The 144179-nt window shown below is 36.8% G+C and overlaps 3 protein-coding genes across 3 annotated transcripts; all 3 read right to left on the bottom strand.

Annotated features, from left to right (window-relative positions):
- Positions 1 to 22900: 22900 nt before the first annotated feature.
- Positions 22901 to 40055, bottom strand: LOC123534332 (uncharacterized). The gene is made up of 5 exons (XM_053539745.1): positions 39927 to 40055; positions 38984 to 39765; positions 30478 to 30755; positions 23925 to 24062; positions 22901 to 23008 (listed from the first exon to the last, which is right to left on the bottom strand). Exons 1-5 carry the CDS (start codon positions 40034 to 40036, stop codon positions 22901 to 22903), a joined length of 1416 nt encoding a protein of 471 aa, XP_053395720.1. The 5' UTR covers positions 40037 to 40055.
- Positions 40056 to 73599: 33544 nt separating this feature from the next.
- LOC123524438 (cysteine protease atg4da-like) lies at positions 73600 to 143826 on the bottom strand. Its single transcript, XM_045302644.2, has 9 exons — positions 143005 to 143826; positions 128747 to 128830; positions 123267 to 123479; positions 116645 to 116828; positions 114742 to 114818; positions 107963 to 108253; positions 107565 to 107641; positions 89396 to 89515; positions 73600 to 80795 (listed from the first exon to the last, which is right to left on the bottom strand). Exons 1-9 carry the CDS (start codon positions 143741 to 143743, stop codon positions 80604 to 80606), a joined length of 1977 nt encoding a protein of 658 aa, XP_045158579.2. The 5' UTR covers positions 143744 to 143826; the 3' UTR covers positions 73600 to 80603.
- On the bottom strand, positions 82646 to 89389 carry LOC123524439 (E3 SUMO-protein ligase ZBED1-like). The gene is made up of 2 exons (XM_045302645.2): positions 88628 to 89389; positions 82646 to 84527 (listed from the first exon to the last, which is right to left on the bottom strand). Exon 2 carries the CDS (start codon positions 83778 to 83780, stop codon positions 83013 to 83015), a length of 768 nt encoding a protein of 255 aa, XP_045158580.2. The 5' UTR covers positions 83781 to 84527; positions 88628 to 89389; the 3' UTR covers positions 82646 to 83012.
- Positions 143827 to 144179: the final 353 nt, after the last annotated feature.

Below are 144179 nucleotides of genomic sequence, written 5' to 3'. Positions count from 1 at the left end.
TCGTGTTTATGTTACGGCAATGCGAAAAATTCGAGAATTGCAAGAGAATTAAGAATGGACTTTTGCATAATTTCTCATTTTTTTTTAAATCTGAAAGTGCACCATACTAGAATCGAAAATGTGCTCATAGTTTAATTCTACTGAACAAGAAAAATAAATTTTTGATGATTAATTCAAAACACATTTTTAACAAATTGTTAACTCTGGACAGCAAATCAAAGTGCACAACACAGTACATCATAGCCTGGAGATAGAGCCATATAACAAAGGGAAGTAATCAAATGGGTTGCATGAACTGCGGGTCAGACATCCGAATCATGACAAACCAATTCTAGATTACAAAAATAACGCAGTAAATACAGTTTATAATTATTGTCTAATTTGCGTCCATATTGCGCGGATATTTTTAAAGATATATTGCATCCAAATTTCATATTTCAAGACATGGACAATTACTTCATATAGATAGTAACAAGGTTATGTGTATTAACAGTACTATGCATTAGCTTCACTGTATACATGTATAGGTAAACAATATATAGCTTCACTGTATACATGTATAGGTAAACAATGTATAGCTTCACTGTATACATGTATAGGTAAACAATGTATAGCTTCACTGTATACATGTATAGGTAAACAATGTATAGCTTCACTGTATACATGTATAGGTAAACAATGCATTAGCTTCACTGTATACATGTATAGGTAAACAATGTATAGCTTCACTGTATACATGCATAGGTAAACAATGTATAGCTTCACTGTATACATGTATAGGTAAACAATGTATAGCTTCACTGTATACATGCATAGGTAAACAATGCATTAGCTTCACTGTATACATGCATAGGTAAACAATGCATTAGCTTCACTGTATACATGTATAGGTAAACAATGCAATAGCTTCACTGTATACATGTATAGGTAAACAATGTATAGCTTCACTGTATACATGTATAGGTAAACAATGCATTAGCTTCACTGTATACATGTATAGTTAAACAATGCATTAGCTTCACTGTATACATGTATAGGTAAACAATGTATAGCTTCACTGTATACATGTATAGGTAAACAATGTATAGCTTCACTGTATACATGCATAGGTAAACAATGCATTAGCTTCACTGTATACATGCATAGGTAAACAATGCATTAGCTTCACTGTATACATGTATAGGTAAACAATGCAATAGCTTCACTGTATACATGTATAGGTAAACAATGTATAGCTTCACTGTATACATGTATAGGTAAACAATGCATTAGCTTCACTGTATACATGTATAGTTAAACAATGCATTAGCTTCACTGTATACATGTATAGGTAAACAATGCATTAGCTTCACTGTATACATGTATAGGTAAACAATGCATTAGCTTCACTGTATACATGTATAGGTAAACAATGCATTAGCTTCACTGTATACATGTATAGGTAAACAATGCATAGCTTCACTGTATACATGTATAGTAAACAATGCTTTAGCTTCACTGTATACATGTATAGTAAACAATATTAGCTTCACTGTATACATGTATAGGTAAACAATGTATAGCTTCACTGTATACATGTATAGGTAAACAATGTATAGCTTCACTGTATACATGTATAGGTAAACAATGTATAGCTTCACTGTATACATGCATAGGTAAACAATGTATAGCTTCACTGTATACATGCATAGGTAAACAATGCATTAGCTTCACTGTATACATGCATAGGTAAACAATGCATTAGCTTCACTGTATACATGTATAGGTAAACAATGCATTAGCTTCACTGTATACATGTATAAGTAAACAATGTATAGCTTCACTGTATACATGTATAGGTAAACAATGATTAGCTTCACTGTATACATGTATAGGTAAACAATGCATTAGCTTCACTGTATACATGTATGGGTTAAACAATGTATAGCTTCACTGTATACATGTATAGGTAAACAATGTATAGCTTCACTGTATACATGTATAGGTAAACAATGTTAGCTTCACTGTATACATGCATAGGTAAACAATGCATTAGCTTCACTGTATACATGTATAGGTAAACAATGCATTAGCTTCACTGTATACATGTATAGGTAAACAATGTCATAGCTTCACTGTATACATGTATAGGTAAACAATGCATTAGCTTCACTGTATACATGTATGGGTTAAACAATGCATTAGCTTCACTGTATACATGTATAGTAAACAATGCATTAGCTTCACTGTATACATGTATAGGTAAACAATGCATTAGCTTCACTGTATACATGTATAGGTAAACAATGCATTAGCTTCACTGTATACATGTATAGGTAAACAATGCATAGCTTCACTGTATACATGTATAGGTAAACAATGCATTAGCTTCACTGTATACATGTATAAGTAAACAATGTATAGCTTCACTGTATACATGTATAGGTAAACAATGTATAGCTTCACTGTATACATGTATAGGTAAATAGGTTTTCTACTATATGTCAAACAAAAATTATACTCATTTGAGTAAACCGCGTGTATGAAAAATGCGGGAATTCTCTCTCTTTGAAAGTATTCCTGGCTGCACACAAATTTTTAATAGATTGTTTCAATACTGACTTTCAGATATTAGCGGTTTGCTCACGTAACTGTTCCAAATCAATTAAAGGCTCGCTGTAACAATTTATTTCAAATTGTGACGATTTCTTCGTAGTAATATCATTAAGCTACATCCTAAAATGGATTGAAACTTACGTTACTTTAAATATTAATTACAACAATACCATTTAGTAAGCAAATGCATGACTATAGATGTATTCATAATAGTTTGGCACTATTTCAGAGGCATACGCATTGAAATGTTTTGTTGGAGGATATTGAAGGGATTTGGCATTGTGATATATCTGAAAATTTCTTTTTCAAACAAAACACATAAAACGATCAAGCACCTCCAAAAGGTACATCAATATATATATCATCAATTGCTTTGATGGGTTCTGAACTGTATATGCTAATTTCCGTTTGTGTTATCTGATAGGGCTTTGTCCTTTAAAAAGAGGTCGTAAATACTTAGCTGAATTGTGACTTAAAATGCAATTTTGCATTCAAACATAATCTTTATAAATCCTTTCAAATGTTTAAAAAACATAACTACTTGTACAATGATCTTTTTTACTTGATTTTTAAAAGAAAGTGACAATCTCGTTATATGTTTGATTCTCGATTTCTCGTTAATTTACTAGGATACACTGTATATGTAACATCTATCAGGCAGCCAATCTGATACAAATTAATATTACATTATAATAGCTATATTCACAAGACTTTGAATGAAAATTGAGAGTAACAAGTTTAGTTTTAAAATAAATGAAAGCAACATTTAAATGATATTTTTGTAACGTCTTTTACGGTATGCATTTTGAAAATGGGGCCATCGTGATCAAAACAAGAAAAGGGAATAAAATCACATGTACCGAAAAACCTAAGTCGGTGACCCCCAGTTTTATTTGTCATTTGGACTTGGTATACATTTTAAACACCGTTTATTGAAAAAAAATCAAAAATTTAATTCAGGGATTTTTAATATGCCGATTTAAATCCGAAAGCTGCAAAACTGAACGTTAATTTTAAGTCAAAAACGGCGATTTTCTTTCCATTTATATTTGTCGATGTAAAACAATGATTTTTACATCATCATTGAGGAAAAAATAATTCTCGTCGAATGATCCTGTGACCTGGCTTTTGACCCCACATGACCCAGATTCAAACTTGACCTAAAGATCATCAAGATTAATATTCTGACTAAGTTTCATGAAAATACAGTCATAAATGTGGCCTCCAGAGTGTAAAGAAGCTTTTCCTTTGAAATGACCTAGTGACCTAGTTTTTGACCCCACCTGACCCAGATTTGAACTTGACCTATAGATCATCAAGATTAACATTCTGGCCAAGTTTCATGAAGATAAAGTCATAAAAATGTTGCCTCTACAGTGTTAACAAGTTTTTCCTTTGATTTGACCTGGTGACCTAGTTTTTGAACCCAGATGACCCAATATCAAACTCGTCCAAGACTATTGAGGGTAACATTCTGACCAAGTTTTATTAAGATTGGGCCCAAATTGTGATATCTAGTGTTAACAAGCCTTTCCCTTGATTTGACCTGGTGACCTAGTTTTTGACCCCAGATGACCCAATATCAAACTCATCCAAGATTTTATTGAGAGTAACATTCTGACCAAGTTTCATTAAGATTGGGCCAAATATGTGACCTCTAGAGTGTTAACAAGCTTTTCCTTTGATTTGACCTGGTGACCTAGTTTTTGACCCCAGATGACCCAATATCGAACTCATCCAAGATATTATTGAGGGTAACATTCTGACCAAGTTTCATTAAGATTGGGTCAAACTTGTGACCTCTAGAGTGTTAACAAGCTTTTCCTTTGATTTGACCTGGTGACCTATTTTTGAACCCAGATGACCCAATATCGAACTCGTCCAAGATTTTATTGAGGGTAACATTCTGACCAAGTTTCATTAAGATTGGGCCAAAATTGTGACCTCTAGAGTGTTAACAGTAAAATTGTTGACGACGACGACGCCGACGCCGGACAAAGGGCGATCACAAAAAGGTATTATAACAGCACGTGAGCGCGAGAATCTCTTTACTTTCCTGTTAAAACACCCTTGATAAGTGACAAGAACAGCAGTTTTATGCTAGAATATGTGATAAGCAGTGACGTAAAAATTAAACTGCGTCATGCTGGTGTGAAGAGGATGACAGGCGCTTTTTAAAGATCTGTTGGCAAATATTTCCCACGAGGTATGCTTTTGAAAAGTGACTGTAGTTTGTTGATGAAGAACGATTTTTGGCTGTAGTAGCATCGATTCATTTCCAAGACAATGTTGAAAATATAACCAACTTTATTTTTAAAAAAGTGGCCGAATATTTACAACCTCTAGAAGATAAAATGTGGAGGCTAAACCTGTCCGTTATCTTAAGCGCCGTTTTATTGTTAACCATACTGTAAACGGCCATTAATGATAACAATCAATGTTGCTGTATTAAAGAACATATGGTAGAAATTTTGTACAAGTCAATTGTATAAAGAAATATTTATGAAAAAAACACAAAAAGTGGCCGAATTTACGACTCGAACCACTAAGGAGGAAATGTCGTCTGCAGAGTTGCCCATTTTCAGCCCTGCTGGCTATGCTTTTGAGTAATTAAAATTGTTTTTTGTAGACGCTCTCGCAAGAAAAGGTTTGTAGTTTTAAATTTATTCGTGTTGGGAAAAGTGACAACTCTCTGTGATGGCCATGTTTTTTTTCATGATTTCAGATATTATGAACCATGTCAGGAAGGGGTGGCCCGTAAAATACTTGATAAATCAGGCCAGCAGTTTAACAAATTAGACCGGTGTGTTGACAACTGTTAGAAGATCACTAATAAACATTTCTGTAAAATCATGTTGCAACCGGAACAAGTATTTTTGTTATTTTCCACTAAATGAATACAGAGCAAAGTCACACCCTATAAACGACTGTATCCCCCGCTTCCTCTTGCGAGTGATCAAAACAATAGAATGACACGGAAAAGGTACGAATCGTCATTAAATTCATTATTTGGGTTTACACTCTATGTGTATTTAAGTTAAACGATAAGTCTAACATAAATATGTGTATATGATGATATAATAGATGCAACTGACAGGTAATGTTTAAAAAATGTTGACTGATCACACTCATTGCATGAAAATTCTCTCGACGATGTCACGAAATTGATGAATATCACGCCAAATTGATTTGTAATCCAATTATCCATTTTGTTTTCTGTAATAAGTATGCATACTCCATAAATGTATGTAAATAAAATGTTTTGTTTCTGTTGCGTTTTTGAATGAAATTAATTTTTCTCTAGTTGGTAAAAAAACATTTACTGTATGCCGGCTTGCCAATTTTGATATTTGATCTGAATTCGTATTTGCGAATGATACCGTATTCCATCTTGCGATTACAATAGGCGATTTACGTCCTTGAAATGCGTAAATGAAATAAAAAATATGCATATAAAATTGTTCCTTTTAATCAGTCGTCATGTTTATACTGCCATTAAATGTCGAACCCAACCCCCCCCCCCCCCATGTGATGCTTATACTAATCCATTGGGGGTGGTTGGATTTGAGTGTCTGTGACTTGCTATCCTACTTAATTAAATAATTAATTGAATGCTTCAGCATCGTTTACAAGCAAGTGTTCAGAGTTGGCTTTACACACATATACTATCATAAAATACGAATTAGAAAATGAATGTATACACAAGGTCCCTACCATGTCTTGCAAGAAATTAATCGTTGATTCCCTATGGAAATCGCACGAAGTAATGTTACCTTACGATTTCAACATATCAGTGAGAGGACTATAGGTTGACTCCCGTCTGTCTGTCCGTCTGCAAGAAAATGATCCTCTGATTTAACAAGAGGGCCATGATGGCCCTATATCGCTCACCTGTTATCATTGCACTTAAGGACAAGTCTTCAAGGTCAAAAGATCATAATAGAAATCAATCAAAAGAATTATGAGAAAATATAGTTGAAATTTTCTTTAAGTAACTTTAAAAACAAGATTTGAAAACTTTTTGTAGAGGTCCACTAGGCAATGCTACATGTCAAATATCTAAGCTCTTCTGGTTTATTTTTAGAAAATTTTGAAGATTTTTCTATGTACAATCAAGTAACCCCATGGGGCAGGGTCAATTTGACCCCAGGGGTCATGATTTGAATAAACTTTGTAAAAGTCTAATAGGCAATGCTACATGTCAAATATCTAAGATCTAGGCCTTCTGGTTTATTTTTAGAATTTTTTTTTAAGATTTTCCTATGTAAAATCAGGTGACCCCTAGGGCGGAGTCAATTTTGACCCCGGGGACAAGGTTTGAACAAATTTTGTAGAGGTCCACTAGGCAATGCTACATGTCAAATATCTAGTCTCTAGGCCTTCTAGTTTATTTTTAGAAAATTTTTGAAGATTTTCCTATGTAAAATCAAGTGACCCTGGGGCTGGGTCAATTTTGACCCAGGGGGTCATGATATGAACAAATTTTGTAGAGGTCCACTAGGTAATGCTACATGTGAAATATCTAAGCTCTAGGCCTTCTGGTTTATTTTTAGAAAACTTTTGAAGATTTTCCTATGTAAAGTCAAGTGACCCCTAGGCGGGGTCAATTTTGACCCCCGGGTCATAATTTGAACAACTTTAGTAGAGGTCCAATAGGCAATGCTACATGTCAAATATCTAAGCTCTAGGGCTTTGGTTTTTGAGAAGAAGATTTTTTAAATATTTTCCTATGTAAAATCAAGTGACCCCTGGGGCGGGGTCAATTTTGACCCCGGGGGCCATGATTTGAACAAATTTTGTAGAGGTCCACTAGGCAATGCTACATGTGAAATATCTAAGCTCTAGGCCTTCTGGTTTATTTTTAGAAATTTTTTGAAGATTTTCCTATGTAAAATCAAGTGACCCCTGGGGCGGGATCAATTTTGACCCCGGGGTCATGATTTGAACAATTTTAGTAGAGGTCCACTAGGCAATGCTACATGTCAATATCTAAGCTCTAAGGCTTCTGGTTTTTGAGAAGAAGATTTTTTAAGATTTTCTTATGTAAAATCAAGTGACCCCTGGGGCGGGGTCAATTTTGACCCCGGGGTCATGATTTGAACAAACTTGGTAGAGGTCCACTAGGCAATGCTTCACACCAAATATCTAAGCTCTAGGGCTTCTGGTTTTTGAGAAGAAGATTTTTAAAGTTTTTCCTTTCGGTTGCCATGGCAACCAGTGTTCTGCATGGAATTCAATTCTTTGAACAATTTTGAAAGGGGGCCATCCAAGGAACATCCCTGTGAAGTTTCATCAAAATTGGCCTGTTGGTTTAGGAGGAGATGTTGTTTAAAGGAAAGTGTGGACGGACGTACAACGGACGGACGTACAACGGACGGACGGACGGACGCCGGACGGTGAGCGATCACAATACCTCACCCTGAGCACTTTGTGCTCAGGTGAGCTAAAAACAACAAACAAACTATTTCACCCGCAAGTATCCTACGGATGAACGTATAAATAGAAAAGGATAACGAATATATTATCGGAAAAGTCGATTAAGTCCTTGTTAGTAATTCAGAGTTAACTTCATGGTGAATCAGTCAACAAGATTCAAACATGTTGTCATTACAAATACAGCCGTCATGTTTACTGACTGTCAAGATTTACCGCTATTTCTCATGTTAGAAATAGTTTGCATTTGATAGTGATAACGCACACACGCCAGGAATATGTCCTTGCGGATTTGGTCGTTTTCATTGCTTTTTACAGTTTATTAATCAAAATCTGACAAATCGTTGCAGAAGTAACTGATGATGTGGAGGATGAGAACTAACTATTTATCTAAAAGCAGACATAATTTTCTTACAGAAAACAGCCAGTTTTAATAAAATATTCTTATTGTAATTGTTCATAAGGTCAGACAATTTGAGAGTACCTAGATATTTAAAATAATATTCATCTTTATATTAAATATATAGATGAATATTATGTTGATAGAAAAATATATATTACATTTTTTATCAACATTGAAATATATATTTGTAATAAAAAGGAAATTCATCTCCTAAATATGTTACTGTTACACAGATGACAAGTACTTTGTTCTCCTGCATTGTTTTCAAATCTACCTTTTTCTATTGGCAACATGATTCATGCATCTGAATTTACAATGTGAAATGCTAAGGTCAAAAGGTAAAAGCTTGAAATATTTTTCAAATACAAATTCGTGTTTATACATTCTATAATTTAAACATTTGCTTGGGTTAGTAACTGAATAGTTCCAGTTTTGTATAAACTGATCTTTAAGTCAAGTGTTAACAACATTTTAGAAGGAGTTACAAGAGCGAATCTTCTGATCTAACGACTAATTTTGCCTCTGAGACAGTGAGAGAAGTTCTGTACAAAATATTACAAATTTTATTTTCCTTGGAGCTTATTAACTTACTTCAAAAACTTAACACTCTACGACTCGAAAGTGGTAAAATACCAAGATCACCATACAACATGTTATTAGGGGTACTCTGCTTCAAATTTAAAATAAGTTTTATATATTTCAACTGAAATTTATCAACAATATCTAAATTTTCAACCCCTCCCCCATACCTCTGAGCCGTACAAGACAATAGGAGTAACCATGGTATCGAAAAGGTGCAACTGCAAATAAATAGGTAAAAACAACTTCCTGAATTTACTAATAACTGCAAACATAGCTTTGCGTGCTTGATCAACTAAATGAGCCTCAGTTCTACCGAACTTGCCATTGAATGAAAATTGAATACCTAGGTATGAGAAGTAGTCAGCAATTTCTAAAATATTACCACTCTCAAATTGAAATACTGAAGCATTACGTATACCTCTCATTTTTCAAAAATATGACAATTTTAGCCCCTATGAGGTGCAATACTCTGACATAGCATTAAGAGCTGACTCGAGGTCATTAGGGGTCTCTGCTAAGATGACTGTGTCATCAGCATACAATAGCAAATACAACTTGAAGAAGAAAACTTCAAAATCGTTATCACTTAACATATTACTAGCATTATCAGAAAATAACTGAAGACCATGAAATTTACTAGACAAAAAGCTATTAATCATTCCAGAATAAAAAAAAGTAGAATAGGAAAGAGATTTTCACCTTGTCTAACTCCTGTATCACAAAAAATTCAGATAGAGTATTGTTTGATTTTACACAAGACTTCGCTCAAGTTATCATACATGTTGAGAATAATTTTAAAACATTTACCATCAATATTGTAACTTAGAATCTTTCGCCGCAGAGCAATACAATTGACTGAGTTGAGGGAAATTTGGTTAATCCAAAAAAGCACAGTACAGTTTTTTATTATTGACAAAATACATATCTATTAACAATTTTAAAGAAAATATATGATCAACAGGGCTATAATGTTTTCTAAATCCAGCCTGTTCTTCACACAATATGTTATTGACCTCTAAAGTGTTTAACCTAGTGTTTTATAAAGACGTGAATAACTTTCCAAAACAGCTTAATATAGTTATGCCCCTGTAATTGTAAGGGTTATTAATGCTACCCTTGTTCTTGTACAAAGGTAAATAACACCATTACTCCAGATATCGGGAAAAATACCTGACAACAACAGACGACGGACACAGGTTAATCACAAAAGCTCTTCTAGAGCACTTCTTGCTCAGGTGAGGTAATAGACCTTCATTTTTTTCCTCTAATGGCACTTCTGCTTGTAAAATGGGGACTTATTTCATTCTCAGAATGCATTTTCAGTAGAATAAGACAAGGTTCATGTTAAAGTGCATGTGTTTATGGCAAATACAAAGACAAACCTAAAATAAAGCTGATTACTGTGCGACGCTGTCAAGAAAGCGATCCACAAAGGATTAGTGAATTCAATCTGGCGCCGCTTCACCCCATTTACTGTTCATATTCTCACATGTTATTAATTGCAGTTGCGATTATATATTAGTTGGTTTGAAATTCTAGAAAATATAGTCTTGTATGAGACACATCGTCGCATTACAGTCTCATGATGGTGAACATTTGTGCCAAGTTATTTCAAAATCCCTAAATGCATAAAGAAGTTATGGCACTGGCACGAAACACAGAGATGGGCATTAACTACATATGGCCGATGTTTGTATGAAAACTTTGAGAAAGGTAGGTGCAATAGCACTGAAGTAATTGCACGAGGACACATATACAAACAGATCGAACAGACAGACCGCATGGTGACTGCTTTATACCACCCTCCTTCAAACATTGTTTGCGGGTTCTAAATATGAAGAAATACTACAGGAGCATAGGAGACGCTGACATTTTGTAAAGAAGTCACTCACAAACAGGCATACAGTCTTTCTACCAAACTCACAAGAACTTGTACAGAAATTAAGCAAGCATGCATACAGTCAGGAAATAGCACTGAATCTTCTTTCCTTTACGGTTATAAACAAATTCGAGAATTTATCAATGATTTTATTTCATTTTACCAAACTAGTATTGTTTCTTTATCCATGAAACAGTGGAATTTACATATAGGTCATTCTTCCAGCAAGAAAATAAGTACTTGTGACGCCGACAATGTATAATTTCTGGACAAAATCAGTGATCAATCGAGTTTTTGCTATACTTCTACCTGTCATCAGACTAGCACATTATATACAGAAACAAGTCATGTTCAGGTTCTAATAAAATGGAAATATATATACCTTTAAAGCAAATCAGTCACTTTAAAATGCTGTTTTTCAACGTTTAGCTGTCAGTTTATTGTTTTGATCACTCGCAAGAGGAAGAGGGGAAATACAGTCGTTTATAGGGCGTGAAAGTGACCATACGTCCTACCCAGCAAGGTTTTAACGAACCACGATTGTTGGAAACAATGTAGTGAAAGTTCATAGGTTTGGGGAACATTTGTGTGAACGAATTTTGATTTGAACGTACCTGAAAGTTGACAACCCAAGATACATTCCCATGAGGTTGGAATTTGTGGATTGTTATACGTCCTTTGGAACAAAGTGTTGTCGGCGATAAACACAGGGCGATCTAAACCCAATTCCTGAGCCACACGTTCGCTATAATACTAAAAGTAATGTTAAAATTAATGTAGCCTGCAGAACTCTTGCCACTTGATTTGGTTTATCACAAACAACATCTGTATTTGATAATTCAGTATGACTACATTTGAAACATTAAGCACAATTGTCAATATTTCCTACATTCCTTTTAAATGAAATTCCTTTTGAAAAGTGCATTTTCCATTACTGCCCATGAACAGACTCAATCAAACCGAGTCTGCAATTTTCACTGTTTGCCTTGTTCTTGATGCTTCCGAGGGATCTAATTTCCAGATTTTATTAAATTTATACAAATGCTAAAATAAAGCTACCAGGGCAACCAAGATGGGAAAACCAAATCTTAAAAATACCTCCAATGAAAATCGAACATGTATTTAGAACTCAGTAAACACAAATAAATGTAAATGATCAGTTGTTAAATGTCCATTTGTTGCCCAAAATCTGATTAACCATCTCTTACTTGAATAAAACACAATTCAATGAAAAATAAAGTGAATGATCATTCTAAACATTACATAAAACATATAATCACATACTTAGTACTAAATCGCTAATTTTTAATAAATCAGCATTCAAAAATGGGCTAACCATCAAAATAATCCATTTCCTTGCCACGCTATCTACATTCAATTTTTGACAAATGAAAAAAGCGTTCGGTCATTAACCCTTAGCCTGCCGGCGGCAAGTGATTCTGGCTTTGCAACCAGTGCAGACCAAGATCAGCCTGCACATCTGTGCTGGCTGATCATGGTCTGCACAGTTTGCCATTCAGTCAGTATCTTTTTGGTAAGCACCCCCTTTAACAGTTAATGGTACTGTCCAAACTGAAAGAAGGAGACTTTCATTATAGAAATTTAGCAAGGTAAGGGTTAAAAACAAGAGGGCCATGAAGGCCCTGTATCGCTCACCTGACCTATTGGCCTAAAGATCATCAAGATCAACATTCTGACCAAGTCTCATTAAGATATGGTCATAAATGTAGCCTCTGGAGTGTTAATTAGCTTTTCCTTTGATTTGACGCGGTGACCTAGTTTTTGACCCCACATTCAAACTTGACCTAAAGATCATCAAGATTAACATTCTGATTAAGTTTCATGAAGATACAGTCACAAATGTGGCCTCCAGAGTGTTAACAAGCTTTTCCTCTGATTTGACTTAGTGACCTAGTTTTTGACCCCACCTGACCCAGATTTGAATTTATAGATCATCAAGATTAACATTCTGACCAAGTTTCATTAAGAAATGGTCATAAATGTGGCTTCTACAGTGTTAACAAGCTTTTCCTTTGACTTGACATGGTGACCTAGTTTTTGACCCCAGATGACCCAATATCAAATTCGTCCAAGATTTTATTGAGGGTAACACTCTGACCAAGTTTCATTTAGATTGGGCCACAATTGTGACCTCTTGAGTGTTAACAAGCTTTTCCTTTGATTTGACCTGGTGACCTAGTTTTTGACCCCATTTGACCCAGATTTGTACTTGGCCTATAAATCATCAAGATTGACATTCTGACCAAGTTTCGGAATTAATGACATCAAAGAAAAAGTAAGTTACCTATTGTTCCTATAGCCACTTAAGTATGCAAATGTGGGCTCCGACGGACGACGACGGACACAGGGCGATCACAAAAGCTCACCTTAAGCACTTCGTGCTCAGGTGAGCTAACAATATATCATATTTGTATACACATTTCAGTAAAAAATATAAAAACAAACATAAAGTTGATTACATACTTGCAGTATTATAAAAACAGTTACTAGTTCAATATAAGATAACATAAGCCGGTTTTCCAATGACTGTCCTATCGTTTACATATTTAACAGCACAAATTATTTTTGATACAATATGACATAACAAATAAACACATCATGGAAAATAACCTAAAATTATTATTTTTTTTTTATTATTTTTTCATAAAGTCTGCTTTTAAACCTCTATAAAATAATGGTATAAACTGCAGTGGGTAAAGGGACAGACAGTTTTTCTCAAGTCACAAAATTCGTTTCAAGTCTTTATTTAAAGAATGGTTATGTCATATCATTGCAGGAATTATCAAGTGTTCATGGAATTCTACAGACATAATTAGAAGAAAACTTAATCAAAATGGTGTGACATTTATTTATTTGCATAATAACCGCAAATTTCGTGGTTTGCCGCGTTTTTTCTTAAATTATTTATTTGGGTTTTACGGCGCACCAAGACAGTATAGGTTATATGACGCCAAACAGGACTACAAATTTTGGTTTCATATCTCATTTACATCGAAATAAAAACATGAGGTATGGAATAAAAATTTGCATACCTGCTGGAATCCATTTACTGCAAAACCAAGTGTTAAGACCCTATTAGTCGCCTCTTACGATCATGCAAGGTCAAGGCAGTGGTTCCAATTCTTTTCATACACAGATCGTCACAGAACCACATGGGGCTTTTTTTTTGAAAAATTCTATTGATAGGTAGATAAACATCTATTCATTTATTTATTCTTTTTTTTAGGTGGGGTGGGGGTATGAGAGTGGGGCTGTGATATATAGGATTATTTTTTTTTTAAATTTAAAAGAAAAAAGAATGTGGAAAATATGGCATCCAAGATTGATAAACATTGAAATTAGCGTTATACACAGATCTACATTTACAATTTCAAATTATTGATACAACATATTTACTCTGTTCTACAAAAACACCACCACCATGACTGCAAAAAATTATATAAACAAGAGGGCCATGATGGCCCTATATATCGCTCACCAGAGTTAATCTGGCCTACTGACCTAGTTTTTGACTCCAAATGACCAAGAGTTGAATTGAACATTCTGACTAAATTTCATAAAGATTTGGTTACAACTGTGGCCTCTAGTGTTCACAAGCTTTTCCTTTGATATGAACGTGTGACCTAGTTTTTGCCCCAACATGACCCAGATTAGAACTTGACCTATATATTATCAAAACAAACATTCTGACTAATTCTCATGAGTTTCAAACTTAAATTGTGGTCTCTAGAGTGTTGAAAAGATTTTCCATTGATCTGACTTAGTTTTTGACCCCACATGACCCAGATTCAAACTTGACCTAGAAATGATTAAGACAAACATTCTGACCCAGTTTCATAAACATTGAGTCACAAATGTGACCTCTAAAGTGTTCACAAGCTATTTCTTTGATTTGACCAGGTGACCTAGTTTTTGACCCCACATGACCCAGATTCAATTTAACCTAGAAATCATCAAGCCAAACTTTCTGACTAAGTTTCATATATATTGGATCACAACTGTGGCCTATAGAGTGTACACAAACTTTTCCTTTGATTTGACCTACTGACCTAGTTTTTGACCCAACATGACCTAGATTCAATCAGGACCTAGAGATCATAAAGACTAACATTTTGATCACGTTTCGTAAAGATTGTGTCACAAATGTGGTCTCAAGAGTGTTAACAAGCTTTTCTCTTGATCTGACCGACTGACCTATTCTTTTGACCTCACATGACCCAGTTTCAAACTTGACCTAGAGATCATCAAGACTTACATTCTGACTAAGTTTCATAAAAATTGGGTCAAAAATGTGGTCTCTAGAGAGCTCACAAGCTATTCCTTTTATCTGACCTACTGACCTAGTTTTTCACCCTTCATGAATCAGCTTCGAACTGACCAAGAGATCATCAAGGCTAACATTCTGGCCAAGTTTCATAAAGATTGGGACACAAATGTGGTCTCTAGAGTGTTCACAAGCTTTTCCTTTGATCTGACCTAGTGACCTAATTTTTTAACCCAACATGACCCACTTTCCAACTTGACCTAGAGATCATCAAGGCTTACATTCAGACCAAGTTTTATAAAGATTGGGTCAAAAATGTAGTCTCTAGACTGTTCACAAGCTTTTCCTTTGATCTCACCTACTGACCTAGTTACTTACCCCACATGACCCAGTTTCAAACATGGCCTAGAGATCATCAAGACTTACATTCTGACCAAGTTTCATAAAGATTGGGTCAAAAATGTGGTCTTAACCGCCTTGGTAGCCTAGTGGCAGAGCGTCCGCTTTGAGTGCGGGAGGTCGTGGGTTCGATCCCCGGCAGAGTCATACCAAAGGCATAAACAAGAGGGCCATGAAGGCCCTGTATCGCTCACCTGACCATTTGACCTAAAGATCATCAAGATTAACATTCTGACCAAGTTTCATAAAGATATGGTCATAAATATGATCTCTAAAGTGTTACTTAGCTTTTCCTTTGATTTTACCCGGTGCCCTAGTTTCTGACCCCACATGACCCAGATTCGAATCTGACCTAAAGATCAAGATTTACATTCTGACCAAGTTTCATGAAGATACAGTCATAAATGTGGCCTCTACAGTGTTAACAAGCTTTTCCTTTGATTTGATGATTTGACCTGGTGACCTAATTTTTGACCCCACCTGATCCAGATTTGAACTTGACCTATAGATCATCAAGATCAACATTCTGACCAAGTTTCACTAAGATATGGTCATAAATGTGGCCTCTACAGTGTCAACTAGCTTTTCCTTTGATTTGACCTGGTGACCTAGTTTTTGATCCTACATGACCCAGATTCAAACTGGACCTTGAGACCATCAAGATTAACATTCTGACCAAGATTCAGGAAGATACAGTCATAAATGTGGCCTCTACAGTGTTAACAAGATTTTCCTTTGATTTGATGATTTGACCTGGTGACCTAGTTTTTGACCCCAGATAGTCCAATATCGAACTCGTCAAAGATTTTACTGAGGATAACATTCTGACCAAGTTTCATTAAGATTGGGCCAAAATTGTGACCTCTAGAGTGTTAACAAGCCTTTCCCTTGATTTGACCTGGTGACCTAGTTTTTGACCCCTGATCACCCAATATCAAAATCATCCAAGATTTTACTTAGAGTAACATTCTGACCAAGTTTCATTAAGATTGGGCCAAAATTGTGACCTCTAGAGTGTTAACTAGCTTTTCCTTTGATTTGACCTGGTGACCTAGTTTTTGACCCCAGATGACGCAATATCGAATTCATCCAAGATTTTATTGAGGGTAACATTCGGACCAAGTTTCATTAAGATTGGGTTAAAATTGTGACCTCTAGAGTGTTAACAAGCCTTTCCTTTGATTTGACCTGGTGACCTATCGTGAAATTGTTGACGGACGCACACACGCACAGACGACGGACGAAGGGTGATCACAAAAGCTCACCTTGTCACTATGTGACAGGTGAGCGAAAAATGTGGTCTCTAGAGTGTTCACAAGCTTTTCCTTTGATCTGACCTACTGACCTAGTTTTTGACCCCACATGACCCAGTTTCAAACTTAACCTAGAGATCATCAAGACTAACATTCTGACTAAGTTTCATAAAGATTGGGTCACAAATTTGGACTCTACAGTGTTCACAAGGCAAATGTTGACGCACGACGCATGACGACGCCGGACAATGACTGGTCACAATAGCTCACCTTGAGCACTTTTTGCTCTGGTGAGCAAAAAAGGTTTCATAGACCAAAGCTTATGCAAATATTTAGTAATGGTGAATTTGATCAAACTGTTCTCTTTTCTTATTAGTAAAAGGAAAGAAAAAACTGCTGCCATCTGGAATTGTATTGTTACCATTGAAAAGGTGTGTCTTTAGAAATAGAATAACGCCCAAGACACCTGAGCTGCAGCTTTTAAAAATATACAGTATAATTCAGTAATATTTAATTTGATGTTGATCCCACTGGAAAAAATATGCAATTCCATCCTAGTTTTTTCTATAAGCTACCAATAGGTGAAGAATCCCCACTATACACTTACGGTCTTGAGAAACGCCACATTGATATATGCAGTTCTTTCATTCTTGGAACTTGTATGCAATTATTTTAGTATGAGTGGTTTTGTTTGCCATACTTGAAGCATGACTGTCATTTGTGCACGCGGAACTCGTGCTGTAGCTTATGGGATACAAATTTCACAACGCGCACTTAAAAAATTAAATGTCATTACATACTGAAGTCGATTACAAACTCATGAGAAACTTCCTTATGCGACTTATTAAACTGAACGTAATAATCTAATAACGTTTCTCAAAATCTTTATTGAAATACTATAACTTAACCCTGCCACTAGACCAGAATAAATGTAATACTTTCTACCACTATATATACTATGATGACCGTAGTCATCTTTATATGTTGATATTAAGTTGTCTAGGAGACCAGACGAGTTATAACGTTGACGAAAACATAAAATACGTTGAGCGTCTCTGCGACAAGAGACACTGAGAAAATATGACTGGTGCACGATAGTAGATAGATTTTTAATTGTCCAATATGCATAGAATCCATTTGTCAAACCTCTCATTTTAGGTGAGAATTGCGCGATGGAAATTGGCAAGTATAGTTTCCCGTTGATGACCATGGTAATCAATGTATAACTAGAATGTGTCTGTAGGACACAGGTGTGCTCCCCACTGGTACATTTGTCACAAATAAGGGGCAATAATTCAAATGTGTGCAGTCTTAATAGGGTATAGCCTAAACAAACATTTTATGAAAAGGATTCATTATTTTAGGCCCTACACTTTTTGAGCTATGAGCATCACAAACAAAAAATCCACTATTTTGGCTATTTCAAGGGCCATAACTCTGTAATAAGAGCTAAGATTCTCAAGAAGAATGCCAAGTGTGCAAGGTCACATCACGATAAAGACTCCAGCAAGGTTTCCTGAATTTACATCTAATACTTTTTGAGCTAGGTACATAATTACGAGAAAAAGTGCATTTTTTACTATTTCAGGGGCCATAAATTTAAAAAATAGGGGGGGGGGGGCATCCAAAAAATTAAAGGTGTGCAAGTTTATATCATGATAAAGACTTATGCAAGTTTTTAACCATTTTTATTAAGTACCTTTTTTGAGCTAGGTGCGTCACAAGGTGAAAATGTACATTTTTGACTATTTCAGGGGCTAAAACTCCAAATGAAAAATAGGAGGTGCACAAGTTCATATCATGATTAAGACTCGTGCAAGGTTTCATGAATATATATCAAATACTTTTGAGCTAGGCATGTCACAAGGTGAAAAAGTGCATTTTTGACTATTTCAGGGGCCATAACCCTGAAAATAGGGGGCAGACCTAAATAAAAAATAGGAGGTGCGCAAGTTCATATCATGATTAAGACTCATGCAAGGTTTCATGAATCTAAATCAAATACTTTTTGCGCTAGGCGTGTCACAAGGTACTGTTTGCAAGGTTTCATGAATCTATATCAAATACTCTTCGAGCTAGGCGCGTCACGAACTTCGGACGAACGGACGGATGCACGGACAAGACTAAATCTATATGCCCCCACCACTCATGTGTGTGTGTGTGGGGGGGGGGGGGGCACAAAAAGGCGTAGGCTATACAATGACATTTTCGAAGGTATGCCTTGACAGCCTGTGATCTAGGATTTCAACTTAACCTTTAACTTTGCAAATACTGTTCAATTTATCTAATCATTTAACGATGTAGCAACTAAAACATATATTCGACATTTTTTAATACAATCGAACCTCTATATATTCGAATAATACTAATCTGGACGTGCAGCACAGGATAATTTACACCACAATATCACTATTTATTATGCATATAAATAATAACAAGAGCTCGTCGAACAACGAAATGCCCCCCTTGATGCATTCAGTAATTACACAAGGAACAGACATTATATGCTCACTGTAAACAAAAGTTCTATTGTTCTGGTTCAATCTGACAATGACCTTTAAACTTCTGACCTAAAAATCAACATGGGTCATCTGCTGGTCATGATCAAGCTCCCTATTAAGTTTCGTGACCCTAGGCCCAAGCGTTCTCAAAGTATCCTCTGGAAAGGGTTTAACTGTTACAGGTCAATGTGACCTTCACCTTTGGCTAACTGACCTCAAAATCTGCAGGGGACATCTACTGGTCATGATCAACCTCCCTATCAAGTTTCATGATCCTTGGCCCAAGCATTCTCAAGTTATTGTCTAGAAATAGTTTAATTGTCTGGAAACAATGTGGCCTTGAACTTCAACCTAATGACCGCAATTTTTCATGATCATAGGCCCAAGCGGTTTTTAGTTATCGTCCGTAAACCATTTTACTGTTCCTTGTCACTGTGACCTTGATCTTTGACCTACTGATCTCAAAATCAATAGGGGTCATCTGCTGGTCATGATCAACCTCCCTATCAACTTTCATGGTCCTAGGCCTAAGCAATCTTGAGTTATCATCCGGAAACCGTTAAACTGTTCAGGGTCACTGTGACCTTGACCTTATATATACTGACCTCAAAATCAATTGGGGTCATCTGCTGGTCATGACCAGCATTCCTATCAACTTTTATGATCCTAGGCCCAAGCGTTCTTGAGTTATCATCCGGAAACGGATTGGTCTTCATTCCGAATGACCGACATCTGCAAAACAATATACCCCTCCTTCGAAGAGGGGCATAATAATAACCATCTTGGTTCAAATCCATCAAGTTTTCTTCGATCTTTGAGCGTATATCATTCTGAGCAAAAGTTATTGAGCGGGCATTGCCTTTTCTCTCTAGTTTTAAAACATGTCACAATGATCTAACTGACCCTATAGGTATTTCCAACCTTAGTCTTACTTTACGCTAACTATAGGGCAAGTGCTATTCCAAAGTGTGAACCCAGACTAAAGTTATTGTTCAGAGACGAGTTTGACAGCGCACAGTGCATTAATTCATCCGTCCGCCCAACGACATTTCCAATGTCATGATCAGTTTCATTTAATATTAAACAAGAGGGTCATGATGACCCTGAATCGCTCAACTGAGTAATATGAGCCACGTTTCAAATGGCAAACTGACGCTAAAATATTAGAAAGTAGGTCAGTTGGTCACATTCATGGTCACTGAAAGACATTTTAAAGACTGATGTGCAGAACTGTACTTCAAGGCTGTATCTTAAACAAGAGGGCCATGAAGGCCCTGTATCGCTCACCTTACCTAGGAATCATCAAGATTAACATTCTGACCAAATTTCATTTAGATATGGTCATAAATATGTCCTTTAGAGTGTTAACTAGCCTTTTCTTTGATTTGACCTGGTGACCTAGTTTTTGACCCTACATGACCCATATTCAAACTGGGCCTTGAGATCATCAAGATTAAATTTCTGACCAAGTTTCATGAAGATACAATCATAAATGTGGTCTCTACAGTGTTAACAAGCTTTTCCTTTAATTTGACCAGGTGACCTAGTTTTTGACCCCAGATGACTCAATATCGAACTCGTCCAAGATTTTAATGAGGGTAACATTCTGACCAAATTTCATTAAGATTGGGCCATAACTGTGACCTCTAGAGTGTTAACTAGCTTTTCCTTTGATTTGACCCGGTGACCTAGTTTTTGACACCATAAGCCGCAGATTCGAACCTGACATAAAGATCATCAAGATTAACATTTTGACTAAGTTTCATGAAGATACGGTCATAAATGTGGCCTCTAGAGTGTTAACAAGCTTTACCTTTGATTTGACCTAGTGACCTAGTTTTTGACCCCATCTGACCCAGATTTGAACTTGTCTTATATATCATCAAGATTAACATTCTGACAAAGTCTCATTAAGATATGGTTATAAATGTGGCCTCTACAGTGTTTACTAGCTTTTCCTTCGCTTTGACCTGGTGAGCTAGTTTTTGACCCTACGTGACCCAGATTCAAACTGGACTTTGAGATCATCAGGATTAACATTCGGACCAAATATAGTCATAAATGTGGCCTCTAGAGTGTTAACAAGCTTTTCCTTTGATTTGACCTGGTGACCTAGTTTTTGACCCCAGATAACCCAATATAGAACATGTCCAAGATTTTATTGAGGGTAACATTCTGACCAAGTTTCATGATGATTGGGCCAAAATTGTGACCTCTAGAGTGTTAACAAGCTTTTCCTTTGATTTGACCTGGTGACCTAGTTTTTGATCCCAGATGACCCAATATCGAACTCGTCCAAGATTTTATTGAGGGTAACATTCTGACCAAGATTCATTAAGATTGTGCCAAAATTGTGACCTCTAGAGTGTTAACAGGTCAAATTGTTGATGACGACGGACGACGGACAGAGGACGGACGACGGACACAGGGCGATCACAAAAGCTCACCGTGAGCACTTTGTGCTCAGGTGAGCTAAAAACAAGAAAGTAGGTCAGTAGGTCAAGGTCATAGTCAAGTGATCCTAATCGCTTGAGTCATCAGGTAATTATAATTAAACTGTCTAGGAAATATGACCTGATAATTTTTGAAGTATTTTTTCCTATGTAACTCATAATTATAACAAGAGACCCGCAGGGTGGGGCCTCTTTTCACCCCAGGGGCATAATTTGAAGAAACTTGATAGAGATCAACCAGGCAATGTTATAAACCAAATATCAAATGCTTAGGACTTGAACATTCAGACAAGAAGATCTTTATTTTTTTCCCCATATAAGTCTATGTTAAACTTGATACCCCAAGGGCAGGGCCTCTTTACACCCTAGGGATATAATTTGAATAATTTTGGTAGAGAAACACTAGGAAAGGCAACATACTTAATATCAAAAGCCTAGGCCTTGCAGTTTCAGGCAAGAAGATTTTTCAGGCAAGAAGTTTTTTTCCTATTTAAGTCTATGTAAAACATGAGACCCCCGGGGCAGGGCCTCTTTTTACCCCAGGGGCATAATTTGAACAATTTGGGTAGAGGACCACAAGCCAATGCTACATACAAAATATCAAAGGACTAGGTCATGTTGTTTTAGACAAGAAGTTAAAAAAAAAAAATTTACTATGTAAGTCTATGTAAAACTTGTGACCCCCGGACCCCCGGGGCAGGGCCTCTTTTCACCCCAGGGGCCCAATTTGAACAAACTTGATAGAGGACCATAAGATGATGTCACATGCCAAATATGAAGGTTCTACACCTTGCGGGCCGGACAAGAATATTTAAAAGTTTTTCCTTTCGGTTGCCATGGCAACTAGAGTTCTGCATGGAATTAAATTCTTTGAACAATTTTGAAAGGGGACCACCCAAGGATCATTCCTGTGAAGTTTGGTGTAATTCTGCCCAGTGGTTTTCAAGAAGATTTTTATAGAAAATGTTGACGGACGACGGACGACTGACATTGAGCGGTCACAAAAGCTCACCATGAGCCTCTGGTTCAGGTGAGCTTTAATACAAAAGGAGATCATCTAAATGTGTTGGAACTACTTATTATCCAACAGGATTACTGTCCTATCTCTGTCTAATCCTTAATCCTCTTCATTCTGTTTCACAATCTGAAAACAGATGAAGTCATTTCTTTGTTTTCCATGTGCGCCAGGAAAAATGATGTGCAGCATCTTGTACTCCTTTTCTTTCTGAAAGACAAACATATGTCTTGCTTGATTAACTTGCCAATTAAAACATAATATATGCAAGATTAAATCAATTCTTGCACATAGATATATAAATTAACAAGAAGACATCTGAACTGCTATGCTCTAATGGGCCTACAGTGTCTTATCTTTGTACAGTAATTTAGTTCACATACTGTTCATGGTCGTTTTTAAAGGCAAATTCAAATGCTTTGTCTGGGCCGAAATATTATTCCTACACAAATCTTTACAAATAAATTTTAACATGTCTTATCTTTGTATAATAATTTAGTTCACGCACTGTTCATGGTTGTTGTTAAAGACAAATTCAAATGGTTTGTCGGGGCTGAAATACTATTCCTACACAAATCTTTACAAATATATTTATACATTTACTTAAATTCAACAATTCGCAGTGAAGCTGTGCGCGCGCAAATATGTGACAAAATGGACAGCATACTGCTTGGAATTTCGCGGCTACCAAGTCAAATAGGATGGTGAAATTACTATTACATGGGTTATAAATCTTCTTCGTAAACTAGGCTAAAGTGCTATAGAAATAGTACTGGCGGACTTCAGGAAACGTAACAAGAAACGACGGACTGTGGCAAACGTACGGCTATGAAGTCTGTTGCTCAAATGATTTTAAAATCAATTTATCGAAAAAACAAAGATGTTAGCCAACATAGGAATTTCTCCCGGAACTTTTAAGCTTGTTTTGGAAATGGCAACGGAAACTGCAAGGCTCATTAGTTCTACACTCCATAAATCATCAAAACATAAGGCAAGGTCCTGTAAACTGAACTATGGGATATTAAATAACCTCATTAATTAACGAAACAATTTATAATTTTCTGATAAGGCTGCATTCTGCTTAGGTGGAGCCCGTAGGTAAAGGCGAAGTAAGAAAAACATTTACAGATAATGCATCCTCCAAATCTACCAGAATGCTGCCAAATTTTTCCAATGATGGGTTATCTTCCTGTACTGCAATCTCACTCAGGGACTCAAGCTTGACTGAGTACACTGTATCCTCTTCACTGTTTGGTCCCAGTTCCTAATAGTAAAACTTAACAATAACATTGCAAATCGAGACCATTCTTAATCGTGTGGCAATTTTCTAGCAAACAATATTGAATAGAAACTTTGATAAAGCTATTAATTCACAGTAGTGCCGTTAAAAATGGACAACTTTGTTTCAAGAATAATATACCCATGAGATATTGCGAGATAAATTTCATGCCTTAGCTCAGTAGAAAGAGCGCAGATGATCTATGGATCTTGAGGCCGCGAGTTTGATCCAAGGTCGAGGCGTACATGTTCTCCGTGAAGATTGGTAGAAAACCTTGTGTCTGAAATCGTTGGCCTTTAATCTCAGATTTACATGGAAAAGTTAGGTTTACTTTCATGGTACATATTAGTACTGATACAGTTACAGACTCCAGGAACACTTAAAGGGAAAGTCAACATTGTTCTTTCATAAAGATTTGACCAAAAATCTTGAATGCAAACAAGTATTTTCTTTGATTTGACCTAGTGACCTAGTTTTTGACTCCACATGACCCAGATTCGTGCTTGTCCAAGATTCCATAAAAACAAACATTCTGACAAAGTTTCAGGAAGAACTGAACAAAAAAGTGACCCCTAGAGTGTATACAAGCTTTTCCTTTGATTTGACACAGTGACCTAGTTTTTGGCCTTACGTGACCCACATTCGAAATCATCCAAGACTTATGATAAGAAACATTCTGACCAAGTTTTATGAAGATGGCCCCTAGAGTGTGAACAAGCTTATCCTTTGATTTGCCTGGTGACCTTGTTTTTAACCCCATGTGACCCAGATAAGTTTCATGCACTTTAAATGAAAAATGCAGCCCCTATTGCATACACAAGGTTTTTCTTTTATTTTAACAGGTGACCTACTTTTTGACCTCAGATGACCCTGATTCGAAATTGGGCCAAAGATAATCAAGATAAACATTTAGATCAAATTTCATGAAGATATGGTCATAAATGTGGCCTCTAAAGTGTTATTAAGCTTTTCCTTTGATTTGACTGGATGACCTAGTTTTTGACCCAACATGATCCAGATTCAAACCTGACTAAGATGTTATCAAGACAAACACTGTGATAAACTTTCATGAAGATCCAGTGTAAAATGCAGTCCCTATTGCATACACAAGGTTTTTCTTTGATTTGACCTTGCGACCTATTACCCATATTCAAACTTGACCTAGATTTCATCAAGGCAGCCATTCTGACTAAATTTTATGAATATTCAGTGTAAAATGCAGCCCCTATTGTGTACAAAAGGTTTTTCTTTGATTTGACCAGGCGACCTAGTTTTTGACACCAGATGACCCATATTCGAACTTGACCTAGATGTCATCCAGACATACATTTTTATCAAATTTCATGAAGATCCGGTGTAAATTGCAGTCCCTGTTGCTTACACAAGGTTTTTCTTTGATTTGGCCTAGTTACCTAGTTTTAGATCCAAAATGACCTATATTCGAATTTAACCTAGATTTTATCAAGGCAATCATTCTGACTAAATTTCATGAAGATCAATTGAAAAATACAACCTCTATCGCATACACAACGATTTTCTTTGATTTGTCCTAGTGACCTGGTTTTTGACCCCAGATGATCCATATTCGAAATTTACCTAGATTTTATCAAGGCAATCATTCTGACTAAATTTTATGAATATCCAGTGTAAAATGCAGCTCCTATTGCGTACGCAAAGTTTTTCTTTAATTTGACTGGTTGACCTTGTTTTTGACCCCAGACGACTTATATTCAAACTCGACCTAGATTTCATCCAGGAAAACATTCTGATAAAATTTCATGAAGATCCGGTGTAAAATGTAGTCCCTATTGCTTACACAAGGTTTTGCTTTGATTTCACCTAGTGACCTAGTTTTTGAACCCACATGACCCATATTTGAACTTGACCTAGATTTCTTCACGGCTATCATTCCGACCAAATTTCATGAAGATCAATTGAAAAATACAGCCTCTATCGCATACATACGGTTTTTCTTTTATTTGACCTATTGACCTAGTTTTTGACCACAGATTACCCATATTCGAACTTGACCTAGATTTTATCAAGGCAATCATTCTGACCAAATTTCATGAAGATCAATTGAAAAATACAGCCCCTATCGCATACACAAGCTAAATGTTGACAGACGGCAGACAGACAAACGACGGACGCCGGACATCGAGCGATCACAATAACAGGTGAGCTACAAAGTGAAATAATTTTTAAAATCGGAGTTAAAATGAGAAAGTTATGCGCATTTAAATATTTGGTGAAATTGGCGACCATTTTGTTTCCATGGCAACAAAAAACAAAATGGCGGATTTATTAAATCTTTAGATACACATTTGAACTGTATTTACTTGTTTCTGTAAAATAATTTTCCTAATTTTTCCAGCGATAATGAAAGAAAGTATCATGTTTTACACCTTACACTAATGAAAGAAATTATCATGTTTTATTTGTTTGTTTTGGGTTTAACGCCGTTTTTCAACAGTATTTCAGTCATGTAACGGCGGGCAGTTAACCTAACCAGTGTTCCTGGATTATGTACCAGTACAAACCTGTTCTCCGCAAGTAACTGCCAACTTCCCCACATGAATCAGAGGTGGAGGACTAATGATTTCAGACACAATGTCGTTTATCAAATAGTCACGGAGAACATACGCCCCGCCCGAGGATCGAACTCACGACCCCGCGATCCGTAGACCGACGCTCTACCTACTGAGCTAAGCGGGCGGGCTATCATGTTTTACACCTTACACTCAAGTAACATATGAAAATTAATCTATTAAAGAACCTGTACACGAGACTCTTATTCGAATGCAAGTTATTTTTTGCAGGTGCATTTCTTTTGGGTTTAACGTCTCACCCACAAACTTCATACGGCTACCTTTTTTAGGAAAAGGGCGTCGAATTAACAATTCCTATTCAGACGGTGTTTCAACTAAATCACTGTGTCTGTTTTCGAATAACATGTTTGTTTGTTTGTAAACGTGTTTAACCCATAATGGAGACTGTTAGTAACGTTAGTATGAGGATAGTGCAAGGCATAGACGGCGCTCCAATTCCTAAAGCTTCACTGGTTCTGTAGCGTACCAGGTGTAAAGCACCAATATAAAGGACTCTTATCACAATGTTAAGAAGTGAATGAAGTATTGCCATGCAATACAAAGTCCCCTACTGGAAGGCACCTAATTTTCTCTACTGCAGAATAACATAATGAACCGATATCTGTCAATGATGTATAAACAATATTGTACTATATAATCAATATGTTATAACAAAACACTTGGATTAAAATTTGCATATACAAAAACCTACAGTTGTTGATTGTTTCATAACATCTATAAACAAGCTTGCTAGAATGTCACAATATATGCCCATAATAGCAAATTCTTTACACTAGCACCTGTATTTTTATATAGAATATTTTTGGCCAATGATAAAAAAGTTATAATACAAGTTACTTATAGTAACAACAAAGGGCAGTTAATCCTAAAAAAATATCTATATAATATAAGTCCACACGAAACTCTTTGTCAGGTAGAGATAGGCCAAAATACACCTAACAAGAAGCTGCGTTCAATAAACGCTTGATGCCGGTGGCATCCTTGTCGATACCAAGTAACCTGAGTCCAAAACGAGGTCAAGTTCAAGGTCAAGGTCAAACTGAGGTCAGATGATGTCTGAAGATGACGAATGGTCGCAGGTTACATCTGCATTAGTATCAAGTCATTCTAGTAAGGGGTATTGATGCTAGACGAAACGGTCCCATTTGGTTAACCTCGTACGGACGGACGAACGAACGAACGAACGGACAGGTCAATCACTATATGCCTCCCGCATCAGTAGATGTCAGGGGCATAAAAAATGGATGTAACGTGCATGTTGTACCACAGAAAAGTGGTCTCGATTTTTCCTTACGGCCAGTAATGGAAAAGATTTAATAAAAGCTATTTTTAGTAACAACTAGAGTTGTCACAGGAGTGACGAATTATACCCCCACAATATGGCCTTGTCACAGAACTAAGCCAATGTCAAAGCCGAACCTGCTTGACCTTTGACCTACTGACCTCAAAATCAATAAGGGTCATCGGCTGGTCATGATCAACCTCCCTATGAAGTTTCCTGATCCTCGGCCCAAGCGTTCTCATGTTATTGTCCGGAAAAGGTTTAAATGTCCTTTTCAACTCGAAATCAATAGGGGTCATCTGCTGGTCATGAGCACTGTTAAGTTTCGTGATCCAAGGCCCAAGCGTTCTGAAGTTATTGTCAAAAAACTGTTTAAATTTTCCGGGTCACTGTGACCTTGACCTGTGACCTACTGACCTCAAAATCATTAGGGGTCATCTGCTGGTCATGACCAACCTCCCTATCAATTTTAATTATCCTAGGCCAAGCATTCTCAAGTTATCATCCGGAAACCGTTTAACTGTTTCGTGTCAATGTGACCTTGACCTTTGACATACTAACCTCAAAGTCGAACTTGACCTGTATTTTATCATGTTACACTTGTGTACAAAAATGTATGATCCTAGGCCCAAGCGTTCTCAAGTTATCATCCGGAAACCGTTAAACTGTTCCAGGTCACTGTGACCTTGACCTTTCACCTGCAGACCTCAAAGATGAACTTGACCTGTATTTTCTGATGTTACACCTGTGTACCAAAAACTATTTAAATCGGTAAAGCCTTTCAAGAGTTACTGTCTGGAAACCATGAAAACCAACGGACCGACAGACAGGCCGACCAACAAGCTCACTCCTATATACCCGCCCCAAACTTAGTTTTGTGGGGGTATAACAAAGGGAAGTAATTCTAAAAACAAGGGTGCCTCATGGTGGTGAACATTTGTGCAAAGTTAAATTAAAATCCCTCCATGCACGAAGAAGAAATGCTCCGAACAAAGTAATTCTTGAATTTGACCTTTGACCTCTAACCTCTGAATGTAACCTTGAACTTTCAGCTAAGGGCCCGGGTTGTGCACACGACACGTTGTTTCATGCAAGGGAACATTTATACCAGTAATATTGTAATCCGAGCTCTGGACCGGCCAGGAAAAAAAACATATTACCATTTGGCCTCGAATTGTGGCCTTGACCTTTGAGCTAGGGGTCCGGGTTTTGCGCATGACACGTCGTCTCATCATGGGGAACAACTGTGCCAATATTAAAATCCCTTCATGGATGGCAGAGTTATGGACCGGACAGGAAAATAACCCTGTTGACATCTGACTTCCAATTGTGACCTTGACCTTTAAGCTAGGGTTCTGGGTGTTGCGCGTGACACACCGTCTCATCACGGAGAACGTTTTCGCCGAGTAATATTGTAATCCCTTGATGGATGACGAGTTCTGGACCGGAAAGGGAAAAAACACATTGACCTTTGACCTTCAATTGTGACCTTGACCTTTAAGCAAGGGGTCCGGGTTTTGTGCATGACATGTCGTCTCATCATGGGGAACGTTTGTGCCAAGTAGTATTAAAATCCTTTATGAATGACAGAGTTACGGACCGGACACAAAACAGACCCTGTTCATGCCATGTTAACATTTGACTGCCAAGTGTGACTTTGACCTTTGAGCTAGGGGTCTGAAAGTTGCGTATGACACATCGTCTTATTATGAGGTACATTTCTGCCAAGTATTATTAGAATCCCTTCATGGATGGCAGAGTTAACGACCGGACAGGAAAAAAACCTTGTTGACCTTTGACCTCCAGTTGTGACCTTGACCTTTGAGCCAGGGGTCTGGGTTTTGCGCATAACACATCGACTCATCAAGGGGAACATTTGTGCTAGGTAATATTAAATTCCTTGAATGAATGACAGAGTTATGGACCGGACACGAAATTGCGGATGGACGGACGGAATGACGGACGGACGGAAAAGCGCATTCCTACAGTCCCTGAAACTGGTTGAAAACCAGTAGGGGAATAGTAATTTTTATTTAGTTTCGTAGTCAGACAGTTTAACCACTGGAATACTGGGATCGCTCTATTTTGATTAACATATTTGAATGTGGCAGCTATTCGCACCATCGTGATCAAATCTAGTTTGGTATCACAAGGAAAAGTGAGTCTTCAATTTCTGTTACAGCTTTTAACTCTTATCGTTGTTTAGCTTTGATTCATCTCTGTCTTTTAGTTTTGACCTTTGTATTTTTATATTGATTGAAGTTTGACAAACAAAAATCAACATAAATACGGTTATCATTTGGAAGGGTTCTGAATGTAAATACTGCTGAATAGCATACTATACAATGAAACTATGGCTTTGCATAGATATAATTATATAACTTTATCGCAAATATGTATCCTAAGCAGTATATAAAAATGAAATTTTGAGCCAAAGTGGTCATGCGTCCCTTTGTCTTAAGGTATCGATGAACGTCACGTAGATGAAAAACAATAGAAATAAACTTACTTGGAAGCATTCATTCTGGCCAAGATATTCTTTAATCGGTTTCACTGAATAACCTGCCGGTAAGAACATTCCAACCTTTCCATTACGAATATCAGACAGTCTCCTCAAAGACACAATCAGGTCTCGTTTAGCATACCATGCTCCCATAACCCTCTCCAAAGAATCCAGCTCGTCCCTATGCACATACTTTGGACCATGTTCTATTTCGATACATAGTATGTCACGGACTCCCTCTGTCTCTAATGGTGGCTCTTCACTACTGCCAGGTTGCATCACCTCTATTAAAATTAAAAATTCAAAACTGAAGTATCCTCTTCGTGGTTTATAAATTATGAGTATTTTACCATCGTGCAACATTTCAAATTCAAGATCTTAAGTATTATGGAGCATAGCTAGTTAACACAAAGCAGAGCAGAGTGGTGCCATGTTCTTATCTTAGACTGACTGTACTTCCTTTAGGACTATCGCGTTTTATATTTTTCTCCCCCACCTAATACGCTCTCAAATAAAATGATAAATGTTTTAATCGTAATTGATGAAAAACCATGAAACCAAGAAAATACAAGAGATCACAGAGTGATCTTGGCGCCCACCAATGTGCCATTTTTGAGTGTTCCAAATTTCAAGACTTACTGACTAGCTCAAGGTCAAATTTCATTTCCGTACACAACACTTTGCATGTGGTCCAAATTCGAAAGCTGTAGCTTGAGAAATGTGAAAGTAGGTCACTAGATCAATTTCAAGGACGAAATGTGAAAGTAGGTCACTAGGTCAAAATCAAGGTCAAATTACACTTCAGAACACAAATTTATGCATGTGGTCCAAATTTAAAGTCTGTACCTTCAAAAATGTGAAAGTAGGTCACTAGGTCAATGTCAAGGTCAAAGTTTGTTTCGGTACACAATCCTATGCATGTGGTCTAAATTTGAAGCCTGTAGCTACAGAAATGTGAAAGTAGGTCACTAAGTCAATCTTAAGGTCAAAGTTCATTTCGGTGCACAAAACTATGCATGTGGTCCAAATTTGAAGGCTGTAGCTCGAGAAATGTGAAAGTAGGTCACTAGGTCAAAATCAAGGTCAAATTTTATTTCGGAACACAGAACTATGCATGTGTTCCAAATTTGAAGCCTGTACCTTCAAAAATGTGAAAGTAGGTCACTAGGTCAATGTAAAGGTCAAAGTTTGTTTCGGTACACAAAACTATGCATGTGGTCCAAATCTGAAGGCTGTAGCTTGAGAAATGTGAAAGTAGGTCAGTAGGTCAAAATCAAGGTCAAATTCCAATTCGGAACACAAAACTATGCATGTGGTCCAAATTTGAAGCCTGTACCTTCAAAAATGTGAAAGTAGGTCACTAGGTCAAAGTCAAGGTCAAAGTTTTTTTCAGTGCACAAAACTATGCAAGTGGTCCAAATTTAAAGGCTGTAGCTACAGAAATGTGAAAGTAGGTCACTAGGTCAAAATCAAGGTCAACTCATGTCAAGGTTCATCTTGCCACTCAAAACTATACATGTGGTCCAAATTTGAATGTTGTAGGTTATTGACAAGAAGATTTTAAAATCTTTTCCCTATATAAGTCTATATGAACCATGTGACCCCCCAGGACGGGGCCATATTTGACTCTAGGGGGATAATTTGAACAAACTTGGTAGAGAACCACTAGATGATGCTACATTACAAATGCCAAAGCCCTAGGCTTTGTGGTTTGGACAAGAAAATTTTCAATGTTTTTCCCTATGTAAGTCTATGTAAACCATGTGACCCCCGGGGCGGAGCCATATTTGACCCTAGGCGGATAATTTGAACAATCTTAGTAGAAGACCACTAGATGATGTCATATACAAAATATCAAAGCCCTAGGCCCTGTGGTTTTGAACAAGAGGTTTTTCAAAGTTTTTCCCTATATAAGTCTATATAAACCATGTGACCCCCGGGGCGGGGCCATATTAGACCCCAAGGAAATATTTTGAATCATCTTGGTAGAGGACCACTAGATGATGCTTCATACCAAATATCAAAGCCCTAGGCTCTGTGGTTTTGGACAAGAAGATTTTCAAAGTTTTTCCCTATATAAATCTATGTGAATTATAGAAATAAACAAAGGGCCATAACTTACTAAAAAATTGTTGAACCAGTCTGATTTTCAGGGGGACACAACTAGGGTACCAATACATCATTCTGACAAAGTTTGGTCAAAATCCCCCAGGTAGTTTCTGAGGAGATGCGATAACGAGAAATTGTTAACGGACGGAAGGACGGACGGACGGACCACGGACGCGGAGTGATTTGAATAGCCCACCATCTGATGATGGTGGGCTAAAAAATCGAAAACAAACAACTGCGACGATTAAAGTATCAAGCTGATATTGACCTGGATGGTGAAACTCGAAAAGTACGAAACTATGATAGTGAAAACACGAACTCACGAAACAAATATTTTCACTATTGCGCTTTCGATTATATCAACATGCTTTTATCTTCCATTGTATCATGGTTTACCTGCATTGACATTATAACTGTTAACTTCTATCTGCAATATTCTTTAACTAAGGAAAAGGCTTGGCAATAAGCCATACTCTAAATAAGTTAGAGAACATGTCTTAGCTCCAGCCTACATATAGAATGCTGTATGTTGAACTTTCTGAAACCGTTCTCTTTTTCAGTTAGAGTACGCTTGTCACGTGATAGTACCAACGCTTAAAATTGAATGTTCAATCAAAATTAGTAGCAGAATGCGTTGTTCATATTGGCGGACGATGATACAAAACAAAAAGCATAGGGGCCACTCGAATAACGAGGTTATTTCGAGAAGGCGTAACAACCTAATTATTCTCGTGAACCCCTACTCCTTCTATTACCTATTCCACTGTTGGTTTGACTTTGTGCTGTGTGATCTCAACAGCACGACTTGGTAAATATTCATAACATTCTAGCGCTACATCAATCTGTCCTGTCTTGCAAATGCAGGATAATGAATGAGACATAAGTATTTCACTGATGTTATAAATAGCAGCATATAGACAGGCCGAGTGTTATGCATACCAGGAAGGAGGGAGTCGAAACTATGACGATGAATGTTGAAACCACGCCAGTGAAAGTTCAAACAATGAACTGGAGGAATTACAGTCGAGTTTGAACTGGAATTCTACTCTGTAACAGATTTGGCCTTTCCATTAAAGAAAATCGTCGTATTCCGGAACAATTTGTTTTGGATACTCTTTAGTGTTTTTACAAGATGTTTTTTAGCAGATTCAGTAGAATGGCATGGTTTCACATGAACGTATCTACTATAAACATCAGACCTACAGAAGAAACAACAAGTAAATTCGATGAATTGGTATCCCCCGCCGAAAGGGTTTGTGGTGAGGAACGGCAAAAAATATATCCGGCAAAAAGTTCAGGATGTTACTAAGAAGCAAATAATTTCATTAGCCAAAATCAATTTAACAGAAAAATGAATGCTTTTTTTTCGGGGTGGGGATCAGCGGGGGTGACCGGGTGAGGGTACAAAACTTCACATGTTGATAATATACTTGATATAAATATTGATGGAAAATTAAAAATGAAAAAAAAATGGAGGTGGGGGAGGGAATGCATGATCGGGGTGGTAAGCATGACTGGGTGGAGGAGTGAGGTGGGGAAACGGTACAACTTTGCATGTTGATAAATATTCATGGAAGGTTTGGAAAAAAAAAGGAATGAAAAAAAAAAATTTGGAGGTGGGGTGGGAGGGGGAGGGGTGTGACCAAGGCAAGGTGGTGACCAGGTGTGGGTATACAACAACTTCACATGTTTATAATAAATGTTCATGGAAAAGAATGAAACAAGTTTAATGAAATTCTACCAATTGGTTGGTTTGTTATGTACAAATCTGTGGATTTTTTAAACAATTACAGGGCAATAACTCTAAGGAAAATTGACCAATAAAAAAAAACGACGGGCATCATCAAAGTATGTTGGTTCATATTTATTTCAAGTTTCATGAAATTCTACCAGCTTGTTATTGAGAAATGGCTGCAGACGTGGATTTTTCATTAAATCATGGGGAATAACTTTAAGGGAAATTGACCGATCCAAAAAAAAAACGGGCATCATCGCAGTATGTTGGTTCATGTTTATTTCAAGTTTTATGGAATTCTACCTGCTAGTTACTGAGAAATGGCTGCGGACGGACGCACGGACGGACAACGCCATTTCAATACCCCCCTCCCGATTTCATCGGCGGGGGATAATAAGATTGATGTTGAAAATTAATTTACTGATACTTTTGACATTACCCTCAGATACCTAGCTTTTGAGCAAGTAAACAGATCAAACAAGAAACGTGGAAATTCTACGAAAACCAGGCTTTCAAACTTTACATCATGCCAACAGGTTCTTAAAAACTAAATGCCCAAGGGCAACATGTCGAGCCCGCCAGTTGTCAAAAAGGCTGGGAGTTGCACACGACACTCTGTCTCATTGAGGCAAACATTTATGCCAAATAAAACAAGAGCGCCGCCAAGCGGGACAATATACGCCCGAAGGGTTACATCAGAGGATGGGAGTAAAATTTGAAAGGAAAAACTTGACTGTTGAAGCCCAAAGGACAGGAAAAACAAAAAGAAAAAATTCCAAAAATAAAAATTCTAAGTCCGAAAAAAAATTCTTACCAGGTAAAGTTATGTCAAAATACATCTAAAAATTAGATGTACCATCCATGTTGTACCACAGAAAAGTGGTCTCGGTTTTTCCCTACTGCCTTTATTAAAAAAGTTTCAAAATAAGCTATTTATAGTAACAAAAAAGGGAAGTAATTCAAAAAAAAAAATTTGTAAGAGAACAAAAAGGGATCTGCCAAATAAAAATAAGAGCACTGCAATGCATAGCAATATACACAAAGTCATATATGACCTTTGACCCCTAAGTGTGACCTTGACCTTGAAGCGAGTCATCCAAAACATGCGCTCTGCAGGTCGCCTAAGTGTGGTGAACATTTGTGCCAAGTTTCTTTAAAATCCTTCAAGTAGTTCAAGAGTTTCAGAGCGGACACAGCAAAGTCATATATGACCTTTCACTCCTAAGTGTGACCTTGACCTTGAAGCTAGTCATACGAAACAAGCGCTCTGCACGTCGTCTCAGTGTGGTGAACATATGTGCCAAGTTTCTTTGAAATCCTTCAAGCAGTTCAAGAGTTACAGAGCGGACACGAAACACACTCATATGACCTTTGACTCCTAAATGTGACTTTGACCTTGAAATGAGACATCCAAAACATGCGCTCTGCACGTCACCTCAGTGTGGTGAACATTTGTGTCAAGTTTCCTTGAAATCCTTCAAGGGGTTCAAGAGTTACAAAGCGGACACGAAATTGCTAACGGACGGCGGACAGACAGACACCGATACCATAACATAATACGTCCCTTCGGGCGTATAAAAAGACTGCAAAACGTTACAATATAAGTTATTTATAGTAACAACAAAGGGAAGTTAATCTTTAAACAAGAGGGCCATAATGACCCTGGATCGCTCACCTGAGTAATATGAGCCACATGTTTCAAATGGCTAACTGATGCTAAAATATTAAGGAAGTAGGTCAGTAGGTCACATTCATGGTCACTGAAAGTCAGTTTTATGATCGGTGTGCAAAACTGAACATGTCATCTCAATTGCTAGGCCGTATCTTAAACAAGAGGGTCATGATGGCACTATATCGCTCACCTGCGTTTAGTTGCTTGCTTGAACAAATTTCTTTGCTTAAGCTTAAAAAACAAACAAGGCGTGGTCTATATTAACCCCAGGGTCATGATTTGAGCAATCTTGTTAGAGAACCACTAGAGCATGCCATATATTAAATATCTAAGCTTTGGGCCTTATCGTTTAAGACGAGAATTTTTTAAAACGTTTTTCCCTGTACAAGTCTATTTAAACAATGTGCCCCACAATGGGCCATTTTTAACCCTAGGGGAATAATTTGAACAGTCTTGGTAAAGGACTACTATATGATGCAATATAACAAATATTAAAGCCCTAGGCTATGTGGTTTTGTGCATGAAGATTTTCCCTATATAAGTCTATATAAACCACGTGACCCCAGGGCGGGGCCATATTTAACCACAGGGAGATAATTTAAACAATCTTGCTAAAGGACTACTATAGAATGCTACATATTAAATATCAAAGCCCTAAGCCATGTGGATTTGTACAAGAGGATTTTCAAAGTTTTGCCCTATATAAGTCTGTTTAAACCATGTGACCCCCAGGGTCGGGCCATATTTGACCCTAGGAGGATAATTTGAATAATCTTTGTCGAGGACCATTAGATGATGCTACACACCATATATCAAAGCCCTATTCCCTGTGGTTTTGGACAAGAAGATTTTCAAAGTTTTTCCCTATATAAGTCTACATAAACTAAGTGACCCCCGGAGCGGGGGCCATATTTGACCCTAGGGGGATAATTTGAATAAACCTGGCAGAAGACCATTAGATGATGCTACATACCAAATATCAAAGCCCTAGGCTTTGTGGTTTTGGACAAGAAGATTTTCAAAGTTTTTCCCTATATAAGTCTATATAAACCATGTGACCGCCGGGGCGGAGCCATATTTGATCCTAGGGGGATAATTTGAACAATCTTGGTAGAGGACCACTTGATAATGCTACATACCAAATATCAAAGCCCTGGGACCTGTGGTTTTGGACAAGAAGATTTTTAAAGATTTTCCTTTCGGTTGTCATGGCAACCAGAGTTCTGCATGGAATTCAATTCTTTGAACAATTTTTAAAGAAGACTATCCAAGGAACATCCCTGTGAAGTTTCATCAAAATTGGCCTGGTGGTTAAGAAGAAGATGTTGTTAAAAGGAAAGTGTGGACGGACGCCGGTGAGCGATCGCAATAGCTCACCCTGTGCTCAGGTGAACTAAAAAAATTCTAAGTCCACACAAAAATCCTTACCAGTAGAGATTACACCTCAGAAGTGGATTTAACATGCATGTTGTACTACAGAAAAGTGGTCTTGGTTTTTCCCTACGACCAGTAATAAAAAGTTACAATATAAGATATTTATAGTAACAACAAAGGAAAGTAATTCTAAACCAGGGACCTGGTTCTTGCGCATGACACTCTGGCCCATAATGGTGAACAATTGTGCCAAATTATATCAAAATCACTCCATGCATGAAACAAAAATGCTCCAGACAAAGTCATTCTTGTATCTTACCTCTGACCTCTAAGTGTGACCTTGGCCTTAGACCTAAGGACCTGGTTCTTGCGTTTGACACTCCGTCTCATGGTGGTGAACATTTGTGCCAAGTTACAAAATCCCTCCATGCATGAAGAAGAAATGCTCCGGCCAAAGTTGTCATTCTTGTATCCTTTAACCTCTAAGTGTGACTTTGACCTTAGACCTAGGGACCTAGTTCTTGTGCATGACACTCCATTTCATGATGGTGAACAATTGTGCCAAGTTGAATCGAAATCCCTCCATGCATGAGGAAGAAATGCTCCGGACGGACAGTCATAATTGAATTTGACATTAAGACCTCTAAGTCTGACATTGACCTTTGAGATAGGAACCTCGGGTTTGTGCATGACACTCCGTCTCACTGAGGTTAACATTCATGCTAAAAAATTTTTTTTAACAATTGGATCTCAGTAGAATTTTAACCGACGCCCTTCCGTCCCACTGACTTAAAAGTAGCTTTTGGCCCAAAGTTCTAGACCACTGTGCCACTGCGAATTTTTCTAAGTGTGAAGATTAAATAAGTTATTCTGACCTTGAACTTGATCCCAATAACCCCATATACAATCCCAACCTTGGTTTTTCTATTTAGCTACCTACAGGCCAACTTTAATTTCAATAAATCAATGCAAACTAAAGTTATTGAGCGGTTGAGCGGAAAACATTTTTTTTCTATTTTTAGCAACAGCGACTTTGACCTTGATCCAAATGACCCCGAATGCAATCCTTCGTCTCCTTACCATCTATCTACAGGCCAAAATTCGTGTCTATAGCTTGTTCCAAACTAAAGTAATTGTGTGGTTTGACATCCGCCCGCCCATCCTACCCCAATCTTATAACTGGTTTTCTATGAAAACCTGGCTAATAAAACTACACTCAGACAATTTTTGCGAGTCATTCAAGTAAACCAATCATTGCACCCTAATAAAGGTTTTGCTCTTAGGATTGCAGTCGCACTTAACTGACACACCTCAATTTTTTTTTTATTTTGTTGGGTTAAACATCGCACCAACACAATTAGGTCATATGGCAACATTCCAGCTTTGATGGTGGGGGAAGACTCCAGGTGCCCCTCCAGGCAATATTTCATCACGAGCAGGCACCTGGGTGGAGCCAACGACCTTCAATAAGCCAGCTGGATAGCTTCTTCACGTGAAGAATTCAACGCCCCGAGTGAGGCTCGAGCCCACATCGATGAAGGGCAGTGATTTGAAGTTAGCGACCTTAACCACTCGGCCACGGAATCCCTAACCTCTAAAATGCATGTTATAACTGTACATACCTATGAATTTGTCAGATAAAATTGTCCGAAGTGATATCATATTGGTGAACATTCGTTGTTGAATACTGTTTCTTTTTTCGTCATCACCCAGTTTAAATGTGAAGCGTAGTCCAATACTGTATTGTATTGCATAACCAATTTTGGTATCGAGATCACTCGCATTATCATAATATATAACTGTTTGGTAACTGGTCTCATAAGGTTTAAGATGGCGAGTTATATATTTATTCAAGTCTTGAAGAGTTACCAAATCTCCTGAAAGTTCACACTCTTGGCATTGTTTAATCTTTCCTTCCATAATGTTATAGCATTGTTTACCAAGAGCTCTTCCGGTCAATCCCTGTTTAAAGAATAATGTAAATTTACTACCGTTTTCAGCATCCCCATAGGCCTCTTGGTTTGGTCGGCATGCATTCAGCTGCACAAGGCTTAAGCAAGATTTCTCCTCAAAACGTGGTACTTTCATTCCTGGCGCTGAGCAGCAGTCTAAAAATACTATGAGACGCTTGCTGCTTAATGGAAAAGTGGGTGACTTATAATCAACGCCACTTAAACAAGACAAAACTTTAGTCTGAAGTTCTTCCAGTGACAAAAACTCCTCATCACTTCCAAGCTGAAAACCCTTTCCACCATAGTAATGACCGGAGAAGTAGATCAGTAGTGTTTGAGTGTTGTTTATTTCTTTAAGCATTTTAAAAGCTTCATCTAACTGCCCGTTCTTTCCCTTGAATTTTTCAGCATTACCTGGCTTTTCCGGGCGAACTATCGCCACATGCTCCTTTCTGCAAAAAGAACATCAACACAACAACAGTAAATTGTTTTGTTTAACTAAATTTTTATATTAATATATATATACAGACATCATAACTACAAGTTTTTTACCAACTGTTGAAAATAATTTATGTCTCAATAGGTGACTTAAAAGAAATGCAATTTCAATTACCTGACACCCATAACAAGTGGAAATTTTGAAGTTATTACTTCATGTACATCAGTGATATCCTTTACAAAGCCCTTTGCTGCTTTTCTGTTTTTCGTATCATTTCCCGCCATAAGCAACGCTGCCCATCCATGCCCTGACAAAAGAAACAAGAGGGTCATGATGACCCTGGATCGCTCACCAGAGTAATATGAGCTACATGTTTCAAATGTCAAACTGATGATTTTTAGATTTTTTTGGGAAGATTTTCCGGTGTACAATCAAGTAACCCCTGGGACGGGGCCAATTTTACCCCGGGGGTCATGATTTGAACAAATTTTGTAGAAGTCTACTAGGCAATGCTACATGTCAAATGTCTAAGATCTAGGCCATCTGGTTTATTTTTAGAAATTTTTTGAAGATTTTCCTATGTAAAATCAAGTGACCCCTGGGGCGGGGTCAATTTTGACCCCGGGGGTCATGATTTGAACAAAGTTTGTAGAAGTCTACTAGGCAATGCTACATGTGAAATATCTAAGATATAGGCCTTCTGGTTTATTTTTTAGAAAATTTTTGAAGTGACCCCTGGGGCGGGGTCAATTTTCACCCCAGGGGTCATGATTTGAACAAATTTTGTAGAGGTCCACTAGGCAATGCTACATGTGAAATATCGAAGCTCTAGGCCTTCTGGTTTATTTTAAGAAATTTTTTGAAGACTTTCCTATGTAAAATAAAGTGACCCCTGGGGCGGGGTCAATTTTGACCCCAGGGTCATGATTTGAACAACTTTAGTAGAGGTCCACTAGGCAATGCTACATGTGAAATATCTAAGCTCTAGGGCTTCTGGTTTTTGAGAAGAAGATTTTTTAAGATTTTCCTATGTAAAATCAAGTGACCCCTGGGGCGGGGTCAATTTTGACCCCGGGGTCATGATTTGAATAAACTTGGTAGAGGTCCACTAGGCAATGCTTCACACCAAATATCTAAGCTCTAGGGCTTCTGGTTTTTGAGAAGAAGATTTTTGAAGTTTTTCCTTTCGGATGCCATGGCAACCAGAGTTCTGCATGGAATTCAATTTTTTGAAAGATTTTTGTAGAGCTTCACCCAAGGAACATTCCTGTAAAGTTTGGATGAAATTGGCTTAATGGTTTATGAGGAGATGTTGTTTAAAGGAAAGTGTGGACGGACGGACGACGGACGGTGAGCGATCACAATAGCTTACCCCAAGCACTTTGTGCTCAGGTGAGCTAAAAAAATGTGTCTGACCTACGTTTTTCTACAAGAGGGTCATGATGACCCTATATCGCTAACCTGTTGGAATCATGAAGAAAAACATTCAGACCAAGAATCATGAAGATAGGGTCATAAATGTGGCCTCTACAGTGTTACCAAGCTTTTTCTTTGATTTGAGCAGGTGACCTATTTTTTGACCCCATATGACCCAATTTCAAACTTGGCCTAGGAATCATCAAGATTAACATTCTGACAAAGTTTCATGAGGGGCCTCCGTGGCCGAGTGGTTAAAGTCGCTGACCTCAAATCACTTGCCCCTCATCGATGTGGGTTCGAGCCTCACTCGGGGCGTTGAATTCTTCATGTGAGGAAGCCATCCAGCTGGCTTACGGATGGTCGGTGGTTCTACCCAGGTGCACGGAGGGGCACCTGGGGTCTTCCTCCACCATCAAAGCTGGAAAGTCGCCATATGACCTAAAATGTGTCGGTGCGACGTTAAACCCAACCAAAAAAAAACAACAAGAGGGTCATGATGACTCTGGATCGCTCACCTGAGCAATATGAGCTACATGTTCCAAATGTCAGACTGATGATTTTTAGAAATTTTGGGGAAGATTTTCCGATGTAAAATCAAGTAAGCCCTGGGGCGGGGCCAATTTTACCCCGGGCCATGATTTGAACAAAGTTTGTAGAAGTCTACTAGGCAATGTTACATATCAGATATCTAAGATCTAGGCCTTCTGGTTTATTATTAGGAAATTTATGAAGTTTTCCCTATGTACAATCAAGTAACCCCTGGGGCTGAGTCAATTTGACCCTGGGGGGTCAAGATTTGAACAAATTTTGTAGAGGTCCACTAGGCAATGCTACACGTCAAATATCTAAGCTCTAGGCCTTCTGGTTTATTTTTAGAAAATTTTGAAGATTTTTCTATGTAAAATCAAGTGACCCCTGGGGTGGGGTCAATTATGACCCCGGTGGTCATGATTTGAAAAAAATTTGTAGAGGTTCACTAGGCAATGCTACATGTCAAATATCTAAGCTCTAGGCCTTCTGGTTTATTTTTAGAATTTTTTTGAAGATTTTCCCATGTAAAATCAAGTGACCCCTGGGGCGGGGACAATTTTGACCCCGGGGGTCATGATTTGAACAAATTTTGTAGAGGTCCACTAGGTAATGCTACATGTCAAATACCTAAGCTTTAGGCCTTGTGGTTTATTGTTAGAAAATTTTGAAGATTTTTCTATGTACAATCTAGACACCCCTTGGGGCGGGGTCAATTTGACCCTGGGGGTCATGATTTGAACAAATTTTGTAGAGGTCCACTAGGCAATGCTACATTTGAAATAACTAAGCTCTAGGCCTTCTGGTTTATTTTTAGAAAAATTTTGAAGATTTTCCTATGTAAAATCAAGTGACCCCAGGAGCGGGGTCAATTTTGAACCCGGGGGTCATGATTTGAACAAATTTTGCAGAGGTCAACTAGGCAATGCTACATGTCAAATATCTAAGCTCTAGGCCTTCTAGTCTGCCAATATCTGAGGAAAATGTGACTTATGATGGCATTTTTTGTTAATGCTCGGATATTATTATAAAAGTGTTCCTTAGGATCAAACATTAAATTTAAAAGGGGCTGTCGCCTTATGGGGTTCCTCATTACAGTATAATGGGGTCAAAGGTCAAATGAGTGCATTTACAGATAAACTATACCGCTGTTCACTCGTTTTATTTTTATAAAACATCTAAATTGGTTTAAATATTGTTTTTCAACGCTCTTTAGTATTTTGTAAATAAAACTGATGATAATATAAAATATATATGCATAATATATATATATATTATATATAGAATAATATATATCTAGGAAAAGTGGAAAACGATGGCAAAGTGTGTTATACTTGACATGTTTGCCAATCTAATATGTAGATCAACTGCAAAAATATTTTTGGTACTGTCGTATCCAAGGGTTATTTTAATGTAATTTCAAGGTCACAGACATGTCAAGGTCAAAAATGAACTTTTGAAAATGACTTCTAAGGTACTAAAGGAAGCAAAATAGTGCATTTATTAATAATAAACTCAACAACTTTTCTAACTCCACACCTGTTTTTTTTTTTCTTTTGTCGCCAAATTTTGACAGATTTGAATGATGTTCTACACAATGTTTAATGATTATTTTATTATAATAAAACATAAAAACGATCATAGCCTGAATTATATTCATTTAACCGTAAGGGTAACATTCTGTGACGTTTTATTTTTAGGTTACCTTATTTGAACTGACATATGGCTCAATGAATGTACGCACAGTTGATATCGCTGTTACGTTTATTTAACTGAACTGGTCATTAAACAATGTGTCCAATTTTCATTCAAATCTGTCAAAATTTGGCAAAGATAAAAACAAAAGTCAGTTAGCAATAAAATTTGAATTTAAGCTTTGAACTGACTATCAAAAGATTATTTACATACTGTACACCTTTTGATAAATGTGTGCGAAAGGAAAAATGTGGTTGGTTTTGAGGAGGAAGACTACAACGAAAATGAATTACATATAAATATATATATAAAATTCTCACATAAACAGTTAAAATCACTTTACTGTCATGAATACAACCAAGTATTTTAGCTCAATAAGGAGAGCGCAGATCTAAGGATCGCGGGGTCGTAAGTTTGATCCCAAGGAGAGGTGTATGTTCTCCATAATAATTTGATAATAGACATTGTAAGGAGTAACTGCGTCCTCCACTTCTGAATCATATGGAAAAGTTGGCAGTTACTTGCGGGGAAAAGGCTAATACTTGTAGAGACTCCAGAAACACTGATTAGGTTAATTGACCGCCGTTACATGATTGAGGTACTGTTGAAAGTAACATTTACATATATGGAATGCTTCTCCAGCTTCTAAAGTAATCATTTCAATACTGGTGATAATTCATTATAATATGATATATATTTATGTTAATTTGTCCACGCGGTGATTGTTAAATAGGACCATTTTAGAGGAATAACTGAAATATAGGTCACAATACACAGAACATGTACGGTAATAAACAAAACAGAACAGATCTGTAGGAATTCAACTAGTTACTCTATACACCATGTCTTTGATTTGCTGTAATTTGTTTCCTTTTTTACTAACAGTCAGACATTTATCATCATATTTTATGTATTTGTAATTTAATAAAGTAGAACATTTCAAGAACTATCAACGAAGCTCTTAATGCGATATTTGCATTATTTTATTCTAAAAATTCAGCACGCTATTTCTTTTTCGAATCTTATAATTTTTGGCTTTGTTTCCACACGCTCACTTTCTGTTCAAAACAACAGTTGAAAACGAATCAGATCATAACAATTTACACTTCTGACACTTGGTTTCAGACAGGATGTCTTTGATTACATTGTGAAAAGAAAGCTAGTATCTTGACACTGAAACATTAATCATTCATATGTTTTACAAATTAAAATGTAAAAATAAAGATATAACAAGAGGGCCAAGATGGCCCTAGGTCGCTCACCTAAGAAACACTCCATAACAGTGTAAAACACGTTTGACCTAGTGATTTCATGGAAACAAATATTCTGACCAATTTTCATTAAGATTGGTCTCTTGCGATAAAACAACCATTTTCTTAGATATGACCTAGTTTTTGACCCTAGATGACCCATGTTCAAACTCGACCTAGATTTTATCAAGGCAATCATTCTGACCAAAATCATGAAGATCAACTGAAAAATACAGCCTCTATCACATACAGAAGTTTTTTCTTTGATTTGACCAAGTGACCTAGTTTTTGACCTCAGATGACCCATATTCAAATTCGACCTAGATTTCATTAAGGCAATCAACCTGACCAAATTTCATAAAAATCAATTGAAAAAAACAGTCTCTATCGCATACACAAGATTTTTCTTTAATTTGACCTAGTGACCTAGTTTTTGATAACCCATATTCAAAATCGACCTAGATTTCATCAAGGCAATCACTCTGACCAAATTTCATGAAGATCAATTGAAAAATACATCCTCTATTGCATACACAATGTTTTTCTTCGATTTGACCTAGTGACCTAGTTTTTGACCACAGATGACCCATTTTTGAACTCGGCCTAGATTTTATCAAGGTAATCATTCTGGCTAAATTTCATGAAGATCAGTTGAAAAATACAGCCTCTATTGCATACACAAGGTTTTTCTTTGATTTGACCAAGTGACCTAGTTTTTGACCCCAGATGACCCATTTTCGAACTTGGTCTAAATTTCATCAAGGTAATCATTCTGACCAAAATTCATGAAGATCAATTGAAAAATACAGCCTCTATTGCCTACACAAGGTTTTTACGTGATATGACCTAGTGACCTAGTTTTTGACCCGAGATGACCCATTTTCGAACTCGGCCTAGATTTCATCAAGGTAATCATTCTGACCAAAATTCATAAAGATCAATTGAAAAATACCGCCTCTATCGCATACACAAGGTTTTTCTTTGATTTGACCTAGTGACCTAGTTTTTGACCCGAGATGACCCATTTTCAAATTCGGCCTAGATTTCATCAAGGAAATCATTCTGACCAAAATTCATGAAGATCAATTGAAAAATACAGCCTCTATCGCATACACAAGGTTTTTCTTTGATTTGACCTAGTGACCTAGTTTTTGACCCGAGATGACCCATTTTCGAACTCGGCCTAGATTTTATCAAGGCAATCATTCTGACCAAAATTCATGAAGATCAATTGAAAAATACAGCCTCTATCGCATACACAAGGTTTTTCTTTGATTTGACCTAGTGACCTAGTTTTTGACCCGAGATGACCCATTTTCGAACTCGGCCTAGATTTCATCAAGGTTATCATTCTGATCAAAATTCATGAAGATTAATTGAAAAATACCGCATCTATCGCATACACAAGGTTTTTCTTTGATTTGACCTAGTGACCTAGTTTTTGACCCGAGATGACCCATTTTCGAACTCGGCCTAGATTTCATCAAGGTTATCATTCTGACCAATATTCATGAAGATTAATTGAAAAATACAGCCTCTATCGCATACACAAGCTAAATGTTGACAGACGATGGACGACAGACGACAGACAGACGACAGACGACGGACGACAGACGCCGGACATCGAGCGATCAGAAAAACTCACCTGAGCATTGCTCAGGTGAGCTAAAAAACATCAGAAAGGCTGCTTTAGATTTATTATAATAGTAACATTAAGGCAGATTCAGTGAAATATTGAAAATATACCTTTCGATATCTTCATGATTACTGACAGATGATGGTTCAGCTAATCAAAATGATGAATTATGGCCGTTCGATAGTAACTTAGAGATATACAATGTGTAAAAATAACTTTCTTCATGATGAGAAGACTGAGCATGAAGAAGAGATTTGAAATTAAAAACGATGGATTTAAAATAAACAAATACTGTCGACTGAATATGTCAGGCTAAGACGTCTATAGCATGTGCTCCCATTTGTTTCATTTTATAACATCAGATTCCTTTGTGATACATTGGTAAGTTTGCTCTACCCGGTTCTATCACCAATCAAATACTCGGAAATCTAAAGGCGGTGTAACAGGCAAACAAACATGCTTACCCCTATATTCACAGTCATAAAGATAATACTAATAATATTCGATATACTTTCAAATTCACTGACAATTATTAAGCCTTTTTGAGTGTGACATTGATAGAACCAACATAAACAAACACTGGTAGTTACAAAATTGTAGATATTGAAAACACTTGAAGAGCGGTTATCAGTCCTTATAATAGCCTAATGTTAATGTGCAAAGAAATATTTTTTAGCTGATTCAAAAATATGATGAGTACCATTTTCATGATGCTAATGAAATGAAAATAAAAACAACATAACATTTACGGTTATCTAATATCTATATTCAACCTTTGATATCGCTTACTTTTTGTACATAGATAGTATTTCTAAATGCCCACGCATTCCTGAAATTACTACATCACATGCGTAAACCACTGGAATAGATTTTTAATTGACAGGATAGACCATTTTAGGTAATGCTTGAGAGAATTTGCACATTTCATACTATCTCACAAACAGACTTAATCAAACTGAGTTTGCTATTTTACGTCCTTGAGTTCTATGCTTCAGAAAGAATCTTTAGATCTGTCAATAGTTATTACAGTCAAACTATGTTCGCTAGTGCTCGAAGGGACAAGCAAAATGTGTTCGAGATATCAGTAGTACAGGCCAACGTGAAGTACACATTATATAGACCTGACGATGAGTTCGAGCCAAGAGTAGTACGCGAATAATCCTAATTCGAGCAAACGAAGTTTAACTGTATCAGTCTTATAATATGCGCCATAGAATTTTTCTACCTGTACTGTTCATACAGACAATCATATAGGCAATCAAATAGCCTTTTTTAAAAAGTGTTAGCCTGAAAATGGAAGTTTTAGAATATCAAACATGAAAAGATAGCTTTTATAAATGAACAAAATATCAGAGCGTACGAAAAATTAAGCTCATTCTATAGAAATAACTCTAGTCGTTTTGAATTTTGCCAGTCTCAAATGCAATAAATCTACACGAAGTAACTTATTTACTTCTAAAATTCATAATTATCACCGAAAAATTACAAGTTTATATTAAAAGGTAGCAAAAATGGCAAAATCTGATGTTTATAACAAATATGCACTTATTCACCTTTGACCTTGTGCTGTGACCTTACTATGACCCTTAGAAGGCGAAAGCCCCCCTGAAACTTTTCCAATTTTTATAAAGTTAACAATGAACATGGCTGCCGGGCATTAACAAAAAATGCCATCAAAGGCAATTTCTAGGCCACTTTTCTGGATATATAGGCAGACTATTCTGGTTTATTTTTTAAAAATTTTCCTACAGAAATCTATGTAAAATCAAGTGACCCCTGGGGCGGGGTCAATTTTGACCCCGGGGTCATGATTTGAACAACTTTAGTAGAGGTCCACTAGGCAATGCTACATGTCAAATATCTAAGGTCTAGGCTTCTGGTTTTTGAGAAGAAGATTTTTTAAAGATTTTTTTATGTAAAATCAAGTGACCTATTACGTTCAAAGTAGATTTTGAACATCGTGTGTGTGTGTGTGTTGAAAATAATTTTAGAGTGTCCAAAGACAAGGTAAAATATATTGTTTTAAATCATTAAGTTTACAAAGGAAATATATTTAGTGTATGAAAACAGCATCAGTGGACAGTCTAAAATCATGAACAGCTTACTAGTGTGTTTTGAAATTCTTAGAAAACATTCTACATTATATACTATACACTATTCTTCACAAAATCAGGATGAATTATACAGAGGTTTCGTGTTCACATGGTACTATGACTGAGTTTATTCAGGATGTATTTTATTGTTGTTGGTTAAAAATTGGTGACACTGCTGTTTTTACTTTTATTCTAACATTTTTTCATCAAATTATCAGTATCAAACAGTTTTATCTTCTTTTCTTGCACATCGGACTGGCGTTTCCGGTGATCTGACCCATGCCGGCAAAAACCCATCTGGCACCCCATGCCAGATGACTCACGTGCTGATAATGGAAACTAGTGGTTTATGCATTGATTTATTTATTCATTTGGGTTTTACGGCGCACCAACACAGTATAGTTTATATGGCGCCAAACATGACTACAAATTTTGGTTTCACATCTCATTTACATCGAAATTTAAAATGTGTCCTTGGGACACAGATGCCTCCACTACATGACAAATGACACAGATCAACTTTGGGAAACGATATGTTGCTATTTAAAAAACAAGAGGGCCATGAAGGCCCTGTATCGCCCACCTGACCTATTGACTTAAAGATCATCAAGAGTAACATTCTGACCAAGTTCCATTAAGATAAAGTCATAAATGTGGCCTCTAGAGTGTTAACTAGCTTTTCCTTTGATTTGACCTAGTGACCTAGTTTTTGACCCCACCTGAATCAGATTTGCACTTGACCTATAGATCATCAAGATTAACATTCTGACCAAGTTTCATTAAGATACGGTCCTAAATGTGGCCTCTACAGTGTAAACTAGCTTTTCCTTTGATTTCACCTGGTGACCTAGTTTTTGATCCTACATGACCCGATTCAAACTGGACCTTAAAATCATCAAGATTAATATTCTGACAAAGTTTCATGAAGATACAGTCATAAATGTGGCCTCTACAGTGTTAACAAGCTTTTCCTTTGATTTGACCTGTTGACCTAGTTTTTGACCCCAGATGACCCAATATCGAACTTGTCCAAGATTTTATTAAGGGTAACATTCTGACCAAGTTCATTAAGATTGGGCCAAAATTGTGACCTCTAGAGTGTTAACAAGCTTTTTCCTTTGATTTGACTTGGTGAACTAGTTTTTGAACCCAGATGACCCAATATCAAACTCGTTTAAGATTTCATTGAGGGTAACATTCTGACCAAGTTTCATTAAGATTGGGCCAAAAATGTGACCTCTAGAGTGTTAACAAGCTTTTCCTTTGATTTGACCTTTTGACATAGTTTTTGACCCCAGATGACCCAATATCGAACTCGTCCAAGATTTTATTGAGGGTAACATTCTGACCAAGTTTCATTAAGATTGCTCCTAAATTGTGACCTCTAGAGTGTTAACAGTCAAATTGTTGATGACGACGGACGACGACGGACGCCGATGGACGAGGACACAGGGCGATCACAAAAGCTCACCTTGAGCACGAAGTGCTCAGGTGAGCTAACAAGAGGGCCATGATGGCCCTATATCGCTCACCTGTTATCATTGCACTTGAGGACAAGAAGGTCCTCAGAAAAAATATCTAAGTCCAAAGGACAGATACAACAAAGGAAAGAAATTTAACCAAAAAGAAAAATAATTCTTACAAGGTAAAGATATGTCAAAATACACCTAAAATTAGAGGTACCATCCATGTTGTACCACAGAAAAGTGGTCTCGGTTTTTCCCCACGGCCAATAATAAAAAAGTTACTAAAAATAAGCTATTTATAGTAACGTAAAAGGGAAGTAATTAAAAAGAAAATGTACAAAAAAAAGGATCTGCCAAATAAATCTGTTGACATAAATGAAATTTCAGATCAGTATCTTCATTAGTTACGGAGATATACCCATATTAATTTGAAATAAAAGGAGGTAATCTGACATAAAATCAGTCCATAGTTATCTACCCTGATTGTCTCAGTCCAACTAATGACTACAATCGGGGGGGGGGGGGGGTAATCAGATATAAAATAACTCTGGAACCTACAATTAGATCTGATTTGTCATGGAATCCAAGATTTATTGTTGTTGAAGATATTTTGGAAGTTTGTATCAAATAAAACCATAAATGAAGTCTTTATATGGCTGCAAAAGTCAAATTAGCCAATTTTGGACCTTTAAGGGGCCATAACTCTGGAACCCATGACGGAATCTGGCCAGTTCAAGAAAGGAACCAAGATCTTGCGGTGATACAAGTTGTGTGCAAGTTTGGTTAAAATCAAATCATAAATGAAGTTGCTATTGTGCAGACATGGTCAAAATAGCTAATTTTGCCCCTTTCAGGGGCCATAACTCTGGAACCCATTATGGGATCTGGCCGGTTCAACAAAGGAACTGAGATCTTATGGCAACACAAGTTTTGTGCAAGTTTGATTAAATTCAAATCATAAATGAAGCTGCTATGGTGCAGACAAGGTCAAAATAGCTAATTCTGGCCATTTCAGGGACCATAACTCTGGAACCTATAATGGAATCTAGCCAGTTCAAGAAAGGAACCAAGGTCTTATAGTGATACAAGTTGTGTGCAAGTTTGGTTAAAAGAAAATCATAAATGAAGCTGCTATTGTGCAGACAAGGTCAAAATAGCTAATTCTGTCCCTTTCAGGGGCCATAACTCTGGAACCCATAAAGGAATCTGGCCAGTTCATAAAAGGAACCAAGATCTTATGGTGATACAAATTGTGTGCCAGTTTGGTAAAAATCAAATCATAAATAAAGCTGCTATTGTGCAGACAAGGTCAAAATAGCTGATTTTGGCCCTTTCAGGGGCCATAACTCTGGAACCCATAAAGGAATCTGGCCATGATCTGATATGATCAGTGGCAATGCCTCACCTTTAGAACTATGGTCTGCAGAAATAAGACTGACCAGATACATGATTTTATAATTTATTTATTCACTTGTTGAAAGGTTCCAACAATGATACATATTTGCTTTCCAGTCTGTCTGAGTACATAATGTTAAGCCAAATGCATGAAAAATGTATGAATATTATTTTTTTTTTATTCTTTATGAACACAGCACTGTTTTTAAAAGTAATTATCTTAAGGCAGCATAAAGTTACTGGAATTATAGCTGTAAAATATAACGAAAAGGTTTTACGGATGAAAGACTCTGAGTGCATGGTATAAAGTTTTATGGTATATCCAACTTCATTTGCATGAACTTAGAACGATCGAATAGCCTGCTTCGCTTGAACTCCACCTTTGGTTCTTATAAAAACAAAGAAAAATATCAAACAGGGAATGCCACGCACCAAAAGCGCAGCCTCCTCAAAACGAACCCCCCAGCACGCAAACGCGTGCACCACACACACACTCAAAGCTTACACATCAGGACAAAACGAACAAAACACACACACACACACACTCAAAGCCAACACATAAGGACAAGACGAACAATAAGCATACACACACGCGCGCACACAAAGTCAACACACAAGGACAAAACGAACAAACAAAGGAACACAGTGGGGCACCGCCTTGGAACGGTCAGTGGCAAAAACACCACTGGGGAGCTTTAACCGGTTTATGGTGCGCACCCAACCTCACTCTTACCCCCACCATGTTCCAAAGACATGGGACAGTGTAAATAAAAGTAATCCCCTCCAGGTGAATCTCTAACACACGTAATGGAAACAAAAAGGCATGGCATGTAAAACACAAAAATGCTCGTGTATAAATATATAAAAAGCAAACCTTAAGAACCAAAAACGTATGTACTCAATGCCTTTTCAGAAGACAGAGCAACAAGAGAAACACCCTTAAGGGCCCGACGAAACAGGCCAGAAGACAAATATCAAACAGTTCAGTCCTGTTAGGATTTAAAAACTGCTCATCATAGAGTCCTCCCCCTCTTCCGTCAGACGCAATCAAAGAGGGAAGCGTAGTGTCCAACTGTAAACGGGTTGAACACTAAACATGCGGTATGTCTCAAAACAGTTGGGTCGTAACCTCTTTTAATAAAACGCCCTATCTACATAATTATGGTATACAATTAATGTGATTGTTTTAAATAAGCATAAAACTGTATTTTATAGCATTTCCATACTTTCCTTAGTCAATTGCTTAGTAAGATATGCAGTACATCATTTTTCTCCAGTAAGTCTTACCTAGACTAGCCACTAGACTGATAATAAAGAATTTGTCACAAAATTTCAACTTTTGTAATTTTTCTCTTATTTTATGTGATAGTGACAAATGCAAGTCTATTTTAGAGATTTTCGCAGTTTGGGTTGTAATATTATCGATATTGGACATAAGATATAGACTGGTTACATTCAAAATTTTAAAAATAAAATTTTTAAAAAATATATCATAGTCTAGGAGCTAGTCTAAGTCTTACCTAATTATATTTGAAATTCAGTTGGTTCGAACTACCTATGACTCGAATAAATTTCCATGGGCCGAGCAAGTTGGAGCACTTGAACAAAGTTGGACTGTACTATATTTCGCTGAACAATTATTAAATTATATATAAATATTTATTGGTACATCTCAATATCAAAACTATTAAAACCGCAACATCTAAATTAAAGATACATGTTTATTTATTCAAAATCATGTAAACTACGTAAATGATGTAAATCATAAGCATATTTCATTCTTAATTTTAACGAAGTCGCTCATCTGACTTTGACTGTTTGACCTTGAATATAATTAAGTATGACACGCTGGATCATGAATGGTTACATCTGTGTTAAGTATAATCTAGTGGCATCTAAAAGGGACTAAGAGCCACCATTTGGGCAAATTTGGGGGAAGATCCTATCAACTTTACAATAATGCCACAGACCAAGTTTAATGAAGTACCGTGAAGTGATTCACGAGAAGAATTAGTTTCAAGGTATTTCTAATTTTAACTTTAGTGGCCGCTGAAAGGGGCCAACATCCCTATTTTGAACATACTTTAGAGAGGACCTTAAAATGACGCTACAGAGCAAGTTTGATGAAGATCCATCAAGCAGTTCAAGAGAAAAAGGAGTCTAAAGGTAATTCTATTTTTAGTTCTAGCGGTCCCTAAAATGGGGCGAGTGCCACCATTTGACTTTTGCAGAAGACCTTATAATAATGCTTCAAACCAATCTTGATGAAGATCCATCAGGCGATATTTGAGAAGAAGTTGTTTAAAAGTATTTCTATTTTTAGCTCAAGCGACGTGTACAAGGGGCCGAGCTCCCAAATTTGTAAATTTCAAAGACAATGTTATAATGTTGCTACAGAACAGGTTTGGTGAAGATCAAGGAAGAGGTTCATGAGAAGAAGTTTTATAAAGGTTTTCCTATTTTTAGCTGTAACTGCCCCTAAAAGCAGTAAAGTAGACCCATTTGAATTATCTTGAAAAAGGAACTTGCAAGAGTGCCGTAGATCAAGTTTAGTGTAATTCTGGCCTAGTTTCAAAGAAGATGTTTATGACACTTCTGGACGATAGACTACAGGCTATGAACGCAGGACCATCCACCTATACTAATAACTCCACCTGACCCTTCAGTTCGGGATGAGCTAAGAAATGATCTTAACCCTTACTCTACTAAATTTCTAAATGAACTTATCCGTCTTTCAATTTGGACAGTACCATAAACTGTTAAAAGGGATGCCTACCAAAAAGATACTGCCTGAATAGCGAACAGTGCAGATCTTGATCAGTCTGCACGGATGTGCAGGCTGATCATGATCTACACTGGTCGCAAAGGCAGATTCAATCGTGTCCAGTATGCTAAGGGTTAAAGGCAGTGTGACCCCCAATTATACGACAACAAAAAAGAGGGTTTTTTAGATATCAGTAAATTATTGCTATATATTTCTTAAGGATGTAGGAACGAATTTTTACTAACGTTAAGATTTTTTTCATACTCTGTGAGCTTTAAGAACATTAGTTTCCAAGACAATTTATTTATTTATCTATTTGGGTTTTACGGTGCACCAACACAGTATAGGTTATATGGCGCCAAACAGGACTACAAATTTTGGTTTCACATCTCATTTACATCGAAATAAAAACATGAGGTATGGAATCAAAATTTGCATACCTGCTGAAATCACAGAGTTACAGCAAAACCAAGTGTTAAGACCCTATTTGTCGCCTCTTACGATCATGCATGGGTAAGGCAGTGGTTCTAATCCTTTTCATACACAAATCGTCCCAGAACCACATGGGCAGTTTCCAAGACAAACAAGAGAAGAAAAAACACAGGTCATCGAATATGGTGTGTAATGTGTTGCAATATTATATCTTCTATAATTATTGTGTATCTTTATATATTCATTCAATGTCTTAAAATATTTGTTGTAAAACAGACATCTTTTTTTTTTTTCAATGTTTCATATATTTTTTTTATCTTTTGAAATATTTTTTGTAAAACTAAAAAAAATTATGCAATGTGAAAAAATATTTATTCAATGTTTTCAAATTATTTGTTCAATCCTACAAAACTTTTATTCGATGCAACGATAATAATTGTGTGTAAAACGTAAATATTCATTCTATCTGCTTAAAATATTTGTTCGAAAGAATTCTGAGTAAATTGCTATTTTGCGCACATTCCTATTCTGCGGTCATGCGGAGAAATCTTATTACCTCGATGATATTACAATTACATGTACTCTATGCTTATCACTGATTTTTTTCAGTAAAAAACGCTAGAGGGTATAGATCTTCTAGCGAATATACGCCCGGAGGGTTTTTTAGAGAGGGAGGGAAGCACAATTTAAAGAAGACACATATCTAAATTTTTTGGCGGGGCAAGTGAGGGATTGGGAGGGGAGGGGGAGAAGAATGTGTGTGTGGTGCTGGTGACAGGAGACAGTTTACTTAAGAGCTAGAAACTAACAAGCAAATTCGATGAATTGGTATCCCCCGCCGAAAGGGTTTGTGGTGAGGAATGGCAAAAAAATATATCCGGCAAAAAGTTAAGGATGTGAATAAGAAGCAAATAATTTCATTAGTCAAAATCAATTTAACAGAAAACAAATGTTTAACTAGAAGATGCTTTTGCAAAAAAGCGCATGTCTCCCCCAATGCAAAGTGGTATAGGCAAGAAGTCAATAGGAGTCATGAGCGAAAGAGACACTGATGGTTTGCTGCAGTAGGGATCATCTACTTGGCATGTCCAGTCATCCTCCTAAGTTTCAACACTCTTGGCCTAGTGGTTCTCAAGTCACTGTTCAGGCTCCTGTGACCTTGACCTTTGATCAAGTGACCCCAAAATAAATAGGGGTCATCTACTCTGCATGTCCAATCATCCTATTAAGTTTCAACATTCTAGGTCAAGTGGTTCTCAAGTTATTTTCCAGAAATGATTTCACATGACCAGGCCCCTGTGACCTTGACCTTTAATAGACTGACCCAAAAATCAATAGGGGTCATCTATAGGGGTTATCAATGTTCAGGCCCCTGTGACCTTGACCTTTAACGGAGTGACCCCAAAATCGATAGGGGTCATCCACTCTGCATAAGCAATCATCCTATGAAGTTTCAACATTCTGGGTTGAGTGGTTCTCAAGTTACTGACCGGAAATTGTTTTCCATGTTCAGGCCCCTGTGACCTTGACCTTTAATAGAGTGACCCCAAAATTAATTGGGGTCATTTACTCTGTATGTCCAATTATCCTATAAAGTTTTAACATTCGGGACAAGAGGTTCGCAAGTTATTGATCAGAAACAGTTTTCCATGTTCAGGCCCCTGTGACCTTGACCTTTAACAGAGTGACCCCAAAATCATCCTATTAAGTTTCAACATTCTGGGTCAAGTGGTTCTCTAGTTATTGATCGGAAATCATTTTCAATGTTCAGGCCCCTGTGACCTTGACCTTTGACGGAGTGACCCCAAAATCAATAGGGGTCATCTACTCTTCATGACCAATCATCCTATTAAGTTTCAACATTCTGGGTCAAGTGGTTCTCTAGTTATTGATCGGAAATGGTTTTCAATGTTCAGGCCCCTATGACCTTGACCTTTGACGGAGTGACCACAAAATCAATAGGGGTCATCTACTCTTCATGACCAATCATCCTATGAAGTTTCAACATTCTGGGTCAAGTGGTTCTCTAGTTATTGATCGGAAATGGTTTTCAATGTTCAGGCCCCTGTGTCCTTGACCTTTGACAGAGTGACCCCAAAAACAATAGGGGTCGTCTACTCCAGCAGCCCTACAACCTTATGAAGTTTGAAGGTTCTAGGTCAAATGGTTCTCCAGTTATTGCTCGGAAATGAAGTGTGACGTACTGAAGGACGGACGGACAGGGCAAAAACAGTATGTCTCCCCCAGAGGGGGGGAGGGGGGGGGAGACATAATTAAAGAGTACATAATAAATGTATGATACTTTGATCCTGACTAAAGAATTTATTTTGAATGGGATATGCTTACTGTAATAAGCTTAGATTTTAAAATTAAATGCAGTTAATTGAAATGTGAGCTTGAAGTTTAACTGAAACGAAATATTGTCTTTGAGTGGTTTGGCACCAGGTGTTTCTGATTAACATGTACAGTTGAACTTAAAAGAACAGATGTCCTTAAGATATCACAATCAAGTAAGATATCTTGAACATGGCTGAGGGCAATGTTTGTGCAGTCAAAGCTTAACATGTTGAAGGTTTGAACATTAGAAAAAAAGAAAGGAATGGAAATATATATATATCTATATATATAGATATATGTATATATTTATTTTTTTAGGGGGTGGGGCTGCGGGGAAACGGGGTGAGGAAAAAAAATTCACATGTTGATTATAAATATTGATGGAAAATTAAAAATGAAAAACAAAAAAAAAATGGGTGAAGGGGGGGGGGGGGGGGGGGCAGAGGATGCATGATCAGTGGTGGGCATGACTGGGTGGAGGAGCAGGGTGGGAGAATGGTACAACTTGCATGTTGATAAATATTCATGGAAGGTTTGAAAAAAATCTAAAATAAGGAATGATAAAATATATATATATTTTTTTTTGTGGGTGGGGGGGGGGGGGGGGAGGGGGAGTGACCAAGGCAAGTGGGTGACCAGGTGTGGGTGCGCAACTTCACATGTTTATAGTAAATGTTCATAGAAAAGAATGAAAGAAATTTAATAAAATTTTGCCAAATGGTAAGTTTGTTATGTACAAATATGTGGATTTTTAGACAATTAAAGGGCAATAACTCTGAAGTTACAAAAGAAATCCGTACGAAATTGTGTGTGCACAACCACATTATGGTGATCTAAATTCTGTTTAAGTTTCATAGTTCAAGGTCAAATATATCTAAAGTTATGATGCAGAAATTGCCATATCTATAGATCAATAGTACCCTATATAGTTAACACTAGAAACTTCTAAAGGCCATAACTCTGTTGTTACTTGGGCAATCTGACTGAAACTTGATGGGCCCCTCAACCTCATAGTGGTGAACATGTATATGAAGTTTGTTTGAAAAAAATCTAAAATAAGGGATTTTTTTTATTTTTATTCTTTTTTTTTGGAGGGGGGGGGGGGGGGGGGGGGGAGGGGGAGGGGTGTGTTCAAAGTAAGGGGGTGACCAGGTGTGGGTACACAACTTCACATGTTAACAGTAAATAATAATGGAAAAGAATGAAAGAAATTTAATGAAATTCTACCAAATGGTAAGTTTGTTATGTACAAATATGTGGATTTTTGTACAATTAAAGGGCAATAACTCTTAATTTACAAATAAATCCGAACGAAATTGTGTGTACACAACCACATTATGGTGATCTAAATTCTGTTTAAGTTTCATAGTTCTAAGTCAAATATATCAAAAGTTATGATGCAGAAATTGCCATATCTATAGTACCCTATATAGTTAACACTAGAAACTTCTAAGGGCCATAACTCTGGTGTTACTAGGGCAATCTGACTGAAACCTGACGGGCCGCAAGAACTCATAGTGGTGAACATGTATATGAAGTTTTATATAAATATTCCCAACCATTTCCTAGATATGGCTCCGGACGGACGGAAAGACGGACAGAAGGACGGACGGAAAGACGGACGGACGGACAACGCCAAAACTATATCCCTCCGACTTTCGTCGGGGGATAATAAAAAATGCAGGGTGCGGGAGTGTTTGGGGTTTGGATGTGACATAATACTCAAGGGCAAGAAGCTCAATAAAACTAGAAATGTGTCCATAGGACACTGATGCCCCCACTACATGACATTAAAATGGCATTTTTTTCTAGGTCAGGGGCCATAACTCATACAATACTGAATGAATCCGGACGCGAAACCCTAGGTGCACAACTTCACATGCTGACCAACATTCCTGTAAACTTTGGTGACTCTAGGTCAAGTACTTTTGGAGCTACGCGCAACACAACATTAAAAAGACCAATTTTTAACTAAGTCAGGGGCCATAACTCCTACATGACTGAATGAATTCGGACGCGAAACCCCAGGTGCACAACTGCACATGCTGACCAACATTCCTGTAAACTTTAGTGCCTCTAGGTCAAATACTTTTGGAGCTACAAGCGACACAACATTAAAATGACCAATTTTTAAATAAGTCAGGGGCCATAACTCCTACAAGACTGAATGAGTCCGGACATGAAACCACAGGTGCACAACTTCACATGCTCACCAACATTTTTGTAAACTTTGGTGACTCTAGGTCAAATACTTTTAGAGCTACGCGCAACACAACATTAAAATGACCAATCTTTAACTAAGTCAGGGGTCATAACTCCTACATGACTGAATGAATCCGGACGCGAAACCCCAGATGCACAAATATACATGCTGACCAACATTCCTGTAAAGTTTTGTGACTCTACGTCAAATACTTCTCGGAAGTAAGGATGGGCGGACAAGAGCAAATCTATATGCCCTCCCCCCGCCCCCTCCAAAGTGGGGGCATAAAAAAAGGGGGGGGGGAATGAGAACAAATAATTGTAGGGGTGTAGGGTTGGTTGGGCAGGGGGTGATGGTACAATGTAGATGGGGATGGGGTGTAAATGAAAAATAAAACATGTTTTTTTGTGGTCCGGGGGATGAATATGCTCTGGACATGAACTATGATGGGGAGATCTGACCTTGCTGTGACCTTATCCACCCTGGTTTCAGCACTCTGCACATCGTCTCATCACCACATACCTACACCCCAAGTTTGGAGTCGATACTTTGATTGGTTAATAAGTTTTTTTTCCGGACATGAAATTAAACAAATTTCATCTTTAAGCTCAATCTGTGACCTTGACCTTTGATCTTCAGAGCCGGTTTAAGTGCTCTGTATATTGTCTCATCGCCACCTAAGAACATGCCAAATTTGAAGTCAATACCATGCATGGTTATTTAGCTATGTTCCGGACACGAAATATGATGATCAGTTTTGACCTTTTAGCTCAGTTTGTGACCTTGACCTTTCACCTGAAGAGCCGATTTAAGTGCTTCATCGCCATCTACCTATATGCCAAGTTTAAAGTCAATGGTTATAAAGTTATGCTTCGGACACGAATTATGACGGACGAACAGACAGACGGACGAATAGACGGACGCACGCACCAGCACATAGGCTAATACGTCCGTTTCTTTTCCAAAACGGGTATATTAATAAAATGCGCCGCAGTTTCCTCAGATTGGCCGCAAAATAGCAATTTACCCAGAATTCTTTCGAACAAATATTTTAAGCAGATACAATACATATTTCCGTTTTATACAAAATTATTACTGTTGCATCGAACAAAAATTTTGTAAGATTGAATAAAAATATTAAATTTTAGAATAAATATTTTGTGATATAAAATAAATATTTTTTATTTTGCAAAAAATATTTTGTAGGATCGAATAAATAAATTGAAAATACCGAATAAATATTTTGTCGCATTACATACTTTTTTACAATTATTATTTCAAAACATAGAAAAAAATATGAAAACATTGAAAACATATTTCTGTTTTACAATAAATATTTTAAGACATTGAATAAATATATAAAGATAGACAATAATTACAGAAGATATAATATTGCAACACATTACACGCCATAACCGAACTCGTTTTAATTTTATAGGCCATTTTCTTCACCCACTGTTTAAGCATTTCTGAAATTTTGTTAAATTGAAAAAATGGTGGTACTTTATAAAACACATAATATCCCACTTAATGTTATAGGGATTTCAGGTCTTACAGGTTTATATGAATACAAGGTGATGTCAGTATTATATAAGCATAAATGTCACTAACAAATCTCTTTCATTTTTACATGTTGACGTTATTACCCCACCCACTTTATTTTCAATGGAAAAAACGTATTTAGATCTACAAAAAATATTCTGACGTTAAGATTTTCAAAATATTTTGCAGCCTTAATGACACATACAAATGCCTCAATATGGAAAGAAACGAAGTTGGGGTCACCGTGCATCAAAGAGATTTAGTAAGAAACAAGAGATGTCACTAATGGTGACAAATGCACCCGCAGCGCCTTGACCTTTGACCTGGTGACCTTGACCTTTGACCTGGTGACCCCAAAGTCAGTAGGGGTTGGGTACTCAATAAGTACTATCAGTATGTGAAGTTTGAAGGTCCTGGGTGCAGTGGTTCACGAGGAAAGTGCCTTCATGCAAAAAGTTAACATTGGACCATGTGACCTTGACCTTTGACCTGGTGACCCCAAAGTCAGTAGGGGTCGTGTACTCAATAAGTACTATCAGCATGTGAAGTTTGAAAGTCCTGGGTGCAGTGGTTCGCGAGTAAAGTGCCTTCATGCAAAAAGTTAACATTGGCCCCTGTGACCTTGACCTTTGACCTGGTGACTCCAAAGTCAGTAGGGGTCCTGTACTCAATAAGTACTATCAGCATTTGAAGTTTGAAGGTCCTGGGTGCAGTGGTTCGCGAGTAAAGGACCCTAATGCAAACGGTTAACATTGGCCCCTCTGACCTTGATCTTTGACCTGGTGACCCCAAAGTCAGTAGGAGTCGTGTACTCAATAAGTACTATCAGCAGGTGAAGTTTGAAGGTCCTGGGTGCAGTGGTTCGCGAGTAAAGTGCCTTCATGCAAAAAGTTTACATATGCCCCTGTGACCTTGACCTTTGACCTGGTGTCCCCAAAGTCAGTAGGGGTCGTGTACTCAATAAGTACTATCAGCATGAGAAATTTGAAGGTCCTGGATGCAGTGGTTCGCGAGTAAAGTGCCTTCATGCAAAAAGTTAACATATGGCCCCTGTGACCTTGACCTTTGACCTGCTGAGCCCAAAGTCAGTAGGGGTCGTGTACTCAATAAGTACTATCAGCACGTGAAGTTTTAAGGTCCTGGGTGCAGTGGTTCGCGAGTAAAGTGCCTTCATGCAAAAAGTTAACGTTGTGACGAACAAACGAACGAACAAACTAACGAACGGACGGACAGTTGAAAACTAATATGCCTCCCTTTGGGGGCATAAAAAACTGTTAAAAATTGGTGAATTTTTATTTTTTGTTTTTTTTGTTTTAATTTATATTTTCTAGATAATATCAAGTGCTATCTTGAAAACTTTTATTTTGATTATAGCTTATCATTGTATGTATCAGTCGGGAAAATGTCAAAATCAAACCTGATCTACTTTAACAGAGAAAACGCTCGTACATCCTTAAGAAGGCTTTGAAACTTAGTTATTGACAGATCATAAATTATGGAAACACGTAAGAATTAGTTTTACTGATTTTTCTATTCAAAATTGAAAAGCTTTTGAAATGGGGTATCTTAGGTAAACTGTCTTAATTATAAAACTTTATATTTTACGACCGTTAAGTATTTATTCCAGTCCGTGGTGTATTGGTCAAGACTGCAAGAAAATATTTACTGCCCAGGTTCGATTCCCGACTCGGGCTTGTCTTTTTTCTTTTCTTGATTTGGCATTTTTAAGTTAGTTTAGAAACAAAAACTCATGTTCTAATGTTCATAATATCACCAAACTTCAGTTTTAAAGATTGGTCATTTTTAGCCAAATTCTGAAGGTCAGTGCCTTTAATACTTTTTAATAAATGAACCTGATGCACTGGTAAAATTAGATTGGCTTTCTCAAAGAGACTGGGCTCAAGATTTTGACTAAAAATGATTTTCCTTTAAATTTGAAGGTTTTGTCATAATTATCATAAACACTATAACATATTTTTAAACAAGAGTGCAAGAATGTCAAAATATAGCTGTGTTTGCAAATGGATTACCGAAATAATATTGCTGTACCCATTTAAATACTTGGGTAATAAGGAACGGCATATAACACACCTCCAATCCAACCTAAATGCAACATCTATTAAGACTCTGTTAGACATTGTGGGTATGACGTTAGACAGAATGATGTTGGTCAGGTGTGTTTTAGCTCACTGGAACATGAAGTGCCCATCAGGTGAGCTTTTTAGATCATTGAATGTTTTTCTGTCCTCCATATGTCATTTGTCAACATTTTCTTTAAAGAACATCTCCTAAACTACCAAACCAATTTCAAGCAGGCTTAATAGGGATGTTCCTTTGGTAGTCTCCTTCAAATCTAAGTCATCCTTGCTGAATTCTTGTTTACTTGGCACCAATAGGGGAATCTTTAAAACTTTTCTAAGAAAATGCTGGCCCAACTAAGAAATAATTTCACAGAAATGCTCCATGAGAGCAACTGTACCAAATTAAACCAAATCAACGTTTTGTAACCTGGCTTTAAGACCACTGGTTTTGTTTCATATTCTAACATTTACAGTGTATTTTAATCTGTGAATAAAGACCACTTTTTGTTTCTCCCATGGGTGGTCTTTATTACGGTGCCCCTAAAGTGACATGTTACACACATTTTTTCCAATTAGGTAATGTGAGACTTTTTTTTATTTTGTTTAAACGAAATAACTTATTTCGTTTAAACGAAATCATTTTGTTTAAACGAAATAACTTATTTCGTTTAAACGAAATGATTTCGTAATTGAAATAACTTATTTTGTTTAAACGAAATCATTTCGTTTAAACGAAATAAAAAAAGTCTCACATTACCTAATTGGAAAAGTGTGTAACATGTCACTTTATGGGCACCGTACTTTATAGACTCTACGTTGAATTTTGTTCAATACCTTGGATGGTTATTAAGTTATGCTCCTGACACAAAATATAAAGGACAAATTTGACCTTTGAGCTCCATCTGTGACCCTGACCCTTCACCTAATGACCTGGTTTATGTGCTCTGCACACCATACTTATATGCGATATTGAAGATTGAGTAAATGTTTAACTAATTTTTAACAGTTGTGTCAACCATAAAGAGTTAGTCTAGACAGCAAAAGATAACTCGATAATCTTGACAAATTGTCTGACCATTTGATCCGTAGAGACTTGTAGGACTTAAAACATTTACCATACAAGATTCCATGAACTAGTATTATCAATTGAAATGTAGTAGTAACAATACAAGGACTTATTTACATACAAACATAAAGGTATACCATTATCAAATCACAAACATGGGACTAAACAAGCAAACATGATTAAATCTCTTAAGCTTTACCACTAAAAACACTTCTGTAAGAAAAAGTGATATACCTGTAACTTATTTATTATGGTAAGGCTTTACTGTTAAAAGTTTTCAAACATTAAACGTCTCAATTATAAATTCTCTTCCATCCCACTGTGAGAACAATTCAGCCAGAACCAGGCCTAGGCTGATCCCATATAATGTTGGCTTGGCACCACATTAAGCAAGCTTCATTTCAATGGGGTGGAAACTGTATGAGTTGAGTTGACAAAAATATGAGATGGCTAAATCAAACACTATAAACCTCTTTGGTTTCCAACACCTAACGTATAAAAAATTCACCAAGAAAATCCTGACAATGTGTAAAATTAGGTACCGAGCCTTCCTACATAGTTCCCTACTGGAAGGCACCTCATTTTCTCTACTGCAGTGTAACATAATGATCTGATATCTGTCAATAATGTATAAACAATATTGTACTATATATACAATATGTTATAACGCAACAATTGGATTAAAATTTACATATACAAAAATCTACAGTTGTTGATTGTTTAATAACATCTATAAATATAAACAAGAGGGCCAAGATGGCCCTATATCGCTCACCTGTTATCATTGCACTTAAGGACAAGAAGGTCAAAAAATCATAATCAAGATCAATCAAAAGAATTATGAGAAAATATAGTTGAAATTTTCTTAAAGTTACTTCAAATAAAATTATTTTCAAATCAGGCCAGTAGTTTCATGCCCGAAGGATTAAATCAGAGGAGGATAGGAGCAAAATTTTGACTGATGAAGCCCAAAGGACAGGAACAACAAAGGGAAGAAATTAAAAATAAATCTTAAGTCCTCAGAAAAATATCTTAAGTCCAAAGGACAGGAACAACAAAGGGAAGAATTTAACCAAAAAGAAAAAAAAAATTCTTACAAAATACAGATATGTCAAAATACACCTAAAAATTGGAGGTACCATCCATGTTGTACCACAGAAAAGTGGTCTCGGTTTTTCCCTATGGCCAATAACAAGAGCTGTCCATATGACAGCGCGCTCGACTTTTCTCAGTGCTTGACTCTGAATTACAGCTTTGCCAGTAAAAAAATTCCAAGTTAAAAAGGGGCATAATTCTGTCAAAACTTTGATAGAAAATAACTATTTTGAGTTTCAAGTCAAAAGCTTTAATAGTAACAGAGATATCTGACTTTATCAAATTTTTTTTTTTAAATCTAAGTTAAAAAGGGGCATAATTTTGTCAAAATTCAAATCAGAGTTATGGGAATTGTGTCTCCTGGTGTAGACTTTGATAGTAAATAACTGTTTTGAGTTTCAAGTCAAAAGCTTTAATAGTAACAGAGATATTTGACTTTATCAAATATTTTAACAAAAAGTTCTAAGTTAAAAAGGGGCATAATTCTGTCAAAATTCAAATCAGAGTTATGGAGATTGTTTCTCCTGGTGTAGACTTTGATGGTAAATAAGTATTTTAAGTTTCAAGTCAAAAGCTTTGATGGTAACAGAGATATTTGACTTTATCAAAAAATTAAACAAAAAATCCAAATTAAAAAGGGGCATAATTCTGTCAAAATTCAATCAGAGTTGTGGGGATTGTTTCTCCTGGTGTAGATTTTGATGGTAAATAAGTATTTTAAGTTTCAAGTCAATAGCTTTGACAGTAACAGAGATATTTGACTTTATCAAAAACTTTAACCAAAAATTCTAAGTTAAAAAGGGGCATTATTCTGTCAAAATTCAAATCAGAGTTATGGGGATTGTTTCTCCTGGTGTAGACTTTGATAGTAAATAACTATTTTAAGTTTCAAGTCAATAGCTTTGATAGTAACAGAGATATTTGACGTTATCAAAAACATTAACCAACGCCGACGCCGGGGCGAGTGCAATAGCTCTACATTTTCTTCGAAAAGTCAAGCTAAAAACGTTACTAAATAAGCTATTTAAAGTAACATAAAAGGGAAGTAATTGAAAAACATTACTGTAAGTCAACAAAAGAAGGATCTGCCAAATAAAAACAAGAGCACTGCAATCGACGCAAATGCAGAGCAATATACACACAAAACAAAGTCATATGACCTTTGACCCCTAAGTGTGACCTTGACCTTGAAGTGAGCCATCCGAAATATGCGCTCTGCACGTCGATTCGATGAGGTGAACATTTGTGTCAGGTTTCTTTGAAATCCTTTAAGGGGTTCAAGAGTTACAGAACGGAAGGGAAATTGCTAACCAACAGACATACAGATAGACGGACACCGAGGCGATAACATAATATGTCCCTTTGTAAAAAGAAATCGAGATCTTATGGTGATACAAGTTGTGTGCAAGTTTGGTTAAAATCAAATCATAAATGAAGCTGTTATTGTGCAGACAAGGTCAAAAAAGCTAGTTTTGGCCCTTTCAGGGGCCATAACTCTGGAACCCATAATAGGATCTGGCCGGTTCAAGAAAGGAACCAAGACCTTATGGTGACACAAGTTGCGTGCAAGTTTGATTAAATTCAAATCATAAATGAAGCTGTTATTGTGCAGACAAGGTCAAAAAAGCTAGTTTTGGCCCTTTCAGGGGCCATAACTCTGGAACCCATAATGGGATCTGGCCGGTTCAAGAAAGGAACCAAGACCTTATGGTGACACAAGTTGCGTGCAAGTTTGATTAAATTCAAATCATAAATGAAGCTGCTATTGTGCAGACAAAGTCAAAATAGCTAATTCTGGCCCTATCAGGGGCCATAACTCTGGAACCCATCATGGAATCTGGCCATTTCAAGAAAGGAACCAAGATCTTGTGGTGATACAAGTTGTGTGCATGTTTGATTAAAATCAAATCATAAATGAAGCTGCAATTGTGCAGACAAGGTCAAAAAAGATAGTTTTGGCCCTTTCAGGGGCCATAACTCTGGAACCCGTTAAGGGATCTGGTTGGTTCAAGACAGGAATCGAGATCTTATGGTGATACAAGTTTTGTGCAAGTTTGATTAAAATCAAATCATTAATGAAGCTGCTATTGTGCAGACAAGGTCAAAAAAGCTAATTTTGGCCCTTTCAGAAGCCATAACTCTGGAACCCATTATGGGATCTGGTCGGTTCAAGAAAGGAACTGAGATCTTATGGTGACACAAGTTTTCTGCAAGTTTAATTAAATTCAAATCATAAATGAAGCTGCTATTGTGCAGACAAGGTCAAAATAGCTAATTTTGGCCCTTTCAGGGGCCATAACTCTGGAACCCGTTATGGGATCTGGTCGGTTCAAGAAAGGAACTGAGATCTTATGGTGATACAAGTTTTGTGCAAGTTTGATTAAAATAAAATCATTGATGAAGCTGCTATTGTGCAGACAAGGTCAAAAAAGCTAATTTTGGCCCTTTCAGGGGCCATAACTCTGGAACCCATGATGGAATCTGGCCATTTCAAGAAAAGAGCCAAGATCTTATGGTGATACAAGTTGTGTGCAAGTTTAGTTAAACTAAAATCATAAATGAAGCTGCTATTGTGCAGACAAGGTCAAAATAGCTAATTTTGGCCCTTCAGGGGCCATAACTCTGGAACCCATAACGGGATCTGGCCAGTTCAAGAAAGGAACCAAGATCTTATAGAGATACAAGTTGTGTGCAAGTTTGGTTAAAACTAGATGCCCATGGGCAACATGTCGAGCCCGCCCGCTGTCAAAAGGACTGGGAGTTGCACATGACACTCCCTGTCTCACTGAGGCAAACATTTATGCCAAATAAAAAAGAGATTGCAAAAAGTTACAATATAAGTTATTTAAAGTAACAACAAAGGGACGTAAATCTTAAAAAAAAAACTAGAGATGCTTTTGAGAAAAGCGCATGTCTCCCACAACTGCCCCTATGAAAAATGTTAGTTCCTCTAGATGTTTTAGAGGAGTGGATCCAATTAGATGGTCTGGATGAGTGGATCCAATCAGTAATTCAAGGGCCATAAATCAAAAGTGCCTGGGCGGATTTGGCTAGTTATCGAACTTTGGTAAGGTCTTATGGCCAAACACATTTTGTTCTAGTCTGGTGAAGAGCAGATGAGAAATCTTCGACTTAGAGAGCGGACAAGAGTAAACAACGGATTTTTTCGGTAATTCAAGGGCCGTAACTCTAAAATGCCTGGACCGATTTGGCTAGTTATCAAACTTGGCCGAGGTCTCATGGTCAAACACATTTTGTTCAAGTTTGGTGAAGATCGGATGAGAAATGTTTGATTAAGAGTGCAGACATGAGTAAAAAGGCCAATTTTTCGATAAGTCAAGGGCCGTAACTCCAAAATGCCTGGAGCGATTTGGCTAGTTATCGAACTTGGCCGAGGTCTCATGGTCAAACACATTTTGTTTAAGTTTGGTGAAAACTGGATGAGAAATATTCGAATTAGAGTGTGGACAAGAGTAAAACAAGAGGGCCATGATGGCCCTATATCGCTCACCTGTTATCATTGCACTTGAGGACAAGAAGGTCCTCAGAAAAAATAGTCCGAAGGACAGGATGGTACAACAAAGGGAAGAAATTTAACCAAAAAGAAAAAAAAAATTCTTACAAGGTATAGATATGTCAAAATACACCTAAAAAGTGGAGGTACCATCCATGTTGTACCACAGGAAAGTGGTCTCGGTTTTTCCCTACGGCCAGTAATAAAAAAGTTACTAAAAATAAGCTATTTATAGTAACGTAAAAGGGAAGTACTTAAAAAAAAAAAATAATATTGTAAGTGAACAAAAGAAGGATCTGCCAAACAAATCTGTTGACATAAATGAAATTTCAGATCAGTATCTTCATTAATTATGGAGATATACCCATTTTAATTTGAAATAAAGGGAGGTAATTTGACATAAAATCAGTCCATAGTTATCTACCCTGATTGTCTCAGTCCAACTAGTACAAATAATGAAATTTCAAATAAGTCCTATAAGTACTTACTGATATAAATCCATTTTGATGACAATCAGGGGAGGTAATCAGATATAAAATAACTCTGGAACCTACGATTGGATCTGATTTGTCATGGAATCCAAGATTTATTGTTGTTGAAGATATTGTGGAAGTTTGTATCAAATAAAACCATAAATGAAGTCTCTATATGACTGCAAAAGCCAAAATAGCCAATTCTGGACCTTTAAGGGGCCATAACTCTGGAACCCATGATGGAATCTGGCCAGTTGAAGAAAGGAAGCAAGATCTTGTGGTGATACAAGTTGTGTGCAAGTTTGGTTAAAATCAAATCATAAATGAAGCTGCTATTGTGCAGACAAGGTCAAAACAGCAAATTTTGGTCCTTTCAGGGGCCATAACTCTGGAACCCATTATGGGATCTGGCTGGTTCAGAAAAGGAATCGAGATCTTATGGTGACACAAGTTTTGTGCAAGTTTGATTAAATTCAAATCATAAAAGAAGCTGCCATTGTGCAGACAAGGTCAAAATAGCCAATTCTGGCCCTTTCAGGGGCCATCACTCTGGAACCCAAAAGGGAATCTGGCCAGTTCAAAAAAAGAACCAAGATCTTATGGTGATACAAGTTGTGTGCAAGTTTGGTTAAAATAAAATCATAAATGAAGCTGCTATTGTGCAGACAAGGTCAAAATAGCTAATTCTGGCCCTTTCAGGGGCCATCACTCTGGAACCCATAATGGAATCTGGCCAGTTCAAGAAAGGAACCAAGATCTTACAGTGATACAAGTTGTGTGCCAGTTTGGTAAAATCAAATCATAAATAAAGTTGATATTGTGCAGACAAGGACAAAATAGCTAATTTTGGCCCTTTCAGGGGCCATAACTCTGGTACCCATTATGGGATCTGGCCAGTTCAAGAAAGGAACCAAGATCTTATGGTGATGCAAGTTGTGTGCAAATTTGGTTAAAATCAAATCATAAATGAAGCTGCTATTGTGCAGACAAGGTCAAAATAGCTAATTTTGGCCCTTTCAGGGGCCATAACTCTGGAACCCATAATGGGATCTCGCTGGTTCAAGAAAGGAACCAAGATTTTATGGTGACACAAGTTTTGTGTAAGTTTGATTAAATTCAAATCGTAAATGAAGCTGCTATTGTGCAGACAAGGTCAAAATAGCTAATTTTGGCCCTTTCAGGGGCCATAACTCTGGAACCCATAATGGGTTCTAGCCAGTTCAAGAAAGGAATCAAGATCTCATGGTGATACAAGTTGTGTGCAAGTTTGGTTAAAATAAAATCATAAATGAAACTACTATCATGCAGACACGAAATTGTTGATGCATGCACGGACTGACGACGGATGAAGGGTGATCACAAAAGCTCACCTTGTCACTATGTGACAGGTGAGCTAAAGACCGATTTTTGGTAATTCAAGGGCCATAACTCCAAGAAGCCTGGACTGATTTGGCTAGTTATCGAACTTGGCCGAGGTCTTATGGTCAAACACATTTTGTTCAAGTTTGGTGAAAATCGGATGAGAAATGTTCAACTTAGAATGCGGACAAGCTTTGTGACAGACACACACACACAGACACACACACACACAGACTGTAGTAAATCAATATGTCTCCCATACTACTGTGTGGTGGGAGACATAATAAAAAATTCTAAGTCCACACAAAAATCCTGACCAGTAGAGATAGGTCAAAATTCACCTGAAAATTGGATGTAACATGCATGTTGTACTACAGAAAAGTGGTCTTGATTTTTCCCTATGACCAGTAATAAAAAAGTTACGAATATAAGCTATTTATAGTAACAACAAAGGGAAGTAATTCTAGGATCTTGCGCATGACACTCCGTCTCATGATGATAAACAATTGTGCCAAGTTACATCAAAATCCCTCTATGCATCAAAAAGAAATGCTCCAGACAAAGTCATTCTTGTATCTAACTTTTGACCTCTAAGTGTGACCTTGACCTTAGACCTAGAGACCTGGTTCTTGTGCATGACACCGTCTCATGATGGTGAACATTTGTGCCAAGCGACATCAAAATCCCTCCATGCATGAAGAAGAAATGCTCCGAACAAAGTTGTCATTCTTGTATCCTTTGACCTCTAAGTGTGACCTTGACCTTAGACCTAAGGAACTGGTTCTTGCACACGACACTCCGTCTCATGATAGTGAACAATTGTGCCAAGTTACATCAAAATCCTTCCATTCATGAAGAAGAAATGCTCCGGAAAAAGTCATTTTTGAATATGACCTTTGACCTGTATGTGTGACCTTGACCTTTGAGATAGGAACCTGGGGTTTGCGCATGACACTCCGTCTCACTGGCCAGTTTTCGAAAGAAACTGAGATATCATGCCAATACAAGTTTTGTACAAGTTTGATCAAAATTGCTTGCAAAATGTGGTCTCTATCTTGTTCACAAGAAATTGTGGACAGACGGAGGGACGATGGACGACGGACGAAGGGTGATCACAAAAGCTCACCCTGTCACTATGTGACAGGTGAGCTAAAAAGTATTTAATTTCAATTTTGATAACACTTCATTTTGAAATTGGTGTGAAAATATGAGAAAAAATGTAAGAAATCATCATATAATTATAAGAGAAGTAAGTCTGAAGAAAATACACAAACACTCTTTTTTAATTGGGTCTATATGTAACATGAGCTTATATAAAAATATCTTACAGACTGGACCGGAAAAGATCAATGTTGACTTTTGACCTTTGCACTAGTGGTCCGGGTATTGCACATGACATGTTGTCTCATTATGGTGAACATTTGTTTCAAATAATATTAAATCCCTTAATTGACGACACAGTTATGGACCTGAAAGGGAAAAAAAAATCCTACTGACCTTTGAGTTAGGGATAAAGGGTTGGGTAAGACAAGTTGTCTCATTATGGAAAACATTTATGCTAAGCAATGTTAAAATCCTTTCATAGATGACAGAGTTATTGATCATACAGGAAAAAACCCTATGGACCTTTGACCTTCAAGTATGACCTTGACCATTAAGTTATGGGTTTAGGTGTTGCACATGACGTCATCTTATTATGGGGTATATTTGTGCCAAGTAATATTAAAATCCCTTTCAGGATTGTTTTGTTATAGACCAGACAGGAAAAAAGCCCTTTTGGCCTTTGACTTCCGGGTGTGACCTTGACCTTTCAGCTAAGGGTCCAGGTTTTGTGCATGAGACGTCTCATCCAGAATATTTGTCCCAACTGAGATTTAAATCCTGTTTTGCATGACAAGAGTTTGGTTATAGACCGGACAGGAAAAAAAACACTATTAACCTTTGATCTCCAAGTGTGACCTTGACCTTCATGTTAGGGTTCTGGGTGTTGTGCATGACATGTTGTCTCATCATGGGGAACATTTATGCCAAGTAATTTGTAATCCCTTGATGGACAGTTATGGACTGGACATGAAACAGACCCTGTTTATGCCATGTTAACTTTTGCCAATTGTGACCTTGACCTTTGAGATAGGGGTCAGAAAGTTATGCACAACACATTGTCCTATTATTGGGTACATTTGTGCAAAGTAATATTTAAATACCTTCATGGATAGCAGAGTTATGGACTGGACAGGAGAAAAGCCCTGTTGACCTTTGACCTCCGATTGTGACTTTTAAGCTAGGGGTCCGGGTTTTGTGCATGACACATCGTCTCATCATGGAGAACATTTGTGCCAAGTAATATAAAAATTCCTTGATGAATGACAGAGTTATGGACTGGACACAAAACTGCAGGCGGACGAGCGGAATGACGGACGAATGGAAAAGTGCTTTCTTATAGTCCCCAAACTGGTTTTCAACCAGTAGGGACTAATAAAACTAAACAAGAGTGCCAGAATGTCACAATATTCGCCCGTCACAGCAAATTTCTTTACACTGGCACCTGTATTTGCAAATGGAATTTTAATTTTGTGGTTGTTAAGTAATTATTGTAATTCTTTTGTTTTTCTAAATCCACATAAAAACTCCTTACCAGGAAGAGATACCTTGAAATACACCTAAAATTTGAAAGTAACATCTATGTTGTACCACAGAAAAGTGGTCTTGGTTTTTCCCTACTGTCAATTATAAAAGAGTTACAATACAAGTTATTTATAGTAACAACTAAAGGAAGATAATCTTTAAAAAGAAAAAATTGTAAGTCCACACAAAAATCCTTACTAGGTAGATATAGGTCAAAATATACCTCAAAATTGGATGTAACATGCATGTTGTACTACATAAAAAAGTGGTCTCGATTTTTCCCTACGACTAGTAATGAAAAAGTTACAATATAAGCTATTTATAGTAACAACGAAGGGAAGTAATTCTAAATAAGGGACCTGCGCATGACACTTCGTCTCATGATGGTGTACAATTGTGCCAAGTTACATCAAAATCCCTCCATGGATGAAGAAGAAATGCATCGGACAAAGTCATTCTTGAATCTGACCTTTGGCCTCTAAGTGTGACCTTGTTCTTAGACCTAGGGACCTGGTTCTTGCGCACGACACTCTGTCTCATGGTGGTGAACATTTGTGCCAAGTTATATCAAAATCCCTCCATGCACGAAGAAGAGTTGCTCCAGACAAAGTTTTCATTCTTGTATCCTTTGACCTCTAAGAGTGATCTTGACCTTAGACCTAGGGACCTGGTTCTTGCGCATGACACTCCGTCTCATAATGGTAAACAACTGTGCCAAGTTTCATCAAAACCCCTCCATGCATGAAGAAGATATGCTCCAGACAAAGTCTGTCGACGCCGCCCGGCCACCCGCCCGCCAGGGGCGTTCCCATAATACGTCCCGTTTTTCAAACGGGCATATAAAAATTAAATCTAAATGAAGACAAGTTACGAGAATGATTTGTCAGTCTTTATTTGTCAATGTGTGAATCATTTCAAGTGAAAACAGAAGTAGAACTTAAGCGAGTCACTGAGAGGGTATGATTAACAAATATTAAGGAGGTAGGTTACCTTGTTACCAGGGTAAATTCAAATTAGCTGAACCACAGCAATTTTTTCTATTTCGTGTAATATGATGTTTTAACTGCTACAATCTCGATTTCGTTTATCTCTGTCCCTTCAAGTTCAATTTTTATCCAGGTTTGAAGAACATGACCCTCCAAAGGTATTTTATATTGATAGAAGGAAAATACGGATATTTAAAACTTTTCAGTGTATTTTGGTTTCATTGATATCCGTTGGAAGTGTGGATAATTGATAATTTTACTAGTATGCATGTTAGCTTTCTAATATAAGCTTAAAATGTATATGTCGTTTAACAAGTTTGGTTAAAATAAAATCATAAATGAAGCTGCATTTGTGCAGACAAGGTCAAAATAGCTAATTCTGCCCTTTCAGGGGCCGTAACTCTGGAACCCATGATGGGATCTGGCCAGTTCAAGAAAAGAACCAAGATCTTATGGTGATACAAGTTGTGTGCAAGTTTGGTTAAAATAAAATCATAAATGAAACCTCTATTGTGCAGACAAGAAGAAGTCGACGACGGACGCACGGACTGACGACGGATGAAGGGTGATCACAAAAGCTCACCTTGACACTATGTCACAGGTGAGCTAAAAAGCCGAAGCTGTGTTCCTTAAATAGACCAGTGTCAACGCTTTTGAATTTTACATTTAGATATATAGGTCACGGGTTGTTTCCATGGTAACATCAATTCAATTCAAGAAACTACAATTTTCTACTGAAATTTGAACAGGTTTAGAGCTTAGTTTTAGTATACAAGTAACAAATTATCAATGGAAACTGAAAAATAGGCATTACAAATTAAATTGCCAGTTTTTTTATTTGAAAATGGCCATAACAAGTAACCTTTCATCCAACTATATTCCAAATAACATTGGTTACTATCATCCATTTTCTTACATTCCACAAAACATTTCGATATAACTACATAAAAGAAGCAAAATATTGATTATTATTCAGAGCAAAAGACTCATAAAAATTATTTCAGCAAATAATGGCTGTTTGAAAATAGTTCAAACTAGAACTGTCACAGGAGTGACTCATACCCCCACCATACCGTCTTGTCACAGAAGAATGGCAACCATAAGGAATCTTAAAAATACTTTGGAGTACTTCATCCTGGGCTTCCACATATAAGTAATACTAGTATAATACTAGTATAGTAATACTAGTAAATATATAAAATCTCTAATATTAGACAAAAAAGTGTCTTACCGACCCATGTTACCACGGAAAAATGTTTTTACTTTTTACATAGGACTTATAATAAAAAAGTTAGAAAAATACCTAAAATATTGAAAATCTAAAAATAGGATTTCTAAAAATAGACTAATTCCTGGAATTTAAGGGGAAGAAACTCAGTACAAAGGTTAAAAAAAGGTTACTTCCCTTTGGCTCTAAGCCAATCAGAATGAGCTATAGTGAAAATACATCAAAATTAACCTTAAAGGCATACAGACACTAAATAGCCTGAGCACCTATGAAAAAATGGTAGTCGCATAATGGCGGATTCAAATAGTTCTCAGTTTTTTTTGCTGTAAGAAGGATTTTTCCTTGAAATCATTGCTATATATTGGTTGAAATCATATTGCATGCCTATACTTGACATACTGGTAGCATTTGCATGTTGAAAAAAGACTCCAAACTCATTTAACATGTGAAATTTATTCATACACCCCTACCCTAAATTGTGATTGTCATTTCAGTGTAAAAATTACGGTGTGTCCGTTTGACCAGAAATATTTTTCTTGCATCAAACATGACCCCTACTTTTCTTTGGATATTTTTACAGTATTAATGTTGCTCTACAAGAAAATGTAAGTTAAAGAAATTTAAAATGGGTCTAGGTGTGTATTGCAGCATTGTGAAAACTTGTCATTTTATATAGAATATATAGTGGTGGCTATTTAGTGTGTTATAACCTATAAGAATTGTCACCCGGTAGAATTACTAAAATTTTCTGTCATCTGCAAATAAATTTTTTTTTGTAAACATGGCACATCAACCCAGACAATTGATTTTTGAAAGAATTAAGCAAAAAATAAATGATAATTCTATACCGGTGGGGGGAAAAGGGTGTCGGAAATGGCTTGGTTGTACGACAGTAAATAAAAATCCTAGCTATGGAAAAATAACCACAAAACTGCCTGGAGAAACTGTCAGAAAACAATATTATGTGCACAGACTTATGTGTCAGGCCACTAGAAATATTTTAAAAATACCCGAAGGCCTACACGTGTCGCATATATGCCACTTTTCTCTGTGTGTGAACCCGGAACATTTGAGCATTGAACCCCAGTTCATAAATAATGAAAGGCAGAAATGTGGGGACCAATGCTCAGGCCATAAGTTTAGGGAGTTTTCTTTCAAGGACTGTATTCTATGGTATACAGTAGTTTACTATTTTTGTATAATATTTTTGATAAATATAGCACTATTACATATACAACTTATACAAGGCTTATTTACATTTGTGCGGTTAATATAACTTGTTATATGTGTGCAGTGCCGGCTCAGCTGGCCACAAGGCAGCACAATAATTTTACTTATAACCATCTTTATTTCATCCTAATATCACATTCTATTCATAAGCATGATCTTTTAGGTGTGGGGTGCTAGAAAAGTCAGGCTTGGGGTCAGTGAGACCCTTTGAATAGTGTAAATCTGTATGTAATTTGTACCTATACTGGCGTGATGCAAAACAACTGTGTCTTGCTCGCGATATGTACCTAGTAGTTTTACACAACTTGTCGTAGTACTCTGTTCTTAAAAGGTGTCTGATAACAGAAGAGCCATGTGACAGTTTTACACCATTTACCCTAGCTTTAAGGATAACAGTGTCAGCAAGCCCATGATTTAGTCTTAGAATCTGGCCATGGATACGGCCATGGCAGTTGCGGAGAAATGTAACATTTTTGGGCAAGCATGCATTATAGGATCTGTTCACTGCTTCACATTTCTGTGTAGATGTTAAAAATTTAGTTTTTTCTATGCTTTCTGGACCAAGGAGAATTTCAATACATTTCCTGAGTAAAGTCTCATCATCATCAGTCATTTTAAGCCTGACATTGTCTGGCATATAGTTTTTTGCTTTTCTGTAGTTGCCAGAACAAACCAAGCTGTATTTAGAACATGAGGTACCACAGTAACCTTTGAAACATAGTACTATTTCTGAAATTATATTAGGCATTTTGTGTTTTATTACTTTCAAATTGCTTTTGTACTTCTTATGTGCACTTGATAGCTCTGAAACACACCTAGATTTAATAGATAGAGCAAATCTGTTTTTAGATTAGACTTCTGTTTACCACGGAACATTTTGTCTCTAAATGGTGCCCGGTTAATTTGCCTTTTTAGAGAATTTGCTAGGTGCCTCACATCTTTCAAGTGCACAGTTTAAGTTCCTTGACCTTTGTCTACATCAGAATGACCTTTAGAATCTCCATCACCTGTGTGGTGTGAAATCTGAAGATCTTTAGTAATATCCTTAGATACCATTTCATTCCATTTGAGCAGAGACCAGGTGTGCAGTATCAACACCTTTTTAGTTACATTTTGACAGGAATAGTTGGAGAGAACTTGAATACCATGGCCATGAGATATGACTTTAGCTATAGAATGCAAAAATATGCAGTAGTGTTGCATTTGAGATGAAAAAAAAGACAATTTTCCCATTTTTTACTGAAAAATAAGCTTTTTTTTAACAAAAAAAATTCACTCAACACTAATTTTGTTCTATATTTTATCACAGTTGCATAATTATCAGTTTTTTTCTGTGTGGTTGTCTATTCCGCACTTGCTGGTGGTATATTTGATGTAATATCTTACGGGTTTTTTGAAAAAAAACAGCGCTTAATGACTATATGTGATTCAGCCAAATTTAACAGCTTAAACCGCAGTCTTTGGACAAAATGATGGCTGTACAAAAATAGTGATTTTGAGAAAACTACTGGTTTGTTTGGGCTGAAACTTGTTTTATAAGCTGAATATAGATGAAACTTCACATAGAGAGCAAAAAAGCTGAAAAAAAAAATTTCATATTTCCTTATAGGCATACAGACACTAAATAGCCTGAGCACCTATGAAAAAATGGTAGTCGCATAATGGCGGATTCAAATAGTTCTCAGTTTTTTTTGCTGTAAGAAGGATTTTTCCTTGAAATCATTGCTATATACTGGTTGAAATCATATTGCATGCCTATACTTGACATACTGGTAGCATTTGCATGTTGAAAAAAGACTCCAAACTGATTTAACATGTGAAATTTATTCATACACCCCTACCCTAAATTGTGATTGTCATTTCAATGTAAAAATTACGGTGTGTCCGTTTGACCAGAAATATTTTTCTTGCATCAAACATGACCTCTACTTTTCTTTGGATATTTTTACAGTATTAATGTTGCTCTACAAGAAAATGTAAGTTAAAGAAATTTAAAATGGGTCTAGATGTGTATTGCAGCATTGTGAAAACTTGTCATTTTATATAGAATATATAGTGGTGGCTATTTAGTGTGTTATAACCTAAATTCTAGGTAAAAGGGGACACAATTCAAGAAAAATAGTGTCAGAGTTATGCACCTTGTGTCACATGATGTGGGTGATGAGGTGGAACATCTATTTTAAGTCTGAATCAAATCCATTCAGTAGTAATTGAGATATAGTGAAAATACATCAAAATTAACCTTAAATTCTAAGTAAAAAGGGGCATAATTCATGAAAAATTGGTGTCAGAGTTATGCACCTTGTGTCACATGATGTGGGTGATGAGGTGGAACATCTATTTTAAGTTTGAATCAAATCCATTTTGTAATAATTGAGATATAGCGAAAATACATCAAAATCAACCTTAAATTTAAAGTAAAAGGGGACATAATTCATAAAAAATTTATGTCAGAGTTAAGCACCTTATGTCACATCATCTGGGTGATGAGGTGGAACAACTATTTTAAGTTTGAATCAAATCCATTTAGTAATAACTGAGATATAGTGAAAATACAACAAAATTAACCTTAAATTCTAAGTAAAAGGGGACATAATTCATGAAAACTTGGTGTCAGAGTTATGCACCTTGTGTCACATGATGTGGGTGATGAGGTGGAACATCTGTTTTAAGTTTGAATCAAATCCATTCAGTAGTAACTGAGATATAGTGAAAATACAACAAAATTAACCTTAAATTCTAAGTAAAAAGGGGCATAATTCATAAAAAAAATGGCGTCAGGGTTATGCACCTTGTGTCATATGATGTGGGTGATGAGGTGGAACATCTATTTTAAGTTTGAATCAAATCCATTTAGTAATAACTGAGATATAGTGAAAATACAACAAAATTAACCTTAAATTCTAAGTAAAAGGGGACATAATTCATGAAAACTTGGTGTCAAGAGTTATGCACCTTGTGTCACATGATGTGGGTGATAAGGTGTAACATGTATTTTAAGTTTGAATCAAATCCATTTGGTAATAACTGAGATAATAGATTTCGGGACGCGACGGGATGGGACGCGGCAAAACTAACTCCTATATAACCCCCTCAAACATGTTTGGTGGGGTTATAATAAACAAAATGCACAAAATTATGTACTTTCAAAATAAAAGCTATTAATTTTGTGCGGTGACTGACACGTAACGTCACGACGCCAATGACGTCATTTTAAGGCATTTTTACGTTTTGAAGCGTTTCTGCGGCAATTCATTCATTATTTCTGTATTATTAAACCATTAAGCATCAGTACGGAAGGTTGGTGGTTCTACCCAGGTGCCCACTCGTGATGAAATAATGCACGGAGGGGCACCTGGGGTCTTCCTCCACCATTAAAGCTGGAAAGTCGCCATATGACCTATCATGTGTCTGTGCGACGTTAAATCCCTAATCCCTACCCCTAATACAATAACAAACTTTAACGTAATTCTGTGTAATAATTTCAGGAGATATTTAAGTAAAATGTTGAAACAGGATGATGAGCAATGGACCATCCACCTATACCAGTTTCTCATCCTTAACATTTTATAAGGATATAAATATCCTTTCTCATGTTCCTTAGTGCCTTTTATGAGTTGCAAATTTTGTTTAAATCATTAATTATAATTATTAATCACATTTTAGTCTAGGCATTTTCAAGTCAACTGTTTACAGTCATAAAAAATACTACAATCTTTTAGTTAAACACATCCTTGTCAATCAATTTGCCAATAAGTACGTTTGTATGTCCATGTGTTCTCCAGTCACTACATAACTGACTGACTGACTGACATGCAAGGTTATATATCACAAGAATCTATAACATGAATTTTAAGGAAATTCTGCATTTTCAGATCAACGTAGAATATCATTAAACCACAGTTTTTCAAAAGATAACACATACTAAGAACATTCGGAAAATAAAAAAGACGGGATCATGTGTTTCATTTTTGCTAGACTGATTTGAAAAATTTGTACCTCAATCAAACTTTTAGTTCTGGTCATATATTTATCAGTTCATGTTGCCATATATTCATGGTTTAAGTTTCTATATACAGGATCTGGACTTGATTTTATGTTGTATAGATAAATAACATTACACAATCACTTCCAGTGTTTCATGTATCTATCTTCTGTTGTATCTTGAATATGCATATTTCCTATGTATCTTCCGGTGTTTCATGTAGCTATCTTCTGTTGTATCTTGAATATGCATATTTCCTATGTATCTTCCGGTGTTTCATGTAGCTATCTTCTGTTGTATCTTGAATACTGCATATTTCCTATGTATCTTCCGGTGTTTCATGTAGCTATCTTCTGTTGTATCTTGAATATGCATATTTCCTACGTATCTTCTGGTGTTTCATGTAGGCAACAACTGCTGTTTCTTAAATACTGCATATTTCAGGTATACTATAACACTACAAATTCTTCAGAGTCAATTGTTGATGATCTAGTTTTGCCCCACTGGTCAACTGTGACATGACGAACTCTCACTGATTTTTCTATACTGAGACTTAAGTCATGTATGTTCATATCACTCCCTTTTCCTTCACTAAAAACAAACATTGGATACAAACCACTGCCTTTCTTTGGTGTAACCATCTGCAAAATGAAAATAATATGTCATTAAACAAGGGCAGTGTTTGCAGGACAAGAAGATAATATGCGCATTTCCTCTTGATAGTGAAGCTTCCTATGAAGTTCCGCTAAATTCCAGGTCTTGGTTGCTGAGAAATACTCCGGACAAGAAATGCAGGATGGATGGACAGACGGATGGACAGATGGACAAAGCAGCGAATATATGCTTCCCCTTCAGGGAGCATAACAAGAGCTGTCCGTAAGACAGCCAGTGCTCGACTATTTGAATTGTTGTCCCAAAAGCAGAAATATTACCCTAATGTTAAAATATCAGAGTTTCAATCCAGTATCTGCATTAGTTTTGGAGATAGTAACTTGCATGTAAAACTTTAACCAGAATTTTCTAAGTTCAAAAGGGTGCATAATTTGGCCAAAATTCATGTCAGAGTTATGGGACTTGATGCAATGAACTACTTTTATAACATTGAAGACACATATGAAGTTTCAATTTAAAAGCTGCATTAGTTTTGGAGATATTAACTTGCATGTAAAACTTTATCCAGAATTTTCTAAGTTCAAAAGGGGGCATATTTTGGCCAAAATTCATGTCAGAGTTATGGGACTTGATGCAATCAACTAGTTTTATAACCCCGAAGACACATGTGAAGTTTCAATTTAATAGCTGCGTTTGTTTTGCAGATAGTAACTTGCACGCAAAACTTTAACCAGAATTTTCTTAGTCCAAAAGGGGGCATAATTTGCCCAAAATACGTCACAGTTATGGGACTTGACCCAGTGAGGTTGGTAATTGACCTAGAAAAAGAAACAAGAGGACCATGATGGTCCTGAAATGCTCACCTGTCCCCACTTGACCCAGTTTTGAACGGAGTATGATGTCGTTTTTTCTATTATTTGACATAGTGACCTAGTTTTTGAGCTTATGTGACCCAGTTTTGAACTTGACCTAGATATCATCAAGATAAAAATTCTGACCAATTTTCATGAAGATCCATTGAAAAATATGGCCTCTAGAGAGGTCACAAGGTTTTCTACTATTTGACCTAATGACCTAGTTTTTGAAGGCACGTGACCCAGGTTTGAACTTGACCTAGATATCATTTCATGAAGATCTCATGAAAAATATGGCCCCTAGAGAGGTCACAAGGTTTTTCTATTTTTAGACCTACTGACCTAGTTTTTGATTGCACGTGACCCAGTTTCGAACCTGACCTATATTTATAACCCCGAAGACACATGTAAAGTATCATTTCAATATCTGCATTAGTTTTGGCGATAGTAACTTGCATCCAACAACTACACAATACTAGAAACCAAATATCTAAGCTCTGAACCTGGGCCTCATGTTTTCCTATTTGGTAGCCATAGCAAACAATTTTGCAGAGTGCCATCCAAGGAACATCCAGGCCAAGTTCCATCAACTTCAAACAACTGGTTCCAGAGGAGATGTTATTTGAAGAAAAATGTAGATGGATGACAGACAGACGGACAGTGAGTCATCACAACAGCTCATCCCATTTTATGCTCAATAGTTGAAATCCATCAATTCACATCCTGCAAAACAGCTGTTTTAGTCCAAACCATATTATGTGCTGTGAAATTAAAGATTCCACAGTATTTGTCATAGGTTTAAATTAGGGATGGGAACAAATACTGAAATCAATATTCGAATATTCGATTGACCATATTCGAATATATTCAAATATTCGGTTTGTTAAATGGAAGTTTTAAATACTTAATAAGTGATTGGCATATACACAATACATGCCATTTTTCAAAACGTAAGGTATCTTAAGAAATATGGACTGTTGGTTAAATGAAATGGGCTTTATTTTTTCAATCAATATGCGAGAAAACAAATCAATAAATATTAAACATTGATATTTTTATTTACATACATAATCATCGTATCAACTTTTATCCAATTGTAGCTTATACAGGTAGAAAACGTATCTCTATTATAAACATACGATGGTAACTACGTATAGATGTACATATATACAGTTTTGTCAATTTATCAAAGCATCAAAATCAATAAATAAACATTGATAATGTTTAACATTGATACATAAATCATCGTTGCAACTTTTATTCTATTGTATCTTATGCAGGTACTAAAAGTATCACAATCACGATGGTAACTAGTAACTACATAATATGATCCACATGTATAAAGTTTCGTTAATCTATCAAAGCATCAAATGAACATCAGTCTCTAATACATTAATCAGCTTCAGTAATGTTCACCTCATTTTTGCTCAAAAAGATTATGCTGTCCACTATCTCGCTAGATAGTCTATTTCTCAACTTATTAATGAGTAGTCCCGTTGCGCTGAATATCCGTTCTGAAGGTACAGAAGTTGCTGGAACTGCGAGAACTCTTTTTGCAACGATTGCAATTTTGGGAAATCTCTCCTCATTATCTCTCCACCAAAGAAGAGGATCAGTGTCCGACACCATTTTTTCACTTAGGTAACTCTGTACCTCATCCTCTGAGGTACGTTCAGGTGAACTGAAATCGAGAAAGTCTAACTTACGGCGCTTTGATGGTGTTTCCTCACAGTTGTTTACGTCACAGGCAGGAAGTCTGAGCGGCAGGTCTTCAAGACAAGATTCAAGAGCACCATGTGTGATCTTACGTTGCTGGGAGGAGAAGAATGGCAACTTCTTATACCGTGGGTCCAGAAGAGCGCCTAGTGCTGCCGTTGACTCTGCTGCCGTGTCTGATGAAGGCTGGTAACGTCGTATCAAATCTTCACGTATCACCTCTTTCACTCTCGACGCAATGTTACTGTCCATGTTTGACACACAGCGTTCTGTACACATGTACTCGGTAGTATCCGCTAATGGGCGAAGAATGTCACTAAGTTCACCTATCAGATCCCACTCATATTCCTTCAAGTTTAGAACACTGTCCTCTTTCTTACTTAACTTTGGATCTAGGAGAATGTCTGACACAACTCGTCGCTGTTCAACTAAACGGGTCATCATCTGTAAATAGAATTCCACCGTGTTACGACGTCTTGAACCAGCGTATGCTACGGAACTCCCATTGCCTTCTGTCGTTCGTGCATTTCAGCTGTAAGTGTTGCGGAGTGCTCGAAATGTCCGACTAATTTCCTACACCTGGATATCACTTTAGAAACTGCTGTTAATTCCATAGCTGGTTTTAAGCACAACTGTAATGTATGCCCGAAGCATCCCAGATCTCCCCAGTCCTCACATAATTTCCCAGCACAATCCATATTTCGCGCATTATCATGAACACAAGTTTTCACTTTACTATCCAAGTAACTAAACTCTGAAACACAGTCCTTCAGTCTGTTCGCGAGATTCTCTCCGGTATGGCGTTCCGGCATAGCACGCGTCATCAGCACATTAGACTTAAGTTCCCATTTCTCACTATCATGGTGTTCAGTCACAGTGGTATAACTTTCTGTAGAGTTGGAGGTCCAGGTGTCTGTTGTAATAGCTGCGGATGACACACACTCAAGTTCAGATTTTAAATAGTCTCTCTCAACATCGTAGCATTTCTGGATCCTTGATCAAATTGTTTTTCTACATGGTACGGTGTAATCTGGAGCAACGATATGTGTCGCTGGAAACCCTGACCTTCAACTATACTCAGCAGTACGTAATCAGACACGATCATATCTGCAATAGCCTGTGTAACATGCACGTTGTCTACCTTCTTTGGTGTACCGAGGAACGACGCCATTGAGGACTGTTTTGTTACATCTGAAAAATATATAAGTGAAGACAGTTAATATGAAAAAAATCTTTGTAAAAAAACGATTGCAGTATTCCAAGCTAAACTATTATCATGACTCCATCCTAAGGAGGATACCTTCTTCAGTTTGAATACAGATTTTTTTTCTTAAACAAGAGGACCATGATGGTCCTGAATCGCTCACCTATCCCCATATGATCCAGTGTTGAACTGAGTATGACGTCGTTATTTCTATTATTTGACATAGTGACCTAGTTTTTGAGCACATGTGACCTAGATATCATCAAGATAAAAAATTCTGACCAATTTTCATGAAGATTCATTGAAAAATATGGCCTCTAGAGAGGTCACAAGGTTTTTCTATTATTTGACCTAATGACCTAGTTTTTGAAGGCACGTGACCCACTTATAAACTTGACCTAGATATCATCAAGGTGAACATTCTCACCAATTTTCATGAAGATCCCATGAAAAATATGGCCTCTAGAGAGGTCACAAGGTTTTTCTATTTTTCGACCTACTGATCTAGTTTTTGACCGCACATGACCCAATTTCGAACCTGACCTAGATATCATCAAGCTGAACATTCTCACCAATTTTCATGAAGATCCATTGAGAAATATGGCCTCTAGAGAGGTCACAAGGTTTTTCTATTTTTAGACCTACTGGCCTTGTTTTTGACCCCACGTGACCCAGTTTCGAACTTGACCTAGATATCATCAAGGTGAACATTCTGACCAATATTCATGAAGATCTCATGAAAAATATGGCCTCTAGAGAGGTCACAAGGTTTTTCCATTTTTAGATCTACTGACCTAGTTTTTAACCCCACGTGACCCAGTTTCGAACTTGACCTAGATATCATCAAGGTGAACATTCTGACCAATTTTCATGAAGATCCATTGAGAAATATGGCCTCTAGAGAGGTCACAAGGTTTTTCTATTTTTAGACCTACTGGCCTTGTTTTTGACCCCACGTGACCCAGTTTCGAACTTGACCTAGATATCATCAAGGTGAACATTCTGACCAATATTCATGAAGATCTCATGAAAAATATGGCCTCTAGAGAGGTCACAAGGTTTTTCCATTTTTAGATCTACTGACCTAGTTTTTAACCCCACGTGACCCAGTTTCGAACTTGACCTAGATATCATCAAGGTGAACATTCTGACCAATTTTCATGAAGATCCATTGAGAAATATGGCCTCTAGAGAGGTCACAAGGTTTTTCTATTTTTAGACCTACTGACCTAGTTTTTGACCCCACATGACCCAGTTTCGAACTTGACCTAGATATCATCAAGGTGAACATTCTGACCAATATTCGTGAAGATCTCATGAAATATATGGCCTCTAGAGAGGTCACAAGGTTTTTCTATTTTTAGATCTACTGACCTAGTTTTTACCACGTGACCCAGTTTCGAACTTGACCTAGATATCATCAAGGTGAACATTCTGATTAATTTTCATGAAGATCCATTGAGAAATATGGCCTCTAGAGAGGTCACAAGGTTTTTCTATTTTTAAACCTAATGACCTAGTTTTTGACCCCACGTGACCCAGTTTCGAACTTGACCTAGATATCATCAAGGTGAACATTCTGACCAATTTTCGTGAAGATCTTGTGAAATATATGGCCTCTAGAGAGGTCACAAGGTTTTTCTATTTTTAGACCTAATGACCTAGTTTTTGACTGCACGTGTCCCAGTTTCGAACTTGTCCTAGATATCATCAAGGGGAACATTCTGACCAATTTTCATTAAGATCCCATAAAAAAACGTGACCTCTAGAGTGGTCACAAGCAAAAGTTTACGCACGCACACACGGACGGACGCACGCACGGACGACGGACGCTGCGCGATCACAAAAGCTCACCTTGTCACTTTGTGACAGGTGAGCTAAAAATGGTATATAAGGCAAGCAGTAATTAATGTTGAAAAGGTAAAAGTTTTGAGAACATTTGAACTATTTTATCTCTGTCTCATGTAAATTATTTGTAAGTTTTAAATACTAAGAAATCAAATTAATACTCTTTCAAGATAGTCGATAAAGTTGAATTAAAGTAAAAGTGATTATCTCCCTTTTCTAAAATACATTGATTTCTAACTTAGGTTATATAGAAAGGAGTAAATAAATTTTCAAGTATACGTTAGGATAATATTTCAAAGGTTTTTTATCTTTAACTAAAGTAAAATATTTGTAAGAATGAAATATCAAAACAAGAGGACCATGATGGTCCTGAATCGCTCACCTCTTCCCACATGACCCAGTTTTGAGTATGACATCGTTTTTTCTATTATTTGACATAGTGACCTAGTTTTTGAGCTCATGTGACCCAGTTTTGAACTTGACCTAAATATTATCAAGATAAAAATTCTGACCAATTTTCATGAAGATCCATTGAAAAATATGGTCTCTAGAGAGGTCACAAGGTTTTTCTATTATTTGACCTATTGACCTAGTTTTCGAAGGTACGTGACCCTGTTTTGAATTTTACCTAGATATCATCAAGGTGAACATTCTCACTAATTTTCATGATGATCTCATGAAAAATATGGCCTCTAGAGAGGTCACAAGGTTTTTCTATTTTTATACCTACTGGCCTAGTTTTTGACCGCACGTGACCCAGTTTCGAAACTGACCTAGATATCATCAAGGTGAACATTCAGATCAATTTTCATGAAGATCCATTGAAAAATATGGCCTCTAGAGAGGTCAAAAGATTTTAATAATTTTAGACCTACTGACCTAGTTTTTGACCGCAGTTGACCCAGTTTCAAACTTGATCTAGATATCATTAAGATGAATATTCAGACCAATTTTCATACAGATCCCATGAAAAGTATGGCCTCTAGAGAGGTCACAAGGTTTTTTTATTATTTGACCTACTGACCTAGTTTTTTAAGGCACGTGACCCAGTTTCAAACTTGACCTAGATATCATCAAGGTGAACATTCTGACCAATTTTTATGGAGATCCATTCACAAGTATGGCCTCTAGAGAGGTCACAAGGTTTTTCTATTTTTAGACCTACTGACCTAGTTTTTGATCGCACATGACCCTGTTTCGAACTTGACCTAGATATCATCAAGATGAACATTCAGACCAACTTTCATACAGATCCCATGAAAAATATGACCTCTAGAGAGGTCACAAGGTTTTTCTATTGTTTGACCTACTGACCTAGTTTTTGACGGCACGTGACCCACTTTCGAAATTGACCTAGATATCATCAAGATGAACATTCAGACCAACTTTCATACAGATCCCATGAAAAATATGGCCTCTAGAGAGGTCACAAGGTTTTTCTATTATTTGACCTACTGACCTAGTTTTTGATGGCACGTGACCCACTTTCCGAACTTGACCTAGAAATCATCAAGGTGACATCTTGACCAATTTCATTTAAGATATCTCATGAAATATATGCCTACTAGAGAGGTCACAAGGTTTTTCTATTATTTGACCTACTGACCTAGTTTTTGACGGCACGTGACCCAGTTTCAAACTTGACCTAGATATCATCAAGATGAACGTTCTGACCAATTTTCATGAAGATCTTGTGAAATATATGGCCTCTAGAGAGGTCACAAGGTTTTTCTATTTTTAGACCTACTGACCTAGTTTTTGATGGCACGTTACCCAGTTTCGAACTTGACCTAGATATCATCAAGTTGAACATTCTGACCAATTTTCATGAAGATCTTTTGAAATATATGGCCTCTAGAGAGGTCACAAGGTTTTTCTATTTTTAGATCTACTGACCTAGTTTTTGAAGGCACGTGACCCAGTTTCGAACTTGACCTAGATATCATCAAGATGAACATTCTGACCAACTTTCATAAAGATCCCACAAAAAATGTGACCTCTAGAGTGGTCACAAGCAAAAGTTTACTGACGCACGGACGCACGCACGCACGCACGCACGGACTGACGGACGGACGACGGACGACGGACGCTGCGTGATCACAAAAGCTCACCTTGTCACTATGTGACAGGTGAGCTAAAAAGAAAAATGCAACAGTTCTAGATAGTCGATAAATATGAATTTAAAGAAAAGAAATTATGTCCCTTTGTTGCAAAAAAAAGAAGAAATTTTTGTAATTACCTTTCTTGGGAGTAGATGGATGCTGTCCATTTAGATGGTTCAACAAATTTGAAGTTGTTCCTTTGAATACGAATTGCTGATTGCATAGATTACACGTTGCTTGTGTTCTATCAGCAGACCGCGTGAAATAAGTCCAAACACGCAAAGGAGGTATGTTAATTGTTAGAACGTAAGTCAGTATTATTAAGCGAAGATCAAACTTAAAATAAAGTTGTTAAACATGTTTTCAAACATATTTATTACAAGAAAACATTTGAGTTATTCTGAATGATTGGACAACGAAAGAGTTGTATTATTAGAGTTATAAGCGTGATTGGTTGTTTGATTTCATAAGACATGACGTTACTCCTGGAACATTGTGAGACAAACAATTTTTAAAATTTGTTACATAAAACGGGCGCCAATTAAAGTGAACAAAAGATCAAAAGACATCACATTTACGCATAATGCAAACTGTTAATCCGTACCACTGACCCCTGCCAATTATGCATTGCAATTTTCTTGTTAATTGGACAATGTTTGACATGCGATAAACAAACAAAACAGAACAAACGGTCTCATTCTGCATAATTAGCATGCTTAGATTACTTAAAGTCAATGATAACTATTTTGAAAAAACTATACACTAATTTACGAATATTCAAATTCGATTTTCATATTCGAATCTTCGGCCGATTTTCGAATATTTGAATATTCGTTCCCATCCCTAGTTTAAATATAATGAATTATATTTTTAACATATTTGAAAGAGTTATCTATACACTCCACCTCTTCTGCATGTTCCACAAATCTGTCAAAGTCTTCCTTTGTCCTGCAATAAAAGCCTACAGTTGCACTTGGATCCATCTTGCTCAGAGATACTTTACGAGGAGAGAAGCAGTGAAAGGACTGAAAAGAAAGAGCATACTGTAAGTCTACAGAATTATGTTACCCTGACTTGGCAACCGAACAAAAGCTGTCACAGCATGCCCAACTACTGTAAGTCTACGGAATTATGTTACCCTGACTTGGCAACCGAACAAAAGCTGTCACAGCATGCCCAACTACTGTAAGTCTACAGAATTATGTTACCCTGACTTGGCAACCGAACAAAAGCTGTCACAGCATGCCCAACTACTGTAAGTCTACAGAATTATGTTACACTGACTTGGCAACCAAACAAAAGCTGTCACAGCATGCCCAACTACTGTAAGTCTACAGAATTATGTTACCCTGACTTGGCAACCAAACAAAAGCTGTCACAGCATGCCCAACTACTGTAAGTCTACAGAATTATGTTACCCTGACTTGGCAACCAAACAAAAGCTGTCACAGCATGCCCAACTACTGTAAGTCTACAGAATTATGTTACCCTGACTTGGCAACCAAACAAAAGCTGTCACAGCATGCCCAACTACTGTAAGTCTACAGAATTATGTTACCCTGACTTGGCAACCAAACAAAAGCTGTCACAGCATGCCCAACTACTGTAAGTCCACAGAATTATATTACCCTGACTTGGCAACCAAACAAAAGCTGACACAGCATGCCCAACTACTGTAAGTCCACAGAATTATATTACCCTGACTTGGCAACCAAACAAAAGCTGTCACAGCATGCCCAACTACTGTAAGTCTACAGAATTATATTACCCTGACTTGGCAACCAAACAAAAGCTGTCACAGCATGCCCAAATATTTTGCTGCTGGATAGTGAAATTGTACACATCTGAGGAGACTGGAGCTATAACTGGAATGTTTAATGACTCAAATGTGGCTGATGATATTGCACAATATCTTAAGTCCAAGTCAAATATTAAGTAATAACAGAGATAGATTGAAAGCGTATCAAAACTAACTATAAAAGGGACATAATTCATGGAATATTTTTGCAAGAGTAATGCACCATCTGTCATATCATGATGCTCATAATGTGGAACAATTACCTCAAGTTTGAATCAAATCCATTTAGTTATCAGAGATATGTCGAAAAAAGCAATGCAAATTATATGGAAATAAAGGAAAGGGGGCATAATCTGTGAAATATTTGAGCCAGAGTTACGGACCTTGAGTCATATGATGAGGACAATGATGTGGAAGAACTATTTTATGTCTGAATCAAATCCAATGACTAATAACAAAGAAAGAGCAAAAGTGAATGAAATTTAACCTGAAATTTTAAGTACATAGCAAAGGAGGAATAATTCATGAAATATTGAAGCAAGAGTTATGACTCTTGTGTCATACAATGTGGATGATAATGTGGAACAGCTATATATTAAGTTTGAAAATTTTGTATTCACAGAGATATATTGAGATGCATCAAAATTTTAAAAAAGAGGGCCATGAAGGCCCTGTATTGCTCACCTGACCTATTGACCTAAAGATCATCAAGATTAACATTCTGACCAAGTTTCATTAAGATATGGTCATAAATGTGGCCTCTGAAGTGTTAACTAGCTATTCCTTTGATTTGACCCCGTGACCTATTTTTTGACCCGACATGACACAGATTCGAACTTGACCTAAAGATCATCAAGATTAGCATTCTGACTAAGTTTCATGAAGATACAATCATAAATGTGGCCTAAACTTAAACAAGCTTTTCCTTTGATATGACCTAGTGACCTAGTTTTTCACCCCACCTGACCCAGATTTGAACTTGACCTAAAGATCATCAAGATTAACATTCTGACCAAGTTTCATTAAGATATGGTCATAAATGTGGCCTCTAAAGTGTTAACTAGCTTTTCCTTTGATTTGACCTGGTGACCTAGTTTTTGACCCGACATGACCCAGATTCAAACTTGTCCTAAAGATCATCAAGTTTACCATTCTGACTAAATCTCATGAAGATACAGTCATAAATATGGCCTCTAGAGTGTTAACAAGCTTTTCCTTTGGTTTGACCTGGTGACCTAGTTTTTGACCCCAGATGACCCAATGTCAAACTCGTCCAAGAGTTTATTGAAGGTTACATTCTGACCAAGTTTCATTAAGACTGGGCCAAAATTGTGACCTCTAGAGTGTTAACAAGCTTTTCCTTTGATTTGACCTCGTGACCTAGTTTTTGACCCCAGATGACCCAATATTGAACTCGTCCAAGATTTCATTGAGGGTAACATTCTGACTAAGTTTCATTAAGATTGGCTCAAAACTGTGACCCCTAGAGTGTTAACAGTCAAATTGTTGATCAGGGTTCATACAGACAAGGCCAAGTCAAATTCAAGGACTTTTCAAGCACTAGTCTTATAGTTTTCAAGGACTTATTTATAAATAATACTTACACAGATTACCGTGACGAATTGACGCCATTTTAGTCAGGGGAGACAACACTAAACATTCGTACCCAAACTTTGCTTTCGTCCCGAACACATTCGACCTTTTTTATTACGGTGTTTTCGTAGCTCTGCCCATTGCTCGAAACTTGCCGATTTTATTCTAAAAGATTTACTTTTGATTTTCAGGGAGATTTTAATTGTCTAGCATACTAGAAAATAAGAAATTCAAGTACTTTTCAAGGTCTTTGGGCAATTTTCAAGCACTTTTCAAGACAAATTTTGTTTTCAAGGACTTTTCAAGACTGCCCTTCATTTTCAAGTACTTTTCAAGCCTGTGCAAACCCTGTTGATGCCGACGCCGATGACGACGGACGACGACGGACACAGGGTGATCATAAAAGCTCACCTTTGAGCACTTTGTGCTCAGGTGAGCTAAAAAAATTAGCCTCTTCTACTAACCACAGGCAACTGTCCTATAAAGTTTGACTGTAGGCCAATTTTCAATCTCAAGGTCACTGTGACCTTGATCTTTGACCAACTGACCCCCAAAACAATAATAGTCAATAATAATAACCTTGGGCAATCATTATATGAAGTTTGATGCCTGTAGGCTTAAGCTTTCTTAAGTTTTTGATCAGAAACAGATAGATAGAAAGTCCAGCTACCATATGCCTCCCTGTTTTAGGAGGCACAAAAATTTTAAGCCCTTAATGTATAGTTTTGACGAAGTCAAGGGTCATAACTCTGGTTTTTCAGGGTGGAACAAAAACAAGAGGAGGCCCAAAAGGGCCTAAGTTGCTCACCTGAAGAAAACCTTAACCATCTGACTTTGCTTCTAACTAGGTTTGGTAAAAACCCTTTAAGATGTTCATTAAAACAAAGTTATTTAAAGGTTTTTTTCTATATTTTGCTGTCACACACCAAAAAAGCATAACCATCAGAAGAAATCATTTAAGGGTATTTCTATTTTAACTCTTTTGGCCCCTAAAAGGGCTAAAGTATCCCCATTTGAACAAATTTGGCACAAGACCTTATGATAATGTTACAAACCAAGTTTGATGAAGATCTATCAAGAGGTTCATCAGAAGAAGTACTTTATAGGTACTTCTATTTCTATGTTAAGCTCTAGTGGCCCCAAAAAGTGCCCCTAAGGCCAGCATTTTTTTATTTTCTGGTTTACTGGAGATTTTTTAAAAAATCTGGGTTGGGGGGAACAAATAAAAATAAAAACAAGAGGGTCATGAAATCGCTCATCTGAGTAATATGAGCCACATGTTTAAAATGGAACAATGATGCTAAAATATTAGAAAGAAGGTCAGTAGGTCACATTCATGGTCAATGAAAGTCAGTTTTAAGATTGGTGTGCAAAACTGTACATGTCATCAAATTTCAAGGCTGTATCTTAAAAAACAAGAAAGTAGGTCAAGGTCACAGTCAAGTGACCCCTAATCGATTGGGGTCATCAGGTAATTATAATTAAACAGTCTAGGAAATATGATCTGATAATTTTTTAAGTATATATTCCTATATAACTCATATAACAAGTGACCACTGGGGCAGGGCCTCTTTCCACCCAAGGGGCATAATTTGAACAATCTTGTTAGAGATGCACTAGGCAATGCTACATACCAAATATCAAAGGCCTAACCTTGAACTTAAAGACAAGAAGATTCGTATTTTTTCCCCTATATAATTCTATGTTAAATTTGGGACCCCCAGGGCAGGGCCTCTTTTCACCCCAGGGGCATAATTTGAACAATTCTGGTAGAGGACCACAAGGCAATGCAAACATAAAATATCAAAAGCCTTGGCCTTTCAGTTTCAGGCGAGAAGATTTTTAAAGTTTTATCCTATATAAGTCTATAAAAAACTTGCATACAGTACATTAACAAAAACACAAACAATACATATCCTTTCTATACCTGACATGTTGAGTCAGGTCAGGTATGCAAACAACAGTTTCTGAGAGAAGACCCGTCAATGAGATGGGACTTATAATATTTCTCATGGACTTAGAAAGTTATGAGTCCCAAAAAACATTTATTACTGGAAATATCATTATGTGTTCCTCAGTGTCAAAGGCACATGACATGTGGTATATAGTGTTATATAATGTTCGGCCCATATGTACTTTTAAAGGGTCTTCTTACAGATTTTATTGCAAGTGGACATAAGAATATTTCTGGGAGTTTCATATTTGATAATTATCTTTTGAGTTATGGTACCTGGCTTGAACACTAGTCAAACTAATTTATAAAAAATATAAAACAATCTGACCATCCCATTATTTTGACTAGCTTGAACTTTTAATCACATGTATTGTTCGGTCAAACATTTGCAGGGAACATGTGTCATTAAACATTGACAGTGCACTTTGTTTTGAACAGATCTTCTAACAAGAGGGCCCTGAAGGCCCTGTATCGCTCACCTGAAGAAAGTAGGTCAGTAGGTCACATTCATGGTCACTGAAGTCAGTTTTAAGATCAGTGTGCAAAACTGTACAAGTCATCCAAATTTCAAGGCTGTATCTTAAAAAACAAAAAAGGTGGTCAGTAGGTCACATTCCACATGACCCAGATTCAAATTGACCTAAAGATCATCAAGGTTAACATTCTGACCAAGTTTCATGATAAACAGTCAAAAATGTGGGCTCTAGAGTGTTAACAAGCTTTTCCTTTGATTTCACCTGGTGACCTACGTTTTGACCCCACCTGACCCAGATTTGAACTTAACCTAAAGATCATCAAGATTAACATTCTGACCAAGTTTCATTAAGACTGGGCCAAAATTGTGACCTCTAGAGAGTTAACAAGCTTTTCCTTTGATTTGACCTGGTGACCTAGTTTCTGACTCCACTTGACCTAGGTTTGAACCTGACCTAAAAATCATCAAGGTAAATATTTCTGACCAAGTTTAATAGAGATATTATCATAAATGTGGCCTCTAGAGTGTTAACAAGCTTTACATTTAAATTGACCTGTTGACCTAGTTTTTGAACCAACCTGACCCAGACTTGAAGTTGACCTAGATTTGAAGTTGACCTAAAGATCATCAAGGTTAACGTTCTGACCAAGTTTCATAGAGATATTATCATAAATGTGACATCTAGAGTTTTAACAAGCTTTACAATTGATTTGACCTGGTGACCTAGTTCTTGTCCCCACCTGACCCAATTTTAAACTTGACCTAAAGATCATCAAGGTTAACATTCTGACCAAGTTTCATTAAGATATGGTCATGAATGTGGCCTCTAGAGTGTTAACTAGCTTTTACTTTGATTTGACCTGGTGACCTAGTTTTTGACACCACCTGACCCAGATTTTCAACTTGACCTAAAAATCATCAAGATTAACATTCTGACCAAGTTTCATTATGGTACATTCATAAATGTGACCTCTAGGGTGTTATAAAGCCTTACCTTTGATTTAACCTGGTGACCTAGTTTCTCCCAATTTGTTTACAATACTTGTTATCTTTGCCAATTTATTCCAAAGATTATTGTCTATTAACTTGTATATTTTCCTATTTAATCCTTCACACATAATTTACATTCTTGCTGGCCGCCATTTTTCATGTGTCTGTTGATAAACAAAATCCCTCTACCATACAGCAAAACTTTTATTTTTGGAAGAGCAATTAAGGACGGTCGGCGGGTAAAGTGAAAATATAAGTACTGAAACTGACTTTTATTTTTATTCTGTTTTGTCCAAAGATAGTGGCGGCGCTCCCGTAAACCAGAAAATAAAAAAAATGCTGGCCTAATTGAACAAACATGGTAAAGGACCTTATAATTAATTAATGATGCTCCAGACAAGGTTCACAAGGTCACAGAAAGTTGGTTTTAAGACCGGTGTGCAAAACTGTACATGTCATCCAAATTTCAAGGCTGTATCTTAAAAAACAAGAAAGTAAGTCAGTAGGTCAAGGTCACAGTCAAGTGACCCCTAATCGCTTGTGGTCATCAGGTAATTATAATTAAAAAGTCTAGGAAATATGATCTGATAATTTTTTGAGTATATATTCCTATATAACTCATATAACAAGTGACCCCCAGTGTGGGGCCTCTTTTTTCACCCCAGGGGCATAATTTGAACAATCTTGTTAGAAATCCACTAGGCAATGCTACATATCAAATATCAAAGGCCTAGACGACCTTGAACTTTGAGACAAGAAGATTTTTTTTCTCCCTATGTAAGTCTATGTTAAATTTGGGACCCCCAGTTCAGGGCCTCTTTTCACCCAAGGGGCATAATTTGAACAATTTTGGTAGAGGACCAAAAAGGAATGCAACATATCAAATATCAAAAACCTAGGCCTTGCAGTTTAAGGCAAGAAGATTTTTAAAGTATTTTCCTATATAGGTCTATGTAAAACTTGTGACCCCACGGAGAAGGGCCTCTCTTCAACCTAGGGTCACAATTTGATCAATCTTCATAGAAGACCATAAGATGATGTCACATGCCAAATATCAAGGCTCTACGCCTTGCGGTTTTGGACAAGGAGATTTTTTTCCTATATAAGGCTATGTATAACTTGAGACCCCCTGGGGCTGGGCCTCTTTTCACCCCAGGGTTATAATTTGAATAATTTTGGTAGAGGACCACAAGGCAATGCTACATACCAAATATCAAAGGTCTTGTGGTTTTAGACAAGAAGATTTTTAAACTTTTTTTCCTATATAAGTCTATGTAAAAGTTGGGACCCCCGTGGCGGGGCCATATTTGACCCTAGGGGGATAATGTGTACAATCTTGGCAGAGGACCACTAGATGATGCTACATACCAAATATCAAAGCCCTAGGCCATGTGGTTTTGTACAAAAAGAGTTTCAAAGTTTTCCCTATATAAGTCTATATGAACCATGTGACCCCTGGGGAAGAGCCATATTTGACCCTAGGGGGATAAGTTGAACAATCTTGGTAGAGGACCACTAGATGATGCTACATACTAAATATCCAAGCCCTAGGCCATGTGGTTTTGTACAAGAAGATTTTCAAAGTTTTCCCTATATAAGTCTATATAAACCATGTGACCCCCCCGGGCGGGGCCATATTTGACCCTAGGAAGATAATTTGAAAAATTTTGGTAGAGGACCACTAGATGATGCTACACGCCAGATATCAAAGCCCTAGGCCCTGTGGTTATGGAGAAGAAGATTTTTAAAGTTTTTCCTTTCGGTTGCCATGGCAACCAGAGTTCTGAATGGAATTCAATTCTTTGAATAATTTTGAAAGGGGGCCATCCAAGGATCATTCCTGTGAAGTTTGGTGTAATTTTGCCCAGTGGTTTTCAAGAAGATTTTTTTAGAAATTGTTGACGCACCACACGCGACGGACTACGCACGACAGACTATGCACGACGGACGATGGACATGAAGTGGTCACAATAGCTCACAGGTGAGCTAAAAAAGTAACGTCATTTTGAAAGTAACTATCGCACACACTTTCAGAAATGGCAATGTCAGATAAGTTAGCAGCACAGAAAGTATAAATAAAATATTGTGTAGATCGCGGTGTGACTCCTTCACAAACAAAACGACATGGCACAAACGTTTGAAGGAAGTTTGGGCGAGTGATTCAACCGTGATCTACACAATATATTATTAATACTTTTTTGCACCACGAACTTATCTGACGTCGCCATTTCTGAAAGTGCGACCGTTACTTTCAAAACTAGAAAATGCTTTTGTAAAAAAGAGCATGTCTCCCCAAATGCAAAGTCCTATAGGCAAGAAGTCAATAGGGGTCAGGAGCGAAAGTCAAAGAGACACTGATGGTTGGCTGCAATAGGGATCATCTACTTGGCATGTCCAGTCATCCCGCTAAATTTCAACACTCTTGGCCTAGTGGTTCTCAAGTCACTGTTCAGGCTCCTGTGACCTTGACCTTCGATCAAGTGACCTCAAAATAAATAGGGGTCATCTACTCTGCATGTCCAATCATCCTGTTAAGTTTCAACATTATAGGTCAAGTGGTTCTCAAGTTATTTCCAAAAAATTATTTTACATGAACAGGCCACTGTGACCTTGACCTTTAATTGACTGACTCCAAAATCAATAGGGGTCATCAACTTTGCATGTTCAATCATCCTATAAAGTTTCAACAGTCTGGGTCAAGTGGTTCTCAAGTTATTGATCGGAACTGGTTATCAATGTTCAGGCCCCTGTGACCTTGACCTTTAACGGAGTGACCCCAAAAACAATAGGGGTCATTTACTCTGTATGAACAATCATCCTATGAAGTTTCAACATTCTGGGTCGAGAGGTTCTCAAGTTATTGATTGGAAATGGTTTTCCATGTTCAGGCCCCTGTGGCCTTGACCTTTAACAGAGTGACCCCAAAATCGTTAGGGGTCATCTACTCTGCATGACCAATCATCCTATGAAGTTTCATCATTCTGGGTCAAGTGGTTCTCAAGTTACTGACCGGAAATGGTTTTCAATGTTCAGGCCCCTGTCGCCTTGACCTTTAACAGAGTGACCCCAAAATCATTAGGGGTCATCTACTCTTCATGACCAATCATCCTGTTAAGTTTCAACATTCTGGGTCAAGTGGTTCTCAAGTTACTGACCGGAAATGGTTTTCAATGTTCAGGCCCCTGTGACCTTGACCTTTAATGGAGTGACCCAAAAATCGATAGGGGTCATCTACTCTTCATGACCAATCATCCTATTAAGTTTCAACATTCTGGGTCAAGTGGTTCTCTAGTTATTGATCGGAAATGGTTTTCAATGTTCAGGCCCCTGTGACCTTGACCTTTGACGGAGTGACCCCAAAATCAATAGGGGTCATCTATTCTTCATGACCAATCATCCTATGAAGTTTCAACATTCTGGGTCAAGTGGTTCTCTAGTTATTGATCGGAAATGGTTTTCAATGTTCAGGCCCCTGTGACCTTGACCTTTGACGGAGTGACCCCAAAATCAATAGGGGTCATCTACTCTTCATGACCAATCATCCTATGAAGTTTCAACATTCTGGGTCAAGTGGTTCTCTAGTTATTGATCAGAAATGGTTTTCAATGTTCAGGCCCCTGTGACCTTGACCTTTGATGGAGTGACCCCAAAATCGTTAGGGGTCGTCTACTCCAGCAGCCCTACAACCCTATAAAGTTTGAAGGTTCTAGGTCAAATGGTTCTCCAGTTATTGCTCGGAAATGAAGTGTGACGTACGGACGGACGGACGGAAGGACAGACGGACAGACGGACGGACGGACAGGGCAAAAACAATATGTCTCCTGGGGGAGACATAATTACGTTACTATCTGAACGTAAGTGATGTCAAATACTTGAAATGCAACATAATTGTGCGCCAAACATTGCCATTAATGACCATATAAATTTTAATCCTGTGAGATTTTTATCGGGTAAGTTACATGAATTTAAAAGGAAGCCGCTTTTTTTTTTTTGGTAGGAGGAAAACTGAGCGTGCGCCGACTAGCAATGACTGCCATTATCCATTATCTAAATTTACTCAAATTATATGACAGATATTTAATTTTAAAGTCTATAGTCCTGTGGAACATGCATTGAAATAACATCAGTTGAAATAATTATTTGATGCGTCGCTTAAAAAAAATTCGTGATTTTCTGGGACAACCCTCGTAATGATCCTCTAGACCATGTTTGATGAAGATCCATCAAGCAATTCATGAGAAGAGGCTTTTTAAAGGTATTTCTGTTTTAGCAGCACTTAAAAGGGACCACGTATCCCCAACTGAACAATGTTGGTGAAGGACCTTATAATGATGCTACAAATCAAGTTTCATGAAGATTCATCAAGTGGTTCATGAGGAGTTATTTTAAGGCATTTCTAATTATAGCTCTGGTAGCCCTATATCGCTCACCTGCGTTTAATTGCTTGCTTGAACAAATTTCTTTGCTAAAGCTTCAAAAACAAAAAAGTTATGTGAGGAGGTCATGGTAAAGATTCTTCAAGATAAGTACTGAAATGTGTTAAAAAATTATAAAGGTGGTCCAAATCTCTTTGCTGTAGCTTCAAAAACAGGAAAGTAGGTCAGTATGTCAGGGTTAATAATATTTAAGATGAGTATTGAAATCTGTATCAAAACTTCTACATGCCGTCCAAATTTCCATGATGTATCTTCAAAAACAAGAAAAAAGGTCAGAAGGTCACGATTCAGACTATTCAAGATGAGTATTGAAATCTGTATAAAAAATTATACAGGTGGTCCAAATTTCTATACTGTAACTTCAAAAATGAAAAAGCAGGTCATGATTAAGACTATTCAAGATGAGTATTTAAATCTATATCAAACATTATACATGTGGTCCAAATCTTTTTGCTGTAGCTTCAAAAACAAGAAAGTAGGTCAGGGCTAAGAAATTAAAGATAAGAATTGAAATCTTTAACGAAAGTTATTGACGTGGTCCAAATTTCTATGCTGTTAAGATCGGTGTGCAAAACTGTATATGTCATCCAAATTTCAAGGCTGTACCTTAAAAAACAAAAAAGTAGGTCAGTAGGTCAAGGTCACAGTCAAGTGACCCCCTAATTACTTGGGGTCATCAGGTATTTATAATTAAACAGTCTAGGAAATATGATCCGATAATTTTATTTTTTCCTATAGAACTCATATACAAATGACCCATGGGGCGAGGGCCTCTTTTCACCCCAGGGGCATAATTTGAACAATCTTGTTAGAGAACCACTAGGCAATGCTACATACCAAATATCAAATGCTTAAGCCTTAAACTTTCAGACAAGAAGATTTCTAAAAAAATTTCCTATGTAAGTCTATGTAAAACTTGGGGCCCCCGAGGCCGGGCCTCTTTTCACCCCAGGGGCATAATTTGAATACTTATGATAGAGGACCACTAGGCAATGCAACTTAACAAATATCAAAAGTCTAGGCCTTGCAGTTTCAGTCAAGAAGATTTTTAAAGCTTTTTCCTATATAAGTCTATGTAAAACTTGGGACCCCCTGGGTGGGGCCTCTTTTCACCTCAGGGGAATAATTTGAATAATCTTGGTAAAGGATCACTAGGCAATGCTACAAACCAAATATCAAAAGTCTAGGCCTTGCAGTTTCAGACAAACAGATTTTTAAAGTTTGTCCTATATAAGTCTATGTAAAACTTGGTACCCCGGGGTGGGGCCTCTTTTCACCCTAGGGGTATAATTTGAACAATCTTAGTAGAGGATCACAAGGCAATATTACGTACCAAATATCGAAGGCCTAGGTCTTGTGGTTTCAGACAAGAAGATTTTTCAAGTTTTTTCCAATACAGTGGAACCTCCCTAATCCAAACCCCTCTAATCCGAAAACCTGTCTAAACCGAACAAATTATTTGGTCCTATTTTTTCTTGTTCATTCTCTATTGTAAGAATACCCTTGTAATCCGAAACCTCTCTACTAGATTTTTATATCTAATTACATTAAAATCTACCCTTCTAATCCGAACCTAAGTCAATGTTTCTGATGTAAGTCTTGCTCACTTTTGACATTTTTGTGTCTGTTCACAATTTTAGCTATAAATACTCTTTATAAAGGTGTCAACAGCAATAAGCCCAACTCTTGTAATCAAAAGTCTTGTAAGATTTTTGCTTTGTAGCTCTATGTATACAATAAGCACATGTGTGAAAGAAGCATGTACAAGTAGTTTGTTTGAACAGAAATTTGTAATAATAGACATATATGTAATAAGCATTGCCAATGTAATAGATCCTTATTAAGCTGTACCTTCCTCACATAATTTTGTACAATTTGTTCATTCAAAGCAGCAAATTGATTTGAACACTGGAAGTGGTACTAAATGGGATTGTTAAAATGTGGACAAGTAAAATATTCTCCTTTTTGCTACCTTCTGCGGTTTACAAGTGATATTGAAATGAAATTTACATTACACTAAAGCAATCTACAAGTTGCTTATAATTTAATTATTTTTATTAGTCTGTTCACAAAAAGATGAATCTACACATCATGTGTAACAAATACATGTTTTTTCGTTCTAAAATAGAAACCTTTCTAATCCGAACTTTTTTTCTGGTCCGAGCATGTTCGGATTAGACAGGTTCCACTGTATAAGTCTATATAAACCATGTAACCCCCAGGGCTGGGCCATATTTGACCCTAGGGGGATACTTTTAACACTCGTGGTAGAGGACCACTATATGATGCTACATATAAAAATATCAAAGCCCTAGGCCCTGTGGTTTTGGACAAGAAGATTTTTAAAGATTTTCCTTTTGGTTGCCATGGCAACCAGAGTTCTGAATGGAATTCATTTTTTTTTAACAATTTTTAAAGAAGACCATCCAAGGAAAATCCCTGTGAAGTTTCATCAAAATTGGTCAGGTGGTTTAGGAGGAGACGTTGTTTAAAGGAAAGTGTGGACGGACGCCAGAAGGACGCCGGACGGTGAGCTATGACAATATCTCAGCCTGAGCCTTTGGCTCAGGTGAGCTAAAAATTGGGAGAGGACCTTTTAATGATGCTACATACCAACTTTTATGAAGATCCATTGAACGGATCATGAGAAGAAGTCTTTTAAAGGTATTTCTAGTTTTAACTCTAGTGGCCCAAAAAATGGGTCAAGTGCCCCCATTTGAACAAATTTGGGAGAGGACCTGATTGATGCTACAGACCAAGTTTGATGAAGATCCATTAAGGGGTTCATGAGAAGAAGTTCTTAAAAGAAAATTCTATCTTTAGCTCTGGTGGCCCCTAAAAGGGGCCAAGGTGAACCATTTGATCAAACTTGATACAGGTCCATCCCAGAATGCTACTGACCAAGTTTCGTGTAATTCTGATAAGTTCTTTTCAGAGGAGAAGATGTTTAAGTAAAGATGTTGAAGCAGGACGATGGATGCAGGACGATGGATGACCGATGCCAGACCATCCACCTATACTAATAGCTCACCCTGAACAAAACTCAGGTGAGCTTAAAACAGGAGCCTGACTATAGGTAAAATATTCCTTAAGATACATGCAACACCAACTTTTAAGCACTTAATGTGTATTTTTCACTAACCCAAGGACCATAACCCTGTTCTTGCCAAGTAACATCCCAAACAGGACACCAGGTGCACAACTTCACATGCTATATAAAATCATCTAATGTTTTATGACTCTGTCAAATATTTTTTGAAATGCATTTGATAGAAGTTAGACAAAAGCAGTGACGTCACTCTCTACCTATATAATGAACATTCTGACCAGGTGTCGTACTGATCTGGTAGAAAAATACACCTTTAGTGATTCTATAATTTGACCTGGTGACTGAGTTTTTGAATCCTTATAACAGTTTCGCACTTAACATAGATTTCATACAAACAAACATTCTGACCAGGTTTTATGTCGTTCAGGTAGAAAATCTGGCTTTCAAAGCATTAAAAAAGAAATTCTATTATTTGACCATGTGACCCAGTTTTTACCCCAGAAGTTCTCAACTTGGTCTGTTTTTAATACAAACAAACATTCTGATCTGGTTTTATATAGCTCAGACAGAAAATGTTGCTTCAGAAGTGCAAACTTCACACTTTTTTCTCTATGACTGGACCTACCTGTATTTAGAAAGGCTAAGATAAAATCCATCCAAACACAAAGCTTATTCCAGGCAGATTCCACATAAGAAGTGATATTTGAAGAAGACCCTTAAGTGGACATGGATGATCTTAAAAAGTCTGCCTAACAGGAAGATGGACTTTCTTTAAAACCAGTTACTGTTATTGCTTTTTAGAAGTAGATGGAATCTGACTAGGTGTATTATTCTTATAAAATAAGGTGGGTAGTTAAACTTAGTCAACTGAGACAAGGTGGACTTTCTGAAAGAGGTGTTTTTAAATCAATCAATTTGAAATATGAATTGTAATTACAACTGGATGTTTTGATTCATAGAGATGTCACTATTAGTGAAAAATGCCCCTGAAGCATGTCCAAGAATACTACAGTTGTCTGCGCAAAAAAAAATCGCATATCATTTTGTGACCTTGACCTTGACCTGAGGGACCCGTGTCATCAGTGTGACACACCTTCTCAATATCATTAACATCTGTGTCAAATAATTTTCAAATCCTTTGATAAATGGAGTGATGGACCAAACAAGAAAAACCTTTGACTTCTAAGTGTGACCTTGACCTTGGAGCTAGGGGTCTGGCTCTTAAGCACAACACGTCATCTCAATATAGTGAACATTTACACCAAGTAATTTTAAAATCCCTTCATCAATGGCAGAGTTATGGACCAGACAAGAAATATACCATGTTAACCTTTAACCTCTAAGTGTGACCTTGACCTTAGAGCTAGGGGTCTGGACCTTGCCTTATTATGGGGAACATTTATGCCAGGTAATTTCAAAATCCCTTACTGAATGGCAGAGTTATAAACCAGACACGAAACAGACCCTGTTAACCTTTGACTTCCAAGTGTGACCTTGACCTTGGAGCTAGGGGTCTGGGTCTTGCGCATAACATGTCGTCCCATTATGGTAAACATTTATGTCAATTCATTTCAAAATCCTTTCATGGATGGCAGAGTTATGGTCCGGAATGGAAACAGACCCTGTTAACCTTTGACCTCTTAGTTTGACCTTGACCTTGGAGCTAGGGGTCTGGGTCTTGTGCATGACATGTCGTCTCATTATAGTGAACATTTATGCCAAGTTATTTCAAAAGTCCTATATGGATGGCAGAGTTACAGCCCAGGCAAGAATTTACATGGACGCACGCACAGTCAGACGGACCCATGGACGGACAGTGCGATTTTAATAAGCCCACCTTCAGGGGCATAAAAACTGAATTTCTGCATGCATTTACAACTGTCAGTGGACGACAAAACATATTTGTTCTTCCAATTTGCACAAGTTAACAAGATGTGTGTCCATAGGACACTGGTGCCACCACTCTTGTCACTGTACATAACTCTGGTCTTGCAACGTGAAATAAAACAAGAGCTGTCAGAGGACTAAAAACTGCTAAGTCGAAAAAGGGACATAATTTTGAAAAAACAAAAAAACAAAGTAGAGTTATGGAACCTGCTTAGTGCATGTCAGATCATGACAGTGAACAAGTGTGTGAAGTTTCAATCCATTCCCATTTGTGAGTACTGAGATACCAGCTTACATACAAAACCTTAACCAACAAGAGCTGCCACTAATGGTGACAAATGCCCCCGCAGCACCTTGACCTTTGACCTGGTGACCTTGACCTTTGACCTGGTGACCCCAAAGTCAATAGGGGTTGTGTACTCAATAAGTACTATTAGCATGTGAAGTTTGAAGGTCCTGGGTGAGGTGGTTCGCGAGTAAAATCCCTTCAAACAAAAAGTTAACATTGGCCCCTGTGACCTTGACCTTTGACCTGGTGACCCTTAAGTCAGTAGGGGTCGTGTACTCAATAAGTACTATCAGTATGTGAAGTTTGAAGGTCCTGGGTGCAATGGTTCGCGAGTAAAGAGCCTTCATGCAAAAAGTTAACATTGGCCCCTGTGACCCTGACCTTTGACCCCAAAGTCAGTAGGGGTCGTGCCAGTAAGTACTTTCAGCATGTGAAGTTTGAAGGTCCTGGGTGCAGTGGTTGTCGAGTAAAGTGCCTTCATGCAAAACGTTACCGTTGGCCCCTGTGACCTTGACCTTTGACCTCGTGACCCCAAAGTCAGTAGGGGTCGTATACTCAATAAGTACTATCAGCATATGAAGTTTGAAGGTCCTGGGTGCAGTGGTTCGCGAGTAAAATGCCTTCATGCAAAAAGTTAACGTTGTGACGAACGAACAAACTAACAAACGGATGGACAGTTGAAAACTATTATGCCTCCCTTCGTGGGCATAAAAAAATTTAAGTCGAAAAAGGGGCATAATTTTGTAAAAAAGCAAAGTAGAGTTACTTGTGCAATGTAAGTAAGTCTATCACAGTGAATAAGTGTGTGAAGTTTCAATCCATTCCCACATGTGGTTGCTGAGATACCAGCTTACATACAAAACCGTAACCAAATCGGGACGCCGATGCCGACGCGGACACCGACGCACGGGCGAGTCCAATAGCTCTACTATTCTATGAACAGTCGAGCTAAAAACTTAGTGCATAAATTCACATGCTGGATAATATTCCTACATGGTTTCATGACTCTAGGTGAACTATTTTTATATATATATTTATATACATGTATATGCAACACAAACTTTTAAGCCCTTTATGCATATTTTTCATTTTGTAAAGGCCTATAATTCTGGTCTGGTTGTGTAAAACCCAAAGCAGACTGGTGTGCAACTTCACATGCTATATAATAATCCCTTAATGTTTTATGACTCTTAGTCAGATACTTTTTGAGATACATACACAAACTTGTATGCCCTTTATGCATATTTTTGACAAGCAGTGGCCATAACTGACTGGTAGAAATCCGGAACAGAATTCCAGGTGTACAACTTTGCATGCTGAACAATATTCCTGTGATGTTTCATGACCCAAGGTCAAATACTTTGTATGTGGCACAAACTTTTATGCCCATTTATACATGTTTTTGACTTAAAGTCAAAGGTCATAACTCTAATCTGGCTGAGCAATATCTCTAACAGAACCCCAGGTGCACAACTTCACATGATGAATAATATTCCTGTAATGTTTAATAGTCCTGGGTCAAATACTTTTTGAGACACATGCAACAACTTAGGTCCTTTTTATGCATATTTTTGAATATGTCAAGGGCCATAACTCTGGTCTTGATGAGTGAGATACAAATTAAAACATCAGGTGCACAACTTCCCATGCTGTGAGGTTTGACGGCTCTGAGTCAAATACTTTTTGAGATATACACAACATAAATTTGGACGGACAGATGAAAAAGGGCATCTCCGAGTGCCCCTTCCCACCAAAAAATTTTTGGGGACACAAAAAGCCTCTTTCATGTTTAGCCAAATCATAATCGGTTAGGTTAAATACAATTTTTGAAGTAATTTTACAAAATAGCAAATAATGAAACTATACCATTTAAATTTTGAAAATTTGTTCATTACTGAATTATGTAGAGATTTTAATACATTATTATAATGTGGAACAGAACTAATTGTCAGAGCAAAACTATTACTATTGGCTAAAAAGCATTTTTGTCAATAATATTTGTTCATGTGTGCTTTACTGGTCAATACTAGACATATTCAATATGTCAACTGTATTAATTATACAAGTTTATAAACTGATTTTGTCATTTTAATAAGTAGACATTGCAAAGGTCAAAATATTCTGAAAGTAAAAACTGTTTTCACAAGTTCTTTATGTACTTTATACCTGTCACATAGAAAATATTTAAGAATGCACATATGCAGACTCTGCTCCTTTTACCTAGATAAAATCTATATACATCTTAGGTTCACATTTCAAAAAACTTCAATGGTATTTCAAATTTTAAATAAGACATAATCCATGGACTGCAGAATTGGAAAGTTTGAACATGGCTGATTTCCAAAGAGAAGTTCAGACAGAATTTTTTTTTTAAATTTAACATAGCCATGAATCACTTGTTTATTCTCTTTCCTCCAATTTGTGTTTCAAAACAGTGTCAAGGCTATTGTTTCAGTGCATTGCCTCCTGTCCTGATAAATCTCATAATGGCATGTGTGGAGGAGTGAGGCATGATTATTCACCTGTATTAACAGCTGATGCCAAAACCTTGAACTAAAATGGACAATGTGCCTTTTATACAGACTCAAAGAAAGAAAACTTACCTCAATCTTAAAGTCCCTCTTTAAAATGTCAACATAATCTTGACAAAAATGCGGATCTAGGTATATCAATTTATCTTCTGAAACAAAAATAAATTTATCACTAAGTTATTTATGACAAAAGACATCATTTTCATTGGTTTTATAAGAGGGCTAAGTGAGCCCGATGTCTCTCACCTGCAAAGTTGAACGAATAATAATCCTAAAATATTTAATGACTCTAAGTCAAATATTATGTGAGATACATGGCACAAACTTATATAGGCCTTTATGCATATTTTTCACTGTCGAGAGCCTTGGCTCTGGTCTAACTAATTGAAATCTCAAACAAAACCTAAGGTGCACAATTTCTCACGCTGAAAAACAATCCTATAAGCTTAAAAATAGAATCAAATACACACCTTGCCATCCAATGAAATACAAAGAATGCTTTGGCTTTCCACCAATGATTCCTAGACAAGATTCTTGAGCCATGAGATTTTTTATACATGGTGAATAGATAGGATTAAATTCTTCCCCACCAAGCCGTACTGGTATAAAAATAATCACAGATCTTTTCCAGTCTCGATTATTTTGAGAACTTGAGCTACTGATCTGACTAGAGCATCCATTATCTTGTTTATCACTGTCATCTGAACTTGTCAAATTTCTTGGTCTTGTGGAACACATCTCCATAATATCTTGTTTATACACTGCAAAATAAACAATAGTCAAGAGTTTGATGGCAAAAAAAAAATTGCAGCTATTTCTACTAGTAAACCACTTAGCCTGATGTGTGTTTTTACTTTTGTTACATTCTATTAAAATCAAATATAGGTGGATTAAATGAAATGGTCAAACAGTATTACCACCTCCATGCTCCACCAAGCCGGTATCGACAAATTAAATGTAACAACAAAACAGTGAAGTGGAGACAACAGATATTTAGTTTCAGGAAACTGATTACAATTTATATGAGAAAATATATTCATTTTATCTTATTCTAAAAGTTTTTGTTTTTTTTAAGAAGTAGATCGTCAGAATGTCTGCTTGGGGAGTCAAACTGTTGAATTTCCTGTACATTTCTGCACTGTTAGTTTAATTAAGAAATAATATATAGCAGAACAATGTTTAAACATACTGAAACAATATGAAGCAGTTATACACCAGCAGAGTAATTTCACGAGGAGGTAGCCTGAGTGAATTATACATGTGGCAAATAACCGATTCAAACTGTTGAGATATATTAACACATCGTTCTGTTATATAATATTTCAGTTCAAATATATCTTTCATGTAAACAAGCAGACAAAATATGGAAGTACTATTTCATGGGGCAGGTATGGTGCCAAACATAGCAGATTGATATGATACGGAAAGTAACATGTCCCACTGAGTAACTTGGGAGTGCTTAGGTGTCCAGTGAGTTTATATAAAATAACAGATCAAATATGCAAGCATTCTGTCTCAGTGTCTGCATGGTGCCAAATAACATGTTGACATGATGTCAATAATTGCCTTATTTTAACAGAAATGTGAATGGATTTTTCATTTTAGAACCAGAAGATACTTTTGTAGAAAAGCACATGTCTCAACCAAAGCATATTAGTAATAGGCAAGAAGTCAATAAGGGACAGGAGCAAAAGTCAAAGAGACACTGATGGTTGGCATAGTGACTGAAATGCAATATGAATCATCTACTCAGCAAGTCCAATCATCCCATGAAGTTCCAATGTTCTGGGTCAAAGTGATTCTCATGTTATGGATTGGAAGAAGTTTTCCATGTTCAGGCCCCTGTGACCTTGGCCTCTGAAAGAATGGCCCCAAGATCAATAAGAGTCATCTACTAGGCATATCCAATCAACCCATGAAGTTTCAACATTCTGGCTCCAGTGGTTCCCAAGTTATTGATCAGAATCTGTTTTCTATGTTCAGGCCTCTGTGACCTTAACCTTTGACTGAGTGACCCACGAAATCAAAAGGGGTCATTTATTCTGCATGTCCAAGCATTCTATGAAGTTTCAACATTTTAGGTCAAGTGGTTCTCAAGTTATTGATCAGAATGGTTTTCCAGGTTCAAACCCCTGTGACCCTGACCTTTGATACAGTGACTGTAAAAATTATAGGGCTCATCTACTCCGTAAGCCCTATCACCATATGAAGTTTGAAGGTTCTAGGTCAAATGATTCTCCAGTTATTGATCAGAAATGGTTTTCCATGCTCAGGCCACTGTGACTTTGACCTTTGATCAACTGAGCCCAAAATCAAATGGGGTCAATTAATCTGCATGTCCAATCATCCTATGAAGTTTCAACATTCTGGGTCAAGTGGTTCTCAAGTTATTGATTGGAAACAGTTTTCCATGTTCGGGCTTCTGTGACCTTGACCTTTGATTGAGTGATCCCAAAATCAATAGCGATCATCTATTCTGTACGTCCAACCATTCTATGAAGTTTCAACATTCTGGGTAAAGTGGTTCTCAAGTTATTGATTATAAACTGTTTTCCATGTTCAGGCCCTTGTGAGCTACCTTTGATGTAGTGACCCCAAAATCTACAGGGGTCATCTACTTTGTATGTCCAATCATTCTATAAAGTTTCAACACTCTGGGTCACATCGTTCCCAAGTTATTGATCAGAAAGGGTTTGCCATACTCGATCAGCCCAATCATCCTATTAAGTTTAAAGGTTCTAGGTGAAATGGTTCTCCAGTTATTGATCAAGAACGAAGTGTGATGGACGAACAGACAGGGCAAAATCAATTTGTCTCCCCCAAACAAAGCTTAAACAGAGATACACATATAAGTATGGTCTAGAGCCAAGTACACAGCTTAAATAGAGGTATACATGTATATACCAAAATGGCCGTGAGCAACAAATACAGCTTAAAAAGAAATATACATACCAGTTTGACCTTGAGCATCATACACAGCTTTAATAGAGGTATACATACCCGTATGGCCTTGAGCAACAAACACAGCTTTAATAGAGATACACATACCCATATGGCCTTGAGCAACAAACACAGCTTTAATAGAGATACACATACCAGTTCCGCCATGAGCAACATACACAGCTTAAACATAGAAATAAATACCAGAATGGCCTTGAGCAACAAACACAGCTTTAATAGAGATGTACATACCAGTATGTCCTTGAGCAAAAAACCACAGCTTAAATAAAGATACACATACCAGTAAGACCTTGAGCAATACACACAGCTTAAATAGAGATATACATACCAGTATGGCCTTGAGCAACAAACAGAGCTTTAATAGAGATATACATACCAGTATGGCCTTGAGCTATAAACACAGCCTTAATAGAGATACACATACCAGTACCACCTTGAGCAACACACACAGCTTTACTAGATACACATGCCAGTACCGCCTTGAGCAAAAAACACACCTTTAATAGAGATACACATACCAGTATGACCTTAAGAAACAAACACAGCTTTAATAGAGATACACATACCAGTACCGCCTTGAGCAACACACAAGAGTTTTAATAGAGATATACAAACCAATATGGCATTGAGCAACAAACACAGCTATAAAGGAGATACACATACCGGTACCGCCTTGAGCAACAAACACAGCTTTAATAGAGATATACATACCAGTACTGCATTGAGCAACAAACACAGCTTTAATAGATACACATACCAGTACAACCTTAAGAAACAAACACAGCTTTAATAGAGATATACATACAATATGGTCTTGAGCAACACACTGAGTTTTACAGAGATATAAACCAGTATGGCACTGAGCAACAAACACAGCTTCAAAAGAGATACACATACCAGTACCGCCTTGAGCAACATACACAGCTTAAAAAGAGATACACATACCAGTTCCACCTTGAGCAACAAACACAGCTTTAAAAGAGATACACATACCAGTTCCACCTTGAGCAACATACACAGTTTCACTAGAGAAATACATACCAGAATGGCCTTGAGCAACATACACAGTTTTACTAGAGAAATACATACCAAAATGGCCTTAAGCAACAAATACAGCATAAACAGAGATATACATACTAGTATGACCTTGAGCAACATACACAGCTCTAATAGAGATACACATACACATATAATAGAGACATACATATCAATCCGACTTTGAGCAACAAACTAGCTAAAACAGAGACATACATACCAGTACGACCATAAGCAACATACAGAGCTTTAATAGAGATATACATACCAGTACAGCCTTGAGCAACATACACAGCTTAAATAGAGATAGACATTCAAGTATGACCTTGAGCAACATACACAGCTCTAATAGAATTACACATAACTGTTATGTGTATCTCTATTAAAGTTATTAACAGTACGACCTTGAGCAACAGACACAGCTTTAATTGAGAAATACATACAAGAATGGCCTTAGCAACAAATACAGCATAAACAGAGATTTACATATGAGTACATCTTCAGCAACATACTCAGCTTAAATAGAGATATACATGCCAATACGACCTTGAGCAACAAACACAGCTTTAATAGAGATACACATACCAGTATAACCTTCAGCAACATACACAGCTTTAATAGAGACATATGTACCAGTACAGCCTTGAACAATAAACACAGCTTTAATAGAGATATACATACCAGGATGACCTTGAGTAACAAACACAGCTATAATAGAGACATACATATCAATCCGACTTTGAGCAACAAACACAGCTTTAATAGAGACATATGACCTTGAGCAACAAACACAGCTTTAATAGAGACATGCGTACCAATACAACCTTGAGCAACAAACACAGCTTTAGTAGAGACATACGTACCAATAGGGTTGGACACAGGTTCCCGGTATCGGTACAATACCGAATAATCACTTCGAAAAGTACCTGTATATACCGTTTCATAAAAGAACCGGTTCCGATTTCGGTATTTCCATAAAAGTAAAAACAAAATTCTTACTAAATCTGCGGCAAAATAAAGCAGAAATTTAAGCAAATATCGTAATAACGTGATTGACATTGTTTACTGTGACACCGCTCCGAGTAACCTCCCTTGAAATAACATGGAGAGCTAACCTTGCGAATAGTTTTGTATGCTAAATATTACTTGAAAAACTTCTCATTTCAAACTACGTAAACCAATACTTAATTCCAAAATATATGACACTATTTTTCTTTGCCATATTCTATTAAAACAAATGAAAAAAATTATCTAAATAAAAGGTTACGAGACTAAGCTGTAACCTACGTAAACAAGTAATCGGTTTTCGCGAACCATTAGAAATATGTTATTGTTGGAATGTTGGTTGTTTCAAGTGTTTTGAAGGTTATTGTTCAATTAAAAATGTGTTGCAAAAGTGACTGTTGCACTTTAAAAACATTACTAGTCAACCTGGTCGAAGATTATCATGAGTGACAATGAGTCTGACTTGTTAGAGGGGTAATTTGAAAGCTAATAAGTGTTCAGTTTAACAGTTCTAGTCAGTGCTGAGCTTTAAAAGCATTACTACAGTGAGTGTATTCATAGATTTAATTTGCATAGTGAGCGAGGTATCTACTCTAGTTTTTTATTTTGGAAAACTCTAGTTTGTAAGATATGTTTATTTTTTTACTCTTTCATAATCTAATATAACATTCCTTTAACAGACTTTAAATGTTTATTTATCAAAGCAAATTTTCCTGTATAACTACTTACATAGGTGTATTTAATATTAACCAATCATTGCTTATGTGATGTACTACAAAGCATGGTATCAGTATCGAAATTGTTAAAAATACCATATCATTTCGTTGGTATCAGTATCGGTATTGGACCGCTTCGTCCTTAACGATATCCAACCCTACGTACCAATATGACCCTGAGCAACAACCACAGCTTTAATAGAGACATACATACCAATATGACCTTAAGCAACAACCACAGATTTAATAGAGACAAACATACCAATACGACCTTGAGCAACAAACACAGCTTTAATAAAGACATACATACCAATACGACCTTGAGCAACAAACACAGCTTTAATAAAGACATACATACCAATATGACCTTGAGCAACAAACACAGCTTTAATAGAGACATATGACCTTGAGCAACAACCGCAGCTTTAATAGAGACATACATACCAGTACAGTCCTGAGCAACAACTACAGCTTTAATAGAGACATACATGCCAGTACAGTCCTGAGCAACAACTACAGCTTTAATAGAAGACATACATACCAGTACAGTCCTGAGCAACAACTACAGCTTTAATAGAGACATACATACCAGTACAGTCCTGAGCAACAACCACAGCTTTAATAGAGACATACATACCAGTACAGTGCTGAGCAACAACTACAGCTTTAATAGAGACATACATACCAGTACAGTCCTGAGCAACAACTACAGCTTTAAGGTATTGGACCCCTAATAGTAATGTTTTGAAAATGGCATTTGCTTGGTATATTCTTAAAGTTGACCATGTTTCGCACTGTGTTGCAAATTTTAAACAACTTTTACCGTGCCGCTTTTTGTAAAATTTGTATAATTTATGGTATCTCCTCAAGCTAAAGTAGAGACAAATTTCAATGTGATGGCCACTATCTAAAACGTTTGCAGAGAATTCATTACAGCATAAACTTTGATAAAAGAAACATCAAACTATTGCTTAACAATTATAAAACACAAAATAAAACTGTAAATACCATTTTTTCTAGGGTGTCTCAAGTAAACAGATTTAATGAGACAGAATTCAAACTCCAACATTGAAAAATTAAGGTCGAATCCTGTGGGTCTGTTTTGAATTTTGCTCACTTCATTCAAAAATAACCTTGGGGCAGAAGTAAAACCTACCTGCATTTCTTCCACAATATGTTATCTAAAGAATGAAGGCAGAATAGAGAACTTTTACCGCATGTAACTCAATATTTTTAAAGATGTCTAACTCTACCCCTCTTGATTCAGAGGTAAATTCACTTTGAACATCAAGAAATCGCATATAAAATGAAAATTTTCCACTTTTGTACAATACATCCATAATAAGTCTTGAAAGAAGCAAAAACTTACTAGAAAAAAGGAAAATATGGAAAAAAAATTTTGGTCCCAGTAGGGCTTGAACCTACGCCCCCCTGAAAATTGCAGTCAAAGTAGGTTTATGGTTGGATTTGAATACTCTTCAAAAAGGAGGTACTCTATTACGGGTCCAATACCTTAATAGAGACATACATACCAGTACAGTCCTGAGCAACATAAACACACACATCTTTTAGCACTGGTTGAGATGTTGATGCTTTAATAACTGCATCTCTGAAAGAGATTGAAATAATAGTTTAACTCAAAGCCATTAAAATGGACATACAGAAGATTTCACTAAAAGAATCTAAAAAATCTAACAAAGGCAATGCCTAAAGCATACACAGCTCTAAAAATCAGCTGAATGTATAACAAGAGCTGTCTCCGTAGGATGACACATGCCCCCGATGGCACTTTGAATGAATAGTTATGGTCGATGTTAGAGTTTAGGACCTTTGACCTACGGAGCTGGGTCTTGCGCGCGACACATCGTCTTACTGTGTCACACATTCATGCATAGTTCTTTTAAAACCCATACATGAATGACAAAGATATGGACCGGACATGCCCATCAATGCACTATCATGAAAAATGATCTTTAACGTCTAAGTGTGACCTTGACCTTTGAGCTACGGACCTGGGTCTTGCGTGTGACACGTCGTCTTACTGTGGTACACATTCATGCCAAGTTATTTGAAAATCCATCCATCGATGACAAAGATATGGACCGGACACGCCCATCAATGCACTATCCTTTAACATCTAAGTGTGACCTTGACCTTTGAGCTACGAACCTGGGTCTTGCGCAGGACACGTCGTCTTACTGTGGTACACATTAATGCCAAGTTATTTGAAAATCCATCCATCGATGACAAAGATATGGACCGGACACCCCCATCAATGCACTATCCTTTAACGTCTAAGTGTGACCTTGACCTTTGAGCTACGGACCTGGGTCTTGCGTACTGCATGTCGTCTTACTGTGGTAAACATTCATGCCAAGTTATTTGAAAATCCATCCATCGACGACAAATATATGGACCGGACACGCCCATCAATGCACTATCCTTTAACGTCTAAGTGTGACCTTGACCTTTGAGCTACGGACCTGGGTCTTGCGCACTGCACGTCGTCTTACTGTGGTACACATTCATGCTAAGTTATTTGAAAATCCATCCATGGATGACAAAGATATGGACCGGACACGAAAATTGCGGACAGACCGACAGACTGACAGACCGACAGACCAACAGACCGACAGACGGTTCAAAAACTATATGCCTCCCTTCGGGGGCATAAAAAGAAAATCCATATTATATGCCTACATGTTTAAAATTAGCTAAAAGTGGAAAAGTGTGCAAAACATACAAGTAGGCAGTGATGACCACTTGTTTGGTGTAGAACCTCTTTACAGTTGGAAGGTACACATTCATCTTTGATATTTCTATATCCTACAGAAATTCACTTGGTTGGAATAACTTTTATTTCTCTCTCCTGTAACATGTTGTGGATAAACAGTGAGCTTTAGTGCACCATAAACCAGTTGGTGTTTTTACCACTGACAGTTGGTGCAACACTGTATTATTTTAACTGAATGCTTATTTTCTGTATGTTTACCTTGTACTTTCAATTTTGTGTTTATATTAAAAACATACACATCAATACATGCACTGCTGCAGACTACTGATTTTGTGGTAGTGCGCTATAACCTAAGACTTTGGTGAAATTATATTCTTGAATGATGAACTTTGTCTTTTAGGATGACTCAAAGAATTCATGTAAGATATTCTAATCATATATCATAATTACATCATAGGTTCAGCATGTTGTCTTGATGAGCTGAACAGTCCTGCAAAGTCTCATAATATACTTAACTGGATTTAAAAGACATAAATCAGACATGATATCAGACAGATGGATCATGCCAAAAATATACCCTTCCATCTTTGATTTGGGATAAAAAGAAAACATACACAGGAATAGGTTTTTGTGAGGACCAAAAGTATATACATATCCTATGTAAATGAGTATTTAGTTCAGTATAATAGAGTTTACTATACCTGATAATGTAAGCAACAGAAGAAGGACCATACCACTCTCCTGGTTGTTTGCCAAAGACCTTTCCTAACTCAACCAGATGATGCAAAGAAAATGGAGACTGGTCACTTAATGAATCACCAAACCATTGAATGATTTGACGATAAAATGTTTCTTGCTCTTTCGTTTGATTATGTACTCTCCAGTCTAAAATTATATAGAAAAAACTATTCTAACATGGCTCGATTTGATTTCCAGTAAAACAAAGAAGAAAATCAAGCTCTGTTTATTCTGCGATAAACAATGGTTGATGCGCAGACCTGTAAGAGAGCATTGATAACTGTTTATCATGCGAAAACAACAGGTGATAGTTCTTAAATTTTTGTAAAAGGTTTTACATTTCAACATTTATATCTCCAAGGTTTGTTTAATAAACGCACTCGTTGTTAAGGCTCTATATGGGTAGGGTAGTGTGTAGTATTTCTTTCTTAAATAGTATATGATGGCACCATTAACTGGGTGGTTAACTTTGAACCTCTATATGCAGCTTGTCTGGGCGTACCAGAGGCTTTAAGCACTGGTATTGGCAATAGGGGTAAAATGACCTCAAGGGAAGGGGTGCGGTCATGACTGTTTATTACAATAAGGCTGTTATTATTATTATTATTGTCATTATTAATATTGTTATAATAACTTTTATTATTATTATTATGTACAACACCATTGAATATATCATTGTATAAAAATAGGCGTTTAATCAAATTATTCAGTTTCAGTTTCATGACGTCAATTATGACGTCAAAATGCAGAATGACATCCGATACATTACGCCTCGGGTAAATGAAGTCCAGCATAATATTTATTAAAATATGTCAATGAGCATGTCAGAATGAAAACAATCAAGGCCCTCTTGTGATTTCACGGGTCATCGTTCAGATGCTTCAGTATTTAACTTCAATTCCTACGCATCTGAACTCTGAACCATGGTAAATTAGACGATAAACCACTCGAAGGCCTTGATTATTTCTTAAATAACCACTTTATGCATCTGAAGAAAATATTTAGATTGTAACAATTTACAATGTATATCATTTGCAACAAGTAAAGTAAAAACCCTGTTTACAGGCTCTATATGTATATTCATATTTATTTCATCTGACCATATTATGAGCAATGTCCTTTTCTTTTTCAAAATCTGCACTGTACCTCTCGGTTATATATTAAAACTGAATCATTTCAACAGAAAAACACCACTTAAAATGATACTTTATGATGAAAAGAATGTTTCTCTTATCATGAAGATATGAACAGACTGGCTCTTATAAATCCTGGAACATGCATCATGTGAATATCAATATTTAATGATTAATAACAATTTTATCTTTTTCATATTTAAAAAAAAAAATGTAATTTTATAACAAGAGAGCAATGATGGCCCTATATGGCTCACCTGAGTAGAGTTGTTTGCTTGAACAAATTTCTTAGCTAAAAACAAGAAAATTAGGAGAGTGGGTCAAGGTGAAGATTATGCAAGATTACTTTTGAAATCTGTAAAAAAATATTACAGGTGGTCCAAATCCTTTTGCTGTAGCTTAGAAAATAAGAAAGTAGGTCAGTAGGTCATATTGGTGGTCAGTACAAGTCTGTTTAAAGATCTGCATGAAAAACTATACATGTCATCTAAATTTCAAAGCTGTATCTTAAAAAACAAGAAAGTAGGTCAGTAGGTCACATTCAAGGTCACTGAAAATCACTTTTAAGATTGGTGTGCAAAACTGTACAATGCAGAGCTCCAGATAAGTTTTTGGTGCAATTGGGTATTTACCCATCACTTTTTATTTGAATTGGGTATTGGAAATCTGAAGTGGGTAAAAATAATATCATTACCCAGCCTTTTCAAAAGTAATTGGGTATTTGCCAAAATCAGTTGGGTATTTCACCAATCTCGCACAAATAATTGAGTATCTTCTGCTTACAGTATACATGGTATATATCATTAACAGGATTTACTAACTACATAAAAGTACTTTAATGGCACCCTTTAATGTTTATACAAAAATGTATTTAAAATTGTAATGAAATGTGATTTATTAAAACAGTACAGTATTGTCTAAAAAAATTCATCCACAATACTGAACAATGTGTTCACCGCAATATGAGTTCTCCCATAAGATGTCATCCAGTATCGGTGACACTACATCGTCACAAACAGATAACTATCATTGCTTTATAGCAAACTATCACACTTATTTGTTTGTTAGTGCTGCAGCAATGTTTTTCTGCGACCTCTTTACATTTTATCGGCGTAGAATTGTTTACAAAGCATCCAGAAAACTCGGACCAGCCAACTGAATGGTCCTGTGATTTTTCCGATAAACTGCAACCTGTTCTGCAGTAACGTATAACCAGTCAGTTGTCTAGCGGTTAAAGTCTCGTACCCGTTCTAGTAATAAGGAATGCGATATGCAGGAGATTGTTTATGAATTGGGTATTAGGAATTTTAATTGCGTTTCAGTGTATGAATTCAATTGGGTTTTCTGCAATTTTGATTGCGTAAATATGCAAATACGCAGCTTATCTGGAGCTCTGACAATGAATGTCATCCAAATTTCAAGGCTGTATCTTAAAAAACAAGAAAGTAGGTCAGTAGGACAAGGTTACAGTCAAGTGACCCCTAATTGCTTGGAGTCATAAGGCAATTATAATTAAACAGTCTAGGAAATATGATCAGATAACTTATAAAAAATAACTTTCAGACAAGAAGATTTTTAAAAGTTTTTCCTACGTAAGTCTATGTAAAACTTGGGACCCCCAGGGCAGGGCCTCTTTTGACCCCAGAGGCATAATTTGAACAATCTTGGTAAAGCACCACTAGGCAATGCAACATAGCAAAAATCAAAAGCCTAGGCCTTGCAGTTTCAGACAAGAAGATTTAAAAAAAAAAATTCAATATAAGTTTATGTAAAACTTGGGACCCCCGGGATGGGGCCTCTTTTTACCCCAGGGGCATAATTTGAACAATCTTGGTAGAGAACCACAAGGCAATGCTACATACCAAACATCAAAGGCCTAGGTCTTGTGGTTTCAGACAAGAAGATTTTTTAAGTTTTTTCCTATATAAGTCTATGTAAAACTTGAGACTCCAGGAGTGGGGCCTCTTTTCACCCTAAGGGCATAATTTGAATAATTTTGGTAGGTAACCAAAAGGCAATGCTACATACAAAATATCAAAGGCCTAGATCTTTTGGTTTCAGACAAGAAGATTTTTTAAGTTTTTTCCTATATAAGTCTATGTAAAACTTGGGACCCCCGGGATGGGGCCTCCTTTCACCCCAGGGGCATAATTTAAACAATCTTTATAGAGGACCATTAGATGATGTCACATGCCAAATATTGAGGCTCTATGCCTTGTGGTTTTGGACAAGAAGATTTTCAACATTTTCCCTATATAAGTATACATAATGTATGTAAACAATGTGACCCCCAAAGCGGGGCCATATTTGACCCTAGGGGAATAATTTGAATAATCTTGGTAGAGAACCACTAGATGATGCTACATACCAAATATAACAGCCCTATGACCAGTGGTTTTGGGCAAGAAGATTTTTAAAGTTTTTCCTTTCTCAGAGTTGCCATGGCAACCAGAGTTCTATATGGAATTCAATTCTTTGAACAATCTTTGAACAAAGGAACATCCCTGTGAAGTTTCATCAAAATTGGCCTGATTTTTTAAGGAGGAGATGTTGTTTAAAGGAAAGTGTGGACAGACAGACGGACGATGGATGGTGAGCGATCACAATAGCTCACCCTGAGCCTTTGGCTCAGATGAGCTAAAAACAAGAGCTTGTAGAACACGAAATGCCCCCCTTGAATGCATTCAGTAATTTCACAAGAAACAGAAATTATTTGGTCACTGTATACAAAAGTTCTACTGTTCTGGGTCAATGTGACCTTGATCTTTGACCTATTGATCTCAAAATCAACAGGGGTCATCTGCTGGTCATGATCAACCTCACTATTAAGTTTCGTGATCCTAGGCCAAAGCGTTCTTGACTTATCATCAGGAAACCATTTAACTGTTCCGTGTCACTGTGACCTTGACCTTTGTCCTACTGACCTCAAAATCAAAAGGGGTCATCTGCTGGTCATGGTTAACATCCCCCTTAACTTCTATAACCCTAGGCCCAAGCATTCTTGTGTTATCATCAGGAAACCGTTTAAATGTTCCGGGTCACTGTGACCTTGAACTTAGACCTACTGATCTCAAAATCAATAGGGGTCATCTGCTGGTCATGACCAACCTTCCTATCAACTTTCATGATCCTAGGCCCTAGTGTTCTTGAGTTATCCTCCGGAAACGGATTGGTCTACATACCGACCAACCGACATCTGCGTAACAATATACCCTTCCTTCTTCGAAGGGGGGCATAAAAACCTGTACCACAATAGATCAATTAGCTGCTCCCTTTTACATAAAAATATTTTGCTCTTTAAAGCTATTAAAACACACAGATAAATGTTTTTCACAATGTTCACACGTAGGTAACATTTGTGATTGTTAGTTGGTAAACAAAATTGTCACCTGCTTGATACAGTTTGATTACTAGGTCATCCGTGTTTCCACGTTTTCAACCCAAAATTTCTCTACTTACAAAATGACGTTTCTACTTTTTATGTGTTGTTTTAGCTTGAGCTCACATTTTTTCTTATACAAGACGCACTAAAATATGGAACCCTTGGTTAAGGTTACAAAATGCAATCTTTAATGTTTACAAATACAATGTTTACGAAAACGAACTGTACATGTATTTTGTTTTTAAAATCAAATCAGAGGAATAATACAAAACAGTTTGACATGTACAATCCTGATTTCAGAGGATTTTTTATGTATAATATTTCTCTGAGGACATGAAAAATCATCTGGTTTTCAGAATTCAGGGTTACCAGTATTCAGAGTTAACGGTACTCAGAGTTACCAGTATTCAGAGTGCTTTTTTAATTGAAGAAAAAACTTGGGACTTTGAATTCCTGTTTTGGAGGGTCAGTTTTTTGGAGTTTTTACAATACATAATGTAAAATACTCTGTAGAGAAAATATTTTGTTGAACAAATGTTGTTTTTTTTTTGCTGATTTGAACCAGTTGGTTTTAAGCCAAAGAGACATAATTCATGTCATGTGAGAGGTGACTTCAAAGCTTTTTGAGGCCCAGGGGACTTTTCAACACAGAATGGCACCTAGGTATAACCATCACCCTTCTGCAAGCCATTTCTAATGAAATAATTTAAGATGCCAAGTAAGAGTCTTTATCTGCTAGGACACAAATGAACAAGAGGGTCATGATGACCCTGAAACGCTCACCTGAGTAATATGAGCCACATGTTTAAAATGGCAAACTGATGCTAAAATATTAGAAAGTAGGTCAGTAGGTCACATTCATGGTCTCTGAGTGTCAGTATTAAGATCAGTGTGCAAAACTGTACATGTCATCCAAATTTCAAAGCTGTATCTTAAAAAACAAGAAAGTAGGTCAGTAGGTCAAGGTTAATTCAAGTGACCCCTAATTGCTTGGGGTCATCAGGTAATTATAATTAAACAGTCTAGGAAATATGATCTGATAATTTCTGAACTATTTATTCCTATATAACTCATATAACAAGTGACCCCAGGGCAGGGCCTCTTTTCACCCCAGGGGCATAATTTGAACAATCTTGTAAGAGATCTACTAGGCAATGCTACATACCAAATATCAAAGGCCTAGGCCTTGAACTTTCAGACAAGAAAATTTTTTTCCCCTATATAAGTCTATGTTAAATTTGGGACCCCCAGGGGCTCTTTTCACCCCAAGGGCATAATTTGAACAATTTTGGTAGAGGACCACAAGGCAGTGCAACATACCAAATATCAAAAGCCTAAGCCTCGCAGTTTCAGGCAAGAAGATTTTTAAAGTTTTTTCCTATATAAGTCTATGTAAAACTTGAGACCCCCCGGGGCAGGGCCTCTTTTCACCCCAGGGTTATAATTTCAACAATTTTGGTAGAGGACCACAAGGCAATGCAACATACCAAATATCAAAGGCCTAGGTCTTGTGGTTTTAGACAAGAAGATTTTTAAAGTTTTTTCCTATATAAGTCTATGTACAACTTGTGACCCTCCGGGGTGGGGCCTCTTTTCACCCCAGGGGCACAATTTGAACAATCTTCATAGAGGGCCATTAGATAATGTCACATGCCAAATATCAAGGCTCTACACCTTGCGGTTTTGGACAAGAAGATTTTTAAAAATTTTCCTTTTGGTTGCCATGGCAACCAGAGTTCTGCATGGAATTCAATTCTTTGAACAATTTGAAAAGGGGCCACCCAAGGATCATTCCAGTGAAGTTTGGTGTAATTCTGCCCAGTGGTTTTCAAGAAGATTTTTTTAGAAAATGTTGAGGGACGGACGACTGACGACGGCCATTGAGCTGTCACAAAAGCTCACCATGAGCCTTTGGCTCAGGTGAGCTAAAAACAGTGTGACAAGTTTAGTTCAAAACTGATAAAAACAGTGTAACAAAGTTTAAATCAAAACTGATTAAAACAGTGTGACAAGTTTAATTCAAAACTGATTAAAACAGTGTCACAAGATTTCAAATAAAACAGAAAGTACCTCTTCCGAGAAAATGGCAAATAAAAGCTTGAGCTAACATCATCTGACTGCTACGCAACATGCATCCCCAGCCACAGTCTGTTGTAAACTTTGTTTGTGGTAATACTTGAAAATCTCTGCGATAAGTAAACCAGAGCCGACTCTGAAAATCTTGCTTGAACAATTCCATGCTTGGTGGTGTATGGATAACTTCCCCTGGTTCTGGGTCATCATCTGCATCAGTGAAATGGATAGTAAATTTAAATTAATTGACAAAATGTTCCATACTTTTAATAATATATCAATCTGGCAATGACATGAAACACATGTAATTGATTCCAAATAGAACAGACAAGAAGGTCATGATGACCCTGGGTTGCTCACCTCAGTAATGAGCTACATGTCATCAATAACAAGAAAGTAGGTCAGAAAGTCAAGTGAGAAAGTCAAATATAAGTATGCACTGAAATCTTTTTCCAGTTGTTTTGAACACGTTTCAAATGTCAAACTGATGCTAAAATATTAAGAAAGTAGGTCATTAGGTAACATTCATGGTCACTAAAGTCAGTTTTAAGAACGGTGCGCAAAACTGTATTTGTCATCCAAATTTCAAGGCTGTATCTTGAAAAAAAGTAGGTCAGTAGGTCAAGGTCACAGCCAAGTGACCCCTAATTACTTGGGGTAATCAGGTAATTATAATTAAACAGTGTAGGAAATATGATCAGATAATTTTTCAACATAGATGTCGCCTTTTCAATTTATAATAAAGTATATTTAAGGACAATGCCACATGTAAAGTATCTAAGCTTTGTGCCTCTCGGTTTCAGAGAAGAACATTTTTTATGTTTTACAGTAAAACTCTATGTAAATTCAAGGGACCAATGGGGCGGGACCAATATTGACCCTGGGATCATAACTAGAACAATCTTGGTAAAAGTCCACTAGACAATGCCACATACCAAATATCTAAGCTCTAGGTCTTCAGGTTAATAGATTTAAAGAAGATGATTCATAGTTTCTTTTATATCAGCCTATATTATATACATGTCAAACACATGGGCATGGTCATTTCTGAACCTATGGCCATACTATGAACAATTAAGGTAGACAGTCAAACCATGATATCATAGGCCAAATATCCAAGAAACATTAATTTTGTGTAAAATTGTTTTAAATTAGGCCTGCTATTTCTGACATGAAAACATATAGGGGACAGTTACAACTCCCTCCAGCAGCCATGTTTTATGACAACTCATATAAGAAGATTTTTTAAGTTTCCACTATATACACAGAGGTTCCACTAGACCTGAAAACCTAAAAGTCCCAGGACCCTTGGGTCCGAATGTCAATATTATGAACTAAATTTTCTTACATAGTAATACGCAGCTGGTAATACAATAATATTAACCAAAAGTTGTTTATTAATATTATAGGGCTTATTCAATTTTAAGTTATAAGCTATTACAACAATGGTGGGTGGGGTTTGATACCTTTGCATGTTATACATGTATTATCAACAAGAGCGCCGCCAAGCGGGGCAATATACACCCGAAGAGTTACATCAGAGGATGGGAGCAAAATTTAAAGAACTTTACTGTTGAAGCCCAAAGGACAAGAACAAGAAAAAGAAGAAATTCCCCATAAAAAAATTTCGACGTCCACAAAAAAATTCTAACCTGGTAAAGTTATGTCAAAATACATCAAAAAATTGGATGTACCATCCATGTTGTACCACAGAAAAGTGGTCTTGGTTTTTCCCTACTGCCAATAATAAAAAAAGTTTCAAAATAAGCTATTTATAGTAACAAAAAAAGGGAAGTAATTCAAAAAAAAAATTATTGTAAGAGAACAAAAAGGGATCTGCCAAATAACAAGAGCTGTCCGTAAGACAGCGCGCTCCACTATTCGGGATTTGACAGTAAAATGAATATATGTCTGAATAAGAGATCTCTACTATAAAAGGGAGATACACCAAGGGGCATAATTCCATCAAATACACAAATTAGAGTTATTAGGATTGTTACAACAAATGCAGTACCAAAGTTATGTCCAGAAAACGAAGTTTGTTAAAAGAAATTAGTATAAAAGGGGCATAATTTGGTCAAAAATACAAATCAGAGTTATGGGGATTGTTACCACACATGCAGATGATGGTGATAAAGATACAGTTTAAGTTTCAAGTCTTTATCTTTTATTGCATTAAAGTAATATCCAGAAAGCGAAGATTGCAAAAAAATTTAAGTACAAAAGGGGCATAATTCTGTCAAAAATACAATTAGAGTTATGGGGTATGTAACCACACATGCAGATGATGATTATAAACAAAGGTTTTTAATTTCAATTCATAATCTTTTAAAGTACCAAAGATATGTCTATAAATAAAGCTTTCGAAAAAATTTAACATGAAAATAATTCCAAGTATAACTCCTTTGTGACCTTGACCTTGGGTATAATGGGCCCAGCCCCTGCATATACTATGTTTGTATGCTGGACAATGTTTATGAGAACTTACAGTAAGATATAAGCAAAAGTAACTAAGTTATGACAGAAAAACAAAGGTTGCTGAAAAACTTTAACCTTAAAAATAACCTAAGTATAAGACCTTGGTGACCTTGACCTTGGATAAAATGTGCCCAGTCCCTGTAAATATTTTGTATGCATACTGGACAATGTTTATGTAAAGTTACAGTTAGATATAAGCAATAGTAACAAAGATATGACAGAAAAACAAAGGTTGCCAAAAAACTTTAACCTTAAAAATAACCTAAGTATAAGACCTTGATGACCTTGACCTTGGGTATAATGGGCTCAGCCCCTACACATATATTGTTTGTATACTGGACAATGTTTATGTGAAGTTACAGTAAGATATAGGCAATAGTAACAAAGATATGACAGAAAAACAAAAGTTGCCAAAAAACTTTAATCAAGAAGGGTCACACCCACGCCGGGGCGAGTAGTATAGCCCCCCTATTCTCCGAATAGTGGAGCTAAAAACAAGAGCACTGCAATGCATATCAATATACACAAAGCAAAGTCATATATGACCTTTGACCCTTAAGTGTGACCTTGACCTTGAAGCGAGTCATCCAAAACATGCGCTCTGCACGTCGCCTCAGTGTGGTGAACATTTGTGCCAAGTTTCTTTGAAATCCTTCAAGCAGTTCAAGTGTTACAGAGCGGACACAGCAAAGTCATATATGACCTTTCACTCCTAAGTGTGACCTTGACCTTGAAGCTAGTCATCCGAAACAAGCACTCTGCACGTCGTCTCAGTGTGGTGAACATTTGTGCCAAGTTTCTTTGAAACCCTTCAAGCAGTTCAAGAGTTACAGAGCGGACATGAAACACACTCATATGACCTTTGACCCCTAAAAGTGACCTTGACCTTGAAATGAGACATCCAAAACATGCACTCTGCACGTCATCTCGGAGTGGTGAGTATTTGTGTCAAGTTTCTTTGAAATCCTTTCAAGGGGAATAGCTAACGGACGGACACCAGGACCATAACATAATACGTCCCTTCGGGCGTATAAAAATGCTTCAAAATGTTAGCTGATTTTGCAAAATATGCCATATTTTTGTTAAATACAGACTTTTTTGACTAATTATTAAAATTGCACAAGAAAATCTCGTTAGAAAGGACAGATATGTCGAAAACCACGTTCGCGAAAACAGGTGACAAATATGGAAAACGAAAGTTAAGACATAATTCTTGCTAAAATACCTATTTATATTTTTTTTTCATCATAATAAAAATAAGCTATTCAAAACTTACAACTTCTGCTTATTTAAAGCATTTTTCCCCCAAACTAAGACTCGGTAAAATAAAAATGCTATATTGTAACGGCCAACATCGCTTATAAAATCATATCAAGCACATAAAATAATGAATATAATTATCCAATTTTTATTCAGTAATCTAATTATCACCAATTGAATGCCTAATCAAATAAAACTGTTGCAAATTGGCTCCCCTCCTTTCAATAACGGATGTTATTACAGAGACTATAGATTTTTCACATCTTTTTGGTCCACTAACACCGTGTAACAAACGTAGCTTCGGATCATTTTCACCAATTTCCTGCTGTCATTAGACAAGTCCCACCTTGCGATCGCCTGTCAACGGTGGTTTAACTCCCTCTTCAATACCTTACTGCTTACATCACCCATATCATTATTAGTGTATGACCGCGAGTGTTTATTTAGATTACGTGAGTTAATTGTGAACCCAGGTTTATTGTAGGAAATGAATGATAAGAGAAAGGATTATCAAAGGAAAATGCCCCCGGGTCCCGAGTGACGCACAGGCAAGTATCATGGCGGGTCCTTTGTCTTTTGAAAATCTCCCGCGTCTGGACCTGGGGTCCCGGGTCAAATAGAACCCCTGATACATATAGGGAAAAGTTACCACACCCTCTGGCAGCCATGTTTTTGACTAATTAATCAAAGTAATTCGAAAATTCTTGGTAAAACGTCAAACAAGAACAATTTGAGTGATTTTTTTTTTCAATCAGGCCAACAGTTGCATACAAGAAGATTTTTTAAGTTTCTACTGTATACATATACTAACAAGAGGGTCATGATGACCCTATATTGCTCACCTGTTAAATTTGGCCTTGGAATCATTAAGATAAACATTCTGACCAAGTTTCATGAAGATAGGGTCATAAATATGGCCTCTACAGTGTTAACAAGCTTTTCCTTTGATCTGAGCGGGTGACCTTGTTTTTAACCCCATATGACCGAGTTTCAAACTTGGCCTAGGAATCATCACGATAAATATTCTTACCAAGTTTCATAAAGATAGGGTCATAAATATGGCCTCTACAGTGTCAGCAAGTTTTTTCCTATATAAGTCTATGTAAAACTTGGGACCCCTGGGTGAGGTCTCTTTTCAACTCAGGGGCATAATTTGAATCATCTTGGTAGAGGTCCACTAGGCAATGCAACATACCAAATAACAAAAGCCTTGGCCTTGCAGTTTCAGACAAGAAGTTTTTTAAAGTTTTTTCCTACACTAGTCCATGTAAAACTTGGGACCCCCCGTAAGGTAATAATTTGAACAATTTTGGTAGAGGATCCGAGATATTATGCCAATACAAGTTGTGTGCAAGTTTTATTAAAGTTAATTGCAAAATGTGGTCTCTATCATGTTCACAAGCCAAAAAAGCAAATTTTGTCCCTTTTAGGGGCCTTAACTCTGGAACCCCTGATGGGATCTGGCAAGTTTTCGAAAGGAACCGAGATATTATGCCAATACAAGTTGTGTGTAAGTTTGATTAAAATTTATTGCAAAATGCGGTCTCTATCGTGTTCACAAGAAATTGTGGACGGACGGACAAAGGGCGATCACAAAAGCTCACCCTGTCACTTAATGACAGGTGAGCTAAAAATGATCTGAATGGATTACTGAACCACATTTATATCTTATATTTCTGATACTGTTCTGGGGAGTCAAGATTGTACCATGGTTGAGGTTGTCCCTAATTCAAATTTACCATTTGGTCTTTTATGATAGCATCGTCCAAGCAGAAATATTGGACTGTCTTTTCCAAACTTTGTTTCAGTTTTCAAGGTCCAACCTAAAAAAGAAAATGTAGTTAGTTAGCTTAAGCTATCACAACAGGTGATTTCTATTCATGAAATAATGTATAGAAAAATCGTGTTTTAACGTTAATAATAAAAGAATTAAGAATAATTTCTCAAGGGCATAGCCCACTTAAATTATTCTGGCGATGTATAACTGATTTTGAATGTATTAATTTAAGTAAAACATGATTTTGCTATACATTATTTCGATTCTAATATGCCCTTTATCTGAAACAAAAGCTTAATTTTAGTAGCACTCTTTCTTGGTCGCAAGAAAAACATTGACGTCATCGCTCATTAGCATGACATCATTTTAGTGTGTCTTTTAACAGAAACAAGCATACATTTGAATTACATCCAGCCATGATGTGAAAAGGGCAGGGTGCTACTGGCCGAAAGGGCACTTGCGAGAGAGTGGGAGAGGTGGTCCTCAGTCTGGGTAGGATGTGTGGTGGTGTAAAATGTATTTCAATTCCGTAGGGTTTAGTTTTTTTGATAATTTAATTTTGTTCATTGGGTTTTTTATCAGACGAACTTAATGTAGGGGGAGAGAGTGATATCTGATGAGGCTACGGATCCATGGTAATGTGGTTTAATTAAAAGGATTCACCTAAAAGGGTCACACTCCCAATCTCCCAATCTCCAGACGTCAATCTAACACTTTCCATAAATACTGTGTGCAAAGACAATCTACATTTCAGAAACTTAACTTAAAGTAATTTACATAAACCTCTAAATGTTGAAATCTATTCGCATAATTATGTCATGAGGAAAATATGCTCACATTTAATAATGAATCATTCGACGACACGAAACGCACGTGTCTTATTTTCCCGCCAAAATATAATACAGTGTGCATCAGCAATAAATTCATTTTTAGTGCTCAGAGTTCAGGATTTTTGTTTACGGTCTGTATTTCAAGTCGTAAAATGCACGATTCTTAGCTATTTTCATATTAACATCCGATAAATTGATGAATTTTGTATGGTGATATGAGTTTAATCGGGAAAAGTGTATCGAATGAAAAAGACAAAAAGACAAAAGGTTAATCTTCTCATGACCAGAAATGGACAGGAAATGTTAGTTTCCTCTGTAAATTTTCTTTTGATTTAGCGGTATATTGACCTGAACAGAGACTGGAGTACCCCTTCCGCAAACACAATATGAGCCGCGTCATGAGAAAACCAACATAGTGGGTTTGCGACCAGCATGGATCCAGACCAGCATGCGCATCCACGCAGTCTGGTCAGGATCCATGCTGTTCGCTTATAAAGCTTATTGGAATAGGAGAAACTGTTAGCGAACAGCGTGGATCCTGACCAGACTGTGCGGATGCGCACGCTGGTCTGGATCCATGCTGGTGGCAAACCCACTATGTTGGTTTTCCCATGGCGCAGCTCATATATAAATCTGGTATAATAATAATAATATCCGTCATGAAACGCACGTGTTTCTTTCCCGCCGAAATTATAATAACGTGTCCACTAAGTAATAATTTTCGCAAGCGTGCACAATCAATGACCAAAAGTATCCCCAGATGTTACAAACAAAAACAAAAGGTTCTTGCAGTTTTGTATATACAGTCGAGTCCACTTAATACGAACTCGCTTGATACGAATTTTCGGCAATAACAAACAAAACCTGGATTCCCCGGCTGAGTCCTTCTATTTCTTTGTAAAATTATTTCGGTAATAGCGAACTCGCTTCATACGAATTTTCGGGAGATACGAACACATTTTGGAAGTCCCAATGAGCTAAAATGTTACAAGTTTCCATTTTTTGATACGAACTAATTTTAGATGTTGGCGGCCACTTTTTTGCTTTGCTTGATTTTTTAATAGTTTGAATCTGTACAGTAGGTGCTGATATTTAGTCGAAGTGATTATCACCTGTAAAAAGTGAATGCGTTTACTTGTGCAATACCTATTTGATAATAAAATGGATGTTTGTTTGATTCTATTGTATTACCGACAAATATCACAATAGCAGGATTATAAGGTTAAATCATCAATTGTCATAAACTGTTAAATGCATGCTTGTGAAAATTGTCCAATTACATGACGCCTAAACTGTTGTCCAAACACTATACCATCTCAATGTTTATTTAACTGCGATCTGTCAGTTAATCCCTTAAAGTAAATTTCACGTTGCACGAGCTTTTCATTATTTATGCATGTTAAGTACTGGCGTCTGCAAATTAAAATTTTGTACCAGACAGTAAATTAAATATCGGTAGATAGCATTAGAAAGTTTCTGGAGGATAAAGGCTCAAAGGAAAAATTATTCAAATATTGCTTAGAACTAGAGGCATTTGGCATTCAGGAACTAAATAATAGTAAAATACAACCAAAAATTACCAGTTTTTTCAAGTAAAAGTTTGAAATACCATGTGTAAAGTACCGGTTTCAAAAATGCATTGACGTATACATACACGTTACAGTATTTCTGTGTATCTATATGTGCTAGATCTATATGTGCTTTAAACACTTGTACAATACATTTGTACATTAAAATTTATTTTTCATACATTTTTACCTGTTTAAGTATGACTTTTGTTGACTTATTTCACTGTTAACTGAATACACACACTTGATCAGTTAAAACTACTAATGATTATCTATTCACTGCTGTATTTTTATTTATCGGGAGCTATTCACCTGCGATACCGGTGATACTGCCCAACTGGCTCGGGCAAATTATCCGGGAGTCATACATTCGTTAATACGAATTTCGTTTGATACGAGCATATTCCCCAGGTCCCGAAGAGTTCGTATAAAGCGAGTTTGACTGTATATTTTTTGTGGTTCAATACCGTTTTTTTCCCCCCTTAAGAACGGACAACCATGTTGCAGCAGACGACTTCGAATGAACTTTTGTTAATCAATCAGTAGTGTTCAATGGAGAATCAAGAACAAAATGTTTTGGGATTCTTTACGTGCATTCAAATATTTTCAAAGTTTAATGGTGTTATTTGTTTGTAACATTTGTGAAAAGAAACTGAAACTGAAACTGCTTTATTTGATTAAACGCCTAATTTTACACATAGTATATTCACCGGCGTTGTACATTAAATTATACCAGATTTATATAGCGCCAAAGGCGCTTTTCATAGTTCAAATGCAGCCACACAGGGCGCATAATTCATCCTCTACTAATACAGACACAGAGCGATCTGACCAGAGGGACAGAGTGAGACAAAGCCCCCACGACAGAGAGATCAGAAATCAGATACAGGCTTATCCGGCTAACTTAGCCTAGCTCGTTTCGAATAGACAACCTGGTTCTTTAACGTGCCCAGTGTATAGCACTGATACACGCAAGGATTGCCTGGGTTCCTGACCAGTACACCTCTAGTTGGGTGGGAAACACTGAAAAGCGTTTCTGAAAATTCCCGAGTAGCTGCCGGGGATCGAACCCCGACCTCAGGATTGGAAGGCCAGTGTGCAAACCACTGAGCTATCCGTCCACCCAAAAAGCCGCCGAGGTATTTTCAAAGACTAAGTCTCACCTTCATTAGATTAGTATACTTACATCTAGATAACGACTGCTAAATCAAAAGTTTTAATTGCCTCTAATAATGATAATTATGAAAGTGATGCTCAAAAAAGATCCCGAAAATATTTTGAGTTAATTATCGACTTCACAAGTTGACAGTGTTGGGTGGACCTAAAAGGCGGTCACGTGTGTATACGGAAGCGACCCTGAAGATTGGTGACAGGTGTAATAAAGTGATGTTGTATATTGCATAACGGAAGCAGCTCTCGCAGCGGGAGAGGACAATAAACAGGACACTAGGGGCTTTTTTACACTAAGGCATATATTTACTGGACTCAAAAGGGCACAGGGCGCTATTAAAAATGGCAGGGCGCTTTGAGAAAGGGGCAGGGTGCCGCGCCCCTCTATTCCGCGCTAGCTGAAACACTGACATGTAAAAACATTGTATAAATAAAATGACCAGGGTAACCATAGATCACTCTCTTCAGTGTCACAGTTTGCCTGGATCAATGCAGAGATCTGACCTGTCGTAGCACACCTGCCCTTGAATATTTGACCTTGAATAAAAATATGACACACTGAATCATGAATGGTACATGTTATATCTGTGTTTTAAAAGCATAAAATATGTCAAGTGCCCTCATTTAAACAAATCTGTGTGAGGACCTTACAATGATTTTTCATACCAAGTTAAATAGAGACCCATTAAGCTGTTTATGAGAAGAAATTGCTTTAAAGATTATATTTCAAGCTCTACTTGCTCCTTGAAGAGGCCAAGTACTCACTTTTGAAAACAAGAGGGTCATGATGACCCTGAATCGCTCACCTGAGTAATATGAGCCACATGTTTAAAATGGCACACTGATGCTAAAATATTTGAAAGTAGGTCAGTAGGTCACATTCATGGTCCCTGAAAGTCAGTTTTAAGATCGGTGTGCAAAACTGTACATGTCATCCAAATTTCAATGCTTATTTTAACAAGAGCTGTCACAGGAGACAGCGCACTCGACTATTTCGATGCTGGATAGTGAAACTGGGCACATCTGAGGAAACTGGAGCTGTCACTGGAATGTTGAATGACTCCAATTGTGGATAAAGATATTGCACAATAGCCTAAGTCTGTGTCAAAAATATTAAGTAATAATTTAAGAGAGGTAAAGAAATATAGGTATATTCTAAGCAAAAAGGGGACATTAAATATTGGTGCAAGAGTTATACATCTTGTGTCATATGATGTGGGTGATCATGTGGAACAACTACTTCAAGTTTGAATCAAATGCATTTAATAATAAGTTAAATAACTGAGATATAGTGAAAATGCATCAAAATTAACCTTAAATTCTAAGTAAAAGGGGGCATAATTCATGAAAAATTGGTGCCAGAGTGATGCATCTTGTGTCATATAATGTGGGTGATGGTGTTGAACAATTATTTTAAGTTTGAATCAGATCCATTCAGTAATAACAAGAGATAGAGTGAAAGTGCATCAAAACTTTAACCTGAAATTCTAAGTAAAAAGGGGGAATAATTCATGAAAAATAGTGCCAGAGTTATGCATCTTGTGTCATATGATGTGGGTGATGATGTTGAACAACTATTTTAAGTTTGAATCAAATCCATTCAGTAATAACAAAGGTAGAGTGAAAGTGCATCAAAACTTTAACCTGAAATTCTAAGTAAAAAGGGGGAATAATTCATGAACAACTGGTGCCAGAGTTATGCACCTTGTGTCATATGATGTGAGTGATTATGCTGAACATCTATTTTAAGTTTGAATCAAATCCATTCAGTAATAACAGAGATAAAGTGAAAGTGCATCAAAACTTTAACCTGAAAATCTAAGTGAAAAGGGGGGATAAATCATGAAATATTGGTGCCAGAGTTATAACCCTTATGTCAGAAGATGTGGATGATGATGAGGAATAACTATTTCAAGTTTGAATCAAATCCATCAAGTAATTACAGAGATAAGTTGAAAAAAGAGAAAGTGCAAAAAAACTTTAACCAATGTGGGGACGCGGAAAGACATAGAGGACCACAAGGCTATGCTACACACCAAATATCAAAGGCCTAGGTCTTGTGGTTTAAACAAGAAGATTTTTAAAGTTTTTTCCTATATAAGTCTTTGTAAAACTTGTGACCCCTGGGGTGGGGCCTCTTTTCACCCTAGTGGCACAATTTGAACAATCTTCATACAGGACCATTAGATGATGTCACAAATATCAAGGCTCTATGCCTTGCGGTTTTGGATAAAAATATTTTTTAAGTTTTTCCTTTCAGTTGCCATGGCAACCAGAGTTTTGTGTGCAACTGATTCTTTGAACAATTTTGAAAGGGGGGCACCCAAGGATCATTCCTGCAAAGTTTGGTGTAAATCTGCCCAGTGGTTTTCAAGCAGAAGATTTTTTTTAGATTGTTGACGGATTGACAATGCACGAAGGTCATCAAGTGGTCACAAAAGCTCACCAAGAGCCTTTGGCTCAGGTGAGCTTACAATAGCACCACAATGCAGAGCAATACACACACAAAACAAAGTCATTTGACCTCGAAGTGTGTCATCCGAAACATGCGCTCTTTACATTGTCTTGATGTGGTGAACATTTGTGCCAAGTTTCTTTAAAATCCTTCAAGTGGTTCAAGAGTTACAGAGGGGACAGGAAATAGTCATATGACCTTTGACCCCTAAGTGTGACCTTGAAGCAAGCCATCTGAAACATGCGCTCTACACATCCTCTTGATGTGGTGAACATCTGTGCCAAAGTTCTTTAAAATCCTTCAAGCAGTTCAAGAGTTACAGAGCAGAACGAAACAAACTCATATGACCTTTGATCCCTATGTGTGACCTTGACTTTGATGAGAGCCATCCAGAACATGTGGTCTGCATGTTGTCTCCATGTGGTACACATTTGTGTCAAGTTTCTTCGTAATCCTTCAAGGGGTTCAAGAGTTACAGAGCGGCATGAAATTGCTAACGGACAGAGAGACTGACACTGAGGGTATGACAAAATACATCCCACAGGGCGTATAAAAAGGAAATTCAATTCAGGCAAATAAAGCCTATTATTATGTGACTGTTTATGTACATTGCTGTTCCACCGTTTGTGCTATTGATCAGTTTTTAGTTCTGTTTTGTGGGACTAACAAGAGTCCAGATTGGGATGTAGTTTCTCAACTGAGGAGAACCTTGATCTATTGACTTTTGACTTGCTTTTGACCAAGTTAATGAAAAATTATTTAAAGGATTTTCCATTTTTAGCTGTAAGCACCAAAAATGCACAACCATTAAACAAAACTGTGAGGGGTCTAAGTGAGGATGCTACCATTTAAATTTAGTGAAAATCCATAGATGGTTCATTAGTTGTTAAAAACCGTTTCTAATTAATACTATTGCTACCCCTAAAAAGAGTATAATCACAACCATTAGTACAAATCTGAGAGAGGTCAATAGTTTGGAAAATTCATAATGTTGTTCATAATCAATTTTGTTTTCAATTTTTAGCTTTGGGAGTTCATGAAAGGGGCCAAGCAAAATCATTTGCACAAAATTAAGAGAGAACCATACAAGCATGCTACAGAATAAGATTGTCGGACGGTTCATGAGAATAGGATGTTAACAAGTTTTTCTATTTTTAGCTCTAACAGCCCCTAAAAAGGGTCAAGTGTCCCCAACTTCAAAAAGTTTGATAAAGGACCTTATAATGATGCTACAGAACAAGTTTGAGGAAGATCTTCTATTCTGTAGTTCATTGGATAAAGACATATTCCAGGTTTTTCTATTTTTAGCTCTAACAGCCTCTGAAAATGGGCCAAGTGTCCCCAACTTCAGAAAGTCCAAAAGAGGACCCCATAATGATGCTACAGACCAAGTTTGGGGAAGAATTATTCTGTAGTTCATCGGAAGAAGACATTTACAGGTTTTTCTATTCTTAGCCTTTGCAACCCCAAAAGAGCCTATAGATGCTGAACCATATGAACAAATCTGAGATGGGTCAATGTCAGAATGCTAGTTTTTTGCTACCAACCAAATAATGTAGCCTAGGATTACATTTTACAGACCCCTGATAAGTTAAAATCTAAGTTGGCTATGAGTACTGAAATCTGTATCAAATATTATAAATGTGGTCCAAATTTCATTGCTGTAACTTCAAAACAAGAAAGTAGGTCATCATTAAGGCTATTCAATATGAGTAATGAAACACATACCAAATATCATACAGGTAATCCAAATTTCGTTGCTGTGACTTCAAAAACAAGAAAGTAAGTCAGTAAGTCACAATTGAGAATTTCAAGGCTGTATCTTAAAAAACAAGAAAGTAGGTCAGTAGGTCACATTCATGGTCACTAAAAGTCAGTTATAAGGTTAGTGTGCAAAACTGTACACGTCATTCAAATTTCAAGCCGGGTGACCTAGTTTTTGACTACATTATAGTACATATGACCCAGATTCAAACATGGCACAGAGATCATCAAGATAAACATTCTGACTAAGTTTCATGAAGATAGGATCATAAATGTGGCCTCTAGAGAGTTAACAAGCTTTTCCTGTGATTTCAGCATATGACCTAGTTTTTTACCCCACATAACCCAAATTCAAATTTACCCTAAAGATGATCAAGACAAAAATTCTGATATTACCTGGATCGCTTACCTAAGTAATATGAGCTACAGGTTTCAAATGTCAAACTGATGCTAAAATATTAAGAAAGTAGGTCAGTAGGTTACAATGATGGTTACTGAAAGTCAGTTTTAAGATCGGTGTGCAAAACTGTAAAATTAATGTCATCCAAATTTCAAGACTGTATCTTAAACAAGAGGGCCAAGATGGCCCTAGGTCGCTCACCTGATAAAAACACCATAACAGTGTTAACATGTTTGACATAGTGATTTCATGGAAACAAATATTCTCGGTCACACATTAAACCGGAATCCACCTAAAAACCGGAATACACCGGCATACACTTTGCATAACCGGAATACACCTGTATTTTTTAATTTAAAGGGCTTGTCATATGTTTATTGTTTGAAATTATTAATTGTTTCTTCATATTTCATTTAACAAATAAAAGAGAAAATAAATTAGGAATTATAAAATAGCAATTTTCGATTTTAAAATGAATTATAGACAAAATACGAGTGGCATAAACCGCGCTGATCGGACGGAAGGGGTATGTCATGTGTTTATTATTGGAAATTATTTAATTATTTCTTCAGATTTCGTATAACAAATAAAAAAGAAAATAAATTGAGAAAACAATATCAATATTCGATTTTTAAATGAATTATACACAAAACACATGTCAGCGCATAAGCCGCGCTGATCGGAAAGGACCGGCCCTATGTTTATTATTGGAACTAATTGAATTATTTCCTCAGAATTAATCTGATAATTTAACATGTTTAAGAAGAAAGTATATTTTGAAAAATCAGTTTTCAAAAGAATTATATCATGTTTAATATATAAATATACAAACGTTTACTGCATTCATTGCCATAGCACAAATGTTTTATGCGAATAAAATCTTTGGTATTGGTAATTAATATCCTTTAAATATATGCGGCGTAACAAACACGTGTCTCTGATTAGTCCCGATAGAGTTTGATTGGATTATCACACCTATTGATAATCAATTAATCAGTATATTTGAACGCACACACAAGTGACATGTGACAAATAATGTCTAACGAGGGAAGTGCAGTTAAATATGATAAGCTTTTATTTAATTGTCGATATTATTGCAAATTGAAAAATTGAATAAAAACAGGTACATTCAGTATATACTTAAACGTATAACCTATAAACGTGTAACCTAACTGTCACCAAATATTTTTGTCTATGGTTAATATATCATATTATTGAATGAAGCATATTTACTCGACGGCAGATTATTTTCACAACAAAAAGCCCTAAAACATCTTTAACTTTCTTTAAATATTTTGATTGATACTATAGCAATCAGTGCTCAACTTGTTGATTGACAGGTGACACTCGAATAACATGCCTGTTCGTTATTAACAATTATAAGGCACTTTTAACAGAATGATAAGCAATAAGATTTAAATGTATATTTCATATTGGTTATCATTAAAGTTCAGTAAATAAAGCGTGGTCTGAAAGAGAGAGAGAGAAAAAAAACGATGATTTTAATAACTCAGAATTTATAAGTATCATTATTTCTTCATTCATGGCGGTAAAATAATTCCCCTGTTACCTGAAATATGTCATAAAGGAATTACCGAATATCATATTAGCATAAAAAGATATTTTGAAATAATTTGAAATAAAAAAATGAAACTTGAAAGAAATTTACCAGTAGCCCTAAGTTGAAAGCTAACAAAATTATGGCGATTGTGGTTCATGCAAGACTGCGCAAATTTCCCGTGCACGCGCTCAACAAATTTTCAACCTCGTATAAAAACGTTTTGCGCGTTTTAATTTGCTTTTGTAAATTAATTATTCATTTTAGATATGTTTTAATTCTGTCATAAACCCTAAAAATACGATTGATTTAAGAAATACGGGTGTATATTACAGAATTTTAGGACATGGAAATTCATTCACGAATGCGCAAATTTTTAGTGCGCACGCCGATTTTCAATCGTGTACAAGACGTAATGCGCAAAAGTATTTTAATATCCTTTCGAAAATTAATTATTTATGATAAATATGTTTGAATTCAGTCATAAACCACTTCAAAAATACCATTTGTTGAAGAAATACGGGTGTGTTTCGGTTATGGTAACTTCCCGAGCGGTCGCCAAATTTCAATCTCGTATAAATCGTTTTGTGTTAAGTATTTTATTTTCCTTTTGTAAACTTATTATTTATATTAAACACGAATGATTTCTGAAAAAAAAAACACTACAAAATACCATTTATTAATAAAATACGGGTGTATTTCGGTTATGGAAATTTCCGGCCCGGTCGCCGAATTTCAATCTCCTATAAAATCATTTTGCGTGAACGTATTTTATTTTCCTTTCGTATGTTAATTATTTATGATAAATATGATTGAATTATATCAAAAACACTTCAAAAATACCTTTAAATTAAAAAATACAGGTGTATTCCGGTTATGCAAAGTGTATTCCGGTGTATTCCGGTTTTTAGGTGGATTCCGGTTTAATGTGTGACCCAATATTCTGACCAATTTTCATTAAGATTGGATCAAAAATGTGGTCTCTTAAGTGTAAACAAGCATTTTCTTCAATTTGACCTAATGACCTAGTTTTTGAGCTAAGATGACCTATATTCAAATTTGACCTAGATTTGATCAAGGCAATCATTCTGACTAAATTTCATCAACCTCGATTAAAATATACAGCCTCTATCGCATACAAAACGTTTTTCTTTGATTTGACCTAGTTTTCGACCCAAGATGATCCATTTTCAAAACTGGTCTAGATTTCATCAAGGCTATCATTCTGACAAAATTTCATGAAGATCAGTTGAAAAATACAGCCTCTATCGCATGCACAAGGGTTTTCTTTGATTTGACCTAGTGACCTATTTTTTAACCCCAGATAACCCACTTTCAAACTTGGCCTAGATTTCATCAAGGTAATCATTCTGACCAATATTCATGAAGATAAAATGAAAAATACAGCCTCTATCGCATACACAAGGTTTTTCCTTGATTTGACCTAGTGACCTAGTTTTTGACCCCGGGTGACCCATTTTCGAACTCGGCCTAGATTTCATCAAGGTAATTAATCTGACAAAATTTCATGAAGATCAACTGAAAAATACAGCCTCTATCGCATACACAAGGTTTTTCCTTGATTTGACCTAGTGACCTAGTTTTTGAACCCAGATGACCCATTTTCAAACTCGGCCTAGATTTCATCAAGGCAAATATTCTGACCAATATTCATGAAGATCAACTGAAAAATACAGCCTCTATCACATACACAAGGTTTTTCTTTGATTTGACCTAGTGACCTAGTTTTTGACCCAAGATGACCCATTTTCGAACTCGGCCTAGATTTCATCAAGGTTATCATTCTGACCAATATTCATGAAGATTAATTGAAAAATACAGCCTCTATCGCATACACAAGGTTTTTCTTTGATTTGACCTAGTGACCTAGTTTTTGACCCGAGATGACCCATTTTCAAACTCGGCCTAGATTTCATCAAGGTTATCATTCTGACCAATTTTCATGAAGATCAGTTGAAAAATACAGCCTCTATCGCATACACAAGCTAAATGTTGACGGACAGACAGACGACAGACGACAGACAGACGCCGGACATCGAGCGATCAGAAAAAACTCACCTGAGCATTGCTCAGATGAGCTAAAAACAAGAAAGTAGGTCAGTAGGTCACATTCATGGTCACTGAAAGTCAGTTTTAAGATCAGTCTGCAAAACTATACAATACATGTCATCCAAATTTCAAGGCTGTATCTTAAAAATCAAGAAAGTAGGTCACATACATGGTCACTGAAAGTCAGTTTTAAGATCAGTCTGCAAAACTATACAATACATGTCATCCAAATTTCAAGGCAGACAAGGCTGTATCTTAAAAATCAAGAAAGTAGGTCAGTAGGTCATATTCATAGTCACTGAAAGTCAGTTTTAAGATCGCGGTGCTTAACTGTACATGTCATCCAAATTTCAAGGCAGTATCTTAAACAAGAGGGTCCTGAAGGCCCTGTATCGCTCACCTGAAGAAAGTAGGTCAGCAGGTCACATTCTTGGTCACTGAAGTGAGTTTTAAGATCGGTGTGCAAAACTGTATCTTAAACAAGAGGGCCATGATGGCCTTATATCGCTCACTTGAGTTTAGTTGCTTGCTTAAACAAATTTCTTTGCTTAAGCTTCACTAACAAAAACTAGGTGAGTCAGTCATGGTAAAGAGTATTCAAGATAACTACTGAAATCTGTTTAACAATTTAAACTGGTGGTCCAAATTTCTTTGCTGTAGCTTCAAAAACAAGAAAGTAGGTCAGTAGTTCAGGGTTAAATATATTAAAGATGAGTACTGAAATCAGTATCAAAAGTTATAAATGTGGTGCAAATTTCTATGCTGTACCTTCAAAAACAAGAAAGTAGGTCAGTAGGTCATGACTAGGACAATTCAAGATGAATATTGAAATCTGTATCAAACATTATACTTGTGGTCCAAATTTCTTTGCCACTGCGTCAAAAACAAAAATGTCTATATAAAACAAGGGACCTATTTCAGAACAAACATGGTAGAGGACCACTAGATGATGCTACATACCAAATATCAAAGACCTAGGCCATGTGGTTTTGGAAAAGAAGGTTTTCAAAGTGTTTTCCATATATAAGTCTTTATGAACCATGTGACCCCTGGGACAGGGCCATATTTAACATGTTTAACCCTAGTTGGATAATTTGAACAGTCTTGGTAGAGGACCACTAGATGATGCTACATACCAAATATCAAAGCCCAAGGACCTGTGGTTTTGGACAAGAAGACTTTTAAAGTTTTCCCTATATAAGTCTATGTGAACCATGTAACCCCCAGGGCGGGGTCATATTTGACCCTAGGGGGATAATTTGAACAATCTTGGTAGAGGACCACTAGATGATGGTACATGTACATACCAAATATAAAAACCCTATGACCTGTGGTTTTGGACAAGAAGATTTTTATATATTTTCCTTTCGGTTGCCATGGATCACAAACATTCTGACCAAGTTTTATGAAGATAGAATCAACCTGAAGATAGATCAATCAGGTCATCAAAAAAGCTACTAAAAAGAACTGTTTTTTATTTAATTTTGGATGTATGATTTTTACTTACACAGTCGGAAATTGCATAGAAAAATAATATCATCAGAGTACAATATTAAAAGCAGACTATATACTGTACATGTACCTTATACTTGTCTAATTGTAAACCGCTATCCAAACAAACCTGTCCTTAATTTGTTTGTAGCGATGATTGAAGAACCGAGCACCGCGTTGTTTTTTTTATCAAAAGCAAGAAAAAATTAACAAGCTGCTTTGATCATCACCAAAAACTTTGAGTAAATATGGGGAAGTTATTAAATAATTTGGATTCCCGTCAGTTCTATCATTTCCAAACAGTCGAAAATTGTGTTTATTACCAGAACCCTTAAACAGTCGGGTGTAACTGTTTTAAGTTATGTAACCTATTTCAGTTACTTTTTCAAGCATTTTATAACCTGTATTAGTTATAAAATATAGTTAACTCAGGTAAGTTATTCAAAAAAAGTCTTTTTGCTGTTCTCACAAAGTGACCTTTAAAGTGAAATTAGTAGCAAACTGTGGTTAATCAAATTCTCTTTTAGCCTGATCATGACCTGATAAGCATAATGGGATGTTAAGAGTTTTATAGCTTTAAAACCTTTGCGTAAAACTTTATCAGTCTTGCGTAAAAAATTTTACTGCATAGCTGGAAAGATAAAAGGTCAAGGATTCAGGAAATAATTGCATTAGTCTCATTCAAAATGAGGAATTGACACAGGAGGGTTTTGTAATATTTTATGATAACTGAAACAAGTTATGAAAGTATAAGCAATAACTCGAATGGGTTATAAAGTTTAATAATAAACTGCGATAACTTGAAACAGTTAGTGATCCCGTTACACCCCTGACTGTTTAAAGCTCCCATCAGCAATGTCTGCAGTTAGGAAATTAGGAAACATAGAATCTAATTTTCAGACAATAATACCTACCATATCTAACATTATTCCAAACTGATATAAGTTTATTCTTAACTTTTTCACTCTGCTCTATTTCAACTTCATCAAAGGTCTGTTTTGAAAGTGCTGACTGGAGGTACGGTATGCTTTTATGCTTCTTCAAATAAGTTTGATTAGATATTGATTTTCCATATAATGAATCTTGTGTTGGCAGTATTGGTAAACTTTTGTGTCCAGCCGAGCTTATTAAACAGTTTCTGCAGTCACATATATTGGAGTGGTAATTGTCTGTATTTAAGGACGTTGGTTCTGCTTTCAAAGAATAATCTTCATTGTATTTGTTTGAGTTTTGAGATCTTTTCAACAAATCATGTGGTCTTTTCTCATCATTGTGACATTTGATATTATGACCACATTCTCCCAATGCTAAATCACTGTTTTCATTTTCTATTGGATCATCATCATGTAGTCTAAAAAATCTTGATGACTGCATATACCTGCTGTTAAGAATTTTTGGCATAACAGATTTCGTTAGTTTAATTCTTGTGATCTCTGTTTCTGACGGTGGTTCAGCCGCTGTACACAGCATTACAGGACTAAGTAGAAGTTCGTTGCATTTTTGTGTTCTTTTACTTTCAATTTCTCCTGAACTTATGTGAGCTGTATTTTCTTCGCTCATATTGTCTAAAAACGTCACATCACTTGTCAATCGTTTACTGTTTGTAATAAATTCCTTCTTTAAACAATTGTATTTTGAACTTCCATCTGCCATTTATACAGAAAAACGAAAACTTATTTTTATTTCTGTTCTACCGCCATTTTGACCAAGTCATGAGTCACATGATCTCGCAAGTCTAGATACCAGAAAGGGCTCTTTCCGCGGAGAAAGCTTAAAATGATCGGAAAGGGCCCGATGAAAATTATTTAATAATTTCTTCATATTTCTTTTATTTAAAAAGAAAACAAATTATCAAAAATATCAACTTTCGCTTTTTAAATGAATTATAGACATAATCTGAGCTCGCTAGATAATAAATAAATAAAATATAGCTTATTTTCGCACATAAAAAGTTATTTTCGCAAGGATAGGAGAGATCGTGTTTGTATACAAATTCTATTTTTAGAACTGATAAGACAGTGATCGGGTGGGCAGAGGCCGACCGTCCATGTTTTTTGTAAACAGTGATGTTTTTCTAACGGTCTAAACT

Source organism: Mercenaria mercenaria, chromosome 3, assembly GCF_021730395.1.
Source record: "Mercenaria mercenaria strain notata chromosome 3, MADL_Memer_1, whole genome shotgun sequence".
NCBI classification, from domain to species: domain Eukaryota; kingdom Metazoa; phylum Mollusca; class Bivalvia; order Venerida; family Veneridae; genus Mercenaria; species Mercenaria mercenaria.
Note: the sequence above shows the minus strand (reverse complement) of the source record. Positions and strands in the feature narration are given on the sequence as shown.

Bases quoted from the DNA above. Each gene is read 5' to 3' on its own strand.
- LOC123524438 (XM_045302644.2), bottom strand. From the start codon at position 143,743: ATGGCAGATGGAAGTTCAAAATACAATTGTTTAAAGAAGGAATTTATT. The intron at 114,819-116,644 runs GTATAGTAAACT...AATCTCTTTCAG, and splicing joins TCTGTTGCTTACATTATCAG to AGATGCAGTTATTAAAGCAT. The intron at 108,254-114,741 runs GTATGTATGTCT...TTTATTTTGCAG, and splicing joins TGTTGCTCAGGACTGTACTG to TGTATAAACAAGATATTATG.
- LOC123534332 (XM_053539745.1), bottom strand. From the start codon at position 40,036: ATGGCGGGAAATGATACGAAAAACAGAAAAGCAGCAAAGGGCTTTGTA. The intron at 30,756-38,983 runs GTATGTACAGTT...TAATTTTAATAG, and splicing joins TTTATCTGACAAATTCATAG to AGGTGATGCAACCTGGCAGT. The intron at 24,063-30,477 runs GTAAGTTTATTT...TTTTACTATTAG, and splicing joins GCCAGAATGAATGCTTCCAA to GAACTGGGACCAAACAGTGA.
- LOC123524439 (XM_045302645.2), bottom strand. From the start codon at position 83,780: ATGATGACCCGTTTAGTTGAACAGCGACGAGTTGTGTCAGACATTCTC.